This window comes from Leptodactylus fuscus, chromosome 1 (assembly GCF_031893055.1).
Source record: "Leptodactylus fuscus isolate aLepFus1 chromosome 1, aLepFus1.hap2, whole genome shotgun sequence".
Classification (NCBI taxonomy): Eukaryota; Metazoa; Chordata; class Amphibia; order Anura; family Leptodactylidae; genus Leptodactylus; species Leptodactylus fuscus.
The window spans coordinates 215,131,809-215,275,987 of NC_134265.1; the positions used below are offsets into that span (position 1 = coordinate 215,131,809).

The window sequence follows — 144,179 nt, forward strand, 5'->3', positions numbered from 1 at the left end:
CAACATGCAGTCTCATGTAACTACATCACTCTCTCCCCTCAGCCTCATCCAAAATGCAGTCTCATGTAACTACATCACTCTCTCCCCTCAGCCTCATCCAAAATGCAGTCCCATGTAACTACATCACTCACTTCCCTCAACCAACATGTAGTCCTATGTAACTACATCACTCTCTCCCCTCAGCCTCATCCAAAATGCAGTCCCATGTAACTACATCACTCACTTCCCTCAACCAACATGTAGTCCCATGTAACTACATCACTCTCTCTTCTCAGCCACATCCAACATGCCGTCTCATGTAAAACAAACCTCTTTCTCCCCTTCCATCCTCCATTACCACAAGACAATCCTCTCTGCTTTCTGTTCTCCGGCTTCCTCTATACAGCACAGAGCAGAGATGGCCGAAACTCCGCCCTCCTCTGAGAGGCCACGCCCCTTCCGGTGACATCATACCTACCAGGAGCAACTCCACTCTAGTCACGACAATTTAGTATCTATACCCTTTGGTAAGTCATGGAATTTTCTGTAGCTGTATAGTAGCAATATAGGTAATGCTGTGCGATCATGGTTCATTTAATATTCTTTGCTGTTCCGTGGTGCATGCAGTTTATGATGGTGACTAGAATGGAGTGAACGGTCTAGAATGGAGTTGCTGGAGGGAGTACCTACCAGGTGCAACTCCATTCTAGACAATTCATTACTGAGGTGACTAGATTGGAGCTACTGAAGGGAGACATTTCTTTACTGAGACATTTAGACATGTAAACATTTCTTTACTGAGGTGACTAGAATGGAGTTGCTTATAGGAGCTGCCACCAGAAATTCTAATCTAGTCACCTCACTACAGGACCGATTAGAGGGGAGTTTCTATAGGCAGGATACATAACTGGCCAAGAGGAACAACACACACACACACACACACACACACACACACACACACACACACACACACACACACACACTACATAATGTGTGTGTTTATTATGTATGATTATCAATAGGAATAGAGGAAACACACATTCCTAGACACATATATATATATATATATATATATATATATGTATATGTATAAATATGCATCTGCACACAGTTCCACACAACAGAGGATTAGAGAAGCAGGTCTGCACGCAGTACCACATGCCGTAGGATTAGATACGCACGTCTGCACACAGTTTCACTTGCTGGAGGATTAGATACGCACCTCTTCATACAATACCACACGGGGGAGGATTAGATACACGCATCTGCACACAGTACCACACCAACAAGTATTACATACTTGCGTCTAAACACAGTACTACATGGGAAAGGGTTAGATACAGCTTTACTCCAGGTATCCTTAACAACTGATCACAGGTTTTTCACTGACATCCAAAATGAGATACACATAATGACATGACGCTTAGATATATCTGAAGAAGAAGCTCATAGAAAGCTTCGAAACGTCATATTCTGTCATCATTATGAGTTAGCCATTAAAAAAGGTATCACCTACTGAAGACTTGCAAGTTTTTTGTTTTTTTATATTTCATAACCACTGGCTACACAGTACAAAAACAAACATTTTCCTTATGACGCTTATGGACATACACACAAAACACATACAAAATACACCAGTGCAAAACTGGGCAATTCTTATGGGGCCACTACAGAAACATAAAATGTAATATACCCGTGCAAGATAGATAGATAGATAGATAGATTGATAGATATACAGTACAGACCAAAAGTTTGGACACACCTTCTCATTCAAGGAGTTTTCTGTATTTTTATGACTATGAAAATTGTAGATTCACACTGAAGGCATCAAAACTACAAATTAACACATGTGGGATTATATACTTAATAAAAAAAGTGTGAAACAACTGAAAATATGTCTTATATTCTAGGTTATTCAAAGTAGCCACCTTTTCTTTTGATTACTGCTTTGCACACTCTTGGCATTCTCTTGATGAGCTTCAAGATGTAGTCACCGGAAATGTTCTTCACTTCACAGGTGTGCCCTGTCAGGATTAAACGGGTATTCTCATTACGCTTGTTCACCAACCTGCAGGCTGTTGTGCTCTATTCACTTCCTGCTTTTCTCGGCACATTGGTGGGTGGGGTTTCACTTGCATGGGATTGGTTGTAAATGAATTACCACAGTGTGAAGCTGATGTAGCAGAGCTGGATTTGAGTCAGTTTGCATTACATACAAGATACAACGAAGAAAAATCCAGCTCCGCTCCAGAGATCCTTAAAACTTAACGTGTATTTGCACTTATTAAGATCCAAGACGCATTACGAACATTGCTGTTATTACGATAGTTCCATTCTTACTGGGAAAAGCGACCAGCTGACGCGTTTCGAGGATAATGAGTCCTCTTAGTCGCAGCCTGGCTCTATTCCCACAAGACCTGCTATTAATACACTCAAACATAATTGCAAGCATCTGTTGTACTCAGAAAAACACCAACCAAGGTAAAAATATATTAACCCTTGAATTTGCCTGCATCCACCAGAAAAGCAGCAAAAATGTGTAGAAAAAAAATAAGTAGAAAAATGTGGGTGGGCACTCTCCAATCAGTAGACGGCATTTTCTTCTTTAATAAAAACAAGTCCTTTATGGGGTATATATAAAACAATTCCTCAGGGAGGGAGTGATAGCATTATTGGCAGAAAAATGGCAACAGCCGTTTCACGTTAAACCAAACGCTTTTTCAAGCCTAGTATGCAAATAATACAGAATAATATTTAAGATATATTCTCTTTATTCTTTATACTGTTTTCTTGCTATTTCCTATTCTTATGGTTTGTTTTTAATGGGCTTTAATTGAGTTTCGTTATGTAAATAGCGGATGCAGGTCAATTCAAGGGTTAATATATTTTTACCTTGGTTGGTGTTTTTTCTGAGTACAACAATTGCTTGCAATTATGTTTGAGTGTATTAATAGCAGGTCTTGTGGGAATAGAGCCAGGCTACGACTAAGAGGACTCATTATACTCGAAACGCGTCAGCTGGTTGCTTTTCCCAGTAAGAATGGAAGTATCGTGATAACAGCAATGTTTGTAATGCGTCTTGGATTTTAATTAGTGCAAATAAACTTTAAGTTTTAAAGAGGACCTTTCATCAGATTGGGCACAGGCAGTTCTATATACTGCTGGAAAGCTGACAGAGTGTCAGGAACACCCTTCTGACTGTAAAGCGCTACGGTACCGGGACCGATAGCGCTTTACCCGGGGCACAGATCGGGAAAGCCGATAGTGCGCTGAATTCAGCGCACTGTCAGCTTTCCAGCAGTATATGGAACTGCCTGTGCCCAATCTGATGAAAGGTCCTCTTTAAGGATCTCTGGAGCGGAGCTGGATTTTTCTTTTTTGTATCTTGTGAACACGTCCCAAGCCGATGGGCACGATATCCGAGCATCCTCCATCCTAAGGATTTATTTTTACACCATCATTTTTGGATTTTATATACATAAGGTCAAGTAAGTGGGCTGTGATCCATTTCCCCAACCCGTTGTTGTATTTTGCTTTACATACAGCCTATTTCAGCTCTTATCAGCCAAATTCAATTAAACCCACTGATAAAAGCTCAGAAATCCTGGAGCTGTCACCTCCCCAATCTGAGAAGCTCTGCTACTTATCAGACAAAAACAGCTCAGAGCTGCCCCCAGCCCCTCCCTCCCCCCTAGAGAGCAGGCAGCTACATCACTTGACAAATGAGCAGATAATCTCAAGGGCCATAGAAACAGAGTGTAAACAATGAAGTGAATAAATTAAGATAGCGGCCAAACAAAGTAATTTTGATAAAGCAATGTATTTAGGAAAAGTCTTAAATCCACATAAACTAGCAGTATAGATAGTATCCTTGTGATGGGACAACCCCTTTAATAAGTGGGATTTCCTGCCTTATTAATGGGGTTGGGACCATCAGTTGTGTTGTGCAGAAGTCAGGTGGATACACAGCTGATAGTCCTACTGAATAGACTGTTAGAATTTGTATTATGGCAAGAAAAAAGCAGCTAAGTAAAGAAAAACGAATGGCCATCATTACTGTAAGGTCAGTCAGTCTGAAAAATTGGGAAAACTTTGAAAGTGTCCCCAAGTGCAGTTGTAAAAACAATCAAGCACTACAAAGAAACTGGCTTAAATGAGGACCGCCCCAGGAAAGGAAGACCAAGAGTCACCTCTGCTGCGGAGGATAAGTTCATCCGAGTCACTAGCCTCAGAAATCGCAGGTTAACAGCAGCTCAGATTAGAGACCAGGTCAATGCCACACAGAGTTCTAGCAGCAGACATATCTCTACAACAACTGTTAAGAGGAGACTTTGTGCAGCAGGCCTTCATGGTAAAATGGCTGCTAGAAAACCACTGCTAAGGACAGACAACGAGCAGAAGTGAAGTATGGAGGAGGAGGTGTGATGGTGTGGGGGTGCTTTGCTTGTGACACTGTTGGGGATTTATTCAAAATACTGAACCAGCATGGCTACCACAGCATCTTGCAGCGACATGCTATTCCATCCGGTTTGCTTTAGTTGGACCATCATTTATCTTGCAACAGGACAATGACCCCAAACACACCTCCAGGCTGTGTAAGGGCTATTTGACCAAGAAGGAAAGTGATGGGGTGCTACGCCAGATGACCTGGCCTCCACAGTCACCAGACCTGAACCTAATCGAGATGGTTTGGGGTGAGCTGGACTGCAGAGTGAAGGTAAAAGGGCCAACAAGTGCTAAACATCTCTTGGAACTCCTTCAAGACTGTTGGAAGACCATTTCCGGTGACTACCTCTTGAAGCTCATCAAGAGAATGCCAAGAGTGTGCAAAGCAGTAATCAAAGCAAAAGGTGGCTACTTTGAAGAACCTGGAATATAAGACATATTTTCAGTTGTTTCACACTTTTTTGTTAAGTATATAATTCCACTTGTGTTAATTCATAGTTTTGATGCCTTCAGTGTGAATCTACAATTTTCATAGTCATGAAAATACAAAAATCTCTTTGAATAAGAAGGTGTGTCCAAACTTTTGGTCTTCACTGTGTGTGTGTGTGTGTGTATATATATATATATATATATATATATATATATATTTATGAGTGCCATGTGTAGATATAATTTGCACCTGACCAGTTCTGGAGCAATATGCAGATATGGTCCGAACTTTGTCGCCTTGGCCTGATGTGTTTACTATGACTTGCGCCACTTTCTTGTTGTAAGTAATAATTGAAATATATGGAAATTCGTAACTGACATAGATCTAAATTCTGATGTATTGTTGTGCGCCTAATTTATCAGTATATAGCCATGATGGAGAGTCCTCTCTGTTTGCACACACGCCATCGCTGGGATCACTCACTAACTGGGGATATGGTAAAGGACTTCCCGTTAGTGAACCGTTGCTTATTTCAGCTATATGTGCAAATGCACATACAGCTAAAAACTGTCAGTGTATACCGTAGTTGCTGACTGCAGAGTGTGACCTCTGCGGCGACGCAGGCGCAATCGCGTAATTGTACAGTCAGAAGGAGTACACTGGGCAGCTCTTCATAGGTGTGTGGCATTTAATACTGTGTGGGGAGGGAGGCTACTGTGAATTATATAATACTGTCTGTGGGGATGTGTACTGTGGAGCATATAATACTGTGTGTGTGGGGTGGCTACTGTGGAGCATATAAAACTGGGTGGGGGCCCCTTCACTATTTATATCACACAGTATCTGTTTTATAGCAGATGTGGCCAAAAGTCACAGGAAGGCATGTCCCAGTGCCGATTGTGTTGGATATGATGCTCAAACAGTCTATGGCGGTCTATGGCGCTATTGTTGCCATAATATCTGAGCAGTCTGATGCAGACAGGTGTCTCATGAACATGGCAGCACATCACGAGTTAAGTGACTTTGAACGTGGGATGATAATCAGTGCAAGACGCATAGCATTTTGGAGATTACCCGGGAATTTGGATTTCCCAGGTCAACAGTGCCTCGGGTGGACCTGCAATATCGCAGAGACAACGTTGGCAGCCGCATAAACCAGCATACTAGTCGACTAATAGTGTTTGAAAATCGGAAGTCACATTACCTCTGCAGAGTCTGTGTGTCAAATTGCTGCTTATTAGAATGTGGGGCGCCAGGACCCCATTTCCACCAGGACTGTACTCCCAAGAACTTGCACCGCATAGGCTTCACCAGTTGACCCGTGTTTCTTTGCTGATGCCGCAACACAGAGCTTGAAGACTGGCATGGGCCTGCAACCATCGTCATTGGACCACGTAACAGTGGCAGCATGTGGCATGGTCTGCTGAATCATGGTTCCAGTTGTACAGAGCCGATGGGCGTGTGGCGTATGCCCCATGAAGCCATGGATCCTGCATGCCAACAGGGACATGTCCAGGCTGGAGGTGGCTCCGTCATGGTCTGGGCCGTGACACAGGATTTGAACCTGTGTCCTGGTGTCTTGCCCTGTGTCTCCTTGCTTGCTGAGCTGTTCGGCTTGTTCAATAGTTGTCTCCTATGCGTGAGGCTCATCATCTGTTTGTACTGATTAGAACCCGCCCTGAATTAACCCTGATTGGACTGCGTATATATATATATATATATATATATATATATATATATATATATATATTAGCTGGTACCCGTGACTTCGTCTGCGGTGATTGTAGAAGTGGGTAAATACAGGCGCGGGTAAGGTTTTAGTAGTGTGTATAAAGTATGGGGTATAAAATGTAACTTTGTATCTTGTTGTTGCTGTAATTCTGAGAACATGTGAGACTTTTCTGTTGAACGTAATTTGTATTTCAGCTGCTATACGGTGTTCTGAGAAACTGTACATAGTGTCTTTGGGACAGAGGTATTTCAGGTTAATATACTTCGATATAAATCATTGTATGATTTGTTATTTTCCGCCAGTACATGTAAGTTTTGGGCACAGGATACTCTTGAGCAAGCCACATAAAGTCTGGCCCTGTGCATGACAGTTTAGTAACTCCATGCGCCTCTTATTAATAGCAATTAACCCCATCATGTCCCTCACATTAACCCCTGTGTAAGAGTTACTGATAGAGATGAGCGAGTACTGTTCGGATCAGCCGATCCGAACAGCATGCTCCATAGAAATGAATGGATGTACCTGGTACTGATCCGAACAGTACTCGCTCATCTCTAGTTACTGATATGTGAGAGACTTGGAGGTAATAATTAAGTATCTTCATTATTGAGGTCTTTTATTAGTATCTCCATATGTCTCACATATTAGTAACCTTTATATGGGGCACACAGGGGTTAATATGATGGACATGATGGGGTTTATTCCTATTAATGTGAGGCACATGGAGTTACTAACACTAAACTAATAACCCCAAATGGCTCACATTAATGAGAATAGGAACTAAAGGAAGGTAGCTGTGTGTTTCTTACTTTCACTTTGCTAGCAGCTTCCTGTCCTCCTCGGGGAAGGTTTGCAGAATGCAGACGGCAGGAGCTATCACTATAGCAGGCAGGCAGAGACTTGAGCAATTAAGCTCCACCCCCTGGGTTTCCTGCACCCCTCTCAAAGGGGAGTGTCCTTATGCCTTAGCTATAGCCAAGCACTGAAGAGACTCGGACTTCATTTAACTCTTGCAGGTCCTGTGCTTCTGGCGTGCCAGTGAAATATGGCAGGAGTGCCACTCTTGGCACGTGTGCCAGGGGTTGCAGACTTCTGCTGTACAGGGTAATATGAATTTTGTGGCTTGCTATGGTCCAAAGTGAAAATTTCAGCCAAATCGGTGGAGCGGTTTTTGCGTGATTGACCGCCAGACATCCGAACATCCAAAGTCACAAACCCACAAACTCACAGGATATATACACTCACCGGCCACTTTATTAGGTACACCATGCTAGTAACGGGTTGGACCCCCTTTTGCCTTCAGAACTGCCTCAATTCTTCGTGGCATAGATTCAACAAGGTGCTGGAAGCATTCCTCAGAGATTTTGGTCCATATTGACATGATGGCATCACACAGTTGCCGCAGATTTGTCGGCTGCACATCCATGATGCGAATCTCCCGTTCCACCACATCCCAAAGATGCTCTATTGTATTGAGATCTGGTGACTGTGGAGGCCATTGGAGTACAGTGAACTCATTGTCATGTTCAAGAAACCAGTCTGAGATGATTCCAGCTTTATGACATGGCGCATTATCCTGCTGAAAGTAGCCATCAGATGTTGGGTACATTGTGGTCATAAAGGGATGGACATGGTCAGCAACAATACTCAGGTAGGCTTTGGCGTTGCAACGATGCTCAATTGGTACCAAGGGGCCCAAAGAGTGCCAAGAAAATATTCCCCACACCATGACACCACCACCACCAGCCTGAACCGTTGATACAAGGCAGGATGGATCCATGCTTTCATGTTGTTGACGCCAAATTCTGACCCTACCATCCGAATGTCGCAGCAGAAATCGAGACTCATCAGACCAGGCAACGTTTTTCCAATCTTCAATTGTCCAATTTCGATGAGCTTGTGCAAATTGTAGCCTCAGTTTCCTGTTCTTAGCTGAAAGGAGTGGCACCCGGTGTGGTCTTCTGCTGCTGTAGCCCATCTGCCTCAAAGTTCGACGTACTGTGCGTTCAGAGATGCTCTTCTGGCTACCTTGGTTGTAACGGGTGGCTATTTGAGTCACTGTTGCCTTTCTATCAGCTTGAACCAGTCTGGCCATTCTCCTCTGACCTCTGGCATCAACAACGCATTTCCGCCCACAGAACTGCCGCTCACTGGATGTTTTTTCTTTTTCGGACCATTCTCTGTAAACCCTAGAGATGGTTGTGCGTGAAAATCCCAGTAGATCAGCAGTTTCTGAAATACTCAGACCAGCCCTTCTGGCACCAACAACCATGCCACGTTCAAAGGCACTCAAATCACCTTTCTTCCCCATACTGATGCTCGGTTTGAACTGCAGGAGATTGTCTTGACCATGCCTAAATGCACTGAGTTGCCGCCATGTGATTGGCTGATTAGAAATTAAGTGTTAACGAGCAGTTGGACAGGTGTACCTAATAAAGTGGCCGGTGAGTGTGTATATATATATATATATATATATATATATATATTCTCCTATCCTGTTACTATTATAAAGGTGAATGTTTGTGGGTTTGTATGTTTGGATGTTTGTTCCTCAATCACAGCCAAACGGCTGAACGAATTTTGGTGAAATTTCACACACACCTACATATTTCCCACGAAAGTCGAATAGGCTACTTTAAATGTGGGTCACTCACCCCAAATCGCCACCGTCACCCTCCAAAGACCCCTCCGGGCTCGGCTATAGAAGCTGGCATTCTGCCAGCGCTGCTCTGTCCACGCTCCTCCTATTGGTGCATGGCAGGCTGTGGGCGGGCTATAGAGCCAGGGCTGCGGCACCATAGGTTGGGGGCTGAATGTGGGCGTGTCGATTCACCAGGGACACAGTGAGGAAGATGGCGGCAGCCCACATAGTCCCGGAGCCGCAGCTATACTAGGCCACCTGCACACATCGCAGAGGATAAGGAGGAGGCTGCTGTACCCGACTCAACACATACAGGTCAGTGCAGCGGGGGGAGGGGGTGTCCCTGGGGGGAAGGGGTGTTCCCAGGTCGGTGTCCCCAGCTTCAGTCCCCCCCCCCCACCCACCCACATCGGCCCCCGTGTAGTACGACTCAACATGGCCTCACTCCTCCGTTGCAGTGAGGTGTCTGGTTGCTATGACGCCGGAGCTCGCTCTGCTACATACACGACACAGGCAGCAGCACGAGGACTGTCTGCACTCAGCGAGCAGACACAGCAACGGAGGACACAGGCCAAGGCGAGTTGTACTACACAGGGGCCGATGTAGGGAAGGGGGGGGCCATGAAGCTGGGGCCACAGATGGGGGGACAAGAGACTGGGGGGCAGAGATGGTGGGGGGCAGATATGGGGGGACATGAGACTGAGGGGCAGAGATGGGGGGGACAAGAAACTGGGGGCAGATGAAGTGGACTGGGGCCGGAGAAGGGGGGGACATGAAGCTGGGGTCAGGGATAGGGAGAGAAGAAACTGGGAGCAGAGATGGAGGGGACATGAAGCTGGAAGCAGAGATGGGGGGGGGGACAAGATACTAGGGGCAGAGATAGGGGGGCGGCCAGATACTGCGGGCAGAGATGGGGGGCGGCCAGATACTGTGGGCAGAGATGGGGGAGGGGAACAAGATACTGGGGGCAGAGATGGGGGGGACAACATACTGGACGCAGAGATGGGGGGGACAACATACTGGACACAGAGATTGGGGGGACAACATACTGGAGGCAGAGATGGGGGGGACAACATACTGGACGCAGAGATGGGGGGAGACAAGAAACTGAAGGCAGATGAACTAGACTGGGGGCACAGATAGGGGGACAAGAAATATAAGCGGTTCAGCACCACCGCCAAACCGCAGACGCAGCTGATATATATATATATATATATATATATATATATATATATATATATAGATATATATGACTCTGACACTTCCTGTCTGTGTTAGTATTGTGTACAGGCATCTGAATACAAGTTGGACACCCCGGAGATCTACTTGCTGGTGATCTTCTCTTGTTCTTTGGAGCTTCCCTCTGCTGGCTGCAAGCTTACTATAACTTTACCACACCCCCTGAGATACTACTGGACTTCTACCTGGTCTTTACGTATCTGCACCTGGACTACTACCTCAGCCTCCTGTGGGCTATCCGAGTGCTGTCTCTGGCCTCCCCAGCCTTACCGACTACTGGACTCCTGCTCCCGTATCACTAGTATTGTGACAACTGTGTTCAAATGGTCGCAATTGGGCCCCATTGTCCGGGTACAGGGATTAATGGATTAATGGTGCTCGATACATGTAACTTATGGCAGACCATATGCACCCCTTTCTGATGTTGGAGTTTCCTGGTGGGGACGCTGTGTACCAACACGACAGTACGACACGTCATTGCTCATTGTTGTCTGGGGACTTTCTTAATCAACACACCATTGACCTCACGACCCTGGATTGGCCTGCCCGCTCGGCCGACCTTAACCTAGTGCATTTATGGGATGCTGTGGATAGCAGTGTCTTCTCCATGAACCCAGCACCAACTACACAGGACCAATTGTGGGCTGCAGTGCAGACTGCTTGGATCAATATACCTCCAAAACTCTTCCAACACCTCGTGGAGTCCATGCATCGTCTTGCAGTCATCAGGGCTCGTGGAGGAGCAACCCGCTATTGATGGTACCTCCGGTACCTTCCCATGACTTTTGGCCACTGAGTGTATTATTATTATTATTCTTATTATTGGTTATAATTACGTTGCATGGTCACTATAAAACAGATCCTATATGATGTACAGTCATGGCCAAAAGTTTTGAGAATGACACAAATATTAAATTTTCACATGATCTGCTGCCCTCTGGTTTCTATGTGTGTTTGTCAGATGTTTTTATCACATACAGAAATATAATTGCAATCATATTATGAGTAACAAAAGCTTATATTGACAGAATGAGTTAATGCAGCAAGTCAATATTTGCACTGTTGACCCTTCTTCTTCAGGACCTCTGCAATTCTCCCTGGCATGCTCTCAATCAACTTCTGGACCAAATCCTGACTGATAGCAGTCCATTCTTGCACAATCAATGCTTGCATTTTGTCAGAATTTTTAGGTTTTTGTTTGTCCACCCGTCTCTTGATGATTGACCACAAGTTCTCAATGGGATTAAGATCTGGGGAATTTCCAGGCCATAGACCCAAAATCTCTATGTTTTGTTCCCTGAGCCATTTATTTATCACCTTTGCTTTATGGCAAGGTGCTCCATCATGCTGGAAAAGGCATTGTTGATTGCCAAACTGCTCTTGGATGGTTGGGAGAAGTTGATCTTGGAGGACATTCTGGTACCATTCTTTATTCATGGCTGTGTTTTTTTTTTTTTTTTTTTTTTTTTTTTAATTTTATTTATGTAGATTGTAAGTCCACATAGAGCTCACAATGTACATTTTTCACTGTCAGTATGTCTTTGGAATGTGGGATGGAAATCCATGCAAACACGGGGAGAACATACAAACTCCTTGCAGATGTTTTTTTTGCCCTTGGCAGGATTTGAACACCAGGACTCCAGTGCTGCAAGGCTGCAGTGCTAACCACTAAGCCACCGTGTGGTTCCCTCATGGCTGTGTTTTTAGGCAAGACTGCGAGAGAGCCGATTCCCTTGGCTGAGAAGCAACCCCACACATGAATGGTTTCAGGATGCTTTACAGTTGGCATGAGACAAGACTGGTGGTAGCGCTCACCTCGTCTTCTCCGAATAAGCTGTTTTCTAGATGTCCCAAACAATCAAAAAGGGGATTCATCAGAGAAAATGACTTTACCTCAGTCCTCAGCAGTCCACTCCCTGTACCTTTTGCAGAATATCAGTCTGTCCCTGATGTTTTTTCTGGAGTGAAGTGGCTTCTTTGCTGCCCTGCTTGAGACCAGGCCTTGCTCCAAGAGTCTCCGCCTCACAGTGCGTGCATATGCACTCACACCTGCCTGCTGCCATTCCTGAGCAAGCTCTGCGCTGCTGGTACCCCGATCCCGCAGCTGAAACACTTTTAAGAGACGGTCCTGGCGCTTGCTTGTCTTTCTTTGGCGCCCTGGAGCCTTTTTGCCAACAATGGAACCTCTCTCCTTGAAGTTCTTGATGATGCGATAGATTGTTGACTGAGGTGCAATCTTTCTAGCTGCGATACTCTTCCCTGTTAGGCCATTTTTGTGCAGTGCAATGATGACTGCACGTGTTTCTTTAGAGATAACCATGGTTAGCAGAAGAGAAACAATGATGCCAAGCACCAGCCTCCTTTTACAGTGTCCAGTGGTGTCATTCTTACTTAATAATGACAGATTGATCTCCAGCCCTGTCCTCATCAACACCCACACCTGTGTTAATGGAGCAATCACTGAAACGATGTTAGCTGGTCCTTTTAAGGCAGGGCTGCAATGATGTTGAAATATGTTTTGGGGGATAAAGTTCATTTTCTAGACAAATATTGACTTTGCAAGTAATTGCTGTTAAGCTGATTACTCTTTATAACATTCTGGAGTATATGCAAATTGCCATTAGAAAAACTGAAGCAGTAGACTTTGTAAAAATTAATATTTGTATCATTCTCAAAACTTTTGGCCATGACTGTAAATAATAAACATTAATTGTTCAAAAGTACCAAATGCAGAGACCTTTACATTTCAGTACAAAGTTGTTTTGAATTGTTAAAAGCTCAGTAAAGCCCCATTCCCACAACTGTAATTTGTGGGTCCATAACTGTCTGCAATTGTGGATCTGCAGAGTATTAAGCCTAAATTGCCGTGTTGGCACTTTGTGATAATTTAGTGGCTGTTGGATTGCAGTCTGGGCACTCGGTCTCTTAAAGGTTTGCTACCACTGGTATATAGTTACTGCAGGTAGGTTCATGGTCTCGGTGTATTCTGTAGTTGCTATATGTAGGTCCTCCTTACAGCAACTCCATTCTAGCTGTCTCACTACTGACCTGACTAGAATGGAGTTGCTGCAGGTAGGTTCATGGTCTCGGTATATTCCGTAGTTGATATAGGTAGGTCATCCTTACAGCAACTCCATTCTAGCTGTCTCACTACTGACCTGACTAGAATGGAGTTGCTGCAGGTAGGTTCATGGTCTCGATGTATTCTGTAATTATTATTATTATTGTTTATTTATATAGCACCATTAATTCCATGGTGCTTTTCATTTGGGGGTTTACATACAGTACAAAAAATATACAAGCAGATATAATACTAACAATGATCGACTGGCAAAGTGGGATGGGGGGCCCTGCCCGCAAGGGCTTACAATCTATGAGGGAAAAGGGATAGAGACGGAAGGTGAGGGGGAGACCGTTCAGGTGGTGGTATGGTGGAAGTAGTGTTATTGGGGTTTGTAGGCCTTCCTGAGTAGGTGAGTCTTCAAGGCCTTCTTGAAACCTGTGATTGTGGGGGTCTGTCTTATGTTTCTTGGTAAGGAGTTCGAGTATGGGGGATGCAAGGGAGAAATCATGGAGACAGTTGTGTGTGTTTAGTGGATGAGAGCAGAGTAGGAGGTCTTTGGAGTATCTGAGATTACGTGTGGGCAGGTAGAGGGAGATTAGGTCAGAGATATATGGAGGGGACAGGTTGTGGATGGCTTTGTATGTTAGCGTTAGTAACTTGAGCTGGGCAACGGGTAGCCAGTGAAGGGATTGACAGAGGGAAGCAGCCGATGAAGAACGATAATTAAAGAGGACCTTTCATGGGTTTGGGCACAGGCAGTTCTATATACTGCTGGAAAGCCGACAGTGCGCTGAATTCAGTGCACTGTCAGCTTTCATGATCTGTGCCCCGGGTGAAGAGCTATCGGTCCCGGTACCTTAGCTCTTCATAGTCAGAAGGTCGTTCCTGACAGTCTGTCGGGAACTGCCTTCTTCACAGCAGCGCCTATAGCGCTGTACTATGAGAGTGGTGAGGAATGCCTCCTCTCTCTCCTCACAGTACTAGTCTATAGACGAGCACTATCAGGAGGAGAGGAGGCGTTCCTCCCCGGTCTCACAGTACAGCGCTATAGTCCCTGCTGCGAAGGACGTTCCTGACAGACTGTCAGGAACGCCCTTCTGACTGTGAAGTGCTACGGTACTGGATCTGATAGCTCTTCACCCAGGACACAGATCGTGAAAGCCGACAGTGCGCTGAATTCAGCGCACTGTCTGCTTTCTTGCAGTATATAGAACTGCCTATGCCCAAACCCATGAAAGGTCCTCTTTAAGCGAGCAGCACATTTTGAGGTGTACTGGAGGGGGCAAGGGTGTTTGCTGGGAGTCCATGGAGAAGAGTGTTGCAGTAATCTAAGCGGGAGATTATGAGGGCATTGAGTATCATCTTGGCAATTTCTGGGATATGGACTCGATAGATGTTCTTGAGTTGGAGGCGGCAGGAAGTTTTGAGGTATTGAACGTGTGACTTGAAGGATAGGTTGGAGTCCACGCCTATCCCAGGGCATCAGACCTGTGGGACAGGGGTAAGTGTGATTCTGTTAACTTTGATAGATGAGTCAGGTAGAGGGACTGTATGGGATGGGGCGAAGATGATGAACGCCGTTTTCTCCATGTTGAGTTTGAGAAAGCGGGAGGAGAGAAAGGAGGCTACGGCTGCTAAACAGTCTGGCCAACAGAGAGGTAATGTCTGGTCCAGAGAGGTATATTTGGGTGTCATCGGCATAGCAATCGTGTTGAAAACCATGAGATTCTTTGAGTTGACCCAGGCCGAGGGTTTAGATGGAGAACAGGAGGGGTCCTAGGACGGAGCCTTGGGGGACACCTACAGAGAGAGGGCGTGGTGAGGAGGTGGTATGCGAGTGGGAGACGCTGAATTTGCGGTCGGAGAGGTATGAGAAGATCCAGGAAAGGGCCAGGTCTGAGATACCAAGGGATGAGAGATTTTCTAACAAGAGGGAGTGGTCAACTGTGTCAAAGGCAGAGGTGAGGTCAAGAAGGAGAGGGACAGAGTAATGACGCTTGGCTTTGGCGGTTAGAAGGTCATTAGTGGCTTTGGGTAGGGCAGTTTCAGTGGAGTGACGGGGTCTGAAGTCTGTCAAAGAGCAGGTTGGACAAGAGATAGGAGGATAGTTCAGAGTGGACTCGTTGCTCAAGCAGTTTTGAGGGGTATGGGAGTAGTGAGATGGAATGATATTTGGTTGGAGTGGACAGGTCGAAGGATGGTTTCTTAAGTATAGTAGTGACAGTGGAACGTTTGAAGGCGTAAGGGAAGGATCCATTGGTTAGAGATAGGTTGAAGAGATGGGTTAGGGCTGGGGTGTTGACTTCAGTGAGTTTGGGAATGAGATGTGACTGGATTGGGTTAAGCGTGCAGGAGGTGAGGTGGGATTTAGAGTTTAGGGTGGAGAGCTTTTTTGTCAGTGACGGTGGAGAAACAGGTTAAGGATGAGGTGCTTTAGGTATGTCCTCCTTACTGCAACTTCATTCTAGCTGTCTCACTATTGACCTGACTAGAATGGAGTTGCTGACTAGAATGGAGTTGCATGGTCTCGGTGTATTCTGTAGTTGCTATAGGTAGGTCCTCCTTACAGCAACTCTATTCTAGCTGTCTCCTACAGAATTGACTAGAATGGAAATGCTACAGGTTCATGGTCTCGGTATATTCTGTACAGGTTGGTCATTTTAAAAAATACAAAATACTAGCCAATGAAAATGAGCCAAAAGCACACTGTAGGGAATCATCCCCATGTGTACAAATTGCAGCAGATATTAATACATAAAGCCCATACACTGTTGCATAATAAAATGTAACATATGCGTGAATAGCGTGAATAACATATGCTTTTTAAAAGCTAATATTTTAAACCCCACTCCCATTTTAAAATAAAACTATAGGAACATACATGTAAATCATACCTTTGCATGCACAGGGGGGCGGTCGTGCATGATCCGACGTCATCTTCGGTCCCGCCTTCCCCTTCTTTCTTCTTCCAGCGACGTGCTCCTGTCCTGGCTCTTCTCCGCCTTCATCTTCTGTTCTTCCGGCGGGTTGCATTCAAATCCCGCGCGTGTGCAGTAGCGCTCCCATCGGAGCGCCACTGCGCACGCGACATTTTTGTTGTAGTTCTAAGTATCCCTTAGAACTACACGAGCATGTGCAGTATGCTCGCGAACATCTTCACTTCGGAAGAACAGAAGATCCCTGGAAGAAAAGAATTTGGCGCCAATCCGCGCCGTCCGATGACGTCAGCCAACCTAGCGCGTCATTGGCTATCCGCCCATCTACATTCACGTGGGATCATCAGAGGATCATCATCGGACAGCGCGGATTGGCACCAAATTCGACCCAGATGCTGGCTTCACTTGAACAAGATATTCTGGTGAGTGGGTGGAGCGTCAGGCACCCTTTAAATAGCATAATTTTCTGGAACATGGTGCTGCCAATGTCACTACTTGGAAGTCAGTGCTAAGTTAGTTCTGGGAAATTAGCCTTGTTAACAGGTCCTACCATTGTGGGCATGTGTTTGACTCCTCTTGGAGAGGCTACTATTTTCAGTTACTGGTTAGTCTAGTCAGGTCCCCTTATGACTGGTGCACTAATGTACTTACTTACTTATGGTAGAGTTGGAAGGGACCTCAAGGGCCATCGGGTCCAACCCCCTGCGAGTGCAGGTTTTCCTAAATCATCCCAGCTATATGTTTATCCAGATTCCGCTTGAAGTTCCATTGATGGAGCGCCCACCACCTCCCGTGGCAGCCTATTCCACTCTCTCACTACCCTCACTGTCAGAAAGTTTTTCCTAATGTCTAATCTGTATCTCTTTCCCTTTAGTTTCATCCCATTGCTTCTTGTACTTCCTTGTGCTAATGAGAATAGGGTAGATCCCTCTGCACTGTGACTACCTTTCAGATATTTGTAGACTGCTATTAAATCTCCCCTCAGCCTTCTCTTCTGCAAACTAAACAATCCCAGTTCTTTTAGCCGCTCCTCATAGGACATGGTTTGCAGACCTTCCACCATTTTGGTTGCTCTTCTCTGGACTTGCTCCAATATATCGATGTCTTTCTTGAATTGAGGCGCCCAGAACTGTACACAGTATTCCAGGTGTGGCCTGACCAGGGAAGAGTACAGCGGAATAATGACCTCTCTTGATCTAGATTCAATGCTTGTCTTAATACATCCCAGAATTTTATTAGCCTTTTTTGCAGCAGCACCGCACTGTTGGCTCATGTTGAATTTGTGATCTACTATTATGCCCAAGTCCTTTTCCCCTATGCTATCACTTAGTTCTATTCCTCCCATACTATATATGTTTTTTACATTTCTGTTACCCAGATGTAGAATTTTGCATTTGTCCCTGTTAAATACCATTTTGTTCGCCCTAAGCCCATTGTTCCAGTGTGTCTAAGTCCTTTTGAATACACTCTCTCTCCTCTCTAGTGTTGGCTATTCCTCCTATCTTCGTATCATCTGCAAATTTTATGAATTCCCCAATAATTCCATCGTCCAGATCATTTATAAAGAGATTAAAAAGTACTGGGCCCAGAACAGAGCCCTGCGGCACCCCGCTTTTGACTTTCTTCCCGTTCGATGTGTAGCCATTTAGTATTACTCGTTGTGCCCGATCATTAAGCCAGTTGTGAATCCACCTAACTGATTTTTTGTCAAAGCCATACTTAATCATTTTTTCAATAAGAAGGTTATGTGATACTTTATTAAATGCCTTACTGAAGTCAAGATATACTATGTCCACGGCATTCCCTTGGTCCAACCATTCAGTGATTTTGTTGTAGAAGGTAATCAGGTTAGTCTGACAAGATTTATTGGTCATAAAGCCGTGCTGGCTCTGGTTAATTAATGCCTTCCCATCCAGGTACCGAAGTAAATGTTCCTTGACAATTTGCTCAAAGATTTTTCCTGCTATCGAGGTCAGACTTACCGGCCTGTAATTTCCTGGATCGTCCCTTTTCCCCTTTTTGTAGATGGGGACAACATTTGCCCTTTTCCAATCTAAGGGTGCATTCACACTGAGTAAACGCTAGCTTATTCTGAACGTAAAACACGTTCAGAATAAGCGGCGTCTAAAGCAGCTCCATTCATTTCTATGGGAGCGGGGATACGAGCGCTCCCCATAGAAATGAATGGGCTGCTTCTTTCACTCCGTGCAGTCCCATTGAAGTGAATGGGGAGTGCTGGCGTATACGGCAAGCTCTGCTCATGCCGGAGCGTACACGCCGGCACTCCCCATTCACTTCAATGGGACTGCACGGAGTGAAAGAAGCAGCCCATTCATTTCTATGGGGAGCGCTCGTATCCCCGCTCCCATAGAAATGAATGGAGCTGCTTTAGACGCCGCTTATTCTGAACGTGTTTTACGTTCAGAATAAGCTAGCGTTTACTCAGTGTGAATTCACCCTAAGGGTGTATTCACACTGAGTAAACGCTAGCTTATTTTGTAGTGTAAAATTACACTTGTAAATTTTGCTATCCCATTGACTTCAATGACATTTTACAGGCGTATTTTTACAGGCGTATTTTTTACAGGCGTATTTTTTACAGGCGTATTTTTACACTTGTAAAAAAATATCATTGAAGTCAATGGGATAGTAAAATTTACAAGTGTAATTTTACTCTACAAAATAAGCTAGCGTTTACTCAGTGTGAATGCACCCTAAAGGGACCACTCCTGTTTCCCATGACTTACCGAAGATTATAGCAAGGGGTTCTGTTATTTCCTCTGCTATCTCTTTCAGGACTCTAGGGTGTAAATCATCTGGTCCTGGGGACTTGGTTTCCTGTAACTTGGCTAAGTGCTCTCTTACCAGACCTTCGCTTATAGTCAGCTTGGAGTCCTCCTTCCCCTCATCTCCATCACCATTAATGTCGATATTTCCATTAGTTTCTTGGGAGAAGACGGATACAAAATATGAATTTAGTAGCTCCACCTGCTGTTCCACCATGTTAACTGTTTCTCCTTTGTCATTCTTCAGGACTCCAATGGTCTCCTTCACTTTTCTTTTGCTTTTAACATATCCCCAAAATCCTTTTACCTTACTCTTTGCCTCTTTTGCAAGCTTCAATTCGTGTTCAGCCTTAGCTCCTTTGATGCTTGTCTTGCAGAGTCTGCAGACTGCTGTGTACTCTTCCTTAGTTATAGTTCCCATCTTCCACTTTTTGTATGTTTCCTTTTTCCTTTTTAGCAGGTTATGTAATTTTTTGGTCATCCATCCTGATATTTTTAGGTGCTTCCCATTTTTCTTCCTTCTAGGTATTGTTAGTTCCTGTATTTAATGATTTCCCTACGGAAGATTTCCCACCCTTCATGTGCATTTTTGTGCTTAAGAATTTTGCACCATGGAATTCTGCTAACCCTTGCCTTCAGGCTCTTGAAGTCTGCCCTGCTAAAGTCGAGCCTTGAAGTCTGTGTCTTCTCAGGTCTTCTTCTTGCAACCCCAAACTCAAGTATAGCATGATCGCTGAATCCCAGTGTCCCTGCTACCCGTAGTCCCTTAACCATGTGCTCTTTGTTGGTTAGGACTAGGTCCAAAATGGATGTTCCTCTCGTGTTTTCTTCTACTAGCTGGGCAATGAAGTTGTCTGCTAGAGAGGATAAAAATTTGATGGAGCCTTTACTCTTGGCTGTGTGGGTTTCCCAATAAATGTCAGGGTAATTGAAGTCTCCCATGATCACTATTTCATGTTTCTTTGAGAATCGCATAGGGACTAGGGATTACTAGGGTCTTCCTTTGAGGGACAGTTTGGTACTGCCCTTGTAAGGGCGGGAGGCACATTGGGGGCAAGGGCCTATCGGCAGGTTGAGAACAGGGATTGTTATAGATCCTCCTGTGTTATGCCTGGCTCCATATGATTGTTTCCTGCCCGTTCTTCAACAGTTGGTGAGACAGTTTCATATTTTTGTATATAGCTGTAACTGACTGTTGTAATTAGAGATGAGCGAACAGTGAAATATTCTATATTCAATTCGAATAGCCCCTCAATATTCGACTATTCGTACGAATATCGAATCCCATTATAGTCTATGGGGAAAAAATGTTTGTTTCAGGGGAAACCAATATTCACCTAAGGAGGGTCACCAAGTCCACTATGTCACCTCAGCAAATGATGACAACACCTCTGGAATGCAACTGGGACAGCAGGGGAAGCATGCCTGGGGGCATCTAACACACCCAAGTCCCAGTTTTACCCCACTATCACAGCCTATCAACCAGACACTTTCCACACTCAAAAAACCTCTATAAAAGTGGAAAAATACCTGGAAACCTTCTTTCCTCCCCAATTGTATGGACAGAAACCCAAATTTTTTAGCTAAAGAAATATTAGCATGCGCTCATCACAATCCCTGACTTGATAGCTGCGTTAAGCAGGGTACCACACTGAATAGGACCGAACACCAGGAACAGGTGTTACAATGGCTAGCAAATAATGCTTACAGCTCCTTATCCACCAGCCAGTCAGCCACTACCTCAAGTCCTCTTCCTTGCCAAGAGTCTGGTCCTCCTTCCTCCCAACATGCCCAATCTTCCCAGCACAGTCATCCCACATTTTCTCCTTCCCAGGAGATGTTTTCAGGTCCTTTAACTGTCTCTCACTCTGTCCAACCACTTCACCAATCCCAGGAGCTACCAGACGACTTTGTGTGTCCTGATGCCCAAACACTGGAACATCCGCCATCTCTGTGTGATTTAGTTGTTGTGGACCAGCAGGCCGTCATCAATGACGCCAATGCTGGTGCTGCAGTCCAAACCACCAGCCAGGTCACCTCCACATCTGCCTCTGAAACTTTGGGGAGTTCACCCTCATCCTCCTCTTTTCCTGCAATATCATGCACCTCTTCCCAGCAACTCCCCATCTCCCAGGCCTTTCATCGCCGGCACAAGTACAGCACAACCCACCTACTTGCCCAAGCCTTCAACGGCCTCATCTTAAAACTGCTGGCCCAGGAGATGTCACCGTCCCGGCTTGTGGAGACTCAGGCCTTCTGTGACCTGCTGGCAACTGCGGCACCTCGCTATGCCGTACCTACTTCTCCCGGTGTGCCGTCCACGCTTTGCTGCAGCACGTGTCCCGTAACATCAGGCGGGCCATTAGTTCCGCACTTTGCACAAAGTTCCACTTGACCACCGTGGCGTTGAAAAGTGCATGTGGCCAGGGACGCTACATCTTAATCACGGCACACTGGATGAATGTAGTTGAGGCTGGGACAGGTCGCAAACTGTGGCGGCCTGCCTTGTCTCGCCGCCCAATATTCCTGGCAGGAGTGCTGAAACACCACTCTCCTCCTCCTCCTTTGCCGCCGTTAAATTGATCCCAGCTACCAGCTGGAAACGCTGCAACACTGGCGTGGGGAGACGTCAGCAGGCCGTGCTGAGGCTCATCAGCTTGGAGGACAGACAGCACACTGCCTCCGAGGTGAGGGATGCCATCCTAGATGACACGGCAATGTGGTTTTCGCCACTGCACCTGGGCCCAGGCATGTTTTCATGTGTGATTATGGCCGGAACCTGGTAGCGCCTCTGGAGCTTGCCAGCCTCCAACACGGTCCATATCTGGCCCACTTTTCAAGTTAGTGGTGCCAATGGTCTTTTAAAAACGTACCCAAATTTTCTCGAGGTAGTGGTGAAAGTGCGGCGCTTGTGTGCCCACTTTGGCAAGTCTACAGTAGCCGCTGCTAGCCTCAATACACTACAGCAACGCCTACATCTACCTGAAGCACCAGCTGTTTTTTCGATGTCACCACACGCTGAAACCCTATATAACCTATGTTGAGCAGGGTGTGTGAGCAGCAGAGACCTTTCATGGAGTTGCAAAACCCAAGGGTTCATCAGTCAGGACTAGGTCCAAAATGGATGTTCCTCTCGTGTTTTCTTCTACTAGCTGGGCAATGAAGTTGTCTGCTAGAGAGGATAAAAATTTGATGGAGCCTTTACTCTTGGCTGTGTGGGTTTCCCAATAAATGTCAGGGTAATTGAAGTCTCCCATGATCACTATTTCATGTTTCTTTGAGAAACGCATAGGGACTAGGGATTACTAGGGTCTTCCTTTGAGGGACAGTTTGGTACTGCCCTTGTAAGGGCGGGAGGCACATTGGGGGCAAGGGCCTATCGGTCATCAGTCAGCTCCCTCAGTTTCTCAACCATGAGTGCCCGTGGATGGCAGACTTATGTGAAATCCTATCCCATCCTTTCCACTGGACACTTTACAAACTCACTAGAACCTCTATGAAAATGGATAAACAATTGGAAACCTTCTTTCCTCTACATTAACATGGACAGAAACATAACTTTAAACCGAAAGAAACATTAGCATGCGCTCATCACAATTCCTGATTTGACAGCTGCGTTAAGCAGGGTACAACGCAGACCAGGCCCGAGCACCAGGAACAGGTGTTACAATGGCTAGCAGATAATGCTTCCAGCTGCTTTTCCACCAGCCAGTCATCCACTACCTCTAGTCTTGTTCATACCCAAGAGTCTGCTCCTCCTTCCTCCCAACATGCCCAATCTTCCCAGCAGAGTCATCCCACCCTTGCCCCCTCCCAGGATCTATTTTCGGGTCCTTTAACTGTCTCTCCCTCTGTTGAACCACTACCAGACGACTTTGTGTGTCCTGATGCCCAAATACTGGAGCATCCGCCATTTCCTGCCAATTTTGTGGTTGTGGACCCGCAACCAGTGTTTCTCAGCCTTAGTGATGATGACGAGACACAGTTGCCATCAGGGCAAGCTGTGGTTATGTGCGGTTTGCAGTAAGAGGAGAGTGAGCAATTGGAAAAGGAGTTGGTGGACGACGAGGCTACCGACCGGACATGGACAGGGATGATGTCTAGCGGGGAAAGCAGTGTAGATATGGAGGTAAGCTAAGCAGAAAAACAGGTGGCTAGAGCCAGAGGCATGGATACGGGTGATGTCTAGGGGGGAAAGCAGTGTAGATGTGGAGGCAAGCGCAGAAGCAAAAAAGGACTAGAGGCAGAGGCACAGGACAGTCGCTCATTCCTGTATACTGTCATATACGCTTAATATATCTAGTCTCTCTGTATACAAAAAAACCAAACATTTGTATACATCACAAAATCCGTAAAGCAAGCACTAAGGGACGAGGATGTGCCCGGGGGCGTGGAAATGCAGCTGGGGAGCAAGGTTGCGGTCAAGCTACAGCTAGAGGCAGAGGCATGTCCAGAGGCACAGGACAGCTGCTTCACAGAAGCCAACCCAGAGCCAGCAAGGCCCAAGATTTTTCCTGTACTAGCCACTCGCCCAAAACTTGCCCAAGTTGGCCACCTCTCTTGATGTTGTGTAGATTTTGCAGCGTATATGTGGAGGACAAACTGAGTGCATTTTGCACACTGTGCAACTCAAAACTAAATAGAGGCTCTGAGAAAAGCAACCTGAGCACCTCAGCCATGCGCCGTCATTTGTAAGGCAAGCACTGGTCTCCGTGGGAGAGAACAAACGCAGGACAATCATCGGCCGGCGTTGCCAACACTGTTTCCAGTGCTGGTGCTGCAGTCCAGACCACCAGCCTGGACACCTCCACATTTGCCTCTGACACTTTGGGGAGTTCACCCTCATCTGCCCCTTTTCCTGCCTCTGCTCCTTTTGCCTGCACCATCATGCGCCTCTTCCCAGCAACTCCCCATCTCCCAGGCGTTTCATTGCATGCAGAAGTACAGCGCAACCCACCCACATGCCCAAGCCTTCAATGGCCTCATCTCAAAACTGCTAGCCCAGGAGATGTTGTCTTTTATGCTAGTGGAGACTCAGCCCTTCTGTGACCTGATGGCAGCTGCGGCACCTTGCTTATGCTGCCTCTAGCCGTCTCTACTTCTCTTGGTTGTGCCATCCCCGACTTGCGACAGCACGTGTCCCATAACTTCAGTTGAGCCCTGAGTTCCACGCTTTGCTCTAAGGTGCACTTGACCACCGACGCATGGACAAGCGCATGTGGACAGGAACGCTACATCTCACTCACGGCACGCTAGGTGAATGTAGTCAAGGCTGGGACCTTCTCACAAACCCTCTTCCTCCGCCTTAACATCGACCCCCAGTTGCGAGCTGGAAACGCTGCAGCACTGGCGTGGGGAGACGTCAGCAGACCGTGCTGAAGCTCATCAGCTTGGCTGACAGAAAACACACTTCCCCCGAGGTTAGGGATGCCATCCACGATGCAACGGCAATGTGGTTTTCCCCGCTGCACCTGGGCCCAAGCATGTTTGCGTATGTGATAATGGCCGGAACCTGGTAGCAGATCTGGAGCTTGCCAGAGTCAAACACAGTCCACACATGGACCACGTTTTTAACTTGTTGGTGCAAAGGTTCTTTGAAACCTACACCATTGTGCCTGATATACTGGTGAAAGTGCGGCCATTTTCGTAAGTGAAAAGTAGCCTCTGCTAGACTGAAAACATTCAGAGCACACTCCTGTTATCTTCGCACCGTTGCCTGATGGAGGAAGACGATGGGGATGAAGTGACATTTGATGTCACTGTCCCACATGAGGCTTGATGAGAAGTTCAGTGCATCCCATTGCTTCAGCATGGATGGTGTGAAGGGGAGTGGAAAATGGAGGAAATGGAGAGTGACCTTTCCAGTTGGGGGCAGCAAAGTCATGCCAAGTAACACTCTGGCACACATGGCTGACTTCATGTTGGGTTGCTTTTCAAGAGACAAAGGCATAGTTCACATCATGGAGAGCAAAGAATACTAGCCTTTTGCAATCCTCAACCCCTGGTATAAGAAAAATATCTTGTCCTTCGTTCTGGTAAGGGAGAAGAAAAATCGCATAAATAAAAAATCCACAAGCAACTGGTGCCGAATATGATGGAAATGTTTCTGTAAACCCTCGCTGGCGGCAGAGAGGAGATTTCCTTTAAGAGACTAATAACTGCCATCCGGTCCACAGCCACCATGGGAACACTCTCCAAGGTCTGGGACACGTTAATGCCCCCCCGGCCAAACTACCGCCACTGAGGGGCCTAGTGTCATCAGGAGGGAAAAGTATAGGCGCATGTTGCATGAATACCTGGCCAACCACAGCCTCTGCTCTCCGATCCCTCTGCGCCTTACACGTATTGGGTATAGAAGTTGGACCTGTGGCCCTTGGGGTGAGTGGAGGCTTCCCCCAGCTGAGGTATGGGTGAGTTTGGTGAGGGGGTGCAAGTACGCCCCGCAGTTAGCCTTTTTTGTGGCATAGAGTGTACACAATGAACCCCAATTGTCACTTGCTGAGCCACTCTTCTACTTGTAACTGCATGACAGAACCTGCGTGTTTATGTTCTCTTGAGTTAGAGATAGATTGGGGCCCCTGCATTTTATGTTTATGCCCCATTCAGCTTCAGCCCATAAACAGAGATGTTATTTTGTGCCCATTAGTGCCAATTCAGCCGTGCCACCCCCAGGCTTAACTCTTTCACCCCTCTTTTGGAGTGGTCACTTGCCCCAGCAGCGTATATAGTGTCAGGCCCACCATTCAGCTTCAACCCATTGTGTGAAATGACTTTCTTTTTAATGTATATTTCTGTCTGTATTTGAACCGTACCAATTGTACAGCGCTGCGGAATATGTTGGCGCTATATAAGTGAAATGTATTATTATTATTTACTATCCCATAAACAGAGATGTTATTTTTATATGTATCTGTATAGCACTTTTATTTGGGAGTGTAATACAACCAGGAAAGCTGGATTCAGCTTATATATACTATACACAGATTTGCTGTATACCACTTAGGTTTTTTGGGGGGTATACACAGAGGAAAGCTGGATTGAGCGTATATGGCCTGACAGGTTTGCTGTGTATTCCACTTAGGATTTTTGGGGGGTATTCACCGAGGAAAGCTGGATTTGAGGGTATATGGCCTGACGGATTTGCTGTATACCACTTAGGATTTTTGGGGGGTATACACGGAGGAAAGCTGGATTGAGCGTATATGGGCTGACGGATTTGCTGTATACCACTTAGGTTTTTGGGGGGTATACACCGAGGAAAGCTGGATTGAGCATATAAGGACTCGTCTCCCTGCAGTATAGCTCTGAAAAGAGCTATTGTTGTTCTTCAGATTTCCTGCCTAGCAGAAGCTAATCCCTCTCTAGCCCTCAGCAGATGTCTTTCCCTATCTCTCCAAGCCGCAAATGAGACGAACATGGCGGCCACTATTCTTATAAATCAGAGGTCACCTGATTTCGTCAGCCAGTGTTTTTTTCCTATTTTTTTCAATGCCTACGTTGTCGTAGTTCCTGTCCCACCTCCTCTGCACAGTTATTGGTGCAAAAAAGCGCCAGGGAAGGTGGGAGGGATACAAATTTTTACTGCGTTTGCCGCGTAGCATTCGATTCTAATCAAATAGCCTGATATTCGATCGAATACCTATTCGATCGAACGCTATTCGCTCATCTCTAGTTGTAATATATGGTGCCACCATAAGTACGTGACACCTTTATGCATTTCCTTTCTGTATCCTGCTATTAAATGTTAAGTTTTATTATGCAACAGTGTATGGGCTTTATATATCATTTAAAAATATATATTTTATTGAAATAAAACTGTCTGCACAATCCTCATTAACTTTTTTTTTTTTTTTTTTTTTTTTTATATTAAACACTTCCACTGGTTATCAATGATTTTTTGGTATTTATCAGAACTCAAGGAGGAAGGTCTCTCTTGGGCTAGAGTCCCATTTTGGCTGGTCTGGGTAGGTGGCTGGGCCCCAAACCTCGCTGCCATAGAGAAGGATCGAGGCGATGACTGCGTCAAATATCTCCAGTCAGACCCTCGTCGGTGGTGTGAGGTGGTACAGTTGTCTTCTGATGGCTTAGAAGGTTCTGCAGGGTTTTACTTTCAGGGTTTCTATTGCAGTTTTGAAGCTCCCTGATTGGTTGAGCTCCAGCCCCAGGTAGGTGTAGCTGTTGGTTTTCTCTAGTGTGGAGGCGTTCAGAGTGAATTGTGGGGTGTGGGCTTTGTTGTGGCATACCCAGCATACAAGTAGCAGCTCCCCAAGGACCGGACCGCCCCACTCCCCCAGAATACAGGCAGCAGCCGCCCATGGACTAGACCCCCTTCCCCCAACACACAAGTGGCAGCCCCCCAGTGTCTCAATCTCCTCAGCATACAGGCAACAGCCCCCAGGGTCCAGATCACAATTGCACACTGTAGGCACCCCCCAGGTCCTGGATCCCTCTGGCATACAGACGGCAGCACCCATACCCCTATCAGAATACAGACCGGAGCCCCCATCCCCCTCAGCATACAGCGGGAGCATGCCAACACATAGGTGGCTACACCACAGGTAGACCCCTCCAACACACAGGCACCCCACACACACACACACACAAATAGTTGTCCCTGCACACAGTATTATGCCCAATAGTGGCCCCTGCACACAGTAGCATGCCCAATAGTGGCCCCTGCACACACTATTATGCCCGATAGTGGCCCTTTCACACAGTATTATGACCCATTGTGGACCACCCATGTACAATTATTATAATCGGAGACCCAGGGGACGATACAAGCATAAAAAACTATTTTACTTACCTCTCCTGGGCTCTAGCACAGTCCCACCTGATGTCGTCCATCTTCAATGATGGAAGAGACGTCACTTGAGCCAGGCTTGTGACGCATAAGGCCGCAAGCCCGGCCCACGTGACGTCTGTCATGTCACCAAGTAGGCCCGAAGCCTTCCCCTCACCTCTCCTAGCCCTCCAATCATTATTATTCAGGGGTCTGAAAAGACCCTTGGGTATAATGATATCAGTGTTTGTGGGGTTCTTTATACCAGAACGCTGAAAGACAGTTTGTAATTATGCCGGAACTGAATTCCGGCATGTTCCGACCCAATTTAAGCACTGATGGTACCAAAATGAATTACAAGCCTTCATGTAGCTCTGTGAGCAGAAAAATAACAAAGTTGAGGAGTTTTTAAGGTGGAAAGTCAAAAAGGAGAATCAAAAAATGCCTGCAGCATAAATTAAATGCCCCATATTAGTAACTGTGTGCTACCTCTTCCTTGCGGTTATGGCTTTTTTTTTTTTTTGTTAACACTGCCATCAATATTCTGGTCCATCTGTTCTCTTTCATTGTGTAGCAAAACTACACATTGATTTCTTTGAATTCTCCAGTGCGTTCAACTAGAGATGAGTGAGTACTATTCGATCGAATACCGTCCCCTGTATAGATGTTGGTGTAAAAAAAGCGCCAGGGAAAGTGGGAGAGAAATGGAATTTTTACTGCGTTTACCACGTTGCATTCCACTGAGTACACCAATATCTATGCAGGGGAGGTATTCGATCGAATCCTACTCGCTCATCTCTACGTTCAACACTATTCAGCCAGGGCTATTGAGGGAGAAGCTGAACCTTGGTGGAGTGGACCACCACCTGTCCAACTGGATACTAGACTATCTCACAAACCAACCTCAATATGTGAGAGCCCGGGACTGTGTGTCTGACACTGTGATCTGTAGTACGGGGGCACCGCAAGGTACAGTTCTTGCCACATTTCTATTCACACTGTACACTGCTGACTTTAGACACAACTCCTCCAGCTGTTACTTAAAGGGATTCTACCACTAAAACACTTTTTTTTCTAGTTACCACGTCGGAATAGCCTTTAAAAAGGCTATTCGTCTCTTACCTGTGGAAGTGCTCTCCGCCGTGCCGTTCGTTCAAAATACCGGTTTGTACCGGTATGCTAATGAGTTCTCTCGCAGCGATGGGGGCGTCCCCATTGCAGGAGCAGCGATGGGGGCGTCCCCATTGCAGCTCGAAAACTCACCGCAGCGCCGCCTCTCTGGTCTTCGGTGTCCTCCCCTTGCCTCTTCAGCGTCTGTCGGACGCCTGCGCAGTATGCTCTCTGTTCGGCGAAGATTGCCGAACGTACTGCGCATGCGCGAAAGTGCGGTCCCAGCCATAGTGCGGGCACATAGGTGTACTCCTATGTGAGTTTTCAAGCTGCAATGGGGACGCCCCCATCGCTGCTCCTGCGATGGGGACGCCCCCATCGCTGCGAGAGAACTCATTAGCATACCGGTACAAACCGGTATTTTGAACGAACGGCGCGGCGGAGAGCACTTCCACAGGTAAGAGACGAATAGCCTTTTTAAAGGCTATTCCGACGTGGTAACTAGAAAAAAAAGTGTTTTAGTGGTAGAATCCCTTTAAAGAAGTACTCTGATGACTCCTGCAATAGTAGGCCTCATCACTGATGGTGACGATAGGGAATACAGAAACTTAAACTGGGACTTTGTTGAATGGTGCCAGCTGAACCACCTCAGGATTAATGCTGGGAAGACCAAGGAGATGGTGGTGGACTTAAGAAAACGGAGAAATGCTCTGATTTCAGTGGAGATATGGTGGACATGCATTGAGATATTCAAGACCTATAAGTACCTGGGTGTGCTCCTCAATAATAAACTGGACTGGTCTGATCACCTGGAGGCCCTGCACAGAAAGGGTCACAGCAGACTCTACCTGCTCAGGAGGCTGAGGGCCTTTGGAGTCCAGAGGCCACTTCTTAGGGCCTTTTTCAACTCTGTGGTTGCTTCAGCCATCTTTTTTCGGTGTGGCCTGCTGGGGGAGCAGTGTATCAACCAGGGACAGAAATAGACTTGACAGGCTGATCAGAAGGGCCATCTCTGTCCTGGATAGCTCCCTGGACCCAGTGCAGGTGGTGGGTGACAGAAGGATACTGTTCGTGGTGAGCTCCATGTGGGAGTACAAATCCCACCCCATGTATGAGACCTTGATGGCACTTGGTAGCACTGTAAGTGACCGTCTGCTTCACCCCAAGTGTGAGGATGAGCGCTATTGCAAGTCCTTCCTTCCAACCACTATCAGGATACATAATCTATATCAGACCAAGCATCAGATCAGCTGCTATGGACTCCTAGTATATGTTCTCTTCTCAGCATATGTGTGTCTACTTATGTAATATATTACTGTGCATTATCCTGTATCTGTATTACTATGCTGCTGTAACATACTGAAATTTCCCCACTGTGGGTCTATTAAAGGATTATCTAATCTTATAAGTTAAAAGGGTTTTTCCATATTATCAACTTGTTCCAGGGTGATTCACATGATAAGGGATAAGTTGTAGATCCTTTTGACTCCTTAGTGCCCTCCCCCCCCCCTCAATCATGAGAACAACTGTGTATTGTCCATACACTGTTCTATATGGAGCAGTGTTTGGGAAGACTTGCCCTCACTGAGTGCTGTACTTAAAGCGGTATTCCCATGACGCTTGTTCACTAACCTGCAGGCTGTTGTGTTCTCTTCACTTCCTGGTTTCTCGGCACATAGATCGGCGGGGTTTCACTTGCACGGGATTGATTGTAAATGAATTACCACAGTGTGAAGCTGATGTAGCAGAGCTGGATTTGAGTCAGTTTGCATTACATACAGAAGTAGTGGTTTCCTATCTCAGCCCTTATCAGCCAAATTCAATTAAACCGACTGATAAGAGTTCAGAAGAGCTCTCACATTGCCTATCTCAGAGCTGCTCCCAGTCCCTCCCTCCCCCCTGAGAGCTAGAAGCTACATCACTTGACAAATGAGCAGATTATTATTATTATTATTATTTTATTATTTATATAGCACCATTAATTCCATGGTGCTTTAGATTTGGGGGTTACATACAGTACACATAATATACAGGTAGATCTAATACTAACAATGACCGACTGGCACAGTGGGGCAGAGGGCCCTGCCCGCGAGGGCTTACAGTCTATGAGGGAAGGGGGGTAGAGACAGAAGGAGAGGGGGAGACTGTACAGATGGCAGTGCGGTGATAGTGTTATTGGAGGTTGTAGGCCTTCCTGAATAGGAGTCTTCAGGGCCTTCTTAAAGCCTGTGATTGTGGGGGTCAGGCTTATGTGTCTTGGTAAGGAGTTCGAGAGTATGGGAGATGCACGGGAGAAATTTTGGAGACTGTTGTGTGAGGTCCCCAGGGCCATAGAAACGTAGTGTAAACAATAAAGTGAATAAATTAAGATAGCGGCCAAACAAAGCAGTTTTGATAAAGCAATGCATTTAGGAAAAGTCTTAAATCCACATAAACTAGCAGTATAGATAGGATCTTTGTGATGGGACAACCCCTTTAAGTTCTTTCTAGCAGCTCTGAATAGGGGATGAGATGGTAAAACCACTTTACTGGGATCCATTAAAAAATGGATTTTTGTGTTTGTGAACATAATTATCAATGGAATGTGTATATGAATGTCAAAGGTATTTATGTAATTTTTTTTTATTGTGTGTACTACAGGTTTATATGGTATATTTCTATTGCCTAGACATTCTACGTGGGATAAAGATCTTTTCTACTCATGGCTACTTATAGCCTGGCAAATGAGAGACTGCGTATCCTAGAGGAGATTGAGAGGGAGATTGCTGCTATCTTAGTGAATGCAGGTAATGTTATGAAAGGGAAGCTCAACGTTTTTATGCTACTGCTCTCAGTATTGGGATTTTGCTTGTTTCTTATTACCACAGCACAATATACTACAGGAGCTGAAACTACAGGCAATTGAATAGTTAGGTCATGTGACATAAATAAAGTGTAAATAAACCTCAGGCACGTTCTTTGTACCAATCAGTAAAATCTTGCCCATTTGATGTAAACAAGCTACAAAAAAAATAGGTAAAGATGATCTTCACTTTGAAATGAGCTATTATCACCAAAACAAGCAGCCATGCAGCGGCAGTAATGTACTTCACGATAATCTTAAGCATGTATGAAAAAATGACTTTCCAATCTTTTACTTGGAAAAGGGCCAAGAAGTTGAATCCTATATCTATAAACAGAAGTTTATATTATTAATTCATATTACCTGTTGGGACAACACGGTGGCTCAGTGGTTAGCACTGCAGCCTTGCTAGTGCTGGAGTCCTGGGTTCCAATCCCGCCAGGAACAACATCTGCAAGGAGTTTGTATGTTCTCCCTGTGTTTGTGTGGATTTCCTCCCATTCTACAAAGACATACCTACTTAAATGGAAAAAAAAGTACATTGTGATCCCTATATGGGGCTCACAATCGACATTAAAAAAAAAAAAAAAAATTATTACCTGTGACACTGAATTTGGAAAACCTTAAGACTAGAGTTGAGCGAATTTTTCAAGAGTTCAATTCGGCCGATTTGCTGAATGTTCCGTAATGAATTAATTTGCGGTGAATCGCGTTAACCTCTTCCCAACAGCCATACTGATAGTACGGCACTGTGGTAAGGAGTTCCTGCAAACCACGGCGGAAGCATGATGTGTTCATAGAATCTGTGTGTGCACCCTGCTTTGTGGGTGTCAGCCGTATGTAACAGCTGACACTGTCCTTTAACAAACTCTGTCGGAAGTTGAGCTCCAATCGTGGGTGTTAACCCCTGAGATGCCATGGTCAAACACATCCGCAGCATCTTACAGGTTTTATTGGGTTTTATATTGGGGTCCCAATCAGCCGCTCGCTATGTTTTTTTTGGGGGGTGCCGCCGCTCCTATTCAGCAGCCTGGGGTCTGACCAGTGACCCCAGGTCTGCTCCATTGTTTTCCCTTCATATGGTTGATCCTGCCTTGAATGGAGACTTTCATCCTATGCGTCTACACAGGCTGGTCTGCACAGGCTGACAGCCTCCTATACACTCCAATACACGTGTATTGCAGCGTATGCCCATTGAAGCAGTGATCAGAAGATCACTGCTTTGATTCCCTATAGGATGAAAAAAATTTTTTTTTTAAAAAGTAGTGGCCCCTACACAGTATTATATGCTCCCAAGACCCCCCCCCCCTCCTTTTTCGCCTACCTTTAGATGTCTTCTCCACACCGCCGTTTGGTATATAATCCCGTTTTCGTCGGTATGCAAAAGAGTTCTCTCGCAGCACTGGGGGGTGGGCCGCAGCGCTCAAACCGCACTGGGGGTGTCCCAATGCTGCGAGAGAACTCTCCAGCGCAGCCTCCATCTTCTTCAGGAAAGGGTCTTCTTCGCGTCTTCTTCCTGGGGTTGGCTTCAAACTTCTAGGCTTAGGGCAAAGCCGACTGCGCATGCCCGCCGGCCACAAGAAAATGGCCGCTTACACAGTATTGTAAGCGGCCATTTTCTTGTGGCCGGCAGACATGCGCAGTCGGCTGCCCAAAGCCTAGAAGTTTGAAGCCACTGCCGGAAAAAGACGTGAAGAAGACCTGTTCCTGAAGAAGATGGAGGTGGCACTTGAGAGTTCTCTCGCAGCATTGGGGATGCCCCCAGTGCTGCGAGAGATCTCATTTGCATACCGACGAAAACCAGATTATATACCGAACGGTGGCGCAGAGAAGACATCTAAAGGTAGGCGTCGAATAGCCTTTCTTAAGGCTATTCTGACGTGGTAGGCAGAAAAAAAAGTTTTCTGTTACATCCACCATGACGGCTACACAATGAGGTTGACCTCTGACCCTCTGTAGGGACAGGAACTAAGAGACTCGTTAAATACACCACTACCAACACCATTCACCAGTGTTTCCTGTCCCTAAATAGGGTCGGGATGAGAGACTCTCCTCCGCCTGGGGGATAAGTAAAGAATTACCACCATCCGGCCCTCGGTCGTAGTCAAAGGCGCCTTCCTCCCTGGGCCATTAAGGACATGGGGGTATTGCTCCGGCCTGCCCCGGGTGGAAAACTCCCCCCTTCCAGCGGTCCGTTAGGGCTTATGCAGGGGATAGAGTGGATACCAGCTCCAGCCAGCACACAGGGGAGGAACAAGTAACCTATGGTTACTGGCGTTCGAGGATGTGGTGTACATGAGGCGGCCAGGCACAGTGGCGTGCGTCTCTATTCCCACCTACCTGGGAGGCTGAGGCTGCAGGATCACTGGTTTCCAGGAGTTCTGGTCTACACAAGGTGATGTCATAGTATGAATGCCTGGCGGTGAGTGAACTAGACGGCATTCCTGCAAGGTATGTGGTGTATCACTGTATGCTCCAGCATGTTGCTCCCTGAGGCACAGCTACTGATCACAGATCCCCTGGCTGCTTCCAGCTCCTTTGGTGTTGTGAGTACTTGGAAAAGCTGCTCTGTACCTGAGTTATTTTTTTTCTTTTAATGGGGCAGAGTGTAATTTGGGCTTCCTTTCTCCAATTTTAAGTAGATATGGAAGGTTCCCATAGGAGCAAGGGTGTATCAAAAAGTTCCAGGAAATGTCCACTTTGTAGGAAAGAGTTGGCTGATTCCTATTCTAAAAGCCCTATGCTCAGGAAGTACGGCGAAGGCCCTTAAGGAGGGAAAGCCGACATTTGGAGGACTTACGCCTTTTCATTAAAAAAGAAGTCCAGTCCTCCAGTTCTAGCCTCATGCCCTGTCTAATGACAGGAGGAAAGGTCTTAGAAGAGGTAGGACTTTTTTGGCTTTTATGAAGCTTTCCCTGTGCTAAAGACCAAGCTCAGCCAGGAAAAGCATAGATGGTAAAGTTCTATTGAGAACGGAATGGCAAATTCACAGGAAGCCTGTATATAACAGTGGCTACTAGAGGGAGTAAAGCTACTTGGTAGCAGCTCAGCTTGCTGATTATCCCGCAGATGCTTCTGGAGGAAACGCCCAAGGTGAAATGTTTACCTCAGTTGAAGCCTCACTATCTGGGATTCTGACAAAACTGTTTGCACATTTCCCTGTGCAATATTGTCTGGCGGGGCTTCAGTAAAGTTTGGCCTGGTCTGATCACCTCCTGCCACATCCTAAAAGGGCGCGGTGAGTAAGGTCAGGGATGAGGCATGATCAAAATCGGCTGCTCTGCTATATTAAAGGCAGAGAGACCCTTGTTGTGTTTGTTATATGCTCTTTGGCATATGAACACGGTGTGAACAAAGGCAAATAATTAATTGGATGAATATAAGCTCCATTTACTGACCTGTATGGCTTCATGGTCGAAAGGCATTTACTGACCTGTATAGCTGCATGGCCGAAAGGTATTTACTGACCTGTATGGCTACATGGCTGAAAGGCATTTTGGACTGGTATAGCTTCATGGCTGAAGGGTATTTACTGACTGCTATAGCTTCATGGCTGAAAGGCATTTACTGACATATATATAAACCTCTTTGCCGAAGGGTACATACTGATAGATTACTGATCACCATGGTGGAGATATATATAGCATGTCTATCACCATTACTGAACAGTATATATGGATGAACTTATGAGGCATACATAACCCCATTATTGAACGGTATATAATGATATGTGTGTGTATATACATATATATCTATATATATATATATATATATATATATATATATATATATATATATATATATATATACACACACACATATCATTATATACCGTTCAATAATATTATATATAAATATATATATATATATATGTATATTGTTGAATGGTATATAGTGATGAATATTTGTATACAGTGTTGGCCAAAAGTATTGGCACCCCTGCAATTCTGTCAGATAATACTCATTTTATTCCAGAAAATTATTGCAATCACAAATTCTTTGGTATTATTATCTTCATTTAATTTGTCTTCAATGGAAAACCACAAAAAGAATTGCCAAAAAGCCAAATTGGATATAATTCCTCAGCAAACATAAAAAAGGGGGTGGACTAAAGTATTGGCACTGTTTGAAAAATCATGTGATGCTTCTCTAATTTGTGTAATTAACAGCACCTGTTACTTACCTGCGGCACCTAACATGTGGTGGCAATAACTAAATCACACTTGCAGCCAGTTGAAATGGATTAAAGTAGACTCATCCTCTGTCCTGTGTCCTTGTGTGTACCACATTGAACATGGAGAAAAGAAAGAAGACCAAAGAACTGTCTGAGGACTTGAGAAGGAAAATTGTGAGGAAGCATGAGCAATCTCAAGGCTACAAGTCCATCTGCAAAGACCTGAATGTTCCTGTGTCTACCATGCGCAGTGTCCTCAAGATGTTTAAAGCCCATGGCACTGTGGCTAACCTCCCTAGATGTGGACGGAAAAGAAAAATTGACGAGAGATTTCAACGCAAGATTGTGCGGATGGTGGATAAAGAACCTTGACTAACATCCAAACAAGTTGAAGCTGCCCTCAAGTCCGAGTGTACTACAGTGTCAACCCGTACTATCCATCAGCGTCTGAATGAAAAGGGACTGTAAGGTAGGATACCCAGGAAGACCCCACTTCTTACCCAGAGACATAAAAAGGCCAGGCTGGAGTTTGCCAAAACTTACCTGAGAAAGCCAAAAACATTTTGGAAGAATGTTCTCTGGTCAGATGAGACAAAAGTAGATCTTTTTGGGAAAAGGCATCAGCATAGAGTTTACAGGGAAAAAAAGAGGCCTTCAAAAAAAAGAACACAGTCTCTAAAGTCAGACATGGCGGAGATTCCCTGATGTTTTGGGGTTGCTTTGCTGCCTCTGGCACTGGACACTTGACCGTGTGCATGGCATTATGAAGTCTGAAGACTACCAACAAATTTTGCAGCATAATGTAGGGCCCAGTGTGAGAAAGCTGGGTCTCCCTCAGAGGTCATGGGTCTTCCAGCAGGACAATGGCCCAAAACACACTTCAAAAAGCACTAGAAAATGGTTTGAGAGAAAGCACTGGAGACTTCTAAAGTAGCCAACAATGAGTCCAGACCTGAATCCCATAGAACACCTGTGGATAGATCTCAAAATGGCAGTTTGGAGAAGGTAGCCTTCAAATCTCAGGGACCTGGAGCAGTTTACCAAAGAAGAATGGTCTAAAATTCCAGCAGAGCATTGTAAGAAACTCATTGATGGTTACGGGAAGCGATTATTCAGTTATTTTGTCTAAAGGTTGTGCTACCAAGTATTAGGCTGAGGGTGCCAATACTTTTGTGCGGCCCATCTTTGGAGTTTTTTGTAAAATGATCAATGATTTGACTTTTTTTTTCATTCTCTTTTGTGTTTTTTTTTTTTTTTTTTTTATTGCAAGCAAAATAAATGAAGATATTAATACCAAAGAGTTTGTGCTTGCAATCATTTTCTGGAAGAAAATGAGTATTATCTGACAGAATTGCAGGGGTGCCAATACTTTTGGCCAACACTGTATATGTGTTTGTATTGTAAGCCGATGGCTGGTCAGATCACGGAGGGGGTTTATATCTCACCCAGACTACTCAGGTGGGTGAGATGAAAAACTCCAGAAAGAATGGTTTTCAGCAGATAACTGTCTGCTGAGTGTTATTTCAAAGTTCTGTTTATTGGGCTGGATTTTTAGGAATGGCAGGTAGGTTGGGAGTGGGACCTGTCATTCCACCCCCCTCCAGTCCACACTTTGTGGTTGTTCTTGCAGCAAATCATCTGTTTAGAGTCTCCTCGTCAAGGGAGCTTAAGAAGTTGCTCCAGCAGCAACACTTTGGGCAGAGCTTGGCTGGAGAGCCAACAGAGAGGTCATATTTTTGGAGCTGTGTCCTGAATGATTCTACTGGCTTTTGATATCTGTTATTCTAGGTGAGGTAACCTATTCTATGTTTAGTTAGAGCCTAGCCGGGCAGGTATTTATTTTTGTATTGTTTCCTTTTGTTGCTGCACTACCTTTTTGAGTGAAAATAAACTACCTTTGTTTTGGACTAAAGAATCTGGACTTTTGTGTCTATGCCACCCCACCTAGCAACCCCCTACCATATATGTACACAAACACCCTATTTTTCGGACTATAAGACGCAGAGGAGGAGGAGGAAAATAGGGAAAAAAAGGAGGAAAATAGGGAAAAAATGTTTTTGAAGCATAAAGTTTTTAAAAAATATTTAATAACATAGTAATATAATATTTCACCAAATAAATAAATAGAATCGGGGGTTTTCAGACACAGGGATACCAAATGTGTATGTGTTTCAACAGTAATGTTTTCGTTTTATATGTATTCTAGGGACATGGGGGTGATTTGAACTATAAATATATATATATATATATATATATATATATATATATATATATATATATATAATACATTTTGAACTTGCAATCATTTGATTGCAGGTCCCATGGACTGGAATACAATTGTATTGCAGTCTATGGGAGATGCTCAATGTTACTATTGAGGTTGGTCAGGGGAGGCTTCCGCGTGGCACAGTAACTGGTCGGCAAGTAGTAACACCAGTAATAGTAATTCCTGATCGCGGGCATTAGCTCTTAAGACTTGTGGCTGCTCTTGCAGAGCGATTGCCATAGCTATCGGGTCTCCTGTACAGCGGAGACTCAGTAGCTATGGAAACCGCTCTGCAGGATGGCGGCCGCCATCCTTAAAGGGGTTGTCCCATCACAAGGATCCTATCTATACTACTTGTTAATGTGGATGTAAGACTTTTCCTAAATACATTGCTGCACAAAACTGCTTTGTTTGTCCACTATCTTACTTTATTCAATTCTTTGTGGCCACAGCCCTGACTTAGCTGCTCATGAGTCAAGTGATGTATCTGCCTGCTCTCAGGGGGGAGGGAGGAGGGGCTAAGTGCAGGGAGCCAGCCTGTGTCTCTAGCTATTCCTGTGTCTACACCATGTGACCTAGCTTCCTGTTAGCAGATAGGGGAGAGGAGCTGCTTTCATCTGTTCTCCCAGTTATCAGGCCAGCTAATTCAATTGTGATCATTATGGCAGAGACAGGCAGTCTCTGTATGTAACACAGAATGGAGTTGCTGCTGCCTGTACTTCATAGTCCAATATGGGTGGGCGGAGCTACACACGAATTTGGGGGCGGAGCTAAACGGCAGGTTGCATGTGAAACCCCGCCCACCAAATGATGCAAGAAACCAGGAAGAAAGAAGATTTTACAGCATTAAAGACTGATGAGTATGTGAGGTGGAAATACCCCTTTAAGGGGTGCTCTGCTTACCTGCACAGCTGCAGCTCCAAGTTCTTCTTGGTCCGGTCCTCTGTACTTCACATGTCTTCATGTGCTCTTAGACTAGTATTGTAGAGATTTCTACTGTGCCTAAATCAGGCGAACTGCCATAAACATCTCAAAAATTGTGAAAAAATGTTGTACTTTATTAAATTTAACACATTAAAAATACACAATAATAAATGTACAGGGAATAGTACAAACCATATAATACATGGAGGTTAAGTTGCAATACTGCATCAAAGGCTGTAGGTATAACTCATGTTACATATATATATCAGATGTCATGGTATATCTGTGCGTCTGAACAGCACTTCATTAGTTTAAACATGGTTTACATAGAGTATATACACATAAATAGAATTAAGATCATGCAGGGTTACATTTACCTATAAGTAGACCTCCATGTACATAAACGCGCACATGGGGCACATGAGTTATACCTACAGCCTTTGATGCGGTATTGCAACTTAACCTCCATGTATTATATAGATATGCGCCTCTCCACATAATACCACATGCTGGAGGATTTGATACGCGCCACTGCACACAATACCACATAGGTGAGGATTAGACACCTGCGTCTGCACACAGTACCACATGGGGAAGGATAAGATACATGCCTCTGCACACAATACCACACGCCAGAGAATTACATACGCATTTTAGCACACTGTACCACACGCCAGAGGATTAGATACGTGCGTCTGCACACAGTACCACATTCTGTAAGATTAGATACGCACGTCTGCACACAGCTTCACTTGCTGGAGGATTAGATACGCGCCTCTTCAAATAATACCACACGGGGGAGGATTAGATACGCACATCTGCACACAGTACCACACCAACAAGTATTAGATACTTGCGTCTAAACACAGTACTACACGGGGAAGGATTAGATACAGCTTTACTCCAGGTATCCATAACAACTGATCACAGGTTTTTCACTGATATCCAAAAATGAGATACACATAATCACATGACGCTTATGGACATACATACAAACCACATACAAAATACACCAGTGCAAAATTGGACAATTGTTATGAGGCCACTACACAAACATAAAATGTAATATACGAAGCCGGGTCCTCCTGCTAATATAGATATATATATATATATATATATATATATATATATATATATATATATATATATATATATATATATAGTGTTTGAATATGTATAATTGGCATAACACCATTGTTGAATGGTATATGGGGGATGCATTGTGCCAATACTGAATGGTATATGCGGATAGATAGTGATGGATATAGCTATATGTATATAGCATGCATAATGCCATGGGTGAATGGTATATAATGGATGCATTATGTCAGTGCTGAATGATATATACTAAGCGATATATAGCAGGCAGAACACCATAGTTAATGGTATAATGGTATATACTGATAATATCATTGCTTTATGATATATTCGGATAATGCCATTGCTTATTGAAGTATATATACTGATGAATATATATAGCATGCATAACGCTTTTGCTGTGTGGGTTAACCCCATTGTGGGGTTATATATACTGATGCATAACACCATTACTGGTCGATAGATATGGCTCCTTTTGGAAAAATATATACTGAAGGTGGTATATAAGGTGTGCCATTTCGGAGTGAGATCTTACAAACATAATATTCATTACAGGGTTATATCAGGTCAGATATCTAGTGGATAAAAAATAAAACCCTTTTCTGACAACAGTGCAATGGCCACAGTCTTCTGCGGTTTATAATAGATCCTCCTGTTCTAATAACAGTGTAGGTTATTACACAGGCGGCCTTTTCTGATAAGGGTGTATGTTATTATACATTCCACCTGTTCTGATAATAGTGTATGTTATTACTAGAGATGAGCGAACACTAAAATGTTCGAGGTTCGAAATTCGATTCGAACAGCCGCTCAATGTTCGTGTGTTCGAACGGGTTTCGAACCCCATTATAGTCTATGGGGAACAGATACTCGTTAAGGGGGAAACCCAAATCCGTGTCTGGAGGGTCACCAAGTCCACTATGACACCCCAGGAAATGATGCCAACACCTCTGGAATGACACTGGGACAGCAGGGGAAGCATGTCTGGGGGCATCTAACACACCAAAGACCCTCTATTACCCCAACATCACAGCCTAACAACTACACACTTTACACACTCAATACCACCTGACAGTAGGAAAACACCTTGAAACATGTGTATTTGGCACTTGCAGTGAGGAGAGCTTGTCACCAGCAGTGAATTTGGCCCTTGTAGTAAGTTGAGGTTGGCACCAACATTTGTTTTGAAAATCAGGGTGGATTGAGCCTCTAACCAGCAGAGTTTGGGCAAATTCATGGTGGAGGGAGCCTCTAAAAACCCCAGTTTGGACCAATTCATGGTGGAGGGAGCCTCTAAAAACCCCAGTTTGGACCAATTCATGGTGGAGGGAGCCTCTAAAAACCCCAGTTTGGACCAATTCATGGTGGAGGGAGCCTCTAAACAGCCCAGTTTGGGCAAATTCATGGTGGAGGGAGCCTCTAAACAGCCCAGTTTGGGCAAATTCATGGTGGAGGGAGCCTCTAACCAGCCCAGTTTGGACCAATTCATGGTGGAGGGAGCCTCTAAAAACCCCAGTTTGGACCAATTCATGGTGGAGGGAGCCTCTAAACAGCCCAGTTTGGACCAATTCATGGTGGAGGGAGCCTATAAACAGCCCAGTTTGGACCAATTCATGGTGGAGGGAGCCTCTAAAAACCCCAGTTTGGGCAAATTCATGGTGGAGGGAGCCTCTAAACAGCCCAGTTTGGGCAAATTCATGGTGGAGGGAGCCTCTAACCAGCCCAGTTTGGACCAATTCATGGTGGAGGGAGCCTCTAAAAACCCCAGTTTGGACCAATTCATGGTGGAGGGAGCCTATAAACAGCCCAGTTTGGACCAATTCATGGTGGAGGGAGCCTCTAAAAACCCCAGTTTGGAACAATTCATGGTGGAGGGAGCCTCTAAACAGCCCAGTTTGGGCAAATTCATGGTGGAGGGAGCCTCTAAACAGCCCAGTTTGGGCAAATTCATGGTGGAGGGAGCCTCTAACCAGCCCAGTTTGGACCAATTCATGGTGGAGGGAGCCTCTAAAAACCCCAGTTTGGACCAATTCATGGTGGAGGGAGCCTCTAAACAGCCCAGTTTGGACCAATTCATGGTGGAGGGAGCCTCTAAAAACCCCAGTTTGGACCAATTCATGGTGGAGGGAGCCTCTAAACAGCCCAGTTTGGGCAAATTCATGGTGGAGGCAGCCTCTAACCAGCCCAGTTTGGACCAATTCATGGTGGAGGGAGCCTCTAAAAACCCCAGTTTGGACCAATTCATGGTGGAGGGAGCCTCTAAACAGCCCAGTTTGGACCAATTCATGGTGGAGGGAGCCTCTAACCAGCAGAGTTGGTGGAAATCAGGGTGGAGGGAGCCTCTAACCAGCAGAGTTGTGGGAAAGCAGGGTGGAGGGAGCCTCTAACCAGCAGAGTTGGTGGAAATCAGGGTGGAGGGAGCCTCTAACCAGCAGAGTTGTGGGAAAGCAGGGTGGAGGGAGCCTCTAACCAGCAGAGTTGTGGGAAAGCAGGGTGGAGGGAGCCTCTAACCAGCAGAGTTGTGGGAAAGCAGGGTGGAGGGAGCCTCTAACCAGCAGAGTTGGTGGAAATCAGGGTGGAGGGAGCCTCTAACCAGCAGAGTTGGGGGAAATCAGGGTGGAGGGAGCCTAGTATTAGCAGAATTGTGCAACGCTTATGGTGGATGAGTATGAGGATGCGGAGGAATTGGAGAGGTTGAGTACAGACATGGAGTTTCATGTTGGGGTGCTTTACACAGGTGGGCACAAAAATGAAGGCTCTATCCAGTGGTGGTTCATTTTTATCAAAGTGAGCCGGTCGGCACTCTCAGCTGACAGACGGGTGCGCTTGTCAGTGATGATGCCACCGGCTGCACTGAACACCCTCTCAGATAGGACGCTGGCGGCAGGACAGGACAGCACCTCCAAGGCATATAGAGCAAGTTCAAGCCACAGGTCCAACTTCGACACCCAATACGTGTAGGGCGCAGAGGGGTCGGAGAGGACAGGGCTGTGGTCGGAAAGGTATTCCCGCAACATGCGCCTATACTTCTCACGCCTGGTGACACTAGGACCCTCCGTGGCGGCACTTTGGCGAGGGGGTGCCATCAAGGTGTCCCAGACCTTAGACAGTGTGCCCCTCGTTTGTGTGGACCGGTGAGAACTTGGTTGCCTACTGGAGGAACTGCCCTCCCTGCCGCCAACATCACATGCTGGAAACATCTCCATCATATTCTGCACCAATTGCCTGTGGCAAGCATTGATGCGATTGGCCCTCCCCTCTACCGGAATAAAAGACGAGATGTTGTTTTTATACCGGGGGTCAAGGATAGCAAAGATCCAGTACTGTTTGTCCTCCATGATTTTGACAATACGCTTGTCGGTTGTAAAGCACCCCAACATGAACTCAGCCATGTCTGCCACAGTGTTAGTTGGCATGACTCCTCTGGCCCCACCGGAAAGTTCAATCTCCATTTCCTCCATGTCTACCCATCCGCACTGCAACAATGGGACGATTCGAAGTTGCCCGGAAGCCTCCTGTATCACCATCACATCATCGGACAACTCTTCTTCCTCCTCCTCCATTAAACGCAGTGAAGCGGACAGATGTGTGGACCTACTCTCCAGCTGTGACGGATCGGATGCTATCCCTAACTCCTCTGTGTGATCTGAGTTATCCCTGATGTCAATCAGGGATTCTCTCAGAACACACAAGAGCGGGATTGTAAGGCTCACCATCGCATCCTCAGAGCTCACCCTCCTTGTGGACTCCTCAAAGACCCGTAGGATGTCACAAAGGTCTCTCATCCATGGCCACTCATGGATGCGAAACTGAGGCAGCTGACTTTGTGGCACCCTAGGGTTTTGTAGCTGGTATTCCATCAAAGGTCTCTGCTGCTCAACCACTCTATTCAACATCTGAAACGTTGAGTTCCAGCGTGTGGGGACGTCGCACAAAAGCCGGTGTTGTGGCACATGCAGGCGTTGCTGGAGAGATTTTAAGCTAGCAGCGGCTACTGTTGACTTGCGAAAGTGGGCGCACATGCGCCACACTTTCACCAGTAGCTCTGGAACATTGGGGTAGCTCTTTAGGAAACGTTGCACCACTAGGTTGAAGACGTGGGCCAGGCATGGAACATGTTGGAGTCCAGCAAGCTCCAGAGCTGCTACCAGGTTCCGGCCGTTATCACAAACGACCATGCCTGGGCCCAGGTGCAGCGGCTCAAACCATATTGCCGTCTCATCGAGGAGGGCATCCCTCACCTCGGAGGCAGTGTGCTGTCTGTCCCCCAAGCTGATCAGCTTCAGCACAGCCTGCTGACGTCTACCAACGCCAGTGCTGCAACGTTTCCAACTCGTAGCTGGGGTCAATCTAACAGCGGAGGAGGAGGCGGTGGCGGAGGAGGAGGCGGTAGAGGAGGAGGAGGAGGGGGGTGTTCTTCTCGTGTCCCTGCCAGGAATGTTAGGTGGGGAGACGAGGTACACCGGGCCAGTTTGGGAAGCAGTCCCAGCCTCAACTACATTCACCCAGTGTGCCGTCAGTGAAATGTAGCGTCCCTGTCCGCATGCACTTGTCCACGCGTCGGTGGTCAAGTGGACCTTTGTGCAAAGCGCGGAACTAAGGGCCCGCCTGATGTTGAGTGACATGTGCTGGTGCAAGGCGGGGACGGCACACCGGGAGAAGTAGTGACGGCTAGGGAGCATAGCGAGGTGCCGCAGTTGCCATCAGGTCCAGGAAGGCGGGAGTTTCAACAAGCCGGAACGCCAACATCTCCTGGGCCAGCAGTTTAGCGATGTTGGCGTTCAAGGCTTGCGCGTGTGGGTGGTTAGCAGTGTATTTCTGCCGCCGCTCCAATGTCTGAGAGATGGTGGGTTGTTGTAAAGAAGCGCCTGATGGTGCCTTTGATGGTGCAGGAGAAGGAGATAAGACAGGAACAGGGGAGGATGAGGGAGAAGTCAACAAAGTGGCGGAGGCAGATGAAGTGGTGTCCTGGGTCGTCCTCTGGAGTGCATCGCCAGCACAGTCAGCAGTGGCAGAGGCAGTGGCAGTGGCGTGAACGGCAGGCGGCCTTTGTCCTGCCGTTGCTGCCTGCCACTGATTCCAGTGCTTGGATTCCAAATGACGGCGCATTGAAGTGGTGGACAGGTTGCTCTTCTCAGAGCCCCTAATCAATTTCGAGAGGCAAATTGTGCAGACAACACTATATCTGTCCTCGGCGCATTCCTTGAAAAAACTCCACACCTTCGAGAAACGTGCCCTCGAGGTGGGAGTTTTTCGGGGCTGGGTACGAACTGGAACATCTTGGGAGATTCCGGGTGTGGCCTGGCTTCGCCTAAGCTGCTGACCTCTGCCTCTGCCTCTAGCTACCCTTTTTGGTGCTGCACCTGCCTCAACATCCACACTACTTTCCCCGCTTGACATCCCCCCTGTCCAGGTCGGGTCAGTGTCCTCATCATCCACCACTTCCTCTTCCAACTCCTGTCTCATCTCCTCCTCCCGCACAATGCGCCGGTCAACTGGATGCCCTGACGGCAACTGCGTCACATCATCGTCGATGAGGGTGGGTTGCTGGTCATCCACCACCAAATCGAACGGAGATGGAGGAGACTCTAGTGTTTGAGCATCTGGACACAGATGCTCCTCTGTTAGGTTCGTGGAATCGTGACGTGGAGAGGCAGGTTGAGGGACAATGAAAGGAGCGGAGAACAGCTCTGGGGAGCAGGGACAGTTGGGGTTATTGTTCTGTGAAGCTTGGGAATTTTGGGAGGAAGGAGGACAAGACTGTTGGGTAATAGGAGGAGAGGAGGCAGAGTCTGACTGGCTGCTGGACAATGTGCTGTAAGCGTTCTCTGACAGCCATTGCAAGACCTGTTCCTGGTTCTCGGGCCTACTAAGGTTTGTACCCTGCAGTTTAGTTAATGTGGCAAGCAACCCTGGCACTGTGGAGTGGCGCAATGCTTGCTGCCCCACAGGAGTAGGCACGGGACGCCCTGTGGCTTCACTGCTACCTTGCTCCCCAGAACCATTCCCCCGACCTCGCCCACGGCCTCGTCCACGTCCCTTTCCGGGAGCCTTGCGCATTTTGAATTCCCAGTTAGAAATTGGCACTATATACCAGTAGCAAAAATTGTGGGTGCACGTAACCCCAATATATTCTTTGAATTCCCAGTCAGACAATGGCACTAAATACCAGTAGCAAGAAATGAGGGTATTTATAACCCCAATATATTCTTTGAATTCCCAGTCAGACAATGGCACTATATACCAGTAGCAAGAAATGAGGGTATTTATAACCCCAATATATTCTTTGAATTACCAGTCAGACAATGGCACTATATGGCAGTAGCAAGAAATGAGGGTATTTATAACCCCAATATATTCTTTGAATTACCAGTCAGAAACTGGCACTATATGGCAGTAGCAAGAAATGAGGGTATTTATAACCCCAATATATTCTTTGAATTCCCAGTCAGACAATGGCACTATATACCAGTAGCAAGAAATGAGGGTATTTATAACCCCAATATATTCTTTGAATTACCAGTCAGAAACTGGCACTATATGGCAGTAGCAAGAAATGAGGGTATTTGTAACCCCAATATATTCTTTGAATTCCCAGTCAGACAATGGCACTATATACCAGTAGCAAGAAATGAGGGTATTTGTAACCCCAATATATTCTTTGAATTCCCAGTCAGACAATGGCACTATATACCAGTAGCAAGAAATGAGGGTATTTATAACCCCAATATATTCTTTGAATTACCAGTCAGAAACTGGCACTATATGGCAGTAGCAAGAAATGAGGGTATTTGTAACCCCAATATATTCTTTGAATTCCCAGTCAGACAATGGCACTATATACCAGTAGCAAGAAATGAGGGTATTTGTAACCCCAATATATTCTTTGAATTCCCAGTCAGACAATGGCACTATATACCAGTAGCAAGAAATGAGGGTATTTATAACCCCAATATATTCTTTGAATTCCCAGTCAGACAATGGCACTATATACCAGTAGCAAGAAATGAGGGTATTTATAACCCCAATATATTCTTTGAATTACCAGTCAGAAACTGGCACTATATACCAGTAGCAAAAATTGTGGGTGCACGTAACCCCAATATATTCTTTGAATTCCCAGTGAGACAATGGCACTATATACCAGTAGCAAAAATTGTGGGTGCACGTAACCCCAATATATTCTTTGAATTCCCAGTCAGACAATGGCACTATATACCAGTAGCAAAAATAGTGGGTGTATATAGCCCCAATTCTATTGCTAGGGGACTTGCAGGGTATTTCTGAGGTGAAGGTGGGGGGGCACACCGTTGGAACGGGGATTTGGGGTGTATATATGGGGTATACGGGAATACACTGTCAGTGTGTTCCATTCAGGATCCTGGGAAAGCTGGGTTGCGGCGATTGAGCCCGTCAGTGCCACGTTACACTGACAAGCTTCTCCCTGGAATTGAAGTTATATGTAAGCCCAATATATTCTTTGAATTCCCAGTGAGACAATGGCACTATATGGCAGTAGCAAAAATAGTGGGTGTATATAGCCCCAATTCTATTGCTAGGGGACTTGCAGGGTATTTCTGGGGTGAAGGTGGGGGGGCACACCGTTGGAACGGGTATCGGGGGTATATATCGGGTATACGGGAATACACTGTCAGTGTATTCCATTCAGGATCCGCGGAAAGCTGGGTTGCGGCGATTGAGCCCGTCAGTGCCACGTTACACTGACAAGCTTCTCCCTGGAATTTAGCTCTTATAAGAGCTGTTGGTTGTCTTCTCCTTCCTATCCTAGCCTGTCCCTGCCTACCCAGAATCTAACCCCTAGCTAACTGGACGGAAACCTCCGTCCCTGGTGAATTGCAAGCTCAGAATGACGCGAAGCTGGGCGTCGCTGTTCTTTTAAATTAGAGGTCACATGTTTTCGGCAGCCAATGGGTTTTGCCTACTTTTTTCAACGTCACCGGTGTCGTAGTTCCTGTCCCACCTACCCTGCACTGTTATTGGAGCAAAAAAGGCGCCAGGGAAGGTGGGAGGGGAATCGAGTAATGGCGCACTTTACCACGCGGTGTTCGATTCGAACATGCCGAACAGCCTAATATCCGATCGAACATGAGTTCGATAGAACACTGTTCGCTCATCTCTAGTTATTACACTTTATGCCTGTTCTGATAAAAGGGTATGTTATTATACAGTCTACCTATTCTGATGGTCTATGTTATTATTCAGTCTACCTGTTCTGATAATAGTGTGTTATTACACATTTTGCCTGTTCTGATAAAGGTAGATATACATTCTGCCTATTCTGCAGCTGGGACAGTGTCCAGATCTTTTCTAAGGAGAGAAAGTTCTCATTCTTCCTGGATTCTGAGCAAAGGGTTAAGTCTGTTGATCCTCATCAGTTTCAAAAAGAACATTGAAGAGGTAGCTTTTTTGATCGCTTTCTCTACTGCCAGGCACTTAGGGGAGATTCAGGCCCCCTCTATTAGGGAACCTTATCTTAGAATCAAGAGTGACAGGATTCTTTAAGGCTGGATCCAAATTTTATGCCGAAAGCATTGTCAGAGTTCCTCAGAGAGCAGATTATAGTCCTCCCTCCTTTTGCTCAAATCTCTCCTCTCCAAAGAGAGGGCGTGGCAGGCTATGGACATCAGAAGGGCAGTGGTCGCCTACTTGAAAACTACTTCCTCCTGCAGGAAGGACATCAATTTATTAATTAAAATTTGGGGGCAGAAAATAAGGGTCATAATGCTTCCATAACTACCATCGCAAAGTGGATTAAGGTGAAAATCCCGCAGGCTTTTCTTTTAAGGAATCTACCAGAGCCAGGGAACATCAGAGCTCACTCAACTAGGGCAATTTCCTCCTCTTGGGCTGAGAGATGGGGAGCTTCCCAGAGGCTGCCACTTGGGCTAGTTCGTGGACCTTTGCTAAACACTACAGGTTAGATTTGGGTTCGGTAAGTGTTTTAGCCTTCGGACATAAGGTCCTTTTGGCGGTATTCCCGCCCTAGAGTTTGTAATCTGGTATATCTTCTTATGTAGCTGTCATGGTGGACTACATGGAATCAAAGTTAGCGGTAAGTCTAACTCCGGTGTTAATGATAGGATCCCTTTAATCACGACAGCACCCCCTGATCCCATTGAGGGGGGGCATTGTAGTATGGTCAAAACAATTTTGTTTTCAGCTCAACATATAAATAAGCCTTCCCTGGGAGACCAGAGGCTGGGTGGTCTTCCACCAATAAGTATTGCAACAAGAAACTGTAAAATTCGGCTTCAACCAGAGAAGAAACAAGAATGGCCAAGGTCCGAAGTCTAAATATAAAACCTTCAATATTTATTAATTATCTATTAAAAAGAGGTGCATAGCTAATGTTAAAAAACAGTGGAATAAAATCCTGAGGCAGCTATGCGTTTCGGTGCAGACGCACCTTCCTTATGTCATGACAACATCAATTACTTTATAAAGGAAACACCGGACCCTTCACTCCACCCATTTTGATTAACCCGTCATATAAACTACTATACACATATTGATCGAAAAAATACGAAAATACACAATACACCATTTTTACAATATAATAAATCAACATAACCTCGGACCGAATATAACAACAGGAATTAAAAACTGACATTAATCATAAATATATAACGCAGGTATATACATCATATTATTAGCTTACCTAAATGTAAAATTGAGGCCCGCACTTGTTTGGATCCGGAACAACTAACCATCCCGATGTGCGTGACAAAAACAAAGTTGTAACTACAACCTCTATGTTAGAAACAAACTACAACTCCCATAATGCTTTAGCTCATATACTACGGGTAGTGATCCATCCAATTCAACCATATATTAACCCCTTCCCAACATGCGCCATTATAGTACGGCGCATGTCGGGTGTGTAATTATGGCGACCGCCATACCCGCCGGGTGTCTACTGCTTTAAGCAGTAGAGAACCGGCTCTAATGCCTCCGATTGGTCCCCGGACCGATCGGAGGCATTAACCCCTCTGGCGCCACGGTCATGCTCCAGGGCCGACGTCAGGTTGGCATGACAATCGGGAGCCTTTACAAGGATTGTCTGCAAGCTCTTTATTTTGCAGGCTGGTCTATGCAGCCTGCAAAAGAAATGATGATTTTTTGCAATGCATTGCAATGCATTAGCATTGTAATGCATTTCATTAGTGATCAGACCCCCTGGGGTTCAACACCCCTAGGGGGTCTAATAAATGCAAAAAAAAAAAAAAAAAGTAAAAAAAATATAAAAAATATAAAAAGTATTAAAATTTCAAATCACCCCCCTTTCCCTAGAACACATATAAAAGTAGTTGAAAACTGAAACACATACATGTTAGGGATCCCCGTGTCCGAAATCGCCCGCTCTGCAAATCTATAAAAATATTTTTCCTTTTCGGTAAACGCCGTAGCGGGAAAAAGAGTCAAAAGTGCCAAACCGTCGTTTTTTTACTGTTTTGATTCTGATACTAATTTGAATAAAAAGTGATCAAAGCAATAACATTTCCCGAAAATGGTAGAACTAAAAAGAACACCCGGCCCCGCAAAAAAAGACTCCCTATGAATCCCCCTACACGGACGTATAAAAAAGTTACGGCTGTCGGAATATGGCGACTTTTAGAAAAAAAACTTTTTAACACAGTTTTCGATTTTTTTTTAAGGGGTCAAAATGTAAATAAAACCATATAAATTTGGTATCCCTGGAACCGTATCGAAACACAGAATACAGGGGACATGTCATTTTGGCTGCACAGTGAACGCCGTAAAACCAAAGCCCGTAAGAAAGTCGCAGAAATGCATTTTTTCTTCAAATCCACCCCATTCTGAATTTTTTTTCCTGCTTCCCAGTACATTATATAGAATAATTAATGGTGGCATCATGAAGAAAAATTTGTCCCGCAAAGATTAAGACCTCATATGGCTCTGGGAGCTGAGAAATAAAAAAGTTATGGGGTTTAGAAGGAGGGGAGTCAAAAACGAAGAACGAAAATCAAAAAATGCCATCGGCGGGAAAGGGTTAAACCCTAGAAGAAGGACCAACTAGAAAACCCCATGGACATATTCTTTTGAACACTGTAAATGAACCCCTATATCAAAACAGATCAAATCAAAAATAGAAGGAAAATAAATATCAAACCCCATAATCCATTTTGAAAAACAATAATATACGTAGATCCATTAATCGAAGAGTTTCTTTCAGTTCAACGGAACCTGGCTCGGCTGTGTCTACCTGCAGTGATATCCTGGCAGGTGAAGGCACTGATAGGGACATATGGATCCCTCCGTATGTTGTAGAGGTCCTAATTAGATAATTAATTAACAGGCCTAGATGGACTGCAGCCATCTTTCTTAAGCCTGGAGAACTGATTAAAGACACAAGATGGTAGTGTATCAAAAGAGTTCTGATTTTATTATAAGAAAAAGGTAGTTTAAATACATTACAGACAAAGAGCTGGCTTGGCTATTCTAATTAGTACAATCATGATTGGTTATAGAGATATAAGACAAGCCTGGCACATGGCTATTGGCTGAGGCTCATTATAATCTGCATCTCATTATAGCTTTCCACACTGGGATGGACTTTCCCATGAAACAAAGAAGGATTCAAAATACTTATGTGTGAGCTAACATCCCAGACTGTCTATATGTATATATCATGGGCTTGAGAGATAAGATGACATGTTCCAACCTAATTAACAATAAGCTACATAGACTCTGTGTCTATACACACTCTAAGTGACCTTCATAAACCATAAAATATGACAAAGTGCCCAGATACCATAAGATTAATACTTTTGTTGGTTATGCGTCCATACATCATGTAAAGGAGATAAGAGATATACAAAGTCAGCTGCATCTTCTCAAAATGAGGCCCTTGAGAGATAATGATTAGCAACCTATGCATTAACGTTCATTATCACATTCCTTAAAGTCTAACAAAGGGCCTCCTTGACTTAAGCAGAAAATACATACTTATGTGAAAGAGTACAAGATGGCTGCCAAAATACAAAGATGGAGGACTTAACTCTAACAGCACCAAGATGGCAAGCTGGAGTCTACAGTAGGCGTAGTAGATCACAGGGTCCACCTGAGGCACCGAGAGGCTGGAGAGGGACGGGGACATCACCCTGTAGGAGAGCCCAGCACCGGAGGCAGCAGCAGAGCAGCACAGTGAGAGGCTTATCCTGTACAGTGAGAGGCTCACCTCTCATTGGTGGACAGGGAGAGCAGTCAGGGAAGGGGGAGGTCCTAAACCTCAAGCTCTAGCAGAGCACTGAAGGGACGCTCCGTCTACTTTTACTACACTGGCTGCTGTACCAGCAAAATATGCCTCCCGTGCCACTCTTGGCACGCATGCCAGGGGTTGCCGACCCCTGATGTAGGGAATAGGGGAGGCTAAGCACTACCTTCTCCTCAGCAAAGGTACAGGAAACAACTGAATCTGAAGTGTAGGAAGGACCGTTAAAGCCATGGCTTCCTGTTGCTTCCTGTCCCTGGGGCTGTGGTAATTCTCCTGTCAGTGCTGCTGTGACGATATGACTTTAGGACAATGTACAAATATATGACTAGACTGTATAGAGGTCTTCGCAGTGAGGCCTGTAACTATGACAAGGGGATATCCTCTTTATGTCAAAAAAAAAAAAAAGGTTTACTGTAGTCATGGATGTGCTTCTTTACAGTAAGAGCCATGAGACTATAGGCCTAGATACTAATATTAATAATATCAAAGGTTATAGGAACTAGACATTTTTTGGATATGATTTTGAAGGGGATGGGGGATGTTGAGGGTGTTTTGGTTGTCTGTCTGCCCCTTCCCTGAGTTTGAGGACTGGGTCCCCCCCCCCCCCCACTTGGAACTCAGCCTTGCTGAATATAGCGTATCTGCAGTGCTCCTATTAACCCTTTCTCGACAGAATAGGAGCACTGCAGATCCCCTATATTCAGTAGACCGGGCACTTTCAGACACAGGGATACCTAATGTGTATGTTTCACAGTAATTTTCTACTTTGAGGGCGGGTTCACACCAGCGCCCGATCTCCGTTATGCAGGTTTCCATTTCCTGCCCAGTTTCTCTGCTTATACTCGAGTATATACGGTACATACATATATACATACATATAGTATATACGGTACATTCATCAAAAGTCATAGATATACCCGTGGAAATGACAATCTCTGTTTCTCTATTTTGTTCTAGGGAATGTTATATTGGAGATCTCCAAAGAAAAACCAAATGAACGCATCTTAGACAGACATGCTTCTCAGTTTACCAGCTCCATGCAGAAGGTTGAGTCTGAACTCTCAGGACAAATACGTTATCTCACACAGGTATGTTTACCCTTTAAACCCTTCCCACTGAATGCCTTTTTTGATTTTCGTCTTTGACTTTGTTCGTGATACAAATTGAACGTCATAATGGTACCAAATAATAATTTATATGATGTACTGGAAAGCTATAAAAAAAAATTCAGATTGAGGTGAAATTTGAGAAAAAAATCTGTTTCTTCTGGCCTTTGTTTTATGGCGTTCACTGTGCAGCCAAAATGACATGTCACCTGTCATCTATGGGTTCATTCTGGGGATACCAAAATTGGATTTTTAGATTAAATTTATTTAACTTTTTTATCTTACTTTATAATTTAGTTTTATTTATTTTTTTTAAACCCCTTAAAAAAATCCCAGACTTTGGAGTTTAACCCCTTCCCGACATGTAATAGTACGCCGCTGCCGGGAATTACTTCCCACAAACCGCCATAGTACTACGGCGGCTGCATGGTGCGCACATAGAAACTGTGTCCGCACCATGCCCTGCGGGTGTCAGCCGTAACATACGGCTGACACTGCCCTGTAACACCCGCGGTTGGAACCGGGTCCGACCGTGGGTGTTAACCCCTGAGATGCCGGCGTCATCTTAGAGACTTCGGTATGTTTTGTGCCCGACCGGCACCCCTCGCGGCGGTTTGGGGGAGGGGGGGGTTGTGGCGTTGTTGCAGTACGTGTTTTGCAGCGTACATGTAGTTAAGCAGTGATCAGTAGATCACTGCTTCAGTCCCCCATGGGGACAGAAAAAAAAGTTATAAAAAAGTAAAGATAAAAAGTTTAAGTTTAACCGGTTAAGGACCGCTGGCCGTAAATTTACGGCCAGCAGTCCTGGTCTCTAAGACCAGCCGATTGTAAATTTACGGCCGGTCTTCAGAGACTCACTAGGCAGGGGGTGGGGCGGGGGGAGGGCAGGGGTTAGGTGTTACTAACACCTAACCACCCCCTCAACAACGTTCAGTCGGACTCAGTTCCGACTGAACGTTTTAACCCTTTCGATCGTGCCGTGAAACATCACGGCGCGATCGAAAGGGATCCGCCGGCAATTGAAGGTGATCGGCACCCCCCGCGGCGAGATCGGGGGGTGCCGATGTCAGTAAAAGGTAGTCTGGGGTCTGGCCAGTGACCCCAGACTACCGGAGCCCCCACATACCTGGTTGATCCTGCCGACCGATGGAGGAAGTGAGCGATGTGTCTCACTTCCTCTGCAGCTTACAGGACACGAGCAGGCTCATGTCCTGCTCGTGTCCTGTCTGCTACTGTGCAGAATCAGTTGGTGCTTTCATCAAAGCATCAACTGATTCAGGTGTCCTAAATGGACACATGAAAAAGTTAAAAAAAAATAAAGTGTATGAAAAAAGTAATAAAAGTTATAAAGCCCAAAAATCCCTTTTTCTCTATACAAAATGAACTATATTAAAAAAGTACTAAAAATTAATAAAAACAATGCATATTTGGTATAGCCGCGTCCGTAACCACCTGTACAATAAAACTGAAATAATATTTAATGTATACGGTGTACATCTGAAAAAAAAAAAAAAAACGGAAAAAACCCGCCGGAAGTAATGATTTTTCACCATATCACCTTACAAAATATGCTATAAAAAGTGATCAAAAAATCATATGCACCCCACAACAGTACCAATAAAAAGCGCAGGTTGTCCCACAAAAAATAAGCCATCAACCAACACTGTCAACCGAAAAATAAAAATGTTACGCCTCTCAGAAGATGGCGATGCAAAAATCACTGATTTATGTCCCCAAATGTGTTTTTGTTCTGCAGAATTAGTATCGCATAAAAAAATAACATAAATGAGGTATCGCCGTAACCGTACCGACCCGCAGAATAAAAGTAACATGTTACTTATACTGTACGCTGCATGGCGCAAAATCTAAAGGGTACAACTCAATGCCGGGATTGATTTTTTTTATTTTTTATTTTTTTTAAATCCAGCAAGAAAGAGTTAATAAAATGTATTCAGTATGTTGTAGGCACCCAAAAATGGTGTCATTACAAAATACATCACATCCCGCAAACAACAAGCCCTTATATGGCCGCGTCACCAAAAGAATAAAGAAAATATAGCATCTACCAATGTGAAGACAAAACCCAAAATTGCCAAATTATTAGAATACAACTGGCGGCGTCAGGAAGGGAATGTATAAGCTGTGTCAGTGTACTTCAGGAGACACCCCAGATTTACAGCTTACAAGGGAAAGACACCTGAAGTGACCCCCAAAATGACCCCAAAGTGACTCCCCCAATCATAGGAGCTATTGGGACATAGTAGGGAATTTGGTGTTTGCAATGTCCTCCGCACCGCTTACATATTCCCTCTTCGCCATCCGCTGTGCAGTCACGTCCGCATACTAATACTCACTACATCCCCTGATAAATTCTTTGAGGGGTGCAGTTTTCAAAATGGGGTCACTCCTTTGGGGAATCCACTTTTCTGATACCTTACAGGCTCTACAAACATGACATGGCGTTCAGATACCAAACATCTGAATCTGTGCTCCAAAAGCTGCATTGCGCTCCTTCCCTTCTGCGCCCTGCTGTGTGCCCAAACTGCAGTTTATGCCACATGTATGACACATGTATGACACATGTATGATACTGGTGTACCCAGGATAACGGACGTAATGTCATATGTGGTATGAACTGATATTAGGGCCCAGCCGGACACAGAAGGGAAGAAGGGTTATTGGGTTTTTGGAGCACAGACGGTTTGGTTTTTGGATGCCATGACACTTTTGCAGAGCTGAAACGCCAGTAAAGTGGAATCCCCTGATATGAGACCCTATTTTGGAAACTACACCCCTGAAGGATTTATCCTGGGGTACAGAGAGCATTTTTAACCCCCAAGTGTTGCTATAACTTATTATCCATAAATGAATACGAAGCTGATTGTGAGAGGTGAAAATGACCATTTTTCCAGGAATACATAATTTCAGTGCGTAATATATTGTGCCCGACTTGTATCAGAGATGAACGCTCTGAAAGCTGTTGTGCCCGGGATACCCGCTTACCAGTTTTTGGAGTGTCTCTGCTGACATAAGTTGGGCACAACATATCGGGTACTGAAATGGCGGATCTCTGGAAATTTTTCATTTTTAACTTCTCATTATCAGTTGCGATTTCATTTCTGGAAACTAAATAAGTGCAACACTCAAGGGTGAAAAATGCTCGCTACTCCATTTGATAAATCCCATCAGTGGGCTAGTGTCCAAAATGGAGTGACATGTCTGCGGATTCCACTTTATTGACAATTCAGGGTCTTTGCAAAAGTGACGTCCAAAAACCAAACTGTTCTCCAGAAACCAAAATAGCGCTCCTTCCCTTCTGCGCCCTGTTATGTGCCCAAACTACAGTTTATGCCACATGTATGACACTGGTGTACCCGGGATAACGGACGTAATGTCATATGTGGGTATAAACTGATATTAGGGCACAGACGGACACAGAAGGGTTATTGGGTTTTTGGAGCACAGATGGTTTGGTTTTTGGATGCCATGACACTTTTGCAGAGACCCTAAACTTGCCCCTACAAAATGGGGTTTACAGTTACCTCCAGGTCTCTCCAAAAGGAACATGGCCCCCAGAAAGTCCCTCTAAATCTGTACCCCAAAAGCTAAAAAGCGCAGTGCTCCTTCCCTTCTGAGCCCTGCTGTGTGCCCAAGCAGCAGTTTACACCCACATATATTTTTTTGCCCCACGGGATGGCCCCTTAATAGTTTTAGGAGTGCAGGTCTCTGACAACACAAAGTGGGTGCAACGTATTGGGCACCGAAATGGCATATTTCTTTCAAAATTTCAATTTTCATTTTGGACATTCATTTTTTGGAAGCATTTTAGGCACAAAATGATAATACCCCTTGATTCATTCCTTGACGGGTGTAGTTTATAAAATGGGGTCATTTTTGAGGGGTTTCCATTGTATTGGTACTTTAGGGGCTCAGCAAATGCGACATGGCACCTGAAAACTATTCCAGCAACATCTGCCCTCCAAAATCCAAATAGCTCTCTTTCCATTCTGAGCCCCACCATGTACCCATACAGCAGATTATGGCCACGTATGGGGTATTGCCGTGTTCAGGAGAAATTTTGTAACAAACTGTGGGGGGCTTTTAATTCTTTAACTACTTGCAAAATTAAAAATATGGCGCTAAATGGACGATTCATTTGGAAAAAAAGTAATTTTTCATTTTTACGTCCCAATGTTAATAAAATCTGTGAAACAGCTGTGAGGCCAAAATGCTCACTATACCCCTAGATAAATTCTATGAGTGGTGTAGTTTCCAAAATGGGGTCACTTTTAGGGGGTTTCCACTATATTGATACTTTAGGGGCTCTGCAAATGCGACATGGGACTTGAAAAATATTCCAGCAAAATCTGTCCTTCAAAAGCCAAATAGCGCTCTTTCCATTCTGAGCCCCACCATGTCGCAACAGCAGATTATTACCACATATGGGGCATTTCTGTGTTCAGGAGAAATTGTTTAACGAACTTTAGGGAGCTTTTTCTCCTTTATCCTCTTGTGAAAATGAAAAATTTGGGGCTAAATTGACAGTTTATTGGAAAAAAAGTAATTTTTCATTTTCATGCCCCAATGTTAATAAAATCTGTGAAACAGCTGTAGGGTCAAAATGCTCACTATACTCTTTCATATGTTCTGTGGGGGGTGTAGTTTCCCAAATGGGGTCACTTTTAGGGGGTTTCCACTGTATTGGTACTCTAGGGGCTCTGCAAATGAGACATGGCACCTAAAATTATTCCATTAAAATCTGCCATCCAAAAGCCAAATAGCGCTCTTTCCATTCCAAGCCCCGCCATGTACCCATACAGCAGAATATGGCCACACATAGGGTATTGCCGTGTTCAGGATAAATTGTTTAACAAACTGTGGGGGGCTTTTACTCCTTTATCCCCTTGTGAAAATTAAAACTTTGGGGATAAAGTGACATTTTAGTAATTTTTCATTTACACATCCCAATGTTAGTAAAATCTGTGAAACAACTGTAGGGTCAAAATGCTGACTATACCCCTTGATGAATTCTGTGAGGGGTGTGGATTCTAAAATGGGGTCACTTTTGGGGGGTTTCCATTGTTTTGGTACTCTAGGGGCTCTGCAAATGAGGCACGGTGCCTGAAAATTATTCCAGCAAAATCTGCTGTTCACACACCCAGTGTCGCTCCTTCCCTTCCATGCGCTGCCGTGTACCCAAAAATCAGTTTACGCCCACATGTGGGGTATTTCTGTGTACGGGAGAAATTGCATAACAAAATGTGAGATGCATTTTCTCCTTTAACCCTTTGTGAATGTGTTAATTTTAGGTCTAAATGAATGTATTAATGAAAAAAAATGAAATGTCTAAATTTCACTTCCATATTATTTATATTCTTAGGAAATACTTAAAGGGTTAACAAACATCCCAAATGCTGTTTTGAATAATTTGAGGGGTGTAGTTTTGAAAATGGGGTGATTTATGGGGGTTTCTATTATACAGGCCTTTATAATTCCTTACAGAACTGAAGCGGTCCCTAAAAAATTGGTTTGGGGAATTTTCTTGCAAATCTAGAAAATCGCTGTTACACTTGTAAGCCTTGTAACGTCCAAAATAAATTAAAAGACAATCAAAAGATGATGCCAATATAAAGCAGAGATATGGGAGATAATATTTATTCATGTATTTGGGTGGTATGACTGCCTGAAAAGCAGAGAATTTCACATTTTGAAAATTGCAATTTTTTCCAAATTTCCATCAAATTTCCTAGTTTTTTTTATAAATAAATACAAAAATATTGATTAATATTTATCACTAACATGAAGTATAATGTGTTACGAAAAAAACAATCTCAAAATCACTTGTGTAAGTTAAACCGTCTCAAAGTTATTGCCATTTAAAGTGACACATGTCAGTTTTGAAAAAAAAAGGCCTGGTCTTTAACATACTTTTGGGCCTGGTCCTTAACCGGTTAAAATAAATTGAAAATAAATAAAGCCCCCAAAATCCCCTTTTCCCATATAAAATGTTTTACTATGTAAAATAAAGAAAAATAGAAAAAAACATTACATATTTGGTATCACCGCGTCTGTAAAAATCTGAACAATAAAATTTAAATATTATTGAACCCGAACTGCAAGGTCAGTTGCAGGTCATCCCGCAAAAAATGCCTTTCAGAAGATGGCGATGCAAAAATAATAGATTTTTTTTTTCCTGAATTGAATTTTATTCTGCACAAATAGCAACACATTAAAAAATAATCTAAATGAGGTATCGCCGTAACCGTACCGACCCGCAGAATAAAGGTAACATGTTACTTATGCTGTACGCTGCACGGGAAAAAAATAAATGCTAAAAAGCAATGCCAGAATTGATGTTTCCTTTTACATCCCACCCAGAAAGAGTTAATAAAATGTAGTCAATAAGTTACAGGCACCCTAAAATGGTGACATTGAAAAGTACATTTCATACCGCAAACACCAAGCCCTCATATGGCCACATTGCCAGACAATAAAAATAAAAATCTAGCTTGTACAATGTGAAGACAAAAACCCCAAAAGTCGCCAAATCATTAGGACATAAGTGGCTGCGACTAGAAGGAAATGTATCATCTGTGCGAGCGTTTTCAGGGAACACCCCATATTTACAGCTTATGAGAGAGAATACACCAGCGCTGATCCCCCAGAATGCTCCTCTTCCCCGTCCGTGTCATAGGAGCTAGTGGGAAAATAGAATGGGATTTGGTGTACCCAATTTACTCCGCACAGCTTACATATTCACTTCTGGGTTACTAATGCTCACTAAATCGCTTGATAAATTCTTTGAGGGGTGCGGTTATCAAAATGGGGTCACTTTCTAGAGGTTTCCACTGTTTTGACATCTCAAGAGCTTTGAAAATGCGACATAGTGCCTGAAATGGATAACAGCCAGATCTGACCTCTAAAAGCTCCTTGGCGCGCTTTCCCTTCTGCGTCTTGCTGTGTGTTCATATATTAGTTTACACCCACAAGTGGGGTACTATGGTAGTCTGGAGAACTTAACCCCTTGTGAATGCGCAAATTCTAGGGCTAAACGAAAATATTAATAAAATAAAATCAAATGTGTAAATTTCACCTCCATTTTGTCTTAATTCCTATTAAGCACTTATAGGGTTGAAATACTTGATATATGTTGTTTTGGCTTATTTAAGGGGTGCAGTTTTGAAAATGGGGAGATTTATGGGGGGTTTTAATACAAGAGTCTTTCAAAACCCCTTCATAACTGGATTAGTCCCTTTTAAAAAATGGGTTTTGGAAATTTCTTGACAATTTTGAATATTGTTCTTGTAAACCTTATAATGTCTGTAAAAAATAAAAGGGTGACTAAAGTTTGATGCCGACATAAAACAGAGAACTGGGACATGAGATTTAGGATATAATTTTGGCAGTCTGACTATCTGTATGCAATGCACATCATTTCAAACTATATAAATTGCATATTTTTCAAAATTACCACCAAATTTCCTATTTTTTCATAATTAAACACAAGACATATCAACCAAAATTTACTACTAATATGAAGTATAATGTGTAGAGATGAGCGAACACCAAAATGTTCGAAGTTCGAAATCCGATTCGAACAGTCGCTCACTGTTCGAACGGGTTTCGAACCCCATTATAGTCTATGGGGAACATATACTCGTTAAGGGGGAAACCCAAATCCGTCTCTGGAGGGTCACCAAGTCCACTATGACACCCCAGGAAATGATGCCAACACCCTGGAATGACACTGGGACAGCAGGGGAAGCATGTCCGGGGGCATAAAAGTCACTTTATTACATGGAAATCCCTGTCAGTTTGCGATTTTCACAAGCTAACTTTTTCCAATAGGAATGCATTGGCCAGCGCTGATTGGCCAGTTTACAGAATTCGGCCAATCAGCGCTGGCTCTGCCGGAGGAGGCGGAGTCTAAGATTGCTCCACACCAAGTCTCCATTCAGGTCCGACCTTAGACTCCGCCTCCTCCGACAGAGCCAGCGATGATTGGCCGAATTCTGTAAACTGGCCAATCAGCGCTGGCCAATGCATTCTATTGGGGTGATGAAGCAGAGCTGAATGTGTGTGCTGAGCTCAACTACGCCGGTGCTGTAGCCGGGAGTTCAGTGCACGGCCAGCTCTGCTATGCCGGAGATTGAACTCTCAACTACACCGGTGGTGTAGCCGGGAGTTCAGTGCACGGCCAGCTCTGCTATGTCGGAGATTGAGCAGAGTTGGCCGTGCGCTCCGGTGGTGTAGCAGAGCCGAGGGTGCAGAATGGTTCAAGTGCACCCTCGGCTCTGATGTAGCAGAGCTGTGTGTGCACAAGGGTTAGAGCGCACACTCCGTCCGGAGATGTAGCTGTGCTGATGCTGTCAACACTGCTACATCTGATATCGGAACACAATGGAGACTGCTGGGGAGTCCACAGCAGTCTCCATTGTGTTCCGATATCAGATGTAGCAGTGTTGACAGCATCAGCACGGCTACATCTCCGAGGGTGCACTTGAATCCTTCTGCACCCTCGGCTCGGCTACATCAGAGCCGAGGGTGCACTTGAATCCTTCTGCACCCTCGGCTCTGCTACATCAGAGCCGAGGGTGCACTTGAATCCTTCTGCACCCTTGGCGCTGCTACATCAGAGCCGAGGGTGCACTTGAATCCTTCTGCACCCTCGGCTCTGCTACATCAGAGCCGAGGGTGCACTTGAATCCTTCTGCACCCTCGGCTCTGCTACATCAGAGCCGAGGGTGCACTTGAATCCTTCTGCACCCTCGGCTCTGCTACATCAGAGCCGAGGGTGCACTTGAATCCTTCTGCACCCTCGGCTCTGCTACACCACCGGAGCGCACGGCCAACTCTGCTCAATCTCCGGCATAGCAGAGCTGGCTGTGCACTGAACTCTCGACTACGCCACTGGCGTAGTTGAGCTCAGCACACACATTCAGCTCTGCTTTATCACGCCAATAGAATGCATTGGCCAGCGCTGATTGGCCAGAGTACATAATTCGGCCAATCAGCGCTGGCTCTGCTGGAGGAGGCGGAGTCTAAGGTCGGACCAGAATGGAGACTGGTGTGGAGCGATCTTAGACTCCGCCTCCTCCAGCAGAGCCAGCGCTGATTGGCCGAATTATGAACTCTGGCCAATTAGCGCTGGCCAATGCATTCCTATGGGAAAAAGTTTATCTCACAAAAATCACAATTACACACCCGATAGAGCCCCAAAAAGTTATTTTTAATAACATTCCTACCTAAATAAAGGTTATCCCTAGCTATCCCTGCCTGTACAGCTATCCCTGTCTCATAGTCACAAAGTTCACAGTCTCATATGACCCGGATCTGAAATCCACTATTCGTCTAAAATGGAGGTCACCTGATTTCGGCAGCCAATGACTTTTTTCCGATTTTTTCCGATAGAACACTGTTCACTCATCTCTAATAATTTGTTAACAAAAAACATTCTCAAAATCACTTTGGCAAGTTAAAGCGTTCCAAAGTTATTACCACATAAAGTGACACATGTCAGATTTGGGTCATTCCATATCAAGTGATCCAAATATGAATATTTTTTTACCTGACGTCTTTAGATTTTTTTTATTTTTATGAAGTACAACTTAAGTTAATTACAAATTAAAAGTTGAATTTTTTTCTTCATCTGTTAATTTTTACAGACTGCTAAAGTTTTGAAAAAGCACAAATTTTGGCCTGGTATGGCTATACATTTTTTATCATATCTCGGGCTAGAATTAAGAAATAGAGGTGGAAGAGGCATCATTTTTCTCAGAACGGTACCGGCTTTCATTTCTTATGTCACAAGACTATGTTTCTTTATATTTTGTTTTGGAGAAATAGTATATTCTGACTGGTATACTATTCTATCTATCTATCTATCTATCTATCTATCTATCTATCTATCTATCTATCTATCTATCTATCTATCTATCTATCTATCTATCCAGCTATTTGTTGTTTCCCCTGATATCCTATTTTAATACACCATAAAGGTAACTTAACCTGATCTTCTGTTCTATTCACTATGTCTTTGAAAGCTAAAATATAAACTGTTTAGAAAAGTGATCTCTGGGGGCTTGAGCTCTAGTATAAGGAAAATGTAGATACATAGGCACGCATTAAGGGTGGGATCTCAGGGAGGCCATTGACAGTAGAGGAAAACAGAATGAACTGAACTTTGTGGCTGATTAAGTCCATGACTTGTGACAACCAGGCATCCCAATTAATAGGTAAGCCTATAACTTGCTATCCATTTCAGAGTTTTAACGCCTTCCCGACATGCGCCGTAATAGTACGGCGCATGGGCGCCGCCATTTTGCCCGGGATCGCCGGCTCCTGGAGCATGCTCCAGGGCCGACGTCATGTTGCTATGACAGCCGGGAGCCTGTACAAGGCTCCCAGGCTTGTCTGCAAATTCTCTCTTTTGCAGGCTGGTCTATGCAGCCTGCAAAAGAGGGGATGATTTTTTGCAATGCATTGCAATGCATTAGCATTGTAATGCATTGCATTAGTGATCAGACCCCCTAGGGGGTCTAATAAATGCAAAAAAAAATAAATAAAAAAGTAAAAAAAATATAAAAAGTATTAAAAGTTCAAATCACCCCCCTTTCCCTAGAACACATATAAAAGTAGTTAAAAACTGTGAAACATACATGTTAGGTATCCCCGCGTCTGAAATCGCCCGCTCTACAAATCTATAAAAATATTTTTCCTGTTCGGTAAACGCTGTAGCGGGAAAAATAGTCAAAAGTGCCAAACCGCCGTTTTTTCACTGTTTTGATTCTGATAAAAATTTGAATAAAAAGTGATCAAAGCGATAACATTTCCCGAAAATGGTAGAACTAAAAAGTACACCCGGCCCCGCAAAAAAAGATGCCCTATGCATCCCCGTACACTTACATATAAAAAAGTTACGGCCGTCAGAATATGGCGACTTTTAGAAAAAAAAAATTTAACACAGTTTTGGATTTTTTTTTAAGGGGTCAAAATGTAAATAAAACCATATAAATTTGGTATCCCTGGAAACGTACCGAAACACAGAATACAGGGGACATGTCATTTTGGCTGCACAGTGAACGCCGTAAAACCAAAGCCCGTAAGAAAGTCGCAGAAATGCATTTTTTCTTCAAATCCACCCCATTCTGAATTTTTTTCCTGCTTCCCAGTACATTATATAGAATAATTAATGGTGGCATCATGAAGAACAATTTGTCCCGCAAAAATTAAGACCTAATATGGCTCTGGGAGCGGAGAAATAAAAAAGTTATGGGCTTTAGAAGGAGGGGAGTCAAAAACGAAAAACGAAAATCATAAAATGCCATCGGCGGGAAGGGGTTAAATGTCTTTTAATTTGACTATTATTCCTTTCACTTTATTGCTACAATGGCATGCAGTACAGATCCATTTACAACATTTAGCTGAACTACTGAATATACTTGGAGACTTGCTGGTATACGGCAAACCTACCAAGACATGGAGTCCACCTAAACTGACAGATTGAGCAAAGAGAGCACTGGTCAGAGAAGCAGCCACTAGGCCCATGATGACTCTGGAAGAGCTGCAAAAATCCACAGCTCAGGTGGGAGAAACTGTCCACAGGATAAATGTAAGTTGAGCATTCCACAAATCTGTCCTTTATAGAAGAGTAGCAAGAAGAAAACCATTATTGAAAGAAAGACATGTGCTGTGGGGGCCACACGGCTCAGTGGTTGGCACTGCAGCCTTGCAGCGCTGGAGTCCTAGGTTCGAATCCTTCCAAGGGCAAAAAAACACCTGCAAGGAGTTTGTATGTTCTCCCCCTGTTTGCGTGGATTTCCATCCCATACTCCAAAGACATACTGATAGGGAAAAATGTACATTGTGAACCCTATGTGAGGCTCACAAGCTACATTAAAAAAAAAAAAAAAAAAAAAGACGTGTCGTTTGCAGTTTGCCAAAAGCCATATAGGGGACAAAGCAAATGTGGAAGAAGGTGCTCTGGTCAGATGAGACCAAAGTTAACGTTTTTGGCCTAAATGCAAAGCGCTATGTGTGGCGGAAAAGTAACACTGCTCATCACCAAGAACACATCATCCCCATTGTGAAACATGGTGGTGACAGCATCATACTGTGGGAAGGCTTTTTTTCAACAGGGACAAGAAAGCTGGTCAGCTGGATTGAGCTAAATACAGGACAATCCTGAAAGAAAACCTGTTGGAGGATACAAAAGACTTGAGACTGGGAGGGAGATTCACCTTCCAACAAGACAATCACCCTATATAGCTGGAGCTACCGTGGAGAAGTTTAGATCAAAGTATATTCATGTGTTACAATGGACCAGTCAAAGTCCAGACCTAAATCCCATTGAGCATCTGTTGCAAGACATGAAAATTGCTGTTCACAGACGGTCTCCATCCAATCTGACTGAGTTTGAGCTATTTGACAAAGAAGAACAGCCAAAAATCTCAGTCTTTAGATGTGCAAAGCTGGTAGAGACATATTCCAAAAGACTTGCAGCTATAATTGCAGTGAAAAGTTTCTCTACAAAGTATTGATTTAGGGGGCTGAATACTTTTGCACATCACACTTTTCAGATTTTTATTTGATTAAATCATGAATCATTTTCGTTCCACTTCAAATTATCTGCTACTTTGTGTTGGTATATCACTTAAAATTGCAGTAAAATACCTTAAAGTTTGTGGTTGTAAGGTGACAAAATGTGAAAAAGTTTAAGAGGAATGAAAACTTTTGCATGGCACTGTATTATAATCTGACTTGGATACTACTACTTGGATATTACCTCCATTTTCTCTAATTGGGGCCACTGATTGTACTGTATGATAACCTGGTTTTGGTAGCAAACCAGACTTAAAAAAAAAAAAAAAAAAAAAGCTGAAATAGCTGTTGAGCTATATTAATTATCTCATGTTGTAATCACAAAGCCATGTGCAGATCCAACTACTATCACTGTCATGTTGCAAGATTTGTGTTGGTATTTTATACAGTCCTATGAAAAAGTTTGGGCACCCTTATTAATCTTAATCATTTTTAGTTCTAAATATTTTGGTGTTTGCAACAGCCATTTCAGTTTGATATTGTACTTTTATTGTACTAACAGAAAATGTGCAATATGCATTAAACCAAAATTTGACAGAAAAGTGACATTAATATTTAGTAGATCCTCCTTTTGCCTCTAGTCGCTTCCTGTAGCTTTTAATCAGTTCCTGGATCCTGGATGAAGGTATTTTAGACCATTCCTCTTTACAAAACAATTCAAGTTCAGTTAAGTTTGATGGTCGCTGAGCATGGACAGCCCGCTTCCAATCATCTCACAGATGTTCAGTGATATTCAGGTCTGGGGACTGGGATGGCCATTCAAGATCATTGTAATTGTTCCTCTGCATGAATGCCTGAGTCGATTTGGAGCGGTGTTTTGGATCATTGTCTTGCTGAAATAGCCATCCCAGGCGTAACTTCAACTTCGTCACTGATTCTTGAACATTATTCTCAAGAATCTGCTGATACTGAGTGGAATCCATGCGACCCTCAACTTTAACAAGATTCCCGGTGCCGGCATTGGCCACACAGCCCCAAAGCATGATGGAACCTCCACCAAATTTTACAGTGGGTAGCAAGTGTTTTTCTTGGAATGCTGTTTTTTTTGGACGCCATGCATAACGCCTTTTTGTATGACCAAACAACTCAATCTTTGTTTCATCAGTCCACAGGACCTTCTTCCAAAATGAAGCTGGCTTGTCCAAATGTGCTTTTGCATACCTCAGGCGACTCTGTTTGATGAGAAAGAAGCCGTTTCTGCAAGCACACCACACTCTCCCATACAGCTTCTCCTTGTGCAAAGTGCGCTGTATTGTTGACCGATGCATAGTGACACCATCTGCAGCAAGATGATGCTGCAGCTCTTTGGAGGTGGTCTGTGGATTGTCCTTGACTGTTCTCACCATTCTTCTTCTCTGCCTTTCTGATATTTTTCTTGGCCTGCCACTTCTGGGCTTAACAAGAGCTGTCCCTGTGGTCTTCCATTTCCTTACTATGTTCCTCACAGTGGAAACTGACAGGTTAAATCTCTGAGACAACTTTTTATATCCTTCCCCTGAACAACTATGTTGAACAATCTTTGTTTTCAGATCATTTGAGAGTTGTTTTGAGTAGCCCATGATGCCACTCTTCAGAAGAGATTCAAATAGGAGAACAACTTGCAATTGGCCACCTTAAATACCTTTTCTCATGATCGGATACACCTGGCTATGAAGTTCAAAGCTCAGTGAGGTATACAAAACCAATTTTGTGCTTCACTAAGTCAGTAAAAAGTAGTTAGGAGTATTCAAATCAATAAAATCAGGGGACCAAAATTTTTGCACCAGTCAAATTTTGGTTTAATGCATATTGCACATTTTCTGTTAGTACAACAAACTTCATTTCAATCCTGAAATATTACTGTGTCCATCAGTTATTAGATATATCAAACTGAAATGGCTGTTGCAAACACCAAAATATAACTAAAAATGATTAAGATTATTAGGGGTGCCCAAACTTTTTCATAGGACTGAATGTTTAATAAAAAAAAAAAAGTGCACCAACCAATCATTGTCAAAGTAGCATTAAAAATGTTTTTGCTATTCCCTTGCAGGTAGCCACAGGACAGCCACATGAAGGTTCTAGTTACAGTGCACGCAAGGATGGAACAATGGCGCTCAACAGAATTGATTATGCTCGTGTGAAGCTAACTGAACTGTGCAGAACATGTGAACAGACGCTTGAGCAGCCTTAACCTTCATTAGGAGATATTAAAGGCAATTATTTAATAAAGTGCTTCAGAAATATATGAACCAAACAACAGGATTATCATTCTCTGTGCAGGAAATAAATCCAAGCTGAGAAGTATAGTGTGCTATTATTGCAAAAAATAAAAAAATCTTGAAGGTGAAAAAAGGACTTTGTAATCTTTCATGATCTTATGAGTAGCCCATCAGTTGCGTACATTTCAGCCATTACTTGTTTGTTTTGTACTGGAGTTTTGAGACTTGCTTAGGATATCTACAACCCTTGAAAAGTGTGAAAAACATAATGCGTGCAACGACATGAGAAAGTGTATGTATGTATGTATATATATATATATATATATATATATATATATATATATATATATATATATATATACTGCTGAAGGCACCAATAAGCTGATTTTTTTCCCTATTTTTCTATATCCAGTAGTAGCATTCATGGGAATAATAGAATTCATACAATAAGTCAATTTTCTACAGGTTCCCAAGGTCATTTGAAAAAAAAACTACCTTCGGCACTCCAGCTGCTGTGAAATTACTATTCCAACATACTCCATTCACTTCCATAGGAGTTCCAAGAGAGCAAGTATACATGCTGGGAGTTGTAGTTTTACAACAGCTGTCATCAGTTGAGAACCTAGCCTCTCTGCTGCCTGAGGCGGACAATCAAAAGACCCCCCCCCCTCCCGGACTGAATACCGGGGGGGAGGGGGGGTTAATTTTTTTGATCATCCATATTACATTACAGTGAATACAATGCAGTATTACTTACAGGAGACGTCTTCCCACATTTCCCTTCTCTTCCCTTTTGGACCGCCATGACCACTTCTTCCAGCTGTGACTTGACTTGTTTGCAACACAGACATCTTTGACTCCTCACTTCTCCATGCATCCAAAATCCATATACACTGCTCAAAAAAATAAAGGGAACACTCAAATAACACATCCTAGATCTGAATGAATGAAATATTCTCATTGAATACTTTGTTTCTGTACAAAGTTGAATGTGATGAGAACAGGAGGTGGTGGGCGCTCCATCAATGGAAATCTTCAAGCGGAATCTGGATAAACATATAGCTGGGATGATTTAGGAAAACCTGCACTCGCAGGGGGTTGGACCCGATGGCCCTTGAGGTCCCTTCCAACTCTACCAAAAAAGAAAAAAAAAAGAAAAAACAAAATCAAACAAAAATCATCAATGGAAATCAAATTTATTAACCCCTTAACGACCGGCCTATAGTAAAATTACGTCGGCACTGACAGGTCCTTCCTGACTGCCCTATAGTAAAATTACGTCGGGCAGTCAGGGAAGGATTCCCTGTCAGTGCCAACGTAATTGGAGCGGATCTTAACTGTATCTGACAGCTAAGACCTGCTCCATAACCCCCCATTGGAGGGGTCCCACTATTCTGCCGGCGTTATCGGCATCCCCCGCGGCGTGATCGGGGGGGTGCCAGTGTCTCTAACATGCAGCCTGGAGTCTGGCCAGTGAGCCCCCCGTTTTCTGGTTGATTATAGGTTGCAGGGTACTAAGGAAGCCAAGCAATGCATCTGCTTGACTTCCTGTTAGACTGGAGACACGTGCAGGCTGTGTCTCCAGTCTGTAACATTGATTCAGCAGTGAAATCATTGCTGTATCAAGTGTCCTAAAAGGCACACATAAAAAAAGTGAAAAAAAAAAATTAAAATAAATAGTGTTTTAAAAAAAATGAAGTTATAAAGCCCCAAAAATTCCCTTTTTTCTATAGAAAATGAATTGTATAAAAAAATGGAAAAAAAAAAACTCGCCGGAAGTAGTGATTTTTCGCAATCTCACTTTCGAAAATATGCTATAAAAGTGATCAAAAAGTCATATGCACCCCACAACAGTACCAATAAAAAGCACACATTGTCCCGCAAAAAATAAGCCCTCAACCAACACTGTCAACTGAAAAATAAAAATGTTACACCTCTCGGAAGATGGCGATGCAAAAATCACTGATTTATGTCTTCAAATGTGTTTTTGTTCTGCAGAATTAGTATCGCATAAAAAAATAATATAAATGAGGTATCACCGTACTGACCCGCAGAATAAAGGCCACATGTTACTTATACTGTACACTGCATGGCAAAAATTTTAAAAGGTAAAACGCAATGCCAGAATTGATTTTAATTTTTGAAATCCAGCAAAAAAAAAAAAAAAAAGAGTTAAAATGTATTTAGGCACCCAAAAATGGTGTCATTACAAAATGCATCGCATCCCGCAAACAATAAGCCCTTATATAGCCACGTCACCAGTAAAATAAAGAAAATATAGCATCTAGCAATGTGAAGACAAAACCCCACAAAATCGCCAAATCATTAGAACACAACTGGCTGCAGCAGGCAGGGAATATATAAGCTGTGTGAGAGGATATCAGGGGACACCCCAGATTTACAATTTATGAGGGAAAAGACACCATAAGTGACCCCCAGAGTGACTCCTCTAATCATACGAGCTACTGAGACATGAAGGAATTTGGTTTTGCAGTGTACTCTGTACAGCTTCGCCATCTGCTGTGCAGTCACGTCTGGGATACTAATACTCACTACACCCCCTGATAAATTCTTTGAGGGGTGCAGTTTTTAAAATGGGGTCACTTCTTTGAGGAATCTACTTTCTGGTACCATACAGGCTCTACAAACATGACATGGTGTTCAGATACAAAACATCCAAATCTGTACTCCAAAAGCCACATAGCGCTCCTTCCCTTCTGCGCCCTGCTGTGCGCCCAAACTGCAGTTTATGCCACATGTATGACACTGGTGTACCCCGGATAACGTATGTAAGGTCATATGTGGTTATAAACTGATAATAGGGCACAGCCGGACACAGAAGGGAGGAAGGGTTATTTGTAGGGTTGAGACGATCTTGACTTTTCAGGATCGATTTTAAAATCCGATTTCCGATCATTTTTCTTTTTTTTATAATATTTTTTATTGGTTTTCCACAAATAAATGACACTTAAACAACGTAATATGAAATGTGAACAGAAAATTGTAAAGAAATACAAAACATTTTAGGAGCATACTAAAGAATGTAAACAACTGCCATAAAGGCCATTAGTTTCAGCAACTGAAGAGGGCATGTATTAGCTAATTTAGAGAACAAGAATTGAGGAATACGAGAGAACCATTCCACTACACGAACATATAGAGAGAGAGCGCATCCGAGGGAGGGGGGGGGGGGATCAGAATGTGAGCTAAAACTGTAGCTGTTTCCAGGGGCCCCAGGTTTTGAGAAAAGCATGATGCCTTCTTGCCTGCCAACTGGACAACTCCTCAAACCTAGCTATCTGATTTACCTTAGCTATCCATTCAAGCCTGGTTGGGGGTTCGGCACTAAGCCACCTACCTGGTATGAGTGAGTTGGCCGCCGACAAAAGCAAGGAGACTAAATTAGATCTGGATGGTTTATAGTCTGTATTGGGAAGTGAGAGAACTACCATGGAGGGGAGAATCTCGAAAGAATGTGAGGTGACTTTCCTAACAGTAGATTGAACATCATCCCAGAAGGCGCGGATAAGCGGACATTACCACCAGATATGAAACAGGGTGCCTGTATTCGATTTGCACCTCCAGCATAGATCCGAGGCGTTCAGTTGCATACGTGAAAGGCGTTCAGGGGTGTGATACCATCTCATTAACAGTTTGAAATGTGTTTCCTGTATACCCACACATGGGGAAAAACCATGAGAGTTTCGCAAGACCACGGTGACTTGATCGTCTGTTAATTTGATCCCTAGGTCAGACTCCCAAGAAGAGACATAGGCAGGTTTATAAAACGATTGCGGGTCGATATACTGTTTCAAGACAAAAGCTGTCTTGTTGAGCTGTGCGTTGTTTGCCAGTACCGATCGCTCAAAGGGTGTAAGGGCTGTGCGTGGCCTGTTAATCGCCAACCATTCCTCCGTCAACTTGTGCAGATGATGTTTTTGAAGAAAGGAAAGTGTAGAGGGGGACAAGCGCGATTCCAACATGCCATAATCAATGTTTGAGCTACTATCTATATTATCAATAAGCCTGTGTGGCAGAAGTCTTTCCCAAATATCACCATATGAGGAGTGTGGATGGCCCAGTTGTGAGGGGATGAGGCCTATAGGGGACAGAAGCGAGGAATCGGGGGCCAATCTTCCCTTAACTTCTCTCCAGACTTCGCAGGGACCCAGAATGAGTTCGTCAATCGTCTTAGCACGATTACCAGGTGATCCAAAGAGCCAAAGGTCTGCCTGAGACCGGGGGCCAAAGGTATGTAAAGATATGTCCGAAACAAGGGATGGAGTGGAAAGATTCGTCAAGTCGACCCAGCGCTTCAGTTGTATCGCTCTGTAGTAGCTTAGAACATTTGGCATACCTATACCTCCTTCCGTCCTTTTCCTCATAAGGAGTGACAGAGGGAGTCTCGACTTCTTACCATTCCACAGGAACGTCGTGAAAAGGGTTCTGATTTCTTTAAAAAAGGTTTGAGGCAACCGAATGGGGAGTATATGCAGGTTGTAAAGTATTTTAGGTAAGATATATGATTTAAGGAGATTCTTACGGCCCAACCAAGAAAACGGAAGTTTCCGGTAGGAGGACAATTTAGAGCGAATATCTTTCAACAGAGGAATGAAGTTAGCCGAGTACAGCTGACTAGGATCCGCCGTCAGGATGATTCCTAGGTACTTCAAGGATGTAGACGACCATGTAAATGGGGATGAGGATGCCAGAGAGGTGGCTTGAGACCGCGGAAGAGTAATGTTCAATACCTCCGACTTATCTAAGTTAGCTTTGTAACCTGAGATCCATCCATATTGGGACAACAAACGTATAATGGCAAGTAAACCTTACTCCGGATTAGAGACTAAAAATAGGACATCATCTGCAAAGGCTGCAGAATAAAGCTGGAGTTTCCCCATTTGAAGTCCCGACACATCCGAATGCAGGCGTACCGTTTGTAGGAGGGGTTCTAACACTAGGAGAAAGAGAGAGGGGGAAAGGGGGCAGCCCTGCCGAGTACCATTTTTAATATTGAAACTCGACGACAGAGTGTCATTGATTTTGAGTCTAGCATGCGGCGCATGGTACAAAGAAAAAATTGCTCTGATGAACGGGAGAGGAAACTTAAATTTTTCAAGTGTTGCGTACATAAAGCCCCAGTCCACCCTATCGAACGCTTTTTCCGCGTCAAGGCCCAACAACACTAATCTAGATCGGTACTTACGGGCGTGTGCAATGTCCTTTCCCTCTCTCCCCTTCACAAACCCTGCCTGATCCGGGTGTATCAGGTGGGGGATTAATGGCTTAATTCTAGTGGCTAGCACCTTCACCCATATCTTTAAATCTAAATTCAATAGAGATATGGGACGATAGCTGCCACAGGATAAGGGGTCCTTCCCCTCCTTGGGTAAAAGGGTAATGTGGGCCTCCTGAGCCTGACTGGGGAGGGGCTTACCCCCAAGTAGGGCATTACATGAATTGGACAGATGGGGAATAAGTTCGGATTTAAAGACTTTGTAGTACTGTAACGGGAAGCCGTCTGGGCCTGGGCTTTTCCCAGTGGGGAAACTATCTACCACTTGTTTAAGTTCCTCGTGAGAAATGGGATCTAGGAGGGCCATCGCCTCTTCGTCTGAAAGAGAAGGTAGAGGAACTGAATCTAGAAAGTCCTTCCTTTTCTGTGCCTTATCATCTGTGTCAGAAGCAGAGTCGTTTCTATTGAGGTTGTATAAAGTAGAGTAAAATGAGAGAAAGGCGGAGGTAATATCTGGAGTGGAAGTACGAGTTACACCTGTCTGGTCCTTAATTTTAGCAATAAAACATTTGGCTTTTCTTTTCTTGATCAGTGAGGTCATTAACTTGCCACTTTTGTCGCCGTGGGCATACAACTTATGTTGGAAGTGGAGAAATTGTTTCGCCGTACGAGCATTTATTAAGTCCCTCAGTTCCTCCCTCAATTTAATGAGTCTATCGTGAAGGGGGCGCTGAACACTCAGCTTCCTTAAGCGTTCTATAGCCGCAATCTCAGAAAGGAGAGAGTCCAATTTAATCTGCGATTCTTTCCTAGCCTTGGAGGCCAATGAAATAAAGACCCCTCTTATAACTGACTTGTGGGCTTCCCACGTGATTACAGGGCAAGTGTCTGGGATAGCATTTATCGCGAAATATACATCCAGTTGTTGTTTAACTGTTTGATGGAAATCAGCCCTATCCAGTAAGGACTCATTTAAGCGCCAATTCCAGTCTCTCCTAGGGAGCTGATCCAGCGTCAGTGTCGCCCATACCGGAGCATGATCTGAAACCGAGATCGAGTCAATACGGGAGTCTAGCAAGTATCCAACCAGAGATTTGGAGACAAATAGATAGTCCAGTCTCTGATAAGATTTTTTAGGGTTGGAATAGAACGAATAATCTCTCATGGATGGGTTATGTGTGCGCCACAGATCCACTAAATTTGCATCAGTAAATGCCTGGTTCAATCTACCCAGCGCCTTCTGGGATATTGAGGAAACCCCAGAAGAGGAGTCAACTGTCGGGTTAAGCGTAGCATTTAGATCCCCTGCCAAAATCACCTGTCCCTCAGCAAAAAGTTCTAACGTCTTCAACGCTGCAAGAAGCCAGTCTATCTGACCCTTGTTTGGTGCATATAAGTTTGCAAATGTATAGACACGGGAAGCTATCGTTCCCTTCAGCAGAAGCATTCTACCATCTGGGTCCTCGTAGGTGTGAGTACACATAAACGGGACAGAATTATGAAACAGGATAGAAACCCCACATGTACGTTTAATCGGGTTTGTCGCATGAAAAAAGAGGGGGAAAGCACTGGTGGGGAATCTAGGAATGGAACCGGACTTAAAATGGGTTTCTTGGAGAAAAGCTACGTTGGTACGAAGCTTCTTCAAAATTGTAAAGACTTGAGATCTCTTATTGGGTGAGTTCATCCCGTTTGTGTTGAAGGAGGTAAATACTAGCTTAGCCATGGAGGCAATCTGGTATTAAGACTAGATAAAACTATATGTTAAGAGCGCAGCAAAAGTGATAGGAGGTTGGGGGAAGGGGGGAAGGGTGGTGGGGGGGAGGATGCAGATCAAGGAAATAACCAAAACAATGCGGTCTTTACGTGCGGGAAAGGTTCTCTCTATAGTTACCCGCTACAGATTGTTGCAAAGAGCAGGCAAAAATATACAGCAATAGAATACAAGAAAAACAGTAATAATTAGACTATTAAACTGTTAAACTAGGGAGTCTATAGCCGCGGCAAGCCTGATATCCGCAGACTGTGAAATACACTGTCCAACAGACAGCCAAACGGAGGTAGGAGTTGGGATCTAATCGTGAATATCAGCTGACCACTCCAAACGGAAAATGTAAGTACAAATGAGGCACGAAGAGATGCAACAGTGGAGAGGAAATAAAACACGTAACAGAAGTTACAAGCAGAGGGAACGGAATCAAGAGATGGAGCAAGAAGAAGAACTAGGAAAAAGGTCGAAAAAGATGTGAGCACATGGAGAAGAGAGAGAGACATGAGTTATAACGAAGCAGTAAAAGACATACTAGCAAGCCCGTAAGACCAATATGCAACAAGTAAATCTAACACCTCAAATTATAGGGTGCCCCAAAAAACTAACAAGTAGCTATTCCACAGGTCCTGTGTTAAGGACATTAGAGTTAAGACAATATAATCCCCCATCCATATGCTGGACAGGGTCTGAAAGAGGATAGCCACCCGGGGCCGCGGGGCCACCAAAAGAGCCCCAGGGCCACGGGCGGGACCCCTCCCAAGGATACCCAATATGACACAAGCAAACCCATTGTACCAAGCAGACTCTAGCTGTCGAGGCGGAAATGTAAAATATAAAATATAAAATATATCCTGGCACAATATAGCACCGAAGACATATAGCTATCAGTGGAACATAACAGAATGAGACATGAACTAAAATCTAAGTCTGAAGAACCAAACAAAAGAAAAACAAAAAAATATGTGCCAGGGTCAGGAACCTAGAACCAAGAGGATCCCCTACTAGGATCAGTCAGAAAAAAGCTTCTGATGGGCAGTTTAGGCTGCCATAAGCAGGAGGAGGCAAGCAAGTCCCATCGCTAATAGAGAAAGTTCCGAGAGTCTAGAGTGTCAAAGGCTCAGGGGACAATCGCCTTCCTCGCCTTCGGGGATTTTGGTTTGTACGTGCGATCAGGCCAATCAGTATCCGGGAGCCTAGGCCAAGCATTTACATCCATATTGAGTGCCTGCCAGGAGGGTATAGGAATAGGCGATATATCTAGCAGAGGCCAGGCGGCTTCAATGTCCGCAGACGAACGGATTACTATTCTGCGACCCTGCTTCAGGACTGCCAGTCCAAATGGAAAAAGCCACATGTATTGCAGACCTTTCTCCTTCAATGCCTCTAGTAATGGCCGCAGCATGCGTCTTTTAGACAGGGTTTGTGGAGCCAGATCCTGGTATAGCTGAATGTCTGTTTGCTCGTATTGGAGTGGTCTCTTTGTTCTGGCTGCAACCAGGATCTCCATAGTGTCCACTGAGGTTAATAGTCCACATATAACATCCCTGGGGGGGTCCGTAGCTGCGGGTTTGGGCCTGACTGCACGATGTACCCTTTCAATTTGAATAATGCTCGCCCTTTCCTGGCCCAGGAGCCCTGTAAATATGGATGCCATGATATTTCTCAAATCCTCCTGTGGGTAGGATTCAGGCAAACCTTTCAGGCGAATATTCCTACGTCTGTTGCGGTTTTCTAAGTCCTCTAGCATATCACTAGCTCTATTGATGTGAGCATGGTGCAGGGCGACATGTTGTTCTACAGTAGCAGAGTGAGCAACAAGGGCAGAGCATGCTGTTTCAACCGACGAGACCCTGTTAACTAGGCCTTGCATATCCTCACGTAGGGCTGCTAGCTCTGACATTATCGGTGCCATCGTCTGAGAGATTAGCTTACGCATAAAGGACTTAGTGACCGCAGCGGAGGGATTTGTATCTAACCTGTCTGCACTGGTCACGCTCTCCATGTCGGAGTCCTCAGCGTTGTATCCCTCCAGGACTTCCTCCTGCGCCATCTTGCGCGCCAAAGCGGGGGACCGGGCCGGCTTCTTCTTAAAGAATTTATGCATTTCCCCTTGTTGATTCCTCCCATTCGGTGTACCGGGAGCGTCCTGGCTCCTGTCACGACCGTTCTTCCCCATTTGTGCGGCTGTTCGCTGAGTTTGGAGCGGGTATAAGCTGATTTACAGACGGAGCTGCAGGCTCAGGCGTCCATCTGCATTGACGGTTAGGCTCCGCCCCCCTCGATTTCCGATCATTTTTCATTCGAACCCGATCTCAATCCCAATTCCGATCCCAATGCAAGTCAATGGGATTTTTTTTATTAATCGGAGATCGGATTTTAAAAGCAATCCTACCCCCTGGTGTCCACTTACCTCCAGAGATGGCTGGTCCTGTGCCCCAAGCCTTCATTCTTCGCCTCGCTGCTGCTCCACGCTGCTTTTCTTCCTTCGCTGCCCCCTCCCTGCCAGGTTAGGAGAGTGTGGGCGGGTACTGGGAGGGGAGACGTCACGTCTCCCCGCCCCGTACCCGCCCACACTCTAAGCCACAAGCCCCGCCTACCTTGCGCTTTAAACACTAACCTGGGAGGCGGGGCACAGGAACAGCCATCTCTAGAGGTAAGTAGCTGCTAGAGATTTAGTTTAGCCTTCCATTCCAATGAATGGAGGCAGCCGGCGCGCAGGGGGTTAAGGCTGTGTGTCGGCTGCTTCCATTCATTCCTATGGAACTGTAGCGGAGCCTTCACACTGAATATACAGTGTGCAATGCATTGTGGGAAAAATCACCGATCTCGATCCCACATAAAAAGATCGTGTTCAGAATTCCGATGGCGATCGTGAAATTTTCTCGATCCCCGATCGGAATCCGATCTTTTTTCTACACGATCGCTCAACCCTAGTTATTTGGTTTTTGGAGCACAGACTGTTTGGCTTTTGGATGCCATGACACTTTTGCAGAGCTGAAACGCCAATAAAGTGAAATCCCCTGATATGTGATCTTATTTTGGAAACTAAACCCCTGAAGGATTTATCCAGGGGGTACAGAGCGCATTTTTAACCCTTAAGTGTTCCTATAACTTAACTTATTATCCATAAATGAATACGAAGCTGATTGTGAGAGGAGAAAATGACAATTTTTCCAGGAATATGTCATTTCAGTGCGTAATATGTTGTGCCCAACTTGTATCAGAGATGAACATTTCAAAAGCTGTTGTGCCTGGGATACCCGCTTAACAGTTTTTGGAGTGTATATCTCTGCTGACATAAGTTGGGCACAACATATCGGGCACTGAAATGGCAAATCTCTGGAAAAATTTCATTTTTAACTTCATTATCAGCTACGATTTCATTTCTGGAAACAAAATAAATGCAACACTCAAGGGTTAAAAATGCTCGCTATGCCACTTGATAAATCCCATCAGTGGGGTAGTGTCCAAAATGGGGTGACATGTCTGCGGATTCCACTTTATTGGCAATTCAGGAGCTTTGCAAAAGTGGCATGACGTCCTAAAATCAAACTGTGCTCCAAAAACCAAAATAGCGCTCCTTCCCTTCTCTGCCCAGCTGTGCCCAAACAGCCATTTCTACCCATATATGGCATTAAGTACGTTATCTAGGGTACACCAGTGTCATACATGTGGGCATACACCACCATTTGGGTACACAGCAGGGCGCAGATGTGAAGAAGCGATATGTGCTTTTGGAGTGTAGATTTAGAGTCTTTGTTTTTGGACACCATGTCACATTTGCAGAGACCCTAAAATTACCCCTACAAAATGGCGTCACTTCTTGGGGAATTCCAGTTTACTGTCGCCTCCAGGGGTCTACAAAGACAACATGGCGCCCAGAAAGTCCCTCTAAATCTGTACCCCAAAAGCTAAAAAGCGCAGTGCACCTTCCCTTCTAAGCCCTGCTGTGTGCCCAAGCAGCAGTTTACACCTAGATATATAATTGTTTTCCCCTCGGGATGGCTCCTTAATAGTTTTAGGAGTGCAGGTCTATGAAAATACAAAGTGGGTGCAATGTATTGGGCACCAAAATGGCATATTTCTTTAAAAATTAAAATTTTCATTTTGTACATTAATTTTTGGGAAGCATTTTTAGGCTCAAAATGATAATACCCCTTGATACATTGCTTGATGGGAGTAGTTTTTAAAATGGGGTCACTTTTGAGGAGTTTCCATTGTATTGATACTTTAGGGGGTCAGCAAATATGACATGGCACCTGCAAACTATTCCAGCAAAATCTGCCCTTCAAAATCCAAATAGCCCTCTCTCCATTCTGAGCCCCACCATGTACCCATACAGTAGATTATGACCACATATGGGGTATTGCCGTGTTCATGAGCAATTAGTTAACAAACTGTGGGATGTTTTAGTAATTTTTAACCTACACATTTCAAGGTTATTAAAATCTGTGAAATGGCTATAGGATCAAAATGCTCACTATACCCCTCAATGAATACCTTAAGGGGTCTAGTTTATAAAATGGGGTAATTTATGGGGTTTTTCAATTGCTTTGGTAACTCAAATCTTGTTTGAATGCGCAATGGGCCTGAAACATTTTGAAGCAAAAACTGTGTCTTGAAATCCATTTGGTGGTTCTTTTTGAACCCTACTGTGCGTCCGTACATAGGATTAAGGCTACACAGTGGACATTTTCGAACATGGGAGAAATTGGGTCATCTATTTTAGGGTGTTTTTTTTTTCATTTTCATGTGTTATGTACAAGAAAACTGCCTATAAAATGACACTTTTGTATAAAAAATGAAATTTTTTTGTTTGATGCAAATTATTTCAAAACCTATGGGGTCAAAATACTCACTATAACCCTCAATGAATACCTTAAGTGGTCTAGTTTATAAATGGTGTCATTTATGGGGGTTTTCAATTGCTTTGGTAAATCAAATCTTGTTTGAAATTGCAATGGGCCTACAATATCTACAAGCAAAATTTGTGTTTTGAAACCTAATTGGCACTCCCTACCTCTTGGGCCCTACTGTATGTGCGTACATAAGACTAAGGCCACAAAGTGTACATTTTTTAACACGGGAGAAGTGTACTCCCTCCTCTGTCCTCCTGTGCCCCCTCCGACATCACTTATCTCAGCTGGCGACTTTGCCTCTTACTTCAAAACTAAAATCGACACCATCAGAGACAGTCTCACCCTACTCCCCCGACAACCCCTCTACCCAACTACTTGCTGCTCCTCATCCCTGACCTGTTTCTCCACCATCACTGATGAAAAACTCTCCTCCCTAATCTCTAAATCCCACCTCACCTCCTGCGCACTTGACCCGATCCAGTGACATCTCATCAGCAAAATCACTGAAGTCATTACTCCAGCCCTAACCCATCTCTTTAACCTATCCCTAACCAATGGATCATTCCCCTCCGCCTTCAAATGCGCTACAGTCACACCTATACTTAAGAAACCGTCCCTCGACCCGTCCTCTCCAACCAACTATCGTTCCATCTCACTGCTCCCCTACGCCTCAAAACTGCTTGAGCAGCACGTCCACTCAAAACTCTCCTATCTCTCATCCAACCTGCTCTTTGACAGACTACAGTACAGTCAGGCTTCAGACCCCGTCACTCCACTGAAACTGCCGTAACAAAAGTCACTAATGACCTGCTAACCGCTGCTTGATAGTCCAATGTGGGTGGGTGGGCGGGGCTAAACGGCAGGTTGCATCTGAAACCCCGCCCACCAAATGATGCAAGAAATCAGGAAGAAAGAAGATTTTACAGGAGTGAAGACTGGTGAGTATGCAAGGTGGGAATACCCCTTTAAGGTCCAAAATAAGCTGGTCATTAAGGGGTTAACCAATGGAGGCCTGGATTTGGAGTCACCCCTAAAATTAAAGTGGAAAAACACACTACAGGCTGATCCAATGTAATGTCCTTAAAACGTGTCAAAATGAGGCTCAACAGTGTGTGTAGCCTCCACGTGCCTGTATGATCTCCCTACAACGCCTGGGCCTGCTCCTGATGAGGTTTGCGAATGGTCTCCTGAGGGATCTCCTCACAGACCTAGACTAAAGCATCTGCCAACTCCTGGACACTCTGTGGTGCAACGTGACGGTGGATGGAGCGAGATATGATGTCCCAGATGTGCTCAATCAGATTTAGGTCTGAGGAACGGGCGGGCCAGTCCATAGTTTCAATACCTTCATCTTGCAGGAACTGCTGACACACTCCAGTCACATGAGGTCTGGCATTGTCCTGCATTAGGAGGAACCCAGGACCAACCACACCAGCATATGGTCTCACAAGGGGTCTGAGGATCTCATCTCGGTACCTAATGGCAGTCAGGCTACCTCTGGTGAGCACACCATTACTGACCCACTGCCAAACCGGTCATGCTGAAGTATGTTGCAGGCAGCAGATCGCTCTCCACAGCGACTGAATGGTACATCGAGGAATGGAGAAGCGCAATAAATAACTCCAAGAAACTCACTGTGTGCCAGTCATTGCAAAGAGACTACACCATGGCCTCCTACCTGGAGAGAATGCGCCACCCCAAACACAGACAGACCCTGAGCCAGTATAGACTGAGCGCCCACAACCTGGAGATGGAGACGGGGCGACACAGGCAGACGTACAAGCCACGGGAGAACAGACTGTGCCAGCACTGTGACCAGGGGGCCCTAGAAGACGAGACCCATTTCCTGCTACACTGCACCAAATACTCAGCTGTGAGGGCCGTCTACTAACAAAGACTCTCTGCCCACATCCCAGACTTCATATCTGCAGACGAGAAGAGGAAACTACATCCTACTGGGAGAAGAAGAGGCCACTGTGGAGATCGCTGCCCAATATGTGTTCAGCTGTCACCAAATAAGAGGAAGGTGAGACTCCACGAACTGTTATACCCCAAACCACCCACCCCACCCCACCTCCCCATATAGCGGTCACCAACTAAGAGGAAGACCAGACTCCATGAACTGTTATACCCCAAATCAGCCACCCCCCCATACTCTCCCCCTGGACTCCAACTCCCCCCCCACACACACACACTTTACTAGCTTTGGCAATGCCAAATATCAATTCAGACGTGCCAATAAAGCCTATTTGATTTGATTTGAACCTTCTTTCATCTGTGAAGAGCACAGGGCGCCAGTGGAAAAGTTGTCAATCCTGGTGTTCTGTGGCAAATGTCAAGCGACCTGCACGGTGTTGGACTGTGAGCACAACCCCCATCTGTGGACGTCAGGCCCTCATACCATCTTCATGTAGTCAGTTTCTAACCGTTTGTGCAGTCACATACACATTTGTGGCCTTTTGCAGGGCTCTGGCAGTGCTCCTCCTGTTCATCCTTGCACAAAGGCGGAGATAGCGGTCCTGCTACGGCCCCCTCCACATCTCCTGGTGTCATGACCCATCTCCTAGTAGCACCTCCAGCCTCTGGACACTATGCTGACAGACACAGCAAATCTTCTTGCCACAGCTCGCATTGATGTACCATCCTGGATGAGCTGCACTACCTGAGCCACTTGTGTGGGTTGTAGAGTCTGTTTCATGCTACCAGGAGTGTGAAAGCGCAACCAACGTACAAAAGTAACAAAAACATCAGCCACTAAGCATTGGTACTGAATTGTGGTCTGTGGTCTCCACCTGCAGAACCACTTCTTTATTCAGTGTGTCTCAATAATTGCCAATAATTTCCATCTGTTGTCTATTCCATTTGCACAAAAACATGTTAAATTGATTGTTAATCAGTATTGCTTGGCGTTAGATTGTGTTGCTTAAGTGTTCCCTTTATTTTTTTGAGCAGTGTGTATATATATATATATATATATATATATATATATGTGTGTGTGTCCTACAGCGGCCCCTGCAGCCTATATTACAGCGGACCCCTGCCACTGTGGGGAGTAATAGAGGTTGCAGGGGCCGCAGGGGCCAAGATTTTCCGTGATCTCCTCTCTCAGCCCAAAATTCATGGCAGGGGTTATCAGAAATCCTACTCCTCCGCTGCAACCTCGACTCCACGTGTGAGCTGTAAACGCTTCAGCACTGGCGTGTGGAGACGTCAGCAGGTCGTGCTGAAGCTTATGAGCTTGGCCAACAGAAAACACACTGCCTCGAGGTTAGGGATGCCATCCTAGATGAAACGGCAATGTCTTTCTCGCCGATGCACCTGGGCCCAGGCATGGTCGTGTGTGATAATGGTCGGAACCTGGTAGCGGCTCTAGAGCTTGCCAGACTCAAACACGGTCCACGTCCTCCGATATAAAAAAAAACATCTCATCTTTCTTTCAGGTAGGGGAGAGGAAAAATCGAATAAATGATTGCCACAAGCAACTGGTGCAGAATATGATGGAAATGTTTCCGTCAACCCTCACTGGTGGCAGAGGGGAGATTTCCTCCAAGACGCTAACAACTGCCATCCGGTCCACAAACACCAGCGGAACACTCAGCCTTGTCCTCTCCGATCCCTCTGCGCCTTACACGTATTCGGTGTAGAACTTGGACCTGTGGCCCTTGGGGTGAGTGGAGGCTTTCCCCAGGTGAAGTTTAGGTGAGTTTGGTGAGGGGGTGCAAGTACGCCCCGCAGTTAGCCTTTTTGGTGGCATAGCGTGTACACAATGAACCCCAACTGTCACTTGCTGAGCCACTCTTCTACTTGTAACTTCATGATAGAATCTGCATGTCTATGCTCTCTTGAGTTAGAGATAGATTGGGGCACCTGCATTTTAAGTTTATGCCCCATTCTGTGTCAGGCCCATTTTGTTGCTTCACCCCACAAGCAGAGTTCTGGTTTTGTGCCCCTTTGTGGCAATTCAGCCGTGCCACCCCCAGTATTAATTCTTTCACCCTTATCTTGGAGTTGTCACTTGCCCCAGCATCATATACAGTGTCAGGCCCACTTTGTTGCTTAACCCCACAAGCAGAGATCTGGTTTTGTGCCCCTTTGTGCCAATTCAGCCGTGCCACCCCCAGTATTAATTCTTTCACCCCTATCTTGGAGTTGTCACTTGCCCCAGCAGCGTATAGATTGTCAGGCACACTTTGTTTTTTCACCCCACAAGCAGAGCTCTGGTTTTGTGCCCCTTTGTGCCAATTCAGCCGTGCCACCCCCAATATTTTTTTCTAAACTCGTTTTATATAAGCACAAATCAAACAAACAGAAAAATTACAAACAGAAATATGCCACAGCATCATCACCTCCCCGTCCCCAAATCCCACCCACCACCCGTACAGTTCAGAGCAGAATATTACAGAACACACCAACAAAATGAAGCAGTACCATGACAGGGGGAGCCGTGAAAAGCACACGCCACCCCTTACGGAGTGAAGGCATCAATAGCCGAACGCATTGAAGGGGCAGAATATTGGGTCACGTCAAGCTCCCCAAACTTTAGAAAACTTCTGGGGACAACCTCTCCCTTTATATATAATCCGATTAAATGGAAGAACCGCATTAACCAGCCTCCGCCACTGGAGAACAGATCCACCGCAAGGCGATGGCCTTCCTTGCATAGAACAGGCATTCCCGGAGGAAAACGCGGGTGTAATGCTGCCATAGCTCCTCCTCCAGCACACCAAATAGGCATATTTCGGGAGAAAATGGGACAGGTTGGTTCAGAACATCCGTCAGGAGATCCACCACCCCCCTCCAAAAAGCTTGGATTACTGGGCAGCTCCACAGCATGTGCCAGAAGTCCGTGTGAGGGCATGGACACCTAAGACAATTAGGGCCAGGTAACCGACCCATCCGATGCAGCCGGACAGGGGTCAGATAACACTGGTGTAGAATAAAAATCTGAATCAGTTTGTTGTTAGCTGAGGGTGAGACATGAAGAGGGGATTCTAAAATCTCCTGAAATGTCTCCTCTGTCAGCTCAGGGATATTAGTACACCACCATCTAAATGTCGGGGCTTCGGCTAGAGATACCTTCACATGAATCAGATGATCGTACAAAACTGAAATAAGGCCTCCAGGGCCTTGAGAACGTAACACACCAATAAGCGGATATTCTGACAGGGTTGGTGAGGGAACACTGAGGAAAGGGCTTGCCGTATCTAAAGGAATCTAAAGAATTGGTGCCTTGGAATCTCATGGGAGGAGACCAGGGAATCAAAGGTGACAAACACTCCCTGGGAATATAAGTCTGCCAAGGAAGACACCCCATATCTAAACCAGGACCTAGCATCAGGTAGTGCAAACAAATCAGGCAACCCATTGTCCCATAAAGGAGTCTCCGCAGGGATATCTGAATACGAAGACACCCTCCGGGCCTGCTTCCAGATCTGTGATGCCAGGGCATGAATAGGCAATCGAGCTCTAAACAACCGAGAGTGGTCCAGAACCGGCCACAGTATGCGTAAATCCAGGTGATGAGCCAGGTGCGCCTCAGGTCCCGAGGGCCGTGTCTGGGAGAGCCAGGGTTTTATAAAACGTAGCTGTCCCGCTAAATAGTAAAGAAACAGGTCAGGGAGTGATGCCCCCCCCCCCCCCGAGCTGCTTCGGCCTCTGGAGAGCGGATAACCGTAATTTGGGTCTGCAATGTCCCCAGACAAAAGAGGTCCACAAAGAGTCCATCTGTCTAAAAAATCGGAGAGGGACGGGCACGGCCGAGTTACTAAGGGAGTATAGGCATTTGGGCAGAACGATCATTTTTATTAGATTAATTCTACCGGCTACAGACAGCGGTAATTTAGCCCAGGTCTGGAATTTAGAGCGAAAGTGCGAAAGGTGGGGGAAAATGTTAAGGTCCAAGTATCTCTTATAATCTCTAGGGATCATAATTCCAAGATACTTAAAGGCAGAGACCACCGGTAATCCACACACCACGTCTCCCTCCGCTGCTGTCAGAGTACGACCTATGGGCATATAAGAGGACTTAGACCAGTTGGTGCGCAGACCCGAATAGCCACCAAAAGTATTTATCACCTCCATGGCTCGGGGCAGGGACGTAGAGATGAATAGGAGGAGGTTGTCAGCATAAAGCGCGGTCCTCTCCTCCCGGAGAGGAGGAGTATTTATACCTTTATAAACAGGATCCTGCCGGAGAAGCAAGGCCAGGGGTTCTATAGCTAAGGCAAACAGCAGCGGAGAGAGAGGACAGCCCTGCCGTGTGCCTCTACCTAGATTGAAATACGGAGACAGCGAACCGTTAATGGATAGCGCCGCCCTAGGGGAGCTATACAAAATGGAGATCCAAGTAATAAAACGGTCCTCAAATCATACCTGCGTAGGGACTGCAAAAGGAAAGGCCATTTGACCGAGTTGAACGCCTTAGCCGCATCCAGCGAGGCCACTGCCCAATCCTCCGAAGAGACTGAGCCAATCTGGGTCACCACCTGGCATGAAACCGGTCTGGTCTGGGTGGATCAGATCTAAAACCACGGTGTTAAGTCTCTTTGCCAATATTTTAGTCAGTAGTTTATAATCAATATTCAATAAAGATATAGGCCTATAAGAACCACAGTCCAGCGGGTCCTTATCCGGTTTGAGAAGAACCACAATAGTAGCTTCATAAAAGGATTCCGGAAGACTGCGGACCTCAAAGGCAGACTCATAACAGCAACACAGGCAGGAGCAGAGCCCCATACTGAGCATACACCCTCACCGGGATACCGTTGGGACCCGGAGATTTCCCCCTCGCCATGTCCGCCAGCACCTCCGTCAACTCCTCCAAAGTAAAGGGGGAGTCCAAAAAAGCACACTGGTCATCAGACAGAGCGGGGAAGGGAATAGAATCTAAATAAGTAGCCAGGGCCCGATCACCAACCCCAAGTTTGGAACCATATAAGTCACTATAGTATTGGTGGAATCTAACCTGGATGTCACTGCCACTCGTAAGAATGTCACCCGTCCCCGACCGTATCCGAAGAATGGCTGGGGAGGCCGTGTTCTGGTGTACCAGATGGGCCAATAAACTGCTACACTGATTCCCCAGTTCATAGAATTTCTGTTTACTAAAGAATAGAGACCTACGAGCCTTTTCATGAAGTGTGTGTAGATATTGTCTGCCCACCTGTAGCCACTGGAATCTAGACCCGTCCATGGGATTGGCAACATAAGCAGCTTCCAGAGAAGTACACTGGGCCGCCAGGGAGGTATCCAATAAGGAGGACTCCCGTTTAACAAAAGAAATAGAGTAGCGAATACATCCACGAAGATATGCCTTGGTGGTTTCCCACAGAAGGGAAGGAGGGGGGGGGGAGCCACACGGTGGCTCAGTGGTTAGCACTGCAGCCTTGCAGCACTGGAGTCCCGGTGCTCAAATCCCGCCAAGGGCAAAAAACCATCTGCAAGGAGTTTGTATGTTCTCCCCGTGTTTGCATGGAATTCCATCCCATATTCCAAAAAAAGACATACTGATAGGGAAAAATGTACATTGTGAGCTCCATGTGGGGCTCACAATCTACATTTATAAAAAAAAAAAAAAAAAAGAAGGGAAGGAGGGGTGTCTGGGGCGTTAGCAGTCAGGAAAACCTGGAGCTGATCAGGTATCCTATCATTGGGAACAAATAATTTAAGCCAGAATGGATGTATACGGCAGCTCTGACGCGACCGAACTATGTCCCCATGATTAAAAGTAACTAGCAAAGGGGAGTGATCAGAAACCGCTCTACGCAATTAGGCCACAGAATGCAAAATAGAACAAGTTTTAACATTCCCAAAGGCATAATCAATACGGGACAGTGCGTGTCTATGGGCAGAGTGGCAGGAGAAAACTTGGGAGTCAGGGAACTGCCATCCCAATGCGCTGATCAATCTAGCCATGGGGATGGGATGACAGGACGGTGGAGGACCCGCACCAGCATAAAATCTATCCAAAGCATTGTTCATCACCCGATTAAAATCGCCCAGGCACAAAACCACCGCCCCTGGAAATTTAGCTACAAATTCCCACCTAACACTACGATGCACTAGAATGGACACCCCTCTAGAAAAGGAAGTATGCATAGAGTGGGCAGCCCACTGAACCCATGACTTCTGAAGCCATCAAACAGTCTCCAATACTAAATGCGTCTCCTGAAGGCATATGACATGAGGGTGAACCCGCTGAATCTGGGAAAAAACAGTGAAGTGCTTACTCGGACTACCCAGACCCCTAACATTCCATGAAAGAACATTAAGTGATTCCATTATGATAGACCTTTCTATAATTGTAGCAACTAAACCACGGGCAGGGGACATAAGACAACCAATGGGGTCCTAGGACCAAAAGGTAAATCAGCATGCGGCAAAACAATCTAATAAAAACATGAACACAACAAAACAATACACCCACAGAGGGTGCAAACATTTACAGATACAATCGATAGACACTGGACAAACCAGATCCGTAGCTACAGTCAACGGGGGAGAAAGTGCACCTAATACATCTATCGGGTACCCTCTCAGAAAAAATTGTGCAGAAAAGTGAAGTATGTTCATGTAGTAGAGCCGAAAGTGTAGAACCACAGCAGTTGAAACGCTTCAGGCCTCTGGGTCAGCTAAACAACATAGGATCCGTCAGAACGTATATCCAATAGAATAAAGAAAACAAAATAACAGCGAAAACAATAGGTCCAGGCATATGGTCCAACAGGACCTCTCACCACCAGGATAAGGAATCAGCGCCGTGGAGATCTCGGTAGAAGGGACAACCAGTCCTCCGCATCCTTGGGAGTTGCAAAGAAGAGGGAACGGTCGCCATGGATGACATGGAGCCGGGCTGGATAAACCATGGAATACTGTACTTTCTCCCGGAGCTTTCTCTTAACCGCCATAAAGGAGGCCTGGGTCTTCTGGAGAGCCGCCGAGAAGTCAGGAAATAGCGCCACTGTAGCTCCATTGAACTTGATCTCCCCCACCTGGCGTGCAGCCCGCAGTGCAGTATCACGGTCTGTGCTGTTAAGTAGGGGGGCCATCAGGGGGCGAGGAGGAGGGGGCCCCTGGAGGAGGGGGCTTGGCAGGGACTCTGTGGGCTCTCTCAACAGCGAATATGGAGGAGAAATGAGCATCTGGCAAAGTATCATGCAACCATTTCTCTATGAAGGACCGAGGGTCGGCACCCTCCACCCTCTCCGGAAGGCCCAAAATACGCAGATTATTGCGGCGTAGTCGATTTTCTAAATCATCAGCTCTTTGGGTCCACAAGGCAGCCGCTTGTTCCAACTCCTGAATTTTGGCAGGAAGGGGTTGGACAGAGTCCTCCACCCGGGAAACACGTTCCTCCACTTCGCCCACCCTGCCGCACAAAGTCTGAAAGTCTTGATGGAGCAGGCCAAGATCAATTTTAACCTCCTCAATTTTGCCGGTTAGGGAGGAAGTACCCGCCTGAATCGCTTCTAGCAGTTGTGCAGTCACCTGTTTCAAGGTGGGTTCAGCATCATCCACGGACACAGCAGAGGGGGAAGCGTCAGTGGAGGCGGGGGAGGCGGGGGAGGCGGGGGGGTAGAGGATCTGGCAAAGCCATGCAAGCGGTCGGACAACGCGGTCGACTGCGGATGGCTCATTTTAGAGGGGCCACTGACACCCTTTTTTCGTGTCGCAGAAGTGGGTATGGTGGCGGATGGAGAAGCCCAAACACACTAAAATGTCCACAGTAGGTACTTTACCAGAGGAGAAACAGTACAGAACAGCGTTGCTTACAGGCACATGAAGGAGATGTCACTCAAGCAGGCCACAACAGTCCCCAAAACACAGTAGGATGGAGCAGGTATAGGGTAGCCCACGCCAGGCAATATCCAGGGAGAGCAGGGGAGGAATCCACAGAGTCCAAGCAGCAGCTACACCAGGGGCCAGTCAGACAAGGAAAAGAGGAGAGCAATGGTGACTGCCCACGTGCAGGAGGGAGAAGAGGCCGTCAGGGCAAAGCAGTCAGCATCCGCAGCTCCACTCACCCTATCCCAGCAGCGGAGCAGAGAGACACAGGTGCTCACAGGATGGCCGGGGAGGAGGTGTCCAGAGGCTGTAGGCCGCAGTGCAGAGCAGGGGAGAGAGCCGCTGTATCGGATGAGACGTCCTGAATATGGCCGCCGGCTGTGCACGCGGGGAGTAGGCCGCAATCACTCCCGGTGGCTGCTACCCCACGAGGACCACAGCGGAGAACTACACAGGAGAGGAGGGCTGACTGAGACAGTTACGCGGCAGGAGCAGAGACCCGGGGCACTAGAATGATTTTACAGAATGATAATCTACTGGAAATTATTTGGGTAGTAATTCAAGGGAAAAACAATGATAAGGACATCATACTAGGCGTTTATTACAGACCACCAGGACAGACAGAAGATATGGATGAGATTTTTTCACAGCAAATGACCACGCTCTCAAAGAAACATGAAATAGTGATCATGGGAGACTTCAATTACCCTGACATTCATTGGGAAACCCACACAGCCAAGAGTAAAGGCTCCATCAAATTTTTATCCTCTCTAGCAGACAACTTCATTGCCCAGCTAGTAGAAGAAAACACGAGAGGAACATCCATTTTGGACCTAGTCCTAACCAACAAAGAGCACATGGTTAAGGGACTACGGGTAGCAGGGACACTGGGATTCAGCGATCATGCTATACTTCAGTTTGGGGTTGCAAGAAGAAGAAGACCTGAGAAGACACAGACTTCAAGGCTCGACTTTAGCAGGGCAGACTTCAAGAGCCTGAAGGCAAGGGTTAGCAGAATTCCATGGTGCAAAATTCTTAAGCACAAAAATGCACATGAAGGGTGGGAAATCTTCCGTAGGGAAATCATTAAAGCACAGGAACTAACAATACCTAGAAGGAAGAAAAATGGGAAGCACCTAAAAATATCAGGATGGATGACCAAAAAATTACATAACCTGCTAAAAAGGAAACATACAAAAAGTGGAAGATGGGAACTATACCTAAGGAAGAGTACACAGCAGTCTGCAGACTCTGCAAGACAAGCATCAAAGGAGCTAAGGCTGAACACGAATTGAAGCTTGTAAAAGAGGCAAAGAGTAAGGTAAAAGGATTTTGGGGATATGTTAAAAGCAAAAGAAAAGTGAAGGAGACCATTGGAGTCCTGAAGAATGACAAAGGAGAAACAGTTAACATGGTGGAACAGCAGGTGGAGCTACTAAATTCATATTTTGTATCCGTCTTCTCCCAAGAAACTAATGGAAATATCTAATGGTGATGGAGATGAGGGGAAGGAGGACTCCAAGCTGACTATAAGCGAAGGTCTGGTAAGAGAGCACTTAGCCAAGTTACAGGAAACCAAGTCCCCAGGACCAGATGATTTACACCCTAGAGTCCTGAAAGAGATAGCAGAGGAAATAACAGAACCCCTTGCTATAATCTTCGGTAAGTCATGGGAAACAGGAGTGGTCCCTTTAGATTGGAAAAGGGCAAATGTTGTCCCCATCTACAAAAAGGGGAAAAGGGACGATCCAGGAAATTACAGGCCGGTAAGTCTGACCTCGATAGCAGGAAAAATCTTTGAGCAAATTGTCAAGGAACATTTACTTCGGTACCTGGATGGGAAGGCATTAATTAACCAGAGCCAGCACGGCTTTAGGACCAATAAATCTTGTCAGACTAACCTGATTTCCTTCTACAACAAAATCACTGAATGGTTGGACCAAGGGAATGCCGTGGACATAGTATATCTTGACTTCAGTAAGGCATTTGATAAAGTATCACATAACCTTCTTATTGAAAAAATGATTAAGTATGGCTTTGACAAAAAATCAGTTAGGTGGATTCACAACTGGCTTAATGATCGGGCACAACGAGTAATACTAAATGGCTACACATCGAACTGGAAGAAAGTCAAAAGCGGGGTGCAGCAGGGCTCTGTTCTGGGCCCAGTACTTTTTAATATCTTTATAAATGATCTGGACGATGGAATTATTGGGGAACTCATAAAATTTGCAGATGATACGAAGATAGGAGGAATAGCCAACACTAGAGAGGAGAGAGAGTGTATTCAAAAGGACTTAGACACACTGGAACAATGAGCTGAGGCAAACAAAATGGTATTTAACAGGGACAAATGCAAAGTTCTACATCTGGGTAACAGAAATGTAAAAAACATATATAGTATGGGAGGAATAGAACTAAGTGATAGCATAGGGGAAAAGGACTTGGGCATAATAGTAGATCACAAATTCAACATGAGCCAACAGTGCGGTGCTGCTGCAAAAAAGGCTAATAAAATTCTGGGATGTATTAAGACAAGCATTGAATCTAGATCAAGAGAGGTCATTATTCCGCTGTACTCTTCCCTGGTCAGACCACACCTGGAATACTGTGTACAGTTCTGGGCGCCTCAATTCAAGAAAGACATCGATATATTGGAGCAAGTCTAGAGAAGAGCAACCAAAATGGTGGAAGGTCTGCAAACCATGTCCTATGAGGAGCGGCTAAAAGAATTGGGATTGTTTAGTTTGCAGAAGAGAAGGCTAAGGGGAGATTTAATAGCAGTCTACAAATATCTGAAAGGTAGTCACAGTGCAGAGGGATCTACCCTATTCTCATTAGCACAAGGAAGTACAAGAAGCAATGGGATGAAACTAAAGGGAAAGAGATACAGATTAGACATTAGGAAAAACTTTCTGACAGTGAGGGTAGTGAGAGAGTGGAATAGGCTGCCACGGGAGGTGGTGGGCGCTCCATCAATGGAAATCTTCAAGCGGAATCTGGATAAACATATAGCTGGGATGATTTAGGAAAACCTGCACTCGCAGGGGGTTGGACCCAATGGCCCTTGAGGTCCCTTCCAACTCTACCAAAAAGAAAAAAAGAAAAAGAAAAGAAAAGCAGGCTGAAATGTAGGATCAATGTGGATTCGGCACGGAGCTCCAACTACATGCAGCCGTCTGCTTCAAGCGCTAGCCACGCCCCCTCGCCAACCCCAGTATTAATTCTTTCACCCCTATCATCTTGGAGTTGTCACTTGCCCCAGTAGCGTATACAGTGTCAGGCCCACTTTGTTGCTTCAGCCCACAAGCAGAGATCTGGTTTTGTGCCCCTTTGTACCAATTCAGCCGTGCCACCTCCAGTATTAATTCTTTCACCCCGATCTTGGAGTTGTCACTGGCTCCAGCAGCTTATACAGTGTCAGGCCCACTTTGTTGCTTCACCCCACAAGCAGAGATCTGGTTTTGTGCCCCTTTGTACCAATTCAGCCGTGCCACCTCCAGTATTAATTCTTTCACCCCTATCTTGGAGTTGTCACTTGCCCTAGCAGCGTTTAGAGTGTCAGGCCCATTCTGTTGCTTCAGCTCAGGTATACACTGTATACCAGCGCTATGGAATTTCAGCTCTAAAAAGTGGTTTTGAGAAATTTCTGCAGGATGAGCCTATAAGCTGATGGTGTTTATAGACTAATCAAGCAGTGTTGCTGTTTTCAGAATATTTCCTGCCTACCAGAAGCTGAAATCTCTCTCTGACCCTCAGCACGATGTCTCTCCCTATATCTCCAAGCTGCAAATGACAAAAATATGGCTGACACTATTCTTATGAATCGGAGGTCACCTGATTTCGCCAGCCAGTGGCCTTTTCCTATTTTTTTCCGATGCCTAAGTTTTCCTCCTTTCCTGTCCCACCTCGCCTGCACAGTTATTGGTGCAAAAAAAGAGCCAGAGAAGGTGGGAGGTGATACGAAATTTTAGTGTGTTTAGCGCGTGATATTCAATTGGAATCGAATATCTCGAATACCTTACTATTCGATCGAATACCTATTCGATCGAACGGTATTCACTCATCTCTATTCATAAATAATAATAAAACATTATATACTAGATAAGTTAAAAAATTATATATAGGGCTAGGTAAATACTAACTGCTACACAAACATGTACAGATAACTGCTTACAAAGTATACATGTGTGGGACTTATAACTCAAGGGGCTCGTTCACACGGGGCCAGTGGGGCAGAATTTGGACGCGGAATCCGCTTGCAAATCCGCTTCCATACAATAGGTAGACCACTAGCGTTTGTTTTTCCACTAGCAGTTTTTTGCCACTAGCGGAAAAAAGAAGCGACATGGCCTTTCTTGAGACGGATTCCGCCTCAGGAAATCAATGCAAGTGATTGGGAGGCAGAAAACTGCTAGCGTTTTTTTGCCAAAAACCGCCTCAAAAAAGCGGCAGGCGTTTTATGAAAGTCCATTAAATGTGCTGGAGGGAAAAACCGACTGGTGTTTTTTGCCAAAAAACTGTGAAGAACCCACCTCATGTCCAAAAACTGCTTCCTAATTCCTGAAGCAGTTTTTTTCAGGACCAAATTCCGCCACCCCCTTTTCACATGTGAAGGAGCCCAAATGGTTCATGCCCCAGTTTCTCTGGTCCTTCAGGAAAGATTTCATTTTGCATTACCTTCACAGTGGCACTATAATGACTTTATTCTAGATATTGTCTCTTAACAGGGAAAATCTTTAAAAGAAGCTGCTGGAGTTCTTTAACATTAATGCCCATCAGTCTCCGCATCCTACTAATATTATAAATGCGAAAGTTTGCATGTTTGTTAGTCAGTCACGCAAAAACAGCTGAACAGATTTGAATGAAATTTGGCACATATATAGTTTGTAACCTCTATTAACACATAGGCTACTTTTTATCCCGGTAAATGACATGGCTTCACGCCTGTTCTGAATTTATGTTCACATACAATCACTGCTGAGATGCCGAAACGCCGGGGCATGCAGATCATCGACAACAACACACTCATTATATGGCTTCACAGCGAGCTGCTGAGACACCAGAACAATCACAGGCACGGCGCGAGGAACAAGTTCAGCAGCAGGCCTGCTTGAGAGCTGCCAAAATGCCAGAATATGCAGATCATCAACACCAACAACACGCTCATTATATGACCTCCCAGTGAGCTGCTGGGATACCGGAACAATCATGGGCACAGCTCAAGAAATGAGTTCAGTGGCGATTGACAGCTGCCAAAACGCCGAAGCAGGCGGATCATCAACACCAACAACACACTTATGATGTCCCAGCGAGCTGCTGAGATGCCGGAACAATCACAGGCACGGCATGAGGAACAAGTTCAACAGCAGGACAGCTTTAGAGCTGCCAAAATGCCAAAGCAGGCAAACCATCGACAGCAGCAATTTGCTGAATATAGGTGGATCATCGATGCCGACAACACGCAGACGAAGTCCTGTGTAGAGGCTAGTACTCCATAAATCTTTCTTGCGTGATATTATTATACAGGCTTGTTCTAGGGCCAAGACATAGCTCTAAGGATGTTGACTCCTTGTTGACTACCTTATTGTCACCGCCAAAAATAAATTCTACCCCACACTGGCTGTATTTAACGAGATATGGTAATATCAACTACAATTACAAGGCCTACCAGCAAGACCTGACTATTTAAAAAATGTCAATGCCAAGCATACGTTCATAGTAACAGCTAGGTGTTATCAATGGTGTTTATCCATTATTCTGCATCTTATTCGAAAAGTGGTTATACCCCTCCCTAATACATACTTTGCTAAACGCCAAAAATTATTTTCTTTTATTTGGGAAGAGGTCTAGAGTCCAACTCTATACACTCCGGTTCAGGGTGGAGATGGGCACACAGCATGGTAAAAAAATATTATGTTGCAACAGTACTACATAGTTACATAGTAGATGAGGTTGGATGAAGACATTAGTCCATCAAGTCCAACCTATAACCCTACAATCCCCTACAGTGTTGATCCAGGAAAAGGCAAAAAAACCCATGATGCTCATGCCAATTGTCCCATTTCAGGGGAAAAAATTCCTTCCTGACTCCAATCTGGAAATCAGTATAAAAACCCTGGATCAACGTGTCCTTAAAGTCTAGAGTCCATAACCTGTAATATTTTTATTTTCAAGAAAGGCATCCAGGCCCTCTTTGAACTTGTTTAATGAGTTTTATAGACCAGTTGAAGGCATAGTGGTGCAGAGGATCTTGCTGCCACTCAATTGACCTGGCGGAGGCTGAGGTGGGTATTCCTGTTAACTAAGTTACATTCAGATGCACGCTACAGACTACCGATCCAGTCCCTGCTATTAAATGTCAGTGTGTCTTCTCTGGGATTGGAAGCTCCTTTCCCTCCACCTCACTGCTGATGACCTAGTGCCTATGATGGATATGCCTCTCTGCTACTTAACTGTTTTCCTGCTGGCTATTAACCTGACACAGTGGTCTGTTAATGGCCTAACATACATTCAACTGACGTTTACTGGTGACCAGCTTAAAGGGGTTCTATCATTGGTAAAAGTCATTTTTAACTAATCATATATTTGCATAGGCTTCAGAAAGGCTATTCCACATGTACCTTTTGTATGTAAATCGCCTCAGTAGATTTTGAATAAGTATGTTTTTATTCATATGCTAATTAGCTTCTCCATGTATCCCGGAAGTCTCTTTGTGCACTGTCTTCTGTATATACAGCACAGGCTGCTGCTGCTGACTCCTCCTCCTTGTCCTCACACACAGACACAGCATAGAGATGAGAGCTGGCTGACAACTTCCTGTGCTGGCTGGAAGCTAATTAGCATATGAATAAAAACTGACTTATTCAAACACTACTGAGGCGATTTACATACCTTGCTGCCATAGGAATGCGTGTAAGCGGCCAAACACCAAGGGGTTAAGTGCATTGAAGATTCAATGTGCTTAACCCCTTGGTGTTCGGCCGCTTACACGCATTCCTATGGCAGCAAGGTATTCGATCAAATACTACTCGCTCATCTCTAATGGGGACACATTTTTGGAGTTTCCACTGTTTTGGCACCTTGGGGGCTTTGTAAATGGGATATGATGCCTAAAACTTATTCCAGCAAAATCTGTCCTCCAAAAGCCAATTAGCACTCATTCTGTTCCGAGAGCTGCCAAGTGCCTGTACACTGACGTATCAGTGTATTAGCGCATATGGGGTATTGTTGTGTTCAGGAGAAATTGTGTAACTAAATGTGGGTATAGTTTCTCCTTTAACCCCCAAGATGAAAGATGCGAAGATGAAACATTTGGGCTGCGGGCAAATCGCGGCGTTTACATACCGTGGGGCCCCAGCCTAAAAGTTTGAAAAGTTGGTATTTGACTTGTAAAAATTAAAGGACGTCTAAAGTGTGAAGTCAACATAAAGTAGAGATTTGGTAAATAATATTTATGACTAATGTGGATGGTATGATTGTCTGAAAAAAAAAAAAGAAAAAAAATCACATTTTGAATTTTTAATTTGTAATTACAAAATTTCCTATTTTTCATAGATGCAAATATATCAACCAAAATTTACCAATAACTTGAAGTACAATGTAAAATGAACGTCTCAGAATCACTTGGCTAGGTAAATGCACTATGAAGTTATTCTCACAAAAAGTGAAAAATGTCAGATTTGGAAAATTGGTTCTGAGCTTTTAGAACAAAACTGGCTACATTCTTAAGGGATTAAGTAGTAGGAAGTGCCATCTGAGGATACAATTTTTAAAAATGTTAGTGTAGACATAATAGGCAACAAGTATCAATTCTGTCTCAAAGAAAAAATGTTTTGGGCAGTGGCTGTTTAACCCCTCAGAACTAATATCGACGGATAGGCCAACCTGGGTAAGTGCTGGGGCCCAAGGCTCCTGAGGGGGCCCACTGGGCTGTCAGGTGCTGACTACCTCCCTATGTCTCCCCCTCACTTTACTTACCTTTTATGTTCATCTGTGTCCACGCTGGATGACAGCTCCTTCCTCCTCCTCCCGGAGTCTCGCTGTGCAGGGGATGATCAATTACCGTATTTTTCGGACTATAAGACGCACTGGACTATAAGATGCACCTAGGTTTTAGAGGAGGAAAATAGGGAAAAAAAATTTTTAAGCAAAAACTGGTAAAATATTTAATATATGGGAGTTGTAGTTTTGCAACAGCTGCAAGGCCACATTGACAGGTGACCCTGCAGCTGTACGGGGATGCATAGAGCGTTTTTTTTGCGGGGCCAGCTGTACTTTTTAGTTATACCATTTTGGGGGATATCTATTGCTTAAATCATCTTGTATTGAAAAAAAAAAACAGGAGGTGATTTAGAACTTTTATTTATTTCATATTTTTAAAGCTTTTTTTTTTTTACTATTTTATTCCCCCCCGGGGGCTTGAGCCTGCGGTCACTTGATCGCAAGTCCCATAGACGGCAATACAACTGTATTGCCGTCTATGGGACATTCTGTCTATTAGTATTACGGCTGGTCATAGACACCAGCCGCAATACTAATATATAGCAGTGACAGGCCTGGGAGCCTCATTAGGCTCCCGGCTGTCACCCGAACAGGTCGGCTCCTGCGATATCGCCGCGCAGGAGCCGGCCTGCAACTTTACAGGTACGGGGCCGGTGGGGACCGGCCCCGGGGGAGAAGGGGCCACGGATACTGACCCGGCATCCGCTGTACTAGAGAGGCGGATGCCGGGGAGGGATAGACGCCGGGGCCTGAGACATCGCTGCCCTGCCCTGCATGAAGCCAGCGGCGGGGGCACGGAGGAGCGTAATAGCATCACTCCTCCCGCTGCTGCTGGCTTCATGCAGGCAGAGGAGCGCAGCGATGTCTCAGGCCCCGGCACCTGTAATGGCGTCTATCACTTGCCGGCTTCCGCCTCTCTATTACAGCGGATGCCAGGCGCCACCTTCAGACTATAAGACGCACCCTTCTTTTTCCCAAAACTTTTGGGGGAAAAAAGTGCGTCTTATAGTCCGAAAAATACGGTACATTAGTATGCTGCAGACCTGTGTAATCAATTCCTGACTTAGCTCCAGGTATGTGCTATGTGCGTACATGTTTTTTTTTGTGTGTACCCATGTTCTGTCTTTTGTCTGTGTGTGTATACATGTTCTGTAATGTGTCAGTTTGTATGTACACATATTCTGTCTTGTGTCTGTGTGTACATGTTCTGTCTATATCTGTGTGTGAATGTTTTGTCTGTGTGTGTACACATGTGTCTGTGTGCACATGTGTGTGGGTGTACATGTTGTATGTGTATCTGCGTACACATGTTCTGCCTTTTGTCTGTATATAGTATCACACGAATACAGATTCCCTATGATATCCAAAACTTGAACCAGAATTTCATATAAATTTGCTATGCTATGCTGTCAGTATTTTCTGCAGTTTTGCATTACATTTATGAGGATGATCAGCACTATATTTCCTGACGTTCAGCTTTAAAACCCATTCATATGAAAGGTAACCGTCAGTGTCCGTATGCAGCTTCTCCGTCTGGAAACCGTTTTTATTTTGCATGCAGGGTCGGACTTGCCCGCCGGGGAACCGGGGAATCCCCCGATGGGCCCCAAGCCTTGACTGTCAGTCCTCATTTCCTCAATGCAGAAGCATTGGTCAGGGGCCCGATCGGGATGTCAGGGGCTGGTTCGGGCCCCTGTCCAGTGCATTTGCATTGATAAACTGCCAAATTTCACCCAATTCGGGCGAGAACTGTGGATTTGTATAGAGAAGACTACTACAGAATTTGAGTTTTATATATATAGATAGATGACATAATCCACTATATATATATATATATATATATATATATATATATATATATATACATATATATACAAACCCAGTATCAGGGCCCATTCACACAGTGGAATCTGCGGCTGATTTTTCAAGTGGATTTCGCCCGAAAATCAGCAGTAGATTCTACCCTCAATGTTTCTAATGTGAGGCACTTCTAATTGGAGCAGCACCTTGAAAAAATAAGTGTCCTGACCAACTTTGCCTCGGATTCCCCAACTGATTTAGACACTATGCCACGGCTTGTGACTGATTAGATCCAGTCATTTGGGCCTAGTGGTGGAAAGCCGCAAGGGCCTGCTGATGCACTGTATGTTCTGCATCCACCACCATGAGCCAGTGACAGAAAATAAAGACAAATCCAAGGCGGATGTTCACCTCAAATTCCTCTTTACTTTCTGATGTCTGAACAGGTTCTATTTACTTGTACAGAATGGACTGTAGTGTAAGAGAGTGAAACAGTCCCTGTGTAGTGAATGTGCAATGTGTAATTGAGTTGGTGTTTTCATAATTTGACATTTTGTTGTTTGACCACAAGAGGTTGCTGTTGCAAGATCACAAGAAAACGGAAAAAGGCTGTATGCCCCTGGAGGATTGATGTGGAAACCCTGATCGGAGAAGGAGGGCTTAGGAGCCATTTTGAGACAGTGTGTGCTGGAATCTGAAGCAGAAGAGAGAGCTGTGGAGATATCTCTGTGTGGAGAGGGTCCTTGGAGGGAGAAGCCACAGCAAGAATAGCTGAGAATTCGAGACTTTCAGAGTTTGTCCAGACACCATCCTAAGGAGAAGATTACTGTCAGAGACTTGGCTGAGAAGTGAGACTGTCAGTGAGACCGCATGCTGTCTGAGGAGCTCCTCTTCAACCTGATGCTTACAGAGACTAAAAGGTACCCAACAGAAGTAAACGTGCACGCACCACACTGCAAGTTTGGCGCCAAATTGCTGGGGACTGAGTAAAAGCCTGTAGTTAGCTAGTTAGGTATAATCATCACCCCAGGCTGCAATACTGGTGAACTATCTACCTGTCTGGTAAAAGGACTAAGTCACAGAGGATTTTTACAGAGTTATATCTCTCAGAGAGGGACTTTTAATTGAAGTCTGGGAGCAACAATTAGTTTAACTTTGCACTGTTTGGCTTGCAAGCTAACCAACTATTATACTTGCTTAGTTGTACTTGGTTTGGGGGGAATTTAGTAGTATTGTGATAAGATTGTAAACTTTGGTGTTACACCGCCGGTGCCTGTGCCTATGTCACACTGAATTGTTGCTGTGTAATAGGGTAATAAAAGGTAACAGGCAGCTGCATAGGCGCAGCCTGCAGGTAGGTAAAAGCTTGGAGTATATTGAAGGCCACATTAGTGGGCACCGTGCTGTATAACACCAGGGTCCCAGTCTCTAGGCTGTGTAAATGTAATACCTGGGAGTGTTCTTTTGGGAAAAAAGAGGTTAACTAAACTAAGTAAAATCCTATCTTGGTTAAATTGAATTGGACTCACTTCCTTTGTTCGTGACTTCACTGTATCCTGGTGAGCCCACCTCGGTACACGGCTTACAGTAGTATAATCCATTCAAGCAAGTCCACCTCAGCAAATAAAACACACAATTTTGATTGTTTTTTGTAGTTGCAGTGTGCATGAAATGCTCCAAGGGCCCACACAAACCTGGAGCCGGCCCTGGGATAGGCTATTAATATTAGAAAGTTAAACACCTTACCTTAACAAATTATGATTCATAATGTATGAGAAAAATCTACAAATCACATCTCTCCTTAAACTCCCATAATAGCACAGGAAATTGAAGACCCTTAGCAGCCCAATGGTGGCATAAAATTAAAACTCTGTCTTTCATAAATGTATATTTATTACAATTTATTTAAATATTAAGCATTTTGACACCTTTTATACAAAATTAACTAGTACAAATAAAGTTTAAAAGAGTGAAAAGGAATAAATACACTTCTACAAATGACGGAAACTGTAAGAAATGTTTCAATAAAGATTGATATAAAATAATCATATCTCTTGGTAGTTTGAAAGTCTTTTGCATAGATGAACATAATTGTAATGTTTAATGACATTCTTAGTGTATGACCGTGTTTTTAGATATATGGAACAATATAATTTTAATATTTGATACTTTAAATTATTGAACTTTTATTAAACTAGTTTTAGCCACATAGTGTAAGGTCACAAAGTATTGAAAAGATGTGTCAAAAAAGCTGAGTGTAATAGGACATGTTTTTCCTCAAAATCATAGTGTCTTATTGATGTGATATGACACATCTTGCTGATCAATCTATATCTATTTCTTGTCCATCTGTAGGAAGTTCTCTCTGTAGCTTTTGTCTGTATTTCTGTATACTATGCTGGTATATTGCTCAGTAGATAAGAATTACTTCAAATTCCTGAACTATAAATGGTCATGTTATCATACCTCCCAACCGTTCCGATTTCTGCGGGACATTCACGATTCCGGTGACGTGTCCCGTGGTTCCGGTTGGTGGGAGGTATGTCCTGATTTCAACTCAGATCTGCGTCCGGAGGACATACGCAGCTAAAGCAATGAGCTGTCACAGTTCAGCTCCTTGCTTTGCCGCGTCCACCGGCTACTGGCTGTGTAGACGCGATGTGATGACGGCACATCGCACCTACAACAGTATTCGCGAGACTGTGGAGAGAGCGGCGGGGGAGCGAGGAGAAGGTAAGTGTAATATGTGTACACATTGAGGTGGAACATGAAACTGGGGGCAGATGAAGGAGAGGATGCATGAATCTGGGGGCAGAGATGGGGGACATGAATCTGGGGGCAGAGATGGAGAGGACATGAATCTGGGGGCAGAGATGGAGGAACATGAATCTGGGGGCAGAGATGGAGAGGACATGAATCTGGGAGCAGAGATGGGGGGACATGAATCTGGGGGCAGAGATGGGGGGACATGAATCTGGGGACAGAGATGGGGGGACATGAATCTGGGGACAGAGATGGAAGGGACATGAATCTGGGGACAGAGATGGAGGGGACATGAATATGGGGGAAGAGATGGGGGGACATGAATCTGGGGACAGAGATGGAGGGGACATGAATCTGGGGACAGAGATGGGGGACATGAATCTGGGGACAGAGATGGAGGGGACATGAATCTGGGGACAGAGATGGGGGACATGAATCTGGGGGCAGAGATGGAGGGACATGAATCTGGGGGCAGAGATGGAGGGACATGAATCTGGGGGCAGAGATGGAGGGACATGAATCTGGGGACAGAGATGGAGGGGACATGAATCTGGGGGCAGAGATGGGGGACATGAATCTGGGGGCAGAGATGGAGGGACATGAATCTGGGGCAGAGATGGAGGGACATGAATCTGGGGGCAGAGATGGAGGGGACATGAATCTGGGGGCAGAGATGGAGGGACATGAATCTGGGGGCAGAGATGGAGGGACATGAATCTGGGGGCAGAGATGGAGGGACATGAATCTGGGGGCAGAGATGGAGGGACATGAATCTGGGGGCAGAGATGGAGGGACATGAATCTGGGGACAGAGATGGAGGGACATGAATATGGGGACAGAGATGGAGGGGACATGAATCTGGGGACAGAGATGGAAGGGACATGAATCTGGGGACAGAGATGGAGGGGACATGAATATGGGGGAAGAGATGGGGGGACATGAATCTGGGGACAGAGATGGGGGACATGAATCTGGGGGCAGAGATGGAGGGACATGAATCTGAGGGCAGAGATGGAGGGACATGAATCTGGGGACAGAGATGGAGGGGACATGAATCTGGGGGCAGAGATGGGGGACATGAATCTGGGGGCAGAGATGGAGGGACATGAATCTGGGGGCAGAGATGGAGGGACATGAATCTGGGGGCAGAGATGGAGGGACATGAATCTGGGGGCAGAGATGGAGGGACATGAATCTGGGGGCAGAGATGGAGGGACATGAATCTGGGGGCAGAGATGGAGGGACATGAATCTGGGGACAGAGATGGAGGGACATGAATATGGGGTCAGAGATGGAGGGGACATGAATCTGGGGGAAGAGATGGAGGGGACATGAATCTGGTGGCAGAGATGGAGGGACATGAATCTGGGGGCAGAGATGGAGGGACATGAATTTGGGGATAGAGATGGAGGGGACATGAATCTGGGGGCAGAGATGGGGGACATGAATCTGGGGGCAGAGATGGGGGGACATGAATCTGGGGGCAGAGATGGGGGAACATGAATCTGGGGACAGAGATGGAAGGGACATGAATCTGGGGACAGAGATGGAGGGGACATGAATCTGAGGGCAGAGATGGAGAAGGGACATGAATCTGGGGGCAGAGATGGAGAAGGGACATGAAACTGGGGGAGAGATAGAGGGGGACATAAAACTGGGGGAGAGATAGAGGGGGACATAAAATTTACGGTTGACTGTAGGAGGATTATACTGTGTGGGAGCATGTGAAAAATGAATGAGAATGGGCGGAGTCAGCATAAAAGTGGGCGGAGCCAAATTTGCCGTACATTTTGTCCCTCTTTCTACTTTTCAAAAGTTAGGAGGTAACTGACCACTGGGCCCCTCACCTCCCCAAAGTTACTATAAATGAAGTAGAAAGCTATTGTTTGTGACCTTCGTGCCATGCAACTCTGGAAGTCAACAAATGATGTATTTTATCAGTGCATGATATATATTGGGGCTCCCCATCCAGTGAGCTATTACATCAATTGTAACCACAGCTAAATGTTTTTTTTTTTTCATTTATTAAACAATTATTATTTTATTATACTCTGGTGTGATTATAGTCATTCTTTGACCATCTTTGAGTTAACTTATTAAAAGAAAAACCCATTTGCCAACACTGAGGAAAAACCGCTGTTGAAATGCAGCGGAAAACAGAAGCTAAAATTGAATCCAAAGATAGGGACACAGAGGTGGGTAAATGATGTTGTTTTTAGAGTCTTTATCTCAAAGATCATATTCAGACTTGTACCTTAAACTAACTGAAGTCTTTTACCCAATGCAATGCTGAATCTATCTTGCTTAGTTTTCCACATACTACCGAATACGTCTCCTCGGTGTTTACAGCTAGTTGTCTAGGATTCAGACCACCTCTCTGATCGGACAGATGACTCCTTCCTCCCAGTCATCTATTTTCTCTTGTCTTCCTCTCTCTCTCTGCATATTACTTTCAGTTGCAGCTGAAATCATGAAATGGGAAAACTCCTCAAGATTAAGGCCTCATATTATGAAAAAACTGCATTTTGTTGTTGTTGCAGTTTTCGCTGTGTTGTTAAGAGGTTGATGCACATGAATATGGCACACATTTTGTTTTGAAATAAAATAAGGGTCCAAAAGGGGAGCATGGAGCCTTCATTTCATATATTTGAATTGTATCTATGGCTCCATGTTCCCTTATTTGATGCCTATTGTACTTCTATACAAAGTGTGATCTTATGCATGTTGCTGGTGAGAGCTATGATTATAGCTCTAAGATTTTAGAACATTGCCTGACAAACACTTTGTACTGAACACAATTCTGTGTGTAGCTGATCTTTTAGGGTGCATTCACATGGAGGAAAATGGTGAAAAATTTGGTGTGGAATTTTCCATGTGGAAAAAAAGCTTCCCATTGATTTCAATGGGTTCTGCTAGCTTTTTTTTTTTCCACTAGTGGAATTTTGGGGTTGTCAGATTTTTTTGCTGCAATTTTCAAGGCTTTTTTGCTGAATATACCCATTGTCTAGATGGTACAGGTTAGTCAATAGTAATTAATGAAAAGCCCTTTCTTCATTTGACTTTTTTGCTTCTCTGCCAAAAAAGCTAAATATACAAAAAAAAAAAAAAAAAGCCCCAATACACCAAAAAAAAAACCCATAAGCAATACTGGTGTTTTTCAGGCTGTTTATTTTTTTTTTTTCATAAAAAAAAAAAAAAGCAAAGGTGAAAATAGAAATTTTCTCGGTCAGGCACTGAATTCACAGAACATTTGCAAGTATCTAAACTCTCTTATCTGTATTCACATCTGTATTCATGTCGGTATTCCGTTTAGGGAGTTCGCTTGGGGAGTCCCCGAACGGAACCCAGTGACAAGCAGTGAGCTTATGAAAGCACATGGACCCCATAGACTATAATGGGGCCTGTGTGTTTACAACGTGGTATCCACACAGAACATGTGGAGAAAAAAGTACTTCATGAACTACTTTTCTCTCCGCATGACTCATGTGGACACTGCACAGAAAACACACAGACCCCATTATAGTTTATGGGTCCGTGTGCATTCATTGTTCACTGCTTGTCAATATGTTCAGTATTCTGTTTGGGGGGTCCCCAAGCAGACTCCCCGAACAGAATACCAAACACAGATGTGAAGCAGGCCTCACATTCAATGAAAGCAAAAGTACTTACATAACAAGCAGTCATATGTGAAATCAATTTACAAAGGTGACACAAAGGTGGCAGGAGCTGATATTCCCTAATCAGAGACAATAAATTACATTCACTCACTACTTAAGGCCCGGGGTCCAAATTTGCAAAAACGCAGCGTTCTTTACCACGATGTTTCCACCATGGCCAAAACGCTGCCTTTTATATTACCTGCAAAGTGAATGGAATTCTAATCCCATCCACACATTGCAGAAAACAATCTGTAGTGGAAATGCTCAAGATCACTCAAGTTTTTGTAAATCGTAGCATGTCAATTATACCTACAGAAATGCCGGCATTTTTCTGTATAAGTATAATACATCCAGGAAGTCCACAGAGGAAAAGTTTGCAGACATTTCTATGAAAAACGATGTGGAAAAAACTGCCATGCGTTTCTGTTGTGGTATTTTCCGAAGAGCTTTTTTGCTGTAGCTCGCTATGTGGGGCCTTAGTCTAAGGTTGGCTTTACATTATTCCTTTATCCACAAAAATTCATGTAAAAACACGTGTTTTTATAATAAAAATAGAATTATTATAATTTTTTTAATTGTATCAATGGAGCTATGCAAACAATTATTTCTAGTAGTAAATACATGGGAAACCCACACAAGAAATTATTTCCACCATGCTACATGAAATGCCATATATTATTTTGAATTCTACCTAAGGGTCGGTTCACATCTGCGTATGTATTCCGTCCAGTTAGAGTCCACATGGAGACCCCCCGGACGGAATGCAATTGCAATTGCAAGCACTTTGCTGTAAAAGAACACGGACCCCATAGGCTATAATGGGGTCTGTGTGCTTGCCGCGCACTGCCCGCACCAATCAGTATGTAATACATTTTCTATAGACCTCAATGTTAAAAAAAAATGGATGGCTTGCTGCCTGTCTGGAATCCTTACTTTCAGTACAGAGACAAAGTTCTGCAAGTTCTAATTTTCTCTCCGTACAAAATAACTGAAACCAGACGGAAATGGCACAAACTAATACATATTACTTTTACTTTACTTTTAAAACCCATTGAAATTAATGGGTTTTCATCCGGACTGTTTGAAATCAGTTTTTGAAGGTGTGAGAAACTCATTACGAATGGATTTGCCAAACGCACATGTGAACCAGGCCTAAGGCCTGGTTCACATCACTGTTTGTATTCCATACGAGGGAGTCCACATGAAGACCCCCGAATGGAATACCGAATGCAACTGCAAGCAGTGTGCCAGTGAAAGCACACGGACTCCATAGACTATAATGGGGTCCGTGTGCGTGCCGCCAGATCTCTGCAGGGATCATGTGGACAGGAAAGTAGTTCATGTGGGCAGCTCACGGAAAGCACACGGACCCCATTATAGTCTATGTGCGCCGTCTGCTTTTACTGCACAGCGATTGCAATTGCGTTTGGTATTCCGTTCAAGGGTGTCTCATGCGGACTCCACCACACAGAATACCAACACAGATGTGAACCAGGCATAAGAAGCATTGATTTTACAGCTTGTAGAAGAAAACAAATTGTGAGATTCAAATTTTAAAATGTAATAAGAACCGACTTTCTATTAAAAGGTATGTGTTTCTACCTCAGTCAATTTCCCATTATATTTTTTCGCCGTATAGTTTCCACTTCGGGTTTTGGTTTATAAATATTGATGCAAAATACTGATTCTGCTGAAGTATAGAATTTTGCTTTTAGTGATATAAGTAAATCCTTTTTTTAAATTTTATTTTCTATTATATAACAATTCGATACATCTTCCTTTGGAACTTTGAGTGTTTATTCATATTGTCTGTAGGGCATGTCTCCACTCAATCTGACACTGACCAATTAGTGGTAACCATGTCACTTGTGTATAATCACACAAATGACAATGGGAATAATAAGACACTTTCAATCTAATCACAAAATTCCAGGAGAAATAAATGAGGAATGTTGTAATGCAGAGATCTAAGAAAAGATGCTCTAGCTTTGTTATGGCATGAGAACTGTTGGGTCTTATTTATTTAAGGTATTTGCGCTGTGTGTATCAGTGTTTAATAATTCCATAGTAAGAAAGTAGTGTTCTTAAAGCATACCTCCAGTTATAAACAAAATTTTATAAATGAATATTGCGGAATATAAGAATATAAGAAACTTTGTAGTATATCTTATTAAAGATATTTGTTTGTTTCCAAACTTCTCCACTTATTAGGCCTCCTCATTAGTCTATTCTTTACATAGAATCAATAGGTGTATCCAACTCAAACAAAACTCTTTGGGGAAGGGGGGAAGAATAGCTTGATGCTAGCTCATTGGTGCCTTAACTTTTTTTTCAATATTTATTTATTAATATATTTATATATGTATGTATGTATGTATGTATTTATTTATTTATTAATTGTTTTAATAAAAGAACATACAAAAGTCACAAAATGGTGTGGCAAAGATAAACAGAGGCACTGTAGTGAAACAAATTACCACATCAACCAGTTAGATAAACATGACATTAACAGATAACACGATCAACAGACAATAGAAGAGGGAGGGGTGCGTGGGGAGGGAGAGTGATTGGTAGGCTCGAGTAAACCCATATAAGTCCATATGGACTAGATCAAGTGAGTGTATGTGGAATACTAAATAAGGAAGGTGAAGGTGATAGACTTATGGAAGCCAAATGTTAATTGAGGAGGGAATCAGGTATCTCTATGAGTGTATTGATACCAAGGTTCTCAGGTACACAGGAACATGGAACAAAACGGGAGTTCTCAACTGTAGAGCTCCTCAAACCTGTAAAATTGATTAACCCTTTCCTTCCACTGAGGGATGTGTGGTGCCTTATCTTAACAATTCAGCAGACTCATGCTAGGTTCATATCTCCTTTCAGGTTTCCATTTAGGGGGGTCCGCCCCCCGAATGTAAAGCCTAAACCACATAAACAATGCGGTTACCTTAGGAAAACCGCAGACGCCATAGTCTATAATGGGATTCGTGTGGTTTCTTCCCGAAATGGGCAAAAAAAATGAGGAGAGGGGAACGGAATTCCCAAGTGTAGTACAAGCGCTGGTGTGAACCTTGTCAGAAAGTTATGTGTAGAAGCAGCAATTTATGTGTCTAGCAGGGGTAGTTAGCAGGGGGGGAGGGGGCAGAGGGGGCAACTGCCCTGGGCCCACTGACTCTCCGCCATTAAAACATCATTTATTTCTAACTAGATCAGTGTCTGCAGAAACCGATCTAGTTAAAACAGTTAACAGTTAACAGTCTTGTAAACCTCAAGCCAATTCGGGCCTGCAGTTTACAAGACCCCGAGACCACAGACTGATGTCTGCTTCTCAGCACAGGCGATGCACACAACATCATGCTTCCTGCACTGAGACATAGACGTCCTGTACATGTGGCTCCATTCATGAGGATCGCAGGTACTTAGAACTTTACATCCCAAGATGTAAACAGGGAGACCTCTGTTATGCTGCCCTCTATAACCCCGCATTATGCAGTAAAGACTTCTGGGAAGTCGGGCATGATGTTCAGGGTGCTTCCCATAGAGGGCAGCATAACAGAGGCACTGTCTCCCTGTTTACATCTTGGGAGACATATTTGCATATTCCTCCCATGCTCCCTTGCAGTGGAGCAACTATGGCTGTATAAGTCTCCACACACCTGAAAAGGTGGTCTCTCCCTAAGGATGGACGTTATCCCCATAATTACAATGTGTAAACAGAGAAGGCGTCACGGCGCCTACACAAGCACCTTTTAACAGCTGATACTGGGGGTGTCGGGTATTAGAACACCAATAATTTTTTTACCTTTTTTTTTAACCTTATGATTAGGAAACACCTGGGCATTAATAATAAGGGCCACTATTTAAAGTGGTGTACAGGCAAGCTATAAATTTAAAGATGCACTCAGTGGTATTATTCATTTAGGGGGGTGTGAGAAGGTGACAGGCAAAGTGCTGGATTCCTGCTATATCAGCCCAAGGTGTCTGACCTATGTGTGCTTCAGGACAGGTCTGGAGTAGGCTTCAGCCCAGGTGTGGGTAATAGGCTCATTACTGGCCCATAAAAGGCTGAAAAGCCTACATTTCAGGGCAGATCCAGAGACTGAGAGGAAGCTTCTAGTGCTGTCCTGTTGCTCTGAGTCCATTGAGACTGTGTTGTACTTATTGGTTTGTTCATGTGGCTGTTACTACGTTGCCTGAAGTTGCCTACAGCCTGAAGTTGAGGCTGTATTTTAATTTGCTAATTTTGTGCTTCCTTTTGTGTTCCTGTCTCTGACTGTTTGGGCCCGCACCATTGCTGCTACTGAACTACCTTCCCCACAGGAGTTATATTATATATTTTATAATTAGGGGTAGCAGCAGGATGGGGGATTTGTGTAGGTGAGGACAATGTGGGTCAGGTACCTGGAAAAGTGAGGAGCCAAAGATGTCTGTGCTGCAAACTTTACAGAGACTGTAAAGAAGTGATCACGGCCGTCCAGGTGAAAGAAAAATGGAATGGGATTGTGAGCGATTAGTCAGAGACGTCACCTGTAAGTCACCAATGTATTTTATGCATTGTATTCATCTAAATCATCTCCAGAGTCCTGTGTAGAGCCTATGTACCACTATACGCTCACCGTATACTGATAGTCTCAGCATATGAACATGTCCAAGTTGGGATCCCACTTGGAAATGTTTGTGCCCACTTCCCGTGCTGAACCCCTAGCTACGCCTCTGTTCCCTCCCCTAGCCTAATACACATAAAGTAAATTAGTTTGTTAAATAAAGAAGAAAGACACATTTCTTTAATAAGATATATTGCACAGTTTCTTACATCTTTATATATCGCATGTCTTATTTCTTTCTATATCACATGTACAGATCATTTAGGAAATTTTGTTTTATAACTGGAGATATGCTTTAAATAAACAGCTGTTTGCATAGATACTAGATATATCTGTCTTAGTCAATGCGTTCTAAATACACTCAGTTAAAAAGGATTTTCACTTGAAATCGAAAATAGGTAATAAATTAGTAAATTAAAAGTTAGAGTCAGAGACAGAGAAATTGGTATGTTCGGGTCACCTTAACCCCTTAACGCTAAATCACGTACAATGTACGTCAGGGAATGTGGTTAGTTCCCGCATTCCCACGTACCTGTACGTGATGGAGATCGCACGGGCTCAGAAGCAGAGCGTGTGCGATCTCCATGGGAGACCGGCTGTATCTGACAGCCAGGCTTCCCCTGTAGCAGCAGGGACGGTGATTGCACCGACCCCCCCCCCCCCGCTGTTTAACCCTTAAGGTGCCATGATCCATAGTGATCATGGCACCCTAGGGGTTTGGCCGGCTATAAAGCATGCTGCCGGCTGCATAAGGAATCTGTGTTAGCTGTAATTTACAGCTACACGCTGCTCCTTAATCCCTCCCCCCATCGGAGTGAGCTCCGATGGGGGGAGGGTTAACCCCTTGGATGCCAGGACGAGAGGAAGCTAGTCTATGCATCTGCATAGCTAGCTTCCTCTACAGACTGCAATACACGTGTATTGCAGTCTGTAGTTAGTATAGAACCAGCGATTCTCTCTGAGCGCTGGTTCTAGTGTGCTTGCAGCACAAATAAAAAAATGTAAAAAAGGTTTTTTTTTAAAAAAAAATAAAGTGTAAAACAAACAAAAAAACAAACATAGTTACATTTCTTGTAAATCTGGAAAATCGCTGTTACACTTGTAAGCCTTGTAACGTCCAAAATAAATTAAAATACAATCAAAAGATGATGCCGATATAAAGCAGAGATAAGGGAGATAATATTTATTCATGTATTTGGGTGGTATAACTATCTGCCTGAAAAGCAGAGAATTCCACATTTTGAAAATTGCAATTTTTTTCCAAATTTCCATCAAATTTCCTATTTTTTAATAAGTAAATACAAAAATATTGATTAGTGTTTACCACTAACATGAAGTATAATGTGTTACGAGAAAACAGTCTCAAAAACACTTGTGTAAGTTAAAGCGTCTCAAAGTTATTGCCATTTAAAGTGACACATGTCAATTTTGAAAAAAATAGGCCTGGTCCTTAACATACTTTTGGGCTGTGTCCTTAAGGGGTTAAGCAACCATTTTAACAATTTGACAACAGGATGGATAACTACTGTATTTTGGTGTATATGCCATAAATGTTTAAGATGGGAATGCGCCTTATGGAATGCTCTTTTAACCTCTTCCTACTGTAGCCATTTTTTGTTTTTGGATTTTTGTTTTTTTATTCTGCAGTGGTCAAGTTATAGTCATTGTCTTAGTATTGTATGGTCTGTTTTGAGGATGGTGGAAATTCTTCTTCAATTCATAGCTCATCTTTATATATAATTATATATAATTGAAAAGGTAGTTATTGTATTCTGCCTTTTCATAACCAGGTCTATATTTAATACTAATAAATATTACAAATACAGAAATTACATCAACTCATATTTCAGTATTCAGTGACATTTACAGGCAAAATGTAAATGTATATTATTAAATAATGCTGATAGCCTGGTGCCTTCAGGTTAATTGTGATACTAAGAAAAAAATATACACTTTTAAGTCATTGACACAAGTTGCAAATGCAAGAGCTTGAATATTGGAATGGATATTCTGTGACTACTTTGCTTGGTGTAAAAAGATCCCTACTCTTTTTTGATGAAAAGTGATAAAAAAAATCACTGTACATATCATCGATACAATCTAGTTTGGCTAGAAGAAAGGTCTTCTTGTAGCTGGAAGTAGAGAAGAGCCAATAAATATTTTACTTGGAAGGTAACATTTCATTCCACATGCAACACATATAATGCAATCTTGTGTCTTCATATTTCCTTATCATGTTTCTTTCCCATATCTGTGGATCTGTATTTTATTTATGGTCATTATTGCAGGTGACAAAGAGCCTTTCATTCCTCTATTCCATCTAGTTCTTTCAGTCATTTGCATACAATCATAAGATAGTCATATATCAATGTATACAATTCAATGAGGTAGAAATTAAAAATGGCATTCTTCATGGAATAAAGCCTTAGAGTTCAGAGTGTGTATACTTTCTCTAGTAGACATAAACCTGTTTTTGGTTTCATCCCTGATACTTGTCAAACACAGCCACAATCCTTAGCTGATACCTCTTTGATCGTGTGGTAATGATTTTTGGCGTCCAAGAAAGAAATATCATCATCGTATGCTATAGGCCTGCAGCAAGGTTTGGCTCTTACTTTCTCTTTTTTTATTTTCTTTTTGCCTCTGATGCTCTGCAGTGAGAGGTCGTAGTTGCGTACAGCTGCTTCGCATGTACCACTGCAATAGCGGAACAGGACTGTTTCGTCGGATACATATCCAAGTCCAAGCTCGCTGACTCGCACTTCCAGCTCCTTTATGGTACAAGGCTGTTTGTGGACACGACCCCTCTTCATTCTGGCTACGTTTTTTGGGTCGTCGCCAGAGTGTATGGATTGGCTGTACCTCTCTACAAGAGTGGAAACAAGTTCTCGTATCTCGCCTTGAGTATAACTCTCGAAAAGGGCAGTGTCTAAAAACAAAAAAAGATTGTTAATCAATGTTAAAAAATATAATAATATTATAATTATTATAATATAATAAAATATTGTAAAAAACCCACAGAAATTACAATAATCTGAACTACTTTGTAAATCTGTTGCATATATATAATTTCATATATAAACCTATCCACCAGTCATTCCATTTATTCTACTTTATATTTTAACCCCTTCTCACTGCAAGCATATTTTGAGTTTTGTTTTTGACTCCCCATCTTCCAAATCACATAACTTGTGATTACGAGAGCTTACTGTTTGCATGACAAATTATACTTTGTAATAGTACCATTTAATATTTTGTAAAATATACTGAGAAACTGGAAAAATTTAGTAGGCGGTGGAACTGACAAGAAAACAACATTTGTGTGACATTCTTGCGGGCTTTATTTTTATGAAATTCACTGTGCAACTGAAATGACATGTTATCTATACCAAAATTATATAGTTTTTGTAGCAAAGATACTTAGATTCCTGACACCATCCTAGGGATAGTTAATCAATTAATATGCCCCAAAAACCCCTTTGAGGCTGGGGTCTCACGTGACATAAATGCCATGGTATAGCTGTGGAGGAAACGTCTTGGGAAAAACCACCTATTGTAGCCAGTTTTTGACTTCCTGATAGAGTTCGATTTTTCAAATCTGATGTGTCACTTTATGCAGTAATAACTTTGGAACACTTTAATTCACCAAAGTGATATGTTGGCATCAAATGTTAATGACCCTTTAATTTTTTAAGAATGTTATATGGCTTACAAGTAGAGATGAGTGAATCGAATCTAATGAATAGTTGACTCGGTCATCCACTTCACCCCAAGTCACATCAGACACTCTCAGCCAAGAGTCGGTGTGTTCATCAGACACAACCCTTAGTTGGCATGGCCCGGGAGCAGGCCCTGTGTCCTCACCTACTCTCAACCTGCTTCTGTCCTTTTCTGTTCCCTCAGCCAGAGAAGTACTCTATGCTGTGGGCTCAGCTCCACTATACAGCGAGGAAGAGCTACTAGAGGACAGTCAGCAGCTACTGCCTAGCCAAGATCTGGAGGAGATCTTTTGGGAACCGGGTGACGAAGGGACTTTATCATTGAGAGAAGAGGGTGGCAGCTTGTGCGTGAGGTAGTGGTGGAGCCAGCAAGTCAGTAGAGTGGCTGGCAGTCAGCAGGGTGGCAAGAGTGGGAGGTTGAGAGCCAAATGTGCTCAGGGTAGACCACCCGTTTTGCAGGAGCCTACCTACCAGGAAAGCAGTGGTGCAGGGGTTCACGGAGACAGTAGTGGTAGCAGTCAGTCTGTGCGGAGTGTTGGGGATAAAATCACCTACTCAGTGGTGTGGCAGTTTTTTGTTAAGCCACCGGGGGGAGTTGAACATGGCCATATGTTGAATCTGTGGGCAGAAGGTGAAGCGGGGCCAGGGTGCCAATGATGGCACCACAGCTCTGTGTCAAAATATGTAGCGTCACAACATCTGCAAGGAGTTTGTATGTTCTCCCCGTGTTTGCGTGGATTTCCTCCCATTCTACAAAGACATACTTAATTGAAAAAAAAAGTACATTGTGATCCCTATATGGGGCTCATAATCTACAAAAAAAATAGCATTACCATAAAGTGACCTGAGAGAACTGCGGCATCACCCAGTGGCATGCACCCCATTTCAGGCAGTCAAAGCTCCACTACCTCAGCCGAAGGAAGTTGTGTTTCCTTCCCATCATCTACTGGTTCTGATGTTCTTGTTCTTCCTCCTAGTCAGTCGTTGCATCAGCAACTGATCACCAAAATGATTTAGAAGAGACAACAGTATGCGTGCACTCATCCAACGATGCAGAAGCTGAACTTGCTCCTGTCCGAGTAGCTGGTGCTGCAGTCCCTCCTTTCCAAGAGGTTGACTCTGTACCTTTCAGAGAACTGATGGCTTGTGCTGAGCTGAGGTTTAGAATCCCAAGCCATTATTTCTTGGACAAAAGGCAGTAGCAGCCCTACACAAATCTGTAGAACAAAAGGTGAGCCAGTCCATGATCCTGTCTGTGTCTGCCAAAGTGCATGGAGTGGAGCTGTAACTACGGTCAAGGACAATATATGTCCTTTACGGCCCACTGGGTGAATGTGGTTCCTGCCCAGACAAACCAGCAACTTAGCAAGGTGATGCCACTTCTGCCTCCACATTCTCACGCCGTTAGTGCTGCAACAATGCCTGCTTCCTCTTCCACTGTGTCCTTAGCTTCCACTGCAGGGACAATTCACATTGCTCTTCCATATGTGCCTGGGTGAATGTGTTCAGTCTGGTTGTCAGGCGTTTCCTTAAGTCTTCCACTCATCTGCAAGACATGCTAAAAATGGCCAGGAAACTCCGTTCTCCCCCCTCCATCTGCCCCAGTGTCATGCTGTTCTCACACTCACACTCACACACACACACACACACACTCACCTTCCCTCGCAGCTCTCTCCCTCATACACATATTGTAGGCGCGATGTGACGTCATCACATCGCGGCTACAAATACCGGAGCTCAGCGTTAAAGCAGGAGCTGACAGCCCCAATGAATGGGCCTAGTCCGGAGGAGGGAGTGTTTTCAGGCTGAATCGCGAGGTGACTCAGCCTGAAGAATGAGCATCCTTGCATCCTCATTCGGAAAAAAGACCTGAGCGGCTCATTGATTTCAATGAAAGCCATCTTTTTGATCAAAGTTTTGAGGCGGATACGGCCTCAAAACCCTGACCAAAAAACCCCGCGTGAACTTACCCTAAGACCTACACCCGCATGCACAAGTCTTCAGAAAATCACTAGAACTGGAAGGAACAAAAATCTACTTTGAAGCTGGAAATGTTAAAAAAGTAACATCCTATAAAATGTAGGGATTACACACTATGAAAAGTAAGTGAACCCCTAAACCCTGTATATTTTTTGAAAGTAGACAACATGAAGATTACAAATGTCTCAATGGGTTATCGATAGCCACAGCCACCTTCATGCAACTTTATGACAAACACAAATAGTTTTTTTTAAAAAAAAATGCACCAAAACACATATTTGCACCTAAAACTCATGTTCAATCTCACATTCATATACAAAATACATTTAAAATAATAGCTTATGGTGTATACAATGTGTATATATACTATATGTACCGCAAACATCAACTACAACAAGAGCTCGGACCCCCAAAAATAGTAATACAGAAGACAGGCAGGATTTTGCTGTTATTCACTAATGAGTCATTGAGAGAGACAAAGAGAATGGAGAAGCGCAATAAATAACTCCAAGAAACTCACCATGTACCAGTCACTGCAAAGGGACTACACCATGGCCACCTACCTGGAGAGAATACGCCACCCCAAACACAGACAGACCCTGAGCCGGTATAGACTGAGCACCCACAACCTGGAGATGGAGACGGGGCGACTCAGGCAGACGTACAAGCCACAGGAGAACAGACTGTGCCAGCACTGTGACCAGGGGGCCCTAGAAGACGAGGTCCATTTCCTGCTACACTGCTCCAAATACTCAGCTGTGAGGTCCGTCTACTAACAAAGACTCTCTGCCCACATCCCAGACTTCATATCTGCAAGCGAGAAGAGGAAACTCTACATCCTACTGGGAGAAGAAGAGGCCACTGTGGAGATCGCTGCCCAATACGTGTCCAGCTGTCACCAAACAAGAGGAAGATGAGACTCCACCAAACAAGAGGAAGATGAGACTCCACGGACTGTTATACCCCTGCAGTTGGATCTCAATGCCAAATAGCGTTTTCAACAGTGAGATTCTCATCTTTAAAATGAATCTTAAACCATCAAGAGTTGCATTCAATCCTGAGATATCGACATTAGTAGGGAGGACATTTTAGCTATGTCCTCCGCTATAGAAGTGCCACCCTGGGAGGATGTAGAGACAACATCCTTGGCAAGAAAAAGGTTAATCACAGTCACGCACAGACTCTTTATTAACCTATAACCTATTAACTACCCTATAACCTCTTGCTGTAACTTCTAGTGTAAATTGATACTTGTAACCCCTGTTATTGCTCCCTTAACCACCCATTCATCTCCTAATGTCAACCTGACACCTCAATATGGAGATCTTGCAAATACTTTGCCAGTATCATAAAATCCAGAATTTATTATCCAGGAAATATCCACATCATAAAAGATAAAAGGTTTTGTTTATTATTCCCAGGTGTAAACATAAATTGCACGGTATAAAGTTACAACTGGAAATAAGGGTATATTTACACGGCAGAAAATGGATTCCGCATGTGAACTTACCGTGCGGCTTGCCACGATGGAATGTCAATGCAGTGCACCGGCATCACGTGGTGGCATTCCACTCTGGATTAGGCCTGAATAAATGGGCCTAATCGGGAGGGAGTCTGGCGCCGCGGCAAGATAGAGCATCTGGCTTCTTTTTTCCACTACTAGCTGGCGGAAAGAAAAGCAAATGGCTCCCATTGAAGTCAATGGGAGCCGTTTTGGCAGGTGCATTTTGAGGTGGATTCTGCGTCAAAATCTGCTACCAATATTGAGAGACACATGTATTCTGTATTAATTCCTCATGGTTTTCTAGATCTCTGCTTGGTGTCATTCATTCTGTTACCTCTAGTGGACACAATTCTGACCATGGTCATGTGATTTACAGTCCATGGTCATGTAATGATCACACAAGTCCCGCTCATTATAGTCACAGCACAGTAATCAAATATCCTGTCTGTTCACCTGTGTATCCATCACATGGCCATAGTCAGAATTTCATATACTATAAGCAACATAATGAATGACAGCAAGCAGAGATCTAAAAAACCATGAGGAATTGATACAGAAATTCTATTGGAAAATTTCATATCTTTTTATTACACAAACACAGTGGCGTAACTACCACCGAAGCAGCAGAGGCAGCTGCCATAGGGCCCGGGACATTAGGGGCCCGGTGACAGCTGCTACCGCTGCTATCATTATACTTGGGGGTTTTTTCGGACCCCCGAGTATAATGATTTGTGGACCGGGAGAGGTAAGAAACATAAAAAACACTGTTACTTACCTCTCCACGATCCGGGCAGTCTTTGGCCTAATCGTCTGACGTCTCATGACCCCGGCCTGCATCCCGGGTCATGTGACGTCTGATGTCATTGAAGATGGACTACTTTGGAGGCCGACAGCGTAGGAGACGGGAGATAGGTGAGTAACAGAGTTTTAAAAATGTTTTTCTCCCCCTGGATGTCCGATTATTATACCCTGGGGTCTGAAAAGACCCCAGAGTATAATAAATTGTTTATGGGTGGCCACAGTGGGACATAATACTGTGTGCAGGAGCCACTATGGGGTACAATACTGTGTGCAGGGGCCACTATGGGGGATAATACTGTGTGTAGGGGCCACTATGGGGTACAATAGTGTGTGCAGGGGCCACGAAGAGGATAATACTGTGTGGAGCGGCCACTATGGGGCATAATACTGTGTGCAGGGGCCACTATGGGGTACAATACTGTGTGCAGGGGCCACAAGGGGGATAATACTGTGTGGAGGGGCCATTATGGGGGATAATACTGTGTGCAGGGGCCACTATGGGGTACAATACTGTGTGCAGGGGCCACAAGGGGGATAATACTGTGTGGAGTGGCCATTATGGGGAATAATATTGTGTGCAGGGGCCATTATGGTGGATAATACTGTGTGGAGGGGCCTCTATGGGGGATAATACTGTGTGGAGGGGTCACTGAGGGACATAATAGTGTGTGCAGGGGCCACTAAGGGACATAATAATGTGTGCAGGGGCCACCAAGGGGTATAATACTGTGTGCAGAGGCTACTATGGGGCATAATAGAGCGCGCAGGAATGCGTAGGAGGGGATTGGTCGAGGTCTTCGGTGTCGGTAAGGGGGGAGGGTCCCATGTCAAAAGTTTGCCATGGGGCCCCGCCATTTCTAGTTACGCCACTGCACAAACAATAACATTTGTCTCTCAATATTGGTCTGAAAGTAGCCAACTCCTTTAAGTGGTTAATTCTACTCTTCCTGCTATGCGCTCTATCATTTTTTAAAACAAACAAGAGGAAACATTTTAGTATTAAAACTCTATGGGCATATATCTATGAAGGAGTTAAGAATTCACATGTCAATGAAAAAGGTATGAGTTCTTGATCAAAGGCATACTGTTTCCTGCAATGTAGGAGAACATTCCCACGTACTTTAAATTAAAACCACCAGGTAGGGCCTGGGGAACAGATACATGTAGATCAAGAGGTTGACGCTAGGGAGGTGCATTGTAATTTCGTGCAGTTTACAACCCGACTCAGTTATCCACTTCTATCAAAACTATGTCTTACAGTGCTTGTTTATATCAGTAGATAGTATTCCATTTAAAAGTGGATGTGCATTTGCAGACTTAATACAGATCAATAGAAGTTGTTTTTTTTTCATGTATGCAAGGTAAAGCTGTTCCTGCTTCACACTGAATGTTATTATATACCAGAGTACAGAGCTGTGTAATATGTAGAGAATGAGGGTAGGATAGAGTCATTTCAAGCACATACAGTATATTTTGGACATTATAAAACTTTCATATGTGATTTCAATGAGTAATATCTCTGGAAATAATTTAGATATCTCTGTAACCTTGTGAGAATCTCCTCTTTCATATGACGCCAAAAGCAAGTTTGTTTTATAATGTCTGAGATGCAACTGTTTGCTGTGACCCCTGACCCTCATTTTCAGTATGTTACACAGCCCCACACTCCTGAACAGAGGCAGAAAAATCTCTCAATACAGAAACAAAGGAAAGAGTGAAAACATGCAGGAATTTACAGCGATACAACAAAATGTGTTAAAGTTTATATACAAATATATAAATAAAGTATAAATAAAGTATGTTACAAAATGTATTTATGACACAAATGCTGCCAGAAAATCAAGTTGTGCTTTAATATACATCTAGTTTTATGAACTTTACTAAAATTGTGAGAGAAAAATACCAGTGCAGTGCAAGATGTGTGGCTCTCTATCAGTGCAAAGTAACGGTGGTACCACACACTCGTAGTAAGTTATGGTGCTAGCAATAAAGGGGTCCTCCGACCCACGTGATCAATAGAGATAAATTTTGCTGCACACATCAATAGTTTAAAGGAGTGTAATCATTTATTGTACAACAGTGAATATGCCATAGACATAATGCAAAAAAGTAGGGTTGAATAGAGAGCTAACTAGATCAAGTAATGTTGACGTTTCGGTCATGTTACCTTCATCAAAAACGATCTAGTGCAGGACAATGGAGGGAGAGATGCACGCCTTGACATCATTCCCTCCATTGGAGGGAGAGATCGTTTCTGATGAAGGTCACATGACCGAAACGTCAACATTGCTTGATCTAGTTAGCTCTCTATTCAAACCTACTTTTTTGCATTATGTCTATGGCGTATTCACTGTTGTACAATAAATGAATACACCTCTTTAAAGTATTGATGTGTGCAGCAAAATTTATCTCCACGGCTGTCTATCAGTGGCAAAAGTATAGGGAGGAGCAGAGTCAGGGAGCTTAGGAAGGCAGACTGTCGCTGATTCTTTTTTTTCTTTTTTTTTTATATTGACCACTAGAGATGGGCGAATACTGTTCGATCAAATAGTAAGATATTCGTGATATTCAATTCCAATTGAATACCACCCACTAAATTCATATTTTGTATCCGTCTTCTCCCAAGAAACTAATGGAAATATCGACATTAATGGTGATGGAGATGAGGGGAAGGAGGACTCCAAGCTGACTATAAGCAAAGGTCTGGTAAGAGAGCACTTAGCCAAGTTACAGGAAACCAAGTCCCCAGGACCAGATGATTTACACCCTAGAGTCCTGAAAGAGATAGCAGAGGAAATAACAGAACCCCTTGCTATAATCTTCGGTAAGTCATGGGAAACAGGAGTGGTCCCTTTAGATTGGAAAAGGGCAAATGTTGTCCCAATCTACAAAAAGGGGAAAAGGGACGATCCAGGAAATTACAGGCCGGTAAGTCTGACCTCGATAGCAGGAAAAATCTTTGAGCAAATTGTCAAGGAACATTTACTTCGGTACTTGGATGGGAAGGCATTAATTAACCAGAGCCAGCACGGCTTTAGGACCAATAAATCTTGTCAGACTAACCTGATTTCCTTCTACAACAAAATCACTGAATGGTTGGACCAAGGGAATGCCGTGGACATAGTATATCTTGACTTCAGTAAGGCATTTGATAAAGTATCACATAACCTTCTTATTGAAAAAATGATTAAGTATGGCTTTGACAAAAAATCAGTTAGGTGGATTCACAACTGGCTTAATGATCGGGCACAACGAGTAATACTAAATGGCTACACATCCAACTGGAAGAAAGTCAAAAGCGGGGTGCCGCAGGGCTCTGTTCTGGGCCCAGTACTTTTTAATATCTTTATAAATGATCTGGACAATGGAATTATTGGGGAATTCATAAAATTTGCAGATGATACGAAGATAGGAGGAATAGCCAACACTAGAGAGGAGAGAGAGTGTATTCAAAAGGACTTAGACACACTGGAACAATGGGCTGAGGCCAACAAAATGGTATTTAACAGGGACAAATGCAAAGTTCTACATCTGGGTAACAGAAATGTAAAAAACATATATAGTATGGGAGGAATAGAACTAAGTGATAGCATAGGGGAAAAGGACTTGGGCATAATAGTAGATCACAAATTCAACATGAGCCAACAGTGCGGTGCTGCTGCAAAAAAGGCTAATAAAATTCTGGGATGTATTAAGACAAGCATTGAATCTAGATCAAGAGAGGTCATTATTCCGCTGTACTCTTCCCTGGTCCGACCACACCTGGAATACTGTGTACAGTTCTGGGCGCCTCAATTCAAGAAAGACATCGATATATTGGAGCAAGTCCAGAGAAGAGCAACCAAAATGTGGAAGGTCTGCAAACCATGTCCTATGAGGAGCGGCTAAAAGAACTGGGATTGTTTAGTTTGCAGAAGAGAAGGCTGAGGGGAGATTTAATAGCAGTCTACAAATATCTGAAAGGTAGTCACAGTGCAGAGGGATCTCCCCTATTCTCATTAGCACAAGGAAGTACAAGAAGCAATGGGATGAAACTAAAGGGAAAGAGATACAGATTAGACATTAGGAATTTTGGGCTGGGAGAGGAGATAGGCCACCCCAGTTTGCACCCCAGGCCCTGACTGCACTACATTCACCCAGCCTGTCATTACAGAGAAGCAGCGTCCCTGACTGCAGACGCTTGTCCATGTGTTGGTGGTCAAGTGGACCTTACAGCAAAGTACGGAACTCAGGGCCCCACTGATGTTAGGGGACAAGTGCTGGCGCAAGGCGTGGACAGCACACCAAGAGAGGTAGTGACGGTTAGGGGCAGCATAGCAAGGTGCCGCAGCTGCCATCAGGTCACGGAAGGCCTGAGTCTCCACTAGCATAAACGCCAACATCTCCAGGGCCAGCAGTTTTGAGATGAGGCCGTTGAAGGCTTGGGCATGTGGGTGGGTTGGCAAGGCAGGCCGCCACAGTTTGCGACCCGGTCCCAGCCTCAACTACATTCACCCACTGTGCCGTGATTGAAATGTAGCATCCGCATGCACGCATCGGTGGTCAAGTGGAACTTTGTGCAAAGCACTTATCTTAGGGCCTGCCTGATGTTACGGGACACGTGCTGGTGCAAGGCATGGACAGCACACCGAGAGAAGTAGGGACAGCATAGCGAGGTGCTGAAGTTGCCAGCAGATCACAGAAGGCCTGAGTCTCCACAATCCGGGACGGCAACATCTCCTGGGCCAGCAGTTTTAAGATGAGGCCGTTGAAGGCTTGGGCATGTGGGTGGGTTGCGCTGTTGGGAGGAAGGAGGACCAGACTCTTGGCAAGGAAGAGGACTTGAGATAGTGGCTGACTGGCTGGTGGATAAGGAGCTGTAAGCTTTATCCGCTAGCCATTGTAACACCTGTTCTTGGTGCTCGGTCCTGTTCAGTGTGGTACCCTGCTTAATGCAGCTATCAAGTCAGGGATTGTGATGATGCTAATGTTTCTTTAGCTTAAAATTTGGGTTTTTGTCCATACAATTGGGAAGAAGGTTTCCAGGTATTTTTCTACTTTCCATAGAGGTTGTATTGAGTGTGGAAAGTGTGTAGTTGATAGACCGTGATATTGGAGTAAAACTGGGACTTGGGCGTGTTAGATGCCCCCAGGCATGCTTCCTCTGCTGTCCCAATTGCATTCCAGAGGTGTTGTCATCATTTGCTGAGGTGTCATAGTGGACTTGGTGACCCTCCTTAGTCGAATAGTGGTTTCCCCTGAAACGAACATTTTTTCCCCATAGACTATAATGGGATTCGATATTCGTTCAAATAGTCGAATATTGAAGGTGTATTCGAATCGAATATCCAATATTTCACTGTTCGCTCATCTCTTTTGACCACTACTTGTTAGGCTGTGTTCACACGGAGTTTTTTGGTCAGAAATTTGGTCAGTTAACTGACTCAAATTCCTCCTCCTACAAACGCCACACCATAGGACTCTATGGTGAAGCGTTTTTTTGTGGAGGAATTTGAGTCAGTTTCCTGTGTAAATTTATGACCAAAAAACCCCGTGTGAACACAGCCTTAGAGTAACCCCAGCAAGTAACAGGTCCTGTTTACTTACCGATCCTCACTTCTGTTCATGGCTGCATCCACTTCCCCTTCTGCATCCCATATCATGCCCCCTGGATGACAGAAGGGGAAGCGGATGCAGCTATAAGCAGGTGCAGGGATTGGTAAATGAGGCCATGGACCCATGGCAAAAGTATTTGTAAGCCATACCCCAGCTAATACTGCTATTATTATACTCTGAGGTCTTTTCAGACCCCAAAGTATAACGATCAGAGGCCCAGGGGAGGTGAGCGATCATAAAAAAGAGGGTTACTCACCTCTCCTGTGCTCCAGTATGATTCCCAGCAGTCTTCAGGCCTCTTTGGTGACGTCGCAGACGTCATGTGGACCAGGCCGATGTCATTATGTATCTTGATGCCGCAGACTAAAGCAGCAGAGAGTGCACCGGAGCGCAGGAGAGGTGAATAACAGTAGTTCCCTCACCTCCACTGGGTCTTAAAGGACCCCAGAGTATAATAATAGCAATATTTTGCGGGGTTCATCCAAAAAATACTTTTACAGCGGGTCTGTGGCCTCACTTATTGATGCCTGCACCTGCCTATAGCCGCATCCGCTTCCCACTTCTAATAATAGTTCATGGGTGGTCCACTATGGGGCATAATACTGTGTGTTAAAGCCACTATAAGGCATACATTTGTTACATTTGTGTGGAGGGACCACTATGAGGCATAACACTGTGTGGAGAGGCCACTGTGTGAATAATACTGTGTGCAGGGGCCACTGTTGCACATAAAACTATATGGAGGGACCACTGTGGGACATAATACTGTGTGCAGGGGCCGCTATGGGACACTATACTGTGTGGGGTGACCGTAATGGGACGTTATATTGTCTGGAGGTCACTTTGGACACTATAGGGTGTGTAAATGGGGCATTATACTGTGATGGGTGCCAAGAAAGGGTGGGTGGGTGGGTGTGTGTGTGTGTGTGTGTGTGTGTGTGTGCAAGTCACAAGGTCGCTGGGGGCACAGTCTTTGCTAGTTACACGCCTGCTCTCTATATAATACTAGTCACTGGACACAGTGTAATCTCATAAATTCACAGCTAAAAGGATACTTACCACTTTCCCTGCAATGCCAAGGCCCAATTCTGTTAGTTACTTATGAATTCTATGACTGGCAACCAATATGCTAATCATAAGGTAAAAGATGATCCCACTGAAGCGTAGCAATCTTATGCAAGGTGAATTTATTCAGGAGATGAAAACACACAAAGTACAATGCAAGTGTAAACATATACTCTGGAAACGTTTTATAGACAATATTTTTTGCGTGTGGACGGGGGACATTGAATCCCTCCTTGAATTCAGGGACCACATCAATGGCATTTGGCCAGAATTAAAATTTACACTTAATTACAGTAACACAAACATTAGTTTCCTTGATACTCTGATTTCAAAGGACGATGTGGGCAACCTGACATCCGATTTATATGTCATAGAGACAGACAGAAACAGCTTGCTACATTTCTCGAGCTTTCACCCTCCAGCCACTACACGGGCCCTCCCAAAGTCTCAATACATGCGAATCAATAGGATAGTTGAGGACCTCACCAAGAGGGAATTGAGAATCAGAGAAATGGGTGATAAATTGAAAGAAAGAGGGTACCCTGAACAGACCCTGAGAGGTCTGGACACGACCAGAGCAGGACAGACGGCCAGCAGTAATGGCAGCAAACCAAAGCGCATTCCTTTCATTCACACATACCACCATTTGTCTATAAGATTCATAGAATCATTCGCAGGCACGGGGGAACTTTGGAACGGTCATTCCCACAGGTGGAGGAGTTCTGCAATGGCTTTCTTCCATGCTACAAGCGTCCTAGAAATCTTAGGGACTCACTGATGAAAGCCGATCTTGGGTCAGCAGTTAGGGTGACCAGACAGACATTCTTGGATACTCCAAGGAGAGGTACTTTCCCTTGCCTACCATATTCAAACAATGTTCATACACGAGAGAATGTGTATCATCCTCATTCAGGACGCCCCTTCAAGGTGTCCAGCTTCTATACGTGCAAATCCACAGACATTGTATACCTGTTAAAGTGCCCGTGCGGTCTCGCATACGTGGGGGAAACCACCCAGCGTGTGTAAGACCACATAAGACAGCATAAGTCAAACATCAGATGCCAACTTACCCAATTACCAGTGCCAGCACATTTCATCGAAAGGATACCAGGTCCTCGAATATGTAGAGATGCCTAGGAGAGGAGGGGGCAGAGTACGCCTTCTCAAAAGGAGGGAGGCATACTGGATCTTCAAACTGCAAACCATGGAACCGATGGGACTAAATAGGGAATATCAGACATCCGCCTTTATATAACTCTAAATTCTGCATAGTGACTAACATATTTTTGTCTTATTCCAGAATCGCCATTAATAGATTACATCTGATCTTGAAAACCGTTCTTCGTGAGCTACAGTATCCTTGATCCGTGACGGGACGTGTATTGCGTGAGTCTGGCAATACTTGAGGCTTCCATTCTCTAAACTTATTTCCCTTTTTTTTCCTTCTTTCTTCTCCTTTTCTTTCTTTTTCTCCATTTCCTTTTCCCCACTCCCTCTCCCACTAAGATACAAACAAAGGAATACTTTCTTTTGACATTGCTGTATGATAGGTAAGTTCTGTACTAGGGACCTCCGGTTATTCTACAATTTTTTCAACACAGGGTATTCCTTAGTTATGATGGGAGAGACTTTCAGTCCGTGTACTAGCCTATGTACATTGCCTCTAGTGCTCTGTCTTGGGCCCCATTCATCTTTATTTAGCGGTCTCCTGCATGACAATTGTGCACATTATTCTCTAATTGTATACACATTGAATTCCAGTCTCTTAAATTACATAGTCCCATTGAAATAGCCCTGTGCATCCACCACGTGATCCTTTATTACGCAGCCAACATATCCCGATTAGCAGGCAACACAGGGATCGCATGTAAATTAACAACCATGTGATACGATCACGTGATCCCTGCTACTACCATAGTATACACATTGCCATGGTTACGCCACAGCCCATTCTGATGACGGTACCCTTAGGGACACTCCCGGATGATGTATAGACCGATGATGTCAATGACGTCATCATGCACGGAGCGCTATTTAGGATTACACTACGGCCGCTGACAGCACCACCTCCACGCCACCAACATGTATCCCTGGCAGTCTATTAACATGACCAGACAAGGTAAGGTACACTGTAGACAGACTTGTTATCAATTACCCTTCAATATCAACATACCAATACCACTTATATTCCTACGTTCCCCATCACCACAGGACGCCACATGTGACTTCTACATTTACTAAGGTATCATCCAGATAGTATAGTTTTCCAAAGGTAACTAACCAGAGTAAATTGTCTTTTTACCTCTTTCACACTTGTAGGATTTGTGATATTCCACTTTCACTTTTTGGTTTAGATGAGTATCCCCATTGGGGGAACTTAAAAGAGCTAGAGAACCACGTCTGGGGTCCTGAGTACCGAGACAGTGGGTGAGGATCTAGTCATACGCATAACAAATAAGTTCATCTATTACATCTATATTTACATATTATCATTTTTTCAATAACAATTTTTTTAACATATGATGTCAGGGTCTGGGGTTGCTAGGTGTGGTGGCATAGACACAAAAGTCCAGTTTCTTTAGTCCAAAAAAAAAGTAGAGTTTATTTTCACTCAAAAATATAGTTTAGCAACAAAAGGAAACAATACAAAAATAAATACCTGCCCGGCTAGGCTCTAACTAAACATAGGTCACCTCACCTAGAATAACAGAAATCCAAAAAGCCAGTAGAATCATTCAGGGCACAGGACCTCTCTGTCAGCTCTCCAGCCAAGCTCTGCCAAAGTGTTGCTGCTGGAGCAACTTCTTAAGCCTCCTGGACGAGGAGACTCTCAGCAGCTGAGTCGGTGCTGGAACATCCCCAAAGTGTGGACTGGACTGGAGGGGGGGGGGGGGGGGGTGGAATGACAGGTCCCACTACCAACCTACCTGTCATTCCTAAAAATCCAGCCCAATATTGAGCATTTACCAAAATGCTCAGCAGACGAAAGTTGTCTGCTGAGAACAAACATTCCTGGAGTTTTCCCACCTGAGTAGTCTGGGCGAGATGTACACCCCCTCCATTACCTGACCAGCCATCGGCTTACAATGACTATAACCAAGAGACAAGTGATTCTTTAATTCTATCAACCTAGAGCCATCACACATTTTTTAGAAAATATTTTTTTTCCCTGTACCCTTTGGAAAAATTTGACTTTTTCATGTATTTTCCTCTACTTCGTCTGATACAACCAGTTGCCTGGAGTTTTTTCATTCCCAACATTCCTATACCATAGAAATCGGAACTGTCACAATAGATGGGTGAGTGGGACCTATCTATTTCTACCCTTTATACTTTAACGCCTTCTTTTCAGTACCCTAAACTTATCTTGTCATGGATCAGGACCAAAGATTCAAATGATAATATGCTCTAGCAAGGGTTTATTTGATGTACATCCTGGCTAGCCCGGCTGGGCATAGTGAGGAGGACCATTTGAGTATTATATTTCTGGCATTAACTCGATTGTTTCTAACTGCCAAAACTGTTACTTTTTTGTAAATAATTATTTATAGGTCTGTGCTAGAAATTTCTGTGTGCACACACATGGTATTTGATGTAAACTCACAATATGTTTTTCCATTGTTGAACATGTCTTGTAGAGTCTGAGGAAGGCTGTTTAGGCCAAAAACGTTTACACTTGCACTGTACTTTGTGTGTTTTCATCTTCTGAATAAATTCACCTTGCATAAGATTGCTACGCTTCAGTGGGATCATCTTTTACCTTATGGATACAAAGTGGGACCCTATCCCACTGTGAAAAACCCGGTACCCCACCACACCAGTTTATTATCCAACATGCTACTCAGATACAATGTTGCAACCCACTGTTGCATGCCACTTTTTCAAAAAAGGTGGAACAGCTAGGCTAGAGTTAGGATTCTGGCAGACAGGAGGCAGGAGATGTATCCAATTTATTTAGAGGCTTGAGACTCCTAATAAATAGCCCGCATGGGGATCCCCCGAACGGAATACCGAACACAACTGCAAGTGATGTGCAGTGAAAGCACACGGACCCTATAGACTATAATGGGTTCTGTGTGCTGGCCGCGTGCTGCACGCACAAATCATGCGGACAGGAAAGTAGATTGTGGAGATCTAGCAGCAAGCACATGGACCCCATTATAGTCTATGGGGTCCATGTGCTTTTACTGGCACACCGCTTGCAGTTGCGTTCAGTATTCCATTCAGGGGGTCCTCATGCGGACTCCCCCGAACGGAATACCAACGCAGATGTGAATAAGGCCTTACTTAGGGTCAGTATCATAGGGGACTTAGGGGACTGGTATCATAAAGTGATAAGTAAGTGTATGATAAATCAGTAACTCAATAAAAAATGCTAAAACACCATTTGAAACCCCCCCCAAAAAAACTCAAAAGGATACCAGACCTATACAGGATGCAGGATCAACACTCTATGGACAGATTTTCTCATCGTACTATATATAAAGATAAGTGTTCAACATACTTGGAAAAATAAAGGCCTGAAAATATACTTGAATTAGAAAATTTCATCCCCTGCAGCATTTGCTAACTTTCTTTTGTGATTTTTGTACCCCATTAACCTTTATTCAGGGAGCAAAGTTGGCATTTCAGAAAATCTGCTCTTTATATATAAAAGTTATGAAAATGAAAGGGGTCTGAAAGACGCTGCAATGTATTCCTTCCTAACCTTTTGCTTGTGTGCATGTGCAAAGCAAGTGCATTTTAGTAATTTGGAAGAAAAAAACTAGAAAAGTATACAAAGACAAAAAAAATCTATAAATTTTAACCTAGCAGAATCCTACAGTGAATTAAGCTACAACATGTCTCTTCTGTTGTAAAAGGTCATACACTTAAAGAAAATGTAGATAACACAGTACTTTTAACTATTCAGCACAGTCAATAAATTGTTACATGCTATGCGTTTCTTTAGAAAGTATATCCCAACAGTACAGCCTTTCCACTTAAATTCACATTGTGGAGACTAGCATCAGAGAGTCCACAACAAATAGAGACTGATGCCGTGTAAACAGGGTGTGCCTGGGTTTTATTTTTACAGTCAAAGATAAACAGATAGGACAGCCTTCATTAGCAAAAAAGAAAACAGAACCCTGCTTGGCTAAGCTCTAACAAACAAAAATAGACTGTCTTGTCTCTACCAATTGCCTTACAACCAAGCACCGAACACACAACAATAAGTATTTTTTTACTGCCTTAGTATGGAGAACTACTGCTTGGACCAATTAGAAGTAGTGACTGTGTCCTATTAGATGAGTGATCTAAACAAGACAGTGCACAGAGGGCAGAAATGTCTGAATAATAGTGTATTGACTATAAGTGCTGCCAAAATGTATAGTACATACTGTATACACTGTACAGCCTGAGAATGATATTGCACTGTACAAAGAGCCCTACATTTGCAACCTTGGTACTAGAGAATATGAAAAGGGATAACCTGAGAGACTGAGAAAATACACCAAATGTGAACCTAGCCTTACTCATACAATATTGTAATGACTGGTTGGATGTTTACATTAATATCATACAATAATAAGTGTAATCTGAATACACTTTTTGACAAATTTTGGAGCATTTTGCTAAACTATGGAGCATTATACTGTATGTGGGCCACTGTGGAGCATATTATTTCATTATCTACATCACTCCCCATCTATTTTATAGCAGACATGTATTATTATCACAGGCTGTAACTACATTACTACACAGTCACTACAACTACACAGTCAGTGTAAGATAGATTTTTACAATGTAAATAGCGAAAGGGGAGAGAGTGCTCGCAGAAGCACCACAGTCCCTTCAAACAATTGATCAGCAGGGGCCCTGGGTGTTAGACCCACACTGACCTCTAAGATTTCTTACACTGTTTGAACCCCACAGATCAGATGTTGAACATAACACGCAGCTCCCAGTATTGTTTCCTAGCGTAGCAACAGAGAGTGAACTGTAAGTTAGATAAAATGGAGACACCTAGTGGCAGGAACATAATAAGATATCTTTCAGACAAAAGAGGAGCAACATATTTAATTAACATGCATAACATTTTTGTCCGGACCGCCCCAGAGCCATTAACAAAGGGGGACATGACTTTGGGATGGAAGAACCAATAACTCCTGCAGTTTCTTCTTTATGCAGTAGTTGTGTGGATTTATACAGACTGGTTAAGCTTTAAGAGTATATGTGTGTATATCCAACCTTGGGAGTATATAGTGCCTAGTGTGTTACTGTAGGGAGGGAGGTGTTTAGGAATAGATGTCACTACCTGTCTCAGCCATCTTCTCCTCCTTCTCTTACAACAAGGACTGGAGGAAACATGTCGGAGGTATCAGCGAGTATAATGCTGGGGGTTATCACCTCCCACTGTCACTTTAGTCATCACTGCTTATTTAGTATCACCATTCTACATCATACTGTATATGATGCAGTATTACCTCAGTATTTATACAGTCACAGAGTCCCCTCATGTATTTACCTCACACACTGCAGACATGGATAATATATCATATTAGATACATATATATCATAGCTTACTGCTGTATAATGCAGATTGTTCATGAGTACTGGGGACTGAGGAGCTCTCTATGGTGGAGCTGGGAGGTCACATGTAATGGAGACCCTGTGGTGAGAGAGGGACAGCATGGTCTGAAAGCCAGGGATCAGATATATAGTGTGGTGATGTTAATTGAGACTGCACTGATAATCTATTGATCATGCTGGGGATAGGTTAACCCCTTAGCGACCCTTGACGTAACTGTACGTCATGGGTCGCATGGGGATGTATGGAGCGAGCTCACACGCTGAGCTCGCTCCATACACGGCAGATGCCGGCTGTATAATACAGCCAGGACCTGCCACTAACAGCAGCGGTCGGTGCCCGAGCCGATCGCTGCTGTTAACCCTTTACACACTGCGGTCAAACGTGACCGCAGTGTGTAAACGGCGCCGGCGGCATGGGCGCCGCCATGTTTTGCCGATCGCCGCCCTCCTGAACGTCACAAGAGGGCGGTGATCGGTTGCTATGACAGCCGGAAGCCTATTGAAGGCTTCCAGGCTTGTCTCTGCACTAGATCTATTAGACGATGCCAGAGGCATCGTCTAATAGAAGTGCTGCGATTTTCCTATTCACTGCAATACTGTAGTATTGCAGTGAATAGTATGAGCGATCAGACTCCCTAGGTTTCAAGGTACCTAAGGGGTCTGATCATAAATGTAACAGAAGAAAAAAAAAAGTTTTTAAAAGTATTAAAAAAATAAAAAAAATATAAAAGTTCAAATCACCCCCCTTTCCCTAGATCAGCTATAAAAGTAATTAAAGAACATTAAACATAAACATATTAGGTATCCCTGCGCTCCAAAATGCCTGAACTATTAGAATATTAAAACATTTATCCCGTACTGCGAACGGCGTAGCGGCAAAAAAAATAAAAACAGCCAAAAAGCGTTTTTTTTCAACACTTTGCCTCCTATAAAAAATTGAATAAAAAGTGATCAAACCATCGGATCTTTCCCCAAATGGTATCAATAGAAACGTCATCTTGTCCCGCATAAAAAGACACCACAACCAGCTCCATACATGGAAATATGAAAAAGTTACAGGTGTTAGAACATGATGACACAAATTTTTTTTTCTATTTTGCAAAGTTTATCATTTTTTTAAAAGTATCAAAAAATTTCAAATACTATATAAATTTGGTATCACCGCGTTTGTACTGACACGTAGAACACAGGTAACATGTCATTTGTACCAAACAGTGAATGCTGTAGAAATTAAACCCATAAGAAAATGGCGCAAATGCATTTTTTCTCCAATTGCGCCTCATTCTGAATTTTTTTCCAGCTTCCCAGTACATTGCACAGCATATTGAATGGTGCCATTACAAAGTACAATTTGTCCCGCAAACAATAAGCTATCATGTGACTCTGTGAACTGAAAAATGAAAAAGTTATGGCTCTTGAAATGTGAGGAGGGAAAAACGAAAATGCGAAACCAAAAAATGGCCTGGTCCTTAAGGGGTTAAAGGGGTTGTCTAGGGTAAACTAAGAATTAACGCTTAAACTAAACCCCCTCCCCAGCCTAACTTCTTATTTACTTCAATCATAAAAAATCTATACTTACCCATATCCCTGGAGTGATCATGTGACCATCCCTTTCTTATAATTCGATGACGTTCCGTTTCTCTGCTTCCGAAACGGAAAGTCACCATTACTCCCCCTTCATCCCCATCAATACTTACCAAACCTTCCTGTGTCTGGGAATGGCTTCTTCCCTTTTTCTCCTTGCTAGTAGTGGGCAGAATAGGTTAGCTCCAATCTCTGATCTCTGTTGCTTGATGTCATGAATTACCTTACTAAAAAATTTAACCTCTCTCTCTCTTCTGGAATTTTTCCATCCTCTTTCAAACATGCTGTCACAACCCCGCTACTGAAAAAAATCCTCCCTGGACCGGTCCTGTGCTGCTAACTATCGACCCATCTCTAACCTCCCCTTCATCTCTAAAATCTTGCAACACTTGATCTATTCTCATTTTATCCGTTATCATTCTTCTTGACCCCTTACAATCTGGCTTCCGCACTGTGCACTCTACTGAAACGGCCCTCACAAAAATCTCCAATGGTCTCCTGACGGCTAAATCCAATGGTGACTTCTCTCTTCTTATTCTTCTGGCTCTCTCAGCACCTTGTGACACTGTTGACCATCACCTCCTCCGCACTACTGTGTAATCCACTCAGTCAGCATCAAGAACACTGCACTCTCCTGGTTCTCCTCTTATCTCTCAGACCGCGCTTTCAGTGTATCATTTGCAGGCTCTGTTTCCTCCCCTCTTTCCCTTGCTGTTGGGGTTCCTCAGGGCTCGGTCCTAGGCCCCCTGCTCTTCTCTCTCTACACAGCCCCCATTGGGCAAACAATCACCAGATTTGGCTTCCGGTACCATCTTTATGCTGATGACAGCCAATTATACACATCTTCCCATGACTTCACCCCTGCACTCGTACACAACACCAGTGACTGTCTTTCTGCTGTCTCAAATATCATGTCTTTGCTCTATCTGAAACTAAATCTCTCTAAGACAGAACTACTACTGTTTCCACCATCTAATAGATCTGTCCCTGATATGTCCATTGTAGTCTCAGGCCTTACTATAACTCCTAGGCAGCAGGCCCACTGCCCCGTGGATGTGTTTGACTCAGACCTTTCTTTCACCCACTATATCCAATCACTCCCACTGTATGCTCATGCCATCTCCACCTCAAAAACATCTCCAGAATACGCCCTTTCCTTACCAGAGATACATTAGGACACTTATTGTTGCTGTGATTCATGCTCGCCTTGACAACTGTAACTCCTTATTAATCGGTCTTCCCCTTACTAAACTCTCCCCTCTACAATCTATTCTGAATACAGCGGCCAGGCTCATCTATCAGTCTAGACGCTACAGCGATGCCTCCAGTCTGTGCCAGTCACTACATTGACTGCCTATTCATTACAGAATACAATATAAACTTATCACCTTCATTCACAAGGCTCTCTATAATACTGCACCTACCAATATTTCCTCCCTCATCTCTGTCTACCGCCCAACTCGTGCTCTCCGTTCACTCAGTGACCTAAGACTTAAATCCTTTATTATCAGAACCTTCCACGCTCATATACAAGACTTCCTCCGAGTTGCACCACTCCTCTGGAATGCTCTATACTGGACAATTAGATTAACTCCCAATTTTTACAGCTTCAAGCGCAAACTAAAGACACATCTTTTCAGACAGGCCTATCACAATTCCTAATGTAAACCCTTCCGTACCCTAATATAATTAGAATCCCTAAAATGAACCCTCTTCTACTTCCACTCCCACATTACCCCACATGATATGATGCCATTTCCAGCTAACTTTATATGTCCAGACACAATCTGCATAATAAAGGACACGACTGGTGACAGCTCATACCGTTATATGTTTGTGTAATGACAGTAACCTCTATTACAAAATTGTCTGACTATTGTCTGACCTCATAGATTGTAAATTTCTGTGAGCAGTGAGTAGTGTATCTTTTTGTCTGTACTAGAACCCTACAAATTGTACAGTGCTGTGGAATATGTTGGCACTAGATAAATAAAATATTATTATTTTTATTATTAAGGGAGATAGGAGAGGGTGGTAAGGGCTAGTAATGGGTGGGATCACTTGGCTAGGGAGACAGTGGAGGGTAGGAGGGGCTAATAATGGGTGGGATTGCTAGGCTAGGGAGATGGGGGAGGGTAGGAGGGGCTAGTAATGGGTGGGTTCACTATGCTAGTGAGACAGGGAGTGGCAGTGTAACTGAGTGAAAGAGGAGGGGGCTGAGTGAGAGGGAACTAGCGTAGCAGCTACACATGAAACTGCACAGCAGGAAGCTATAAACAAATGCAGAGAATGCCAGACACCCAGAAATGACTCCAAACCCTGCTAAAGGTATATAGCTGTACTTTTTAGCACCAACTGACCTTTCTAAAAAAAAAAAAAAAAAAAAATCTATCCAGAAAACACCTTTAAAGCTATAATTTCTATGTGATCATCTTCTCAGGGCTGTATACGAGTCGTACTGTGTATACTGGGCATACTGTATACAGGTTATGTTTAATTGACGGAGTGGGGGGTGGTTGGAGTTGGTTGAAATTTTCTGAGTTGGGGAAACATGAAGCTTAGTTTCCTCAAGGATTAAATGCTGTTTTGGTCTGGCTGGTCATTGGGTTCCTGCTGGATGGTGTCCTGGGGAGTGGTCTATTATATGCGGTAAACTGCCATTGTGTGTTATGGTGCCCCTAAGCCTGTGCTTGCAGCTGGGGGTAATTTGGTATGGTAGAACTGATTGGCAGCTAGACTTTTGTAGCACTAAGGCCCTTTCCCTCAAGACGAAGGTGTTTGTATCTGGAAAAGTTAAAGGGGCTCTATCATTGGGAAAACTCATTTATAACTAAGCATATACTTGCATAGTCTTTAGAAAGGCTATTCCAGACAAACCTTTTGTTTGTTAATCCCCTCAGTCGTTTTTGAATGAGCCCGCTTTTATTCATATGCTAATTAGCCAGCAACGAGTACTGGTTGTCTCAGTGAGCACTGTGTGCTGTGTGTACACAGGGGGAGGCTGCTGCTGCGGCTAACTCATTAGCCTTCCCTACTCTCACACACAGCAGACAGTGCTCACTGAGACTTCCGGTGCTCGTTGCTGGCTAATTAGCACATGAATAAAAGCAGGCTCATTCAAAAACAACTGAGGGAATTAACATACAAAATGTATGTGGGGAATAGCCTTTCTAAAGGCTATGCAAGTATATGCTTAGTTAAAAATAAGTTTTCCCAATGATAGAGCCCCTTTAAGTGCTGGTGTTACTAATTCCCCTTCCTATATATGACATCTAATGATCTACAGTGGGTACGGAAAGTATTAAGACCCCTTTAAATGTTTCACTCTTTGTTTCATTGCAGCCATTTGCTAAAATCAAAAAAAGTTCATTTTATTTCTCATTAATGTACACTCAGCACCCATCATGACAGAAAAAAAACATAAATGTAGATATTTTTGCAAATTTATTAAATTTATTATATTATTAATATATTATTATGCAATGAATCAAAGAGTGAAAAACTTAAAGGGGTCTGAACTGGTATTCAGAGATGAATACTCATTGCTCCACATAGTAAGCCGCAGCCAAAAAATGCTATGGAAAAGACTGTGGTGGAATGCATTGTGTTTTTTTTTCTTCAGTGTTTTTTACAGAAAGTCCGCAGATTTTGAATTGACATTTTTGAAAACGCAGCTTTAGCCAGAATCACATCCATTGCAAAGGTAATGTAATACACAGCGTTTTTTGCCGACATGCTCCAGCCTAAACTATGTTCATTCAGCATCACTACAGAATTATTAAATTGCTGCTAAAGACATTAAAAGTTTACAAAATAAATCTATCCTTACATTGTGAAATTGTAGGTGGTTTGCGTTCCAAAGCTCGGGGAAATCTCCGTGCTCTCTTTGGTGATGAACTCATAACTGAACGAGAGGGGGTTGATTTGACTCTCCAGCTCCGGAAGAAAACTTCTGTGCAAACAAGTAGGGACAACAGAGCACAGAGGAGCATCAAAGCAGGAGCTGTCCTCTTCCATACCTTCATCTTAAGAACGATCAAGGCATTGAAACTCTGGAAAACAATATTAGATTACACATGAACCACTGAAATAATGAAGGAAAGTGAAGAAACAAACAGACATAAGAATCACTGGGGTTCATAGTAGGGTACAATCCATTATTTCCAAATGAAAACTCCTAGATATAGAACTGTGAAATTTGAGTATTTCAAAAATCATTGTGTCTATGCCTAAACTGCATTCTACAAATCACTGCTCTTCATATCTAGTCTAGAACTGCAGTCATGTCTGGTTTGGAAAATTTGAATAAATTATTAACAATGAGCTCAGTGTAGCAAACCCGTGCACAGATTTGTCGCCAGCAGTGCTATTTATCCTTTCATCTTTATTGTTCAGAGTCAATGGACCTTTATCAAGAAATGACTTCTTGCTTGTGGGGATATGTCTATTCAAAAGATTCTGATCTCAGAAGAAGAGAAATGTCAATGGGTTGTTAAAGGGATTCTATCATTGGCTCTAGTGATTTTTAACTAAGCATATATTTGCATAGCTTTAGAAAGGCTATTCCAGACATACTTTTTATTCAGTAATTCTCCCAGCCATTTTTGAATTAGCTTGCTTTTATTGATATGCTACTTAGCCTCCACGGTGAACCCGGAAGTGTCTGTGATGCTCTCTGAGCTGATATTTTTTACTGTCAGTGTCAACCACAGTTGAAAAACAACTGTCAAAGAAACAAATAATATCTCTGAAATATGCTGGTACCATACTGAGAAAGTATATAGCACCGCATGAAATGTTTGTATCTCCATAGTACAGACCACCAGGCCATATGCGTGACACCTATATCATACGTCCCTAAGAAGTCATCATCCATGTAAAAATCAATAATAAATAAATAATGATTTGATAGGTAAAATGTTTGAGAGAAATATAGTGGTAAATTTATTTATGTATTATTACTCTGAGCCAATAGACTTATATTCTATCTATCTGTGCCTACCCTCATCACTTTCTTTTCCTCTATTTAGTCTCTATTGCAACCCTGGTAACTTTTTCCACGACTTTATGAAAGTACATAGATTTTTACTTTTGCTTTTTACTGCTGTTTTTTATGGATGATGACTTCTTATGGATGACTTTTATTGATGATTACCAATAGAAAATCATATATTTCTATTTTTATGTTGATTATTTGAGCTCTCCTTAGTAGTGATTGTCCTCCTTTACTCATTTGACTCTTATTATTATTATTGTTATTATTGCCATTATTTCTATAGCTTTTACTATGGCTTTACCCTTTTCCTGGACCTAAATTTTGACCTTGTGTACTTTTTATATATTTGTATTTAGTTGGTGCTAAGAAGATGCCAGTTCAGTGTCGAAACATGTCTGGTTGGAACCAATAGTGTTCATTCACTTAAATATCAAGCTTATCATTACCCTGACTAACAGCTCTCACTTTTTAAAAATTTTTTCTGTATGCGATGGAACTAGGCTTAGACTAGAGACACCAGAGTATAATATCAATTCATGGGCATTTACGGATTATAATATGTGGTAAATGTGTGGTTGCCCTGGCCTGAAGCTGTAAAGGGACCCAGTGGTATCTGCAGGACATTACCTTCAATTTACAACCCTAAGAAATTAAGATCCAATATTCCTGTGGGCAGTGTTCAGGAGCATTTAAAATACATGTCAGGTATTTGTATTTTAAATACTTTTTTTATTCAGTATTTTATGTATTATATTATGCTTACTTATATAACGCCATTATATTCCGCAGCGCTTTACAGATATTGTCAGTCACTGCCCCAGATAGGGCTCACAATCTACATTCCCTATCAGTATGTCTTTGGTGTGTGGGAGGAAGCCAGAGTACCCGGAAGAAACCCACGCAAACACAGAGAGAACATACAAACTCCTTGCAGATGTTGCCCTTGGCAGGATTTGAACCTCGGACTCAGCGCTGCAAGGCTGCAGTGCTAACCACTGAGCCACTGTACTGCCCCTTGTATTTGTAATTAAAATACTTTTAGGAAGTATTTTACATATTTTAATTACTGTCTAAATTCAAGACAAATGTTGTAATTTAAACAACCCGCCTCACCGCACTTAAAGAGGACCTTTCATCAGATTGGTTATAGGCAGTTCCATATACTGCTGGAAAGCCAACAGTGCGCTAAATTCAGTCCATAGATGAGTATTATCTGGAGGGGAGGGGGCGTTCCTCTCACTATACAGCACTATAGGCGCTGCTGTGGAGAAGGACGTACCTGACAGACTGTCAGAAACGCCCTTCTGACTGTAAAGCGCTACGGTACCAGGACCGATAGCGCTTTATCCGGGGCACAGATTGGGAAATGCGCTGAATTCAGAGCATTGTCGGCTTTCCAACAGTATATGGAACTGCCTGTTCCCAATCTGATGAAAGGTCCTCTTTAATAAAAAAAAACAACAGCGCGAGTCACGTCATCACTCTCGTTTCTCGTATCTTGTGCAAGGTACGACGAGAGGAAGGAAAATTCCAGCACGTTCCAGTAACACAAGTTTATTTATTTTTATTTTTATTTTTTAATCATCCTGATCACGTAATCCATTCCGTAAAATTACTTAAAAAATGGAGGAAAATCGTAATACCAGTAAAGGGGACGCAACCGACGATGATTCAGATCTCGAAGAGTGCGTTACCCTCATCGTCTCCAATCAAACGCTTATTTTCTCGAGCGGGAATAATTCTCTCACTGAAAAGAAACCACCTGTCGGACAAAACTTTTGAAATCCTTGTTCTTCTGAATGCAAACAAGCACATAACATAATGTATAATAACTAGAGATGAGAGAACAGTGTTCGATTGATTTGGTATTCGATCGAATATCAGGCTGTTTGAGCTATTCGATTCCAATCGAATACCACGAGGCAAACGCAGTTAAAATTCGTATCCCCCTCCCACCTTCCCTGGTGCTTATTTTGCACCAATAACTGTGCAGGGGAGGTGGGACAGGAACTATGACAACGTAGGCATTGAAAAAAATAGGAAAAAGCCATTGGCTGTCGAAATCACTTGACCTCCAATTTATAAGAATAGTGGCCGCCATGTTTGTCTCATTTGCGGCTTGGAGAGATAAGGACGGAGATCTGCTGAGGGCTATGGAGGGATTAGCTTCTGCTAGGCAGGAAATCTGAAGAACAACAGCTCTTTTCAGAGCTATACTGCAGGGAGAGGAGTCCATATACGCTCAATTCAGTTTTGCACGGTGTGTACCCCCAAACACCAAAGTGAGATACACAGCAATTCAGTCAGGCTATATATGCTCAATCCAGCTTTTCGTTGGTGTATACCCCCCAAAACCTAAGTGGCATACACAGCAATTCAGTCAGGCTATATACGCTCAATCCAGCTTTGAACGGTGTGTTCCCCCAAACACCTAAGTGGGATGCACAGCAATTCAGTCAAGCTATATATGCTCAATCCAACTTTTCACGGTGTGTACCCCCAAACACCTAAGTGGGATTCACAGCAATTCAGTCAGGCTATATATGTTCAATCCAGCTTTTCTCGGTGTATACAGTCAAGCTACAGCACATCCCATGCCTACTCCTCTGCGGCAGCAAGCATTGAGCTTCCCCACAGTCCCTGGCTTGATGGCCACATTAAGTAGGGTGCAGGGTACAACACTAACCAGGCCCGAGCACCAAGAACAGGTGTTACAATGGCTAGCGGATAATGGTTACAGCACATTCTCCAGCAGCCAGTCAGCCTCTACCTCAACTCCGCCTCCTACCCAACAGTCTGGTGCTCCTTCCTCACAACATGCCCAGTCTTCCCAGCAGAGTAATCCCACCTTTCCCACCTCCCAGGAGCGGTTTTCGGAACCTTTCACGGTCCCTCTCTCTGTCCCACCACTTCACGAATCTTGGGAACTACAGGATGAGTTTCTGTGTCCTGATGCTCAAACACTGGAGCATCCGCCATCTCCTGTTGATTTAGTTGTTGTTCACCAACAACCCGCCTTTAGTGACGATGACAAGACACAGTTGCCATCAGGGCAGCCTGTTGCCATGGGCGGTGTGCAGGAGGAGGAGCTGAGAGAGGAATTGGAAGAGGAGGAGATGTACAATTGAGGACACTGACCCGATCTGGACAGGGGGGATGTCAAGCGGGGAAAGCAGTGTAGATGTGGAGGGAAGTTCAGTACCAAAGAGGGTGGTTAGAGGCAGAGGCATGTCCAGAGGCAGAGGATAGCTACTTCACTGAAGCCAGGCCACAGCCATTAATTTTTTGGCCCTTGGGTTGACTAGAGCCATGCAGCAGCAGTGTTTTATTTTTTTGGCCCTTTGGGTGACTAGAGCCTTGTAGCAGCAGTGTTTTATTTTTTGGCCCTTGGGGTGACTAGAGCCATGCAGCAACTGTGTTTTATTTTTTGGCCCTTGGGATGACTAGAGCCTTGTAGGAGCAGTGTTCTATTTTTTGGCCCTTGGGGTGACTAGAGCCATGCAGCAGCAGTGTTTCATTTTTTGGCCCTTGGGGTGACCAGAGCCATGCAGCAGCAGTGTTTTATTTTTTGGCCCTTGAGGTGACTTGAGCCTTGTAGCAGCAGTGTTTTATTTTTTGGCCCTTGGGGTGACTAGAGCCATGCAGCAGCAGTGTTTAATTTTTTGGCCCTTAGGGTGATTAGAGCCATGGCAGCAGCAGTGTTTTCTTTTTTTGCCCTTGGGGTGTCTAGAGCCATGCAGCAGCAGTGTTTTATTTTTTGGCCCTTGGGGTGACTAGAGCCATGCAGCAGCAGTGTTTTATTTTTTGGCCCTTGGGTTGACTAGAGCCATGCAGCAGCAGTGTTTTATTTTTTGGCCGTTGGGGTGACTAGAGCCATGCAGCAGCAGTGTTTTATTTTTTGGCCCTTGGGGTCACATCACGCCTACAACTATATGAGTATGGGAGCGGCGGGGGAGCGTTGGAAGGTGAGTGTAACATTTTTTTTAAACATTAAGGTGGAACATAATGAAGGGGCAGATGAAGGGGGGACACTGGGGCATGACACTGGGGCAGATGAAGGGGAGGGGAACGGCATGACAGGGGACAGAGATGGAGGGACATGAAACTGTGGGCAGATGAAGGGGGACGGCATGACACTGGGGGCAGAAATGGAGGGACATGAAGCTCTGGGCAGAGATGGGGGAGCATGAAACTGCGGAACAGATGGGGACATGAAACTGGGGGCAGAGATGGGGGACATGAAACTGAGGGCAGAGATGGAAGGAGGACATGAAACTGGGGGCAGATGAAGGGGTTATATGAAACTGGGGGAGAGATGGCAAAGGAACATATAATGTAGATGGCTCCATTATTGGTTTGGGAGACATTTTGGACATGAGAAGCTACTAAAAATGCCAGATTCTTCCACTAAACTGAAAACTTGCAAAGTGTATGGCTAAACAATTAAGCTAGTAAGATTATAGTAGTAGATTAATGTGTATCCAAGACAATGACCTAAGGGAAAAAAGAGAACTTTTATTAACCCTGTTGTGGTATGTTGGGAATGCAGTTTCATATAGGAGTGTCTTCCTGGTTCACAACAAATTACTAAAGTTTTGCATTAAACAAGTAAGACCCACTAACACAGCACCATCAATTGTCAATGTAAGTTAGAGTTAGGGTTACTAACCCTAGCCAATTTTACAAGATTCATTCTGAGCAACTCAGAAATGATTCCTATTCATTCTGAAACCTGAAAAATAAGACCTACCTGAGAATAAGACCTTAAAATAAGGAAAATAAGACAAGCTATCCTTGTTACCTTAATAACCTAATCCCATTAGGTCTTTTGCAGCAAAGATACGACATTGTAATCAGGGCCAGTCTTAGGGCCCTTTCACACTGCGGATACGCAGACTGATTCTGAATGTAAAAACACGTTCAGAATCAGCGCGTATCAAGCAGATCCCATTCATTTCAATGGGAGCCAGCATAAGAGCAATAGCAATTTCCCAAAATGGTAGAACTAAAAAGTACACCTGGTCCCACAAAAAAATTAAATCAATTCCTTTTATTAATAATAGTTCCTTTAGTTATAAATATTTCCCTCTATCAATAATAGTTTCCCCTTATAAGTAACACTTCCTTCTTACAAATAGCCCCACTTATATATATGTGTATATATATATACCACTTGTGTCACCCCCTCTACCTCATAGATTGTAAGCTCTTGCAGGGCCCCCAGTCCCATTGTGTGACTTTCTTTGTAATGATTCTTTCTGTCTGTATTTG

The 144,179-nt window shown here is 44.1% G+C and overlaps 2 protein-coding genes across 3 annotated transcripts; one reads left to right on the forward strand and one right to left on the reverse strand.

The window, feature by feature from the left end:
• The first annotated feature begins 426 nt into the window (after positions 1 to 426).
• MED11 (mediator complex subunit 11) lies at positions 427 to 68,735 on the forward strand. 2 transcript variants are annotated; one of them, XM_075283690.1, is made up of 4 exons: positions 427 to 506; positions 31,786 to 31,931; positions 53,663 to 53,793; positions 68,444 to 68,735. In XM_075283690.1, exons 2-4 carry the CDS (start codon positions 31,847 to 31,849, stop codon positions 68,582 to 68,584), a joined length of 357 nt encoding a protein of 118 aa, XP_075139791.1. In that variant the 5' UTR covers positions 427 to 506; positions 31,786 to 31,846; the 3' UTR covers positions 68,585 to 68,735. The 2 variants fall into 2 exon arrangements, with proteins under 2 accessions (XP_075139791.1, XP_075139792.1); XM_075283691.1 differs by having other exon boundaries at positions 446 to 506; positions 31,814 to 31,931.
• Positions 68,736 to 113,563: 44,828 nt separating this feature from the next.
• NRTN (neurturin) lies at positions 113,564 to 137,937 on the reverse strand. The gene is made up of 2 exons (XM_075283679.1): positions 137,742 to 137,937; positions 113,564 to 114,020 (listed from the first exon to the last, which is right to left on the reverse strand). The coding sequence occupies exons 1-2, from the start codon at positions 137,935 to 137,937 to the stop codon at positions 113,587 to 113,589; spliced, it is 630 nt and encodes a 209-aa protein (XP_075139780.1). The 3' UTR covers positions 113,564 to 113,586.
• Positions 137,938 to 144,179: the final 6,242 nt, after the last annotated feature.

Coding starts and splice junctions, on each gene's coding strand:
- MED11 (XM_075283690.1), top strand. CDS start 31,847: ATGGCTACTTATAGCCTGGCAAATGAGAGACTGCGTATCCTAGAGGAG. Junction 31,932..53,662: donor TGCTATCTTAGTGAATGCAG/GTAATGTTATGA, acceptor ATTTTGTTCTAG/GGAATGTTATATTGGAGATC. Junction 53,794..68,443: donor AAATACGTTATCTCACACAG/GTATGTTTACCC, acceptor ATTCCCTTGCAG/GTAGCCACAGGACAGCCACA.
- NRTN (XM_075283679.1), bottom strand. CDS start 137,937: ATGAAGGTATGGAAGAGGACAGCTCCTGCTTTGATGCTCCTCTGTGCT. Junction 114,021..137,741: donor ACCACCTACAATTTCACAAT/GTAAGGATAGAT, acceptor TTTTGTTTTTAG/ACACTGCCCTTTTCGAGAGT.